General features: G+C 37.7%; 6 protein-coding genes across 7 annotated transcripts; 1 reads left to right on the top strand and 5 right to left on the bottom strand.

Annotated features, from left to right (window-relative positions):
• Positions 72,311 to 73,768, bottom strand: LOC109231741. Its single transcript, XM_019397374.1, has one exon. The coding sequence runs from the start codon at positions 73,766 to 73,768 to the stop codon at positions 72,311 to 72,313; it is 1,458 nt and encodes a 485-aa protein (XP_019252919.1).
• On the top strand, positions 87,558 to 88,046 carry LOC109231740. Its single transcript, XM_019397373.1, has one exon. It carries the CDS (start codon positions 87,558 to 87,560, stop codon positions 88,044 to 88,046), a length of 489 nt encoding a protein of 162 aa, XP_019252918.1.
• Positions 92,604 to 93,167, bottom strand: LOC109231738 (wall-associated receptor kinase-like 20). Its single transcript, XM_019397372.1, has one exon. The coding sequence runs from the start codon at positions 93,165 to 93,167 to the stop codon at positions 92,631 to 92,633; it is 537 nt and encodes a 178-aa protein (XP_019252917.1). The 3' UTR covers positions 92,604 to 92,630.
• On the bottom strand, positions 98,217 to 101,443 carry LOC109231413 (single-stranded DNA-binding protein, mitochondrial). The gene is made up of 6 exons (XM_019397079.1): positions 101,319 to 101,443; positions 100,956 to 101,143; positions 99,761 to 99,969; positions 99,586 to 99,686; positions 98,743 to 98,802; positions 98,217 to 98,536 (listed from the first exon to the last, which is right to left on the bottom strand). Exons 1-6 carry the CDS (start codon positions 101,389 to 101,391, stop codon positions 98,520 to 98,522), a joined length of 648 nt encoding a protein of 215 aa, XP_019252624.1. The 5' UTR covers positions 101,392 to 101,443; the 3' UTR covers positions 98,217 to 98,519.
• LOC109231412 (pre-mRNA-splicing factor 38) lies at positions 104,748 to 108,173 on the bottom strand. Its single transcript, XM_019397078.1, has 5 exons — positions 107,660 to 108,173; positions 107,474 to 107,564; positions 106,588 to 106,714; positions 106,431 to 106,501; positions 104,748 to 105,487 (listed from the first exon to the last, which is right to left on the bottom strand). Exons 1-5 carry the CDS (start codon positions 108,069 to 108,071, stop codon positions 105,040 to 105,042), a joined length of 1,149 nt encoding a protein of 382 aa, XP_019252623.1. The 5' UTR covers positions 108,072 to 108,173; the 3' UTR covers positions 104,748 to 105,039.
• Positions 110,812 to 121,897, bottom strand: LOC109231411 (topless-related protein 3-like). 2 transcript variants are annotated; one of them, XM_019397076.1, is made up of 25 exons: positions 121,581 to 121,897; positions 120,704 to 120,883; positions 120,486 to 120,599; positions 118,884 to 119,042; positions 118,093 to 118,267; positions 117,841 to 117,973; positions 116,981 to 117,096; positions 116,702 to 116,837; positions 116,465 to 116,574; positions 116,125 to 116,194; positions 115,979 to 116,052; positions 115,769 to 115,864; positions 115,598 to 115,690; positions 114,633 to 114,760; positions 114,287 to 114,521; positions 113,955 to 114,122; positions 113,785 to 113,871; positions 113,320 to 113,472; positions 113,132 to 113,242; positions 112,860 to 113,039; positions 112,644 to 112,772; positions 112,462 to 112,557; positions 111,775 to 111,957; positions 111,523 to 111,698; positions 110,812 to 111,309 (listed from the first exon to the last, which is right to left on the bottom strand). In XM_019397076.1, the coding sequence occupies exons 1-25, from the start codon at positions 121,658 to 121,660 to the stop codon at positions 111,093 to 111,095; spliced, it is 3,399 nt and encodes a 1,132-aa protein (XP_019252621.1). In that variant the 5' UTR covers positions 121,661 to 121,897; the 3' UTR covers positions 110,812 to 111,092. The 2 variants fall into 2 exon arrangements, with proteins under 2 accessions (XP_019252621.1, XP_019252622.1); XM_019397077.1 differs by having other exon boundaries at positions 113,785 to 113,868.

Genomic DNA, 144,179 nt, shown 5'->3' with positions numbered 1-144,179 from the left:
ATTTCGGGTACACCTGTCCTAGATGGACCCAACCCCTGTGTTGAGTCACCAAAGTCAAATGCACGTGATGCAAACAAGCGTTCCTACTAGGGATCCGGCATGAGGCTGTGTTATACTATGTTTGAAAACCTGGGTGTATTGTTCTAGACCTGGCTTACCCGAGCGGACAGCTCGAGCCCGGGGGGGGGGGGGGCAGCGTACCGGGAATACAGAAGCTTCACCGGCTTTGCAACTTATCCGAACTTCGTTCTAAAATTGGGATATGACTCTAACAGAAAAGAAGTCACACGAAGTGCACACTTCCCAGATGATTTAGAATACTCAGGGAGAAGAGGGTTTCGTAACAATTTATATACAGTCCAAACAATATCAAAGCGGTAAAAAGCGGCATTTGGCACATTAGGCTCAAACATGTAAAAATCAGATAACAAATAACGCCAAATATAACAGTTATTCTAAGCTCGAATTCTTGAACCCTGAACCAAAAGTTCTAGGTTCTTATCCCCAGCAGAGTCGCCAGAGCTGTCACACCTCCTTTTTACACCCGCCCGAGGGGGTATATAAGGGAGTTTTTCCAATTAAAGTGACATTAATCGAAATGGGATTATTTTAATTCATTTTTAGAGTCGCCTCATGGAATACTTTATTTGGTGTCCCAAGTCACCGGTTTATTTTAAAATTCCAAATCGAGTAAAATCGACTTTATTTAAAAGTCTGCGAAACCAGAAATTCTAAGTAAGGAATTCTGTAACCCGGGAGTTGTTAGGCATTCTCGAGTTCCGTGGTTCGAGCACGGTCGCTTAAACTATTAATAATTGGCCAATTATCTGATTTATTACATGTTTTAAACCTATTGTGCATTTTAACTTTATAACCGCTTTTAATGATTTTAACCGCTTCTACGATTTATGGAATTATCTTTTGAACAAGTTACGATTGTCGTACACTTGTTTGTTTTGGACCACACCGCGAAACACGCTACATGAAATGCATCCACGATTCACGACATGTTTATTTTATTAAAATTTTAAGTTGTTCTGATCGGGTTACATGAAATGCACCCCCGAATTTGGGAATCGGGTATCATGACTATGCCACGAGAACCGTACCCATAGCAACGGTGATTTATTATAAAACGCGCCTAAAGCAAGCAACAGATGTTCAAAGGTGTTTTCTATACTAAGTTAATATTGATGTGAGGGCCATAGATTATGGATTTTGTTTGTGTATAGCACACCTCAATTTATTTTAAAGGTTTGTATTCAACTAAAGTGAATTAAGGATGCTTGAGTTTAATCTAAATTAAATTTCAATCTAAAATCACTAATTGTAAGTGAGCATCGGATAGTATACTAAGCATTTAATTATTTAAAAGAGTCCTGGGCCAGCAGTAAGCCCAATATCTTTTAAGAAAATTTAAAGAGGAAATATGGCTGAAGGAACTGGGCTCGAAATTGAGCCCAGAAATGAGGGCGAATGTCAAGCTGCCTCAGCGGTTTTAATTGGGCCAATAACAGGCCTAGCTTTAAAAGACAAGCTTTCAGTATTACAATACATTTATTATGCTAGCAGAAAATTTAGAAACACTAGGGCCGAAATTGAGCCCAGAACATGGCAAAAATAGAGGCAAGTCCCATGGGGTCTGATTCAAACCCAGCTGCCCCATCTTGGGCCAGGGCCAATGGGCCAGGTGGATTCCAGTAGGTTAAATTCAAAATCCAAACTGAACGGCCTACAGGGCTCCCTTGATAAAGCCTAAGACATATTTACTCATCAACTAGGTCACTGTTGCCATCATGAACACAGGCCCAATTGAATTGGCTTAAATTGCCAAAGGTCACCCAAAGAGCTTGATATATACAACCTCAAACACATAAGTAAAATAATTTAAACTATTGCAAAATTGGTTGATTCTAATAACAAATAACTCCAACAAAATCAAATTCCAGAAAAATCAAATTTTATTACATTTAAGGAAATTCTATCAGTTTCAGCAATTGTCCAACACCTAAAACCTTTCAAACTACAGAGCTAATCTCTACAATTAGAACTCCCATTCATGTGAAAGCCATGGAATTTATCATCTTGACCTCTGTGTCCAGGACTCATTGAGCTGGGTTTCCTCCGAGAGAAAACTGATCAACTAGTGATCAGCCTCACAGGTGTATCACTCTTAAATCAACTTATGAACATACCATCATTAACAAAGTGAAGCAAAAAACAGGGATGAACAAATTTAGGACGACGCAAGAAATGACTTCATTCAACCATTGCATAAACCAGAAATTAAGACCTTCTTATAAACCATCAATGAAAAATTGAAATAACTGTGGAGAGGCTTGAACTAACATTTCATGACAAACAAAGAACAAATAACAAAACCAAACATTAAAACTACTGGAGTCTCACATTGCAAATCAAATCAGAAATTGGAATCATTTCTTAACAATCAAACATGTTAATCTCAGTAATCAAATACAAATGTAACATAGAAAACATCATCTTTTCATTACATGAACTCAACATTAGAATAAGGTAGGCAGGATTTACATACCTAAATGCAGAAAAAACAGCAAAATAAAACAAACGAAAGTCTGAAATTAAGTGGAGATCCAGAAGAAATCCAAAACCACAGTTTCAAGAGATTCCTCTTCCAAAACCCAGAAAGTAAAACTTGTGAGCTAAGATGGAAAGACTTCATATTCTAGCCATTTTTGAGATTAGAAACCCAGAAATCCCAAGGAAAACCACTCCAAACCTTGAGGTGAAAAGCAGAAAACCCACAAAAACTGATGGAAAGAGTAAACTGGATTTTCAGAAAAGGTTTTTAGAGAAAATCCAGAAACAAACTAATTCAGCCCTTTTTAAAACAATGCAGAACTTTTGGGTGTTTTCTAGGGTCTGAAAATCTGATTTTCTGTATAGAAAAGATACTATATATAAGCACCAAAGATGCCATGTGCTGAAGGAATTATTCCATCAGCCATAAAGAGCATATTCTAACAGAATAGGACAGCTGGCTGTCCCTCATTAGTTTCAGTACTTTCTACTAACCAAATGAGGCCAGCTGCCCCTTATTCTAGAACCTTCCAATATTAACCTTATCTTAAAATCCTATTCCTATTTCCCGAATTGACCTCCTAAGTTTTCAATTGTTCAATTAAGACCCTAGAATTTTCTACAGGATTTATGACAAACAGAAATAAGCAAACAGATATCAACAAACGAGATCAAACTGCAAGACCAACAAAACCAAACGTTGAACATCTCATATCTTTAAACAAAATAAACCTAACTCGAGATTCATAATGAACTCTCAATGCTCTTTGGACTGACATTTTGATAATGAGCATAGGAAGACTAGTTAAACAAACAAACAAAACAATTTGAATAAAACTGAACCTAAGCTAATTATGCATTAACAACTATTTAACAATTTAGGCTAATCATGCAATTTAAGTATACTGAAAGATGGTTCAGAGCTAACAAAAGGGAACTAACAACTATGACAGCAAAATGAAGCTATTTCAAGACTTAAGCTAAATGAATCATGAATTGAAACTAAGTTAATTACCCCTTAGGCAACTGATTTTAAACACGACCAATGATTGAAACGGGGACGATTCTCAAAAATGAAGAACACACAGTTTCATAACCTGAAATCAACCTAGAGAGAACACTGACTCGACATTGAAGAAAAGAAAAATGGAGAGGTTGTGGACATGTAATTTTTTACCCTCCCCAAGATTTTTTATATTTTAGCATGTAAATATTTAGTTTAGGCCTAATATCGCTATTTCAACTAATTTTGACTCTTTTACTTTATTTTATCACAAAAAATAAAAATTACAAAAAAATATTTTAGTTTATGTATCTTTCATAAATTAAAATAAAAAATATACAAAAATAGTACCTTATTTTTATTTTTATATAATCTTGAAAATACCAAAAATAGTTTCATGTTTTAATATAGTTTAGTTTAATTAATTAGGATCAGTGTTTGCATTGTGTAGTATTTTTATCTTATAGTAAAGGGAGTTAATTAAGGTGTTGGACCACAATTTCAAGAGTTTTAGAGCCTAATTTTAGGACCCAATTCGGACTTGGCCCAAACAAGACAAGCCCAATACTCATTAAACCCAATACCCTAAAAACCCTACTTCCTCACCTTTAATACACACTACAAAGAGACCTAGAGAGACCTGACGAGAGAAGAGACCTAAGAGACCCAAGAGATAGAGAGAAAAGATTTCTGAAATTGCTAAGAACTCCATTAAATTCACAGTTTCATTGAGTGTTTCTTTGTGATTTTTTGAGGTTTTCAACCCCTGAAATGAATGTTGATTTAGTTAGGAGCTGAAATAGTTTAATTTGGAGAGAATCAAGGGATAAAATCCAGCAAATGCAAAATTTGCAGAAGTTCTTGCTGTTTCATTAAGTTTCAGTGACCTTTTTGATTCCTTTTCAACTTCTGAAATTATTTTAATTCATCCGAGTGGGAAATGGTTTGAGCTTAGTCATCAAAAGCTTGGTTTAAGTTTGGCTGGGTCATGGGTTATTTGATTTTACTACTTGGAGCTGGTTATACCTCATTCCTGGGATTGTGATCTGTTTTGGCTGGCCGTTGGTCACTGACTTTTGCTGTTGATTGTTGATACTGCTCTGCTGATACTTCATTTTCTACTTTGCTTTTCAAATTCCAGGTACATTCCCTTGAATTTTGATGGCCGTAGGTTTCATAATGAAGATGAAAATGAGAGTTTGAAGCATGGCATCAAATCTGTGTTGTTCATTTACATTTTCTTCATGATGTTTATATGTTGGTCTTCTGATTCAATATGGTTTAGTTGTTTTCAGTTGGATTAGCCAGGTTATTATGTTATAATTGAATTATGGACTGTTCAGGCAAAAACTTGATCAAGCATGGATTAGTGGCTAAGTTTGTATTTAGGTTATGTTAGCTAAATGTATGGTAATTTGGGACTGTCAGGGACTCCAGCGGTATATTTCTTCAATATATGACTTTAGCTTTAAGATTGGTTAAAATAGGTACTTTGTTTGTATGGGATTCTATATTAGAACAGCTGTTGATAATGATTATGTGGTCTATCATGTTTAGAAGTGTTATGGTATATTGTTAAATGTAAGTTGGTCGTTAGGAAAGGTTCATTCATGTATTCATGGTAGCCATAAGTTTATTTGCTTGTCAGTTATTTAGCTTCTATACAAATTAGTTTCTTTGATTTGTTCTTTGTTTAAGTAATCAAATTCAAAGATAAAATTTGTTGGTATTAATTAAGGAATCTCAGATTAGCATAACAAGTTTGGTTTCCAATTTCTATAATCGCATTAAGCTAAACTCGCATAGGTTCGATTAGGGTCAGCATGCTAACACTTCCCTTTCCCTCGTTAGATCTGGGCTTTATTTGAGCCAAAAACTTTGAAATCACTGGGGGAAAAAAAAACAATGGCAATCCCTGTTAATGTGTGCTATATGTGGTCAGCAGTTGGTCTTATTGTATAGTGAACCAGTTGGATCACAAAACTGAGCCCTATAGATTTGGCCCAATGCTATCTTGATGTTCCAGTTACAGGCTCCTTTCAGGCCTGGATCTCATTTGGGTTCTAGGCGAACAGGCTTGTGTAAATGCCAATTGGACCTTTTGGTCAGTTGGGCTTCTCGCGCAGCCCATTGCTGATTTCACTTTTACTTCATTGGTTCTCAAGGCTGGCTTATACGTCTGCTTATTTTGAATTCAAATCATATTAAGCCTTAACTAGTTAATTGGATTTTGGTTTAGGCTTGAGGCGGGCCATATTCGACAAGTTATAATTTATGGCCCTCATTAAGTCTAGAAATATTTTTAAGTAGTCGAGGTGCGCCATGCCAAACTAAAATGACAATTGCATGGCCCTCATTTTAATTAATCTTGTATAAATCCTTAGAATTCGAGGCGTGCCATTTAGCAAAATTCCATGGCCCTCGCAAAGCTAAAAACGCGTAGTTGCTTCAGGTGCGTACTTTAATAATAATACCTTCCTAAACTCGGGTGCACATTTATGTGACCCAAATCCAAATCTCAACGTTAGATAAAATGTGTTATGGACTACGGGTACATTTATGTGACGTGGTTCGAAGCATATTTTAAATGACGTTGTAGTCTTCCTTTAATTAATTAAATAAAAGCGGTTAAAAAGTGCAAATTGCATATAGGTCCAAATTGTTTTAAAATTAAGTAATTAAGCCAATTGTAGCAGTTGAGCGACCGTGCTAGAACCACGGAACTCGGGAATGCCTAACACCTTCTCCCGGGTTAACAGAATTCCTTACCCGAATTTCTGTGTTCGCGGACTGTGAAACAGAGTCAATCTTTTCCTCGATTCGGAATTTGAACCGGTGACTTGGAACATCATAAATCTCCCAAGTAGCGACTCTGATTCTTTTAATAGTAAATCCCGTTTCGATTGTCACTTCAAGTTGGAAATAACTCCCTTTTATACCCCTTTCCGGGGGTGTAGTAAAAAAGGAGGTGTGACAGAGGTAAATGATGAGACTTTACCATTTGGACTAGAAAACAACCAAGATAGCCTTTGAGGTCCGTCTCTGCCTTGATTGACCAACAGAGGTCTTTTCCTAAAAAAGGATCCAGTCTTGCATGGCTTTGACCGAATCTCCTTGAAAGAAAAGACTCCTGAAAGCCTAATCCACGAAGAAGAACAACGAAAAAAGCCTGGGACTCGAACAATGACTGGAACAACAACTTGATGCTTTCCTTCGAACCAAACAGAACTCCTTCTCGGATTTTAAATTGCGGAGTTTTGTAGGGTTGTTTTGGGGAAATCAGTGAGATATGAGGGGTGAGGGGAGTGAGGAGATGGTATGATGAAGTTTTGGGTTGACTTGGGTGAACTAGGGTTTTGGGGTTGAACTTCAGATCTGAAATTGGTGAATTTGGGTGGTGTTTTTGGGGAAATTGACGATGGATTTAGAAAGAGGAGGGGACGGGGGTTGCATGGTATCAATTTGGGCAAGTTTGGAGAACCGGAACCGCCATGAGGCGATTTCCAGTGGGTGGTTGATGGCGGAGGCGGCGGGAAATTTAGGGCGGCTGGTCTTTAGGGTTAGGGATAGAGATGAGTGACAGGGTTTCGAAATGGGGGGGGGGGGGGAAACCATTTTAGGACAGTTTCATATCAATTGAACGGCCAGTTCCGAGCCGTTGGATCACAATGATCCAACGGTCATGATGAAGGGAACAGAACAGGGTCGTTTAATTTAGCGGGAGGGGGGCCTGGACCGGGTAGCTTGTTTTTGGGCTGGGTCTGGGGCTGATTTGGGTATAAATGGGCCCAATTTCAGAACTAGACTAAGCCTTTTTCCAATTCCCTTTTTTTCTTTTTGTTTTCTTTTTCTTTCTTTAATTAATAATCCTAAATTAAAATCCTAAATTGTAAAATTAAGCTAATTATCTAATTATAAAATTTATAACAATTACTTGATCCTAAATTAAAAGAGAAAAATCACTAATCTAAAAATTAAAAGGTAAAAATGTAAAATGAGCCATTTTTGTGATTTTTATTTTTAATAAAGCAAATAATTAACTAATTAATCCTAAACTATAAAAAAAAAATCTAAATGCAATGCATGGTATTTTTGACATTTTTTATGATTTTAACAAAATTAAACATGCACAAAAATGCAAACAATTAATAAAATCCTACAAAAATTCTATAAAATGGCAAATAATTGGAAAAAATCTATTTTCTTAGATTTTATAGGAGTATTTCATATAGGGAAAAAATCACATGCTCACAATCCTCGCATTCGCATAGAACAAATCAGGCTACCCCACAAACTTACACTACGCAAACGCTTAACACCCTCCGCAATTGCGTACACCTGACTCCCCATAGCTACGCGATCGCGTCCTTACCTATGCGACCGCATAGACCAACTACCTGACCCCAACTCCTACCTCCAATACCTTACGCGAACGCGACCCTAGCCACGCGTTCGCGATTCATAGCATTCCATAACTATGCCTTCCCATCCCCCTGCTTGCGAACGCGTAGAACAAAATCCTTCACTACTCAACTAAGCTTACGCCATCGCGAACCTTTTCACGCGATCGTATAAGAGGAAACCAGAACCGGCAAAAATCAGAAATCGTCAGCCATCATGCCAAGTCCAAAAATGATCCACCAACTATCTGAAACTCACCCGAGGCCCCTGGAACCTCAACCAAACATATCATCAAGTCCTAAAACATCATACAAACTAAGTCGAACCCTCAAATCACCTCAAATAACATAAAAACACGAATCGCACATAGATTCAAGCCTAATGAAGTTTGAAATTCTAAATTTCTACAAGTGACGCCGAAGCCTATCAAATCAAGTCTGATTAACCCCAAATTTTACACACAAGTCACAAATGACACCATGGACCTACTCCAACTTCCGAAATCCCAATCCGAACCCGATATCAAGAAGTCCACTCCCGGTTAAACTTTCCAAAAATTCAACTTTCGCCATTTCAAGCCTAATTCAACTACGGACCTCCAAATTACAATCCGGACACGCTCCTAAGTCCAAAACCACCCAACGGAACCATCAAAACTCTATTCCGAGTCGTTTACACATAGGTCAACATCCGGTCAACTTTTCTAACTTAAGCTTTCAATTATGAGACTAAGTGTCTCGATTCATTCTGAAATCCTTCAAGACCCGAACCAACTAACCCGGTAAGTCATATAACAGCTATAAAGCACAAAAGGAGCAGTAAATGAGGGAACGGGGCTACAACTCTTGAAACGACCGGCCGGGTCGTTACACATTATCATTATCATCATCATCATCATCATCATCATCATCATCATCATCATCATCATTATTATTATTATTATTATTATTATTATTATTATTATTATTATTATTATTATTATTATTATTATTATTATTATTATTTTGGATCGGACTGCATGCCACAGCAAGCCCTATTGACTTAATTATAATGGATCGGGCTACACGCAGTAGTAGGCCTTATTGGTTTTTTATTAACGCTTGGGTAGGATCCGCCCCTCCGGAGTCTGACATATCAGCAGCAAGCGCGGGCACAATGATATGTACATGTGCTTTGATGAGGGACTTATGAGCCAGGGGTGTGTGTAACTTGAGTATGTTGAGGGACAGAGTACTTGGGATATCACCGTGAAATCATTCATTTGATATCCATACTTGGCATGTAGGCATAAAGATGCATTTTCCTCATGCTAGACGGTACTGTGACATTCATGATTTGACATGTAGGCATAGAGATGTATATTCCTCATGCTAGACGGTATATGATAATTGATAACTTTACATGTATATTGACATGTAGGCATAGAGATGTAATTTTCTCATTCTAATTGGTAAATGGAAATTCTTATCTGGTGTTGTCAATTGGGAATACAGTTCTTTTGATAAACTCAAGTTTAGTTGATTTTCAGTGGTAAGATTTGGTCTTTGCTGTTATACCTGGAAAGCATGTCTACTTTTTCATAACTGTGAACGATCTGAGTATAATATCTTTTGAGATATTACTTTTACTCCCTACATTTATATTATTATGGGTTGTTATTGACTATTGGTGTTGGACACTGACCTTATTCCAAGCTCGTCACTGCTTTCAACCTGAGGTTAGGTTTGTCACATATTGAGTACATGGGGTCGGTTGTACTCATACTACACTTCTGCACCTTGCGTGCAAATCATGGAGCTGATGTTGCTGTGTATGGCGAGAGCTGGCAATGAAGATGTACTTGCATTACGGTTATAGCTGTCACTTGTCCTTGGTAGCTTTAGATTTGCAAGCCTGTTTATGCATATTTCGAACGGATGGTGTATTTATTTCATACCAGCTTTGTAAATTCTAAGTCTTACAAGCTCATGATTTGTACTACCAATCCTATGGAGTTTGTATAGAAATTCAGTTATTTTACTCATTTACTCTTATTATTTTCATTTGAGTTGTGTTGACTGCAAATTGTCTTACCTAGCGGGTTGGGTTATGTGCTATCACGGCTAGATGAATTTTGGGTCGTGACAGAAAGTAGAAGGGGGAGGGAAAGGAAAGAGTGAAAATCAAACACACACCTATTGTATAAAAGCTTTTTTAATGGCAGAGGTGGAGATAGAGTATTTTGTACGGGTTCGGACGAATCCGACAACTTTTGCTTAGATCTTGTATTGTACTATCAAAAAATAGCATTAAATATATATAAATATTTAAGTGAAAATCCAATAACTAAAACGATTTTAGATTCGTTGACAAGTTCAGAACTCAAAACCAGATCCTAGCTCCTCTCTGTTATTGGTACCATTAAAGTATACACTTCGTTTATCAAATTTCTAAAATCGTCCACATTTCCCACCAAGGCCTAATTAACTTGGAAGCAGATTTTAGTGAAGCATCTAAGCTTGCTTTGCTTTACCATATTCTCAAATGGAATATTTCGCGCTCGCGATATAGTGTTAGCTAGAGGCATATTCAAGTTGAGGATATGGGTTCACGTGAACTCATACTCCTCTCTCTAAATCATATATAATAATAATATTATATTTCTTCAAAATTAATATGTGCGTGAACTCATACTCAAAGACTATTATGGTGCAGTTATTATTGGGTGCACCTGTACAACTGTTGGCAGTTCAAATCCCACTCTGAACGGTCTTGTTTTCAGCATAGAGTATAGATATATATGTGAAAATTACTAAAATTTCTAAAAGAATATAATTTTGAACCTATAATTTTAAAAGTGTAGTTGGTCATGGTAAGAGACTAAAGTTAAATCAATAAAAAATACATTCTAGATCCACCTCTTCACAATAGTGCACCCATCCTCTTAAAATCCTGGATCCGCCTCTAGTCACCGGTAACTGCAAAGAAAAGTGAATTTACATTTTTAATATGACCAAATGCTGGGACATATTTTTGGGGTTACCGTAAGTCCAATAACTATCACTCCTCTATGAGGTTTCATGAGGAAAATGGTTGTTACATGTATACTACACATATATATATTTTTAAGTAGAATATTTTCTTTTAAAAAAAATTCCGTTCTGATGTAGCGACTTAGAAAGAGGAGAAAAACAGAATGAAGACACAGATCGGATACGAGTTTATATAAATATAGTTAATGGCAATAGTTTCTTTCCTTTTCTAGCTATTTATGCACAAAGCCTTCAATATAATTACTAATTAGCCCTATGATACTTCTTGATGATTTCAATCCTTTATACACCATTACGAGAAGGCTGTGTTAGCTAAGATAGAATTGACTGCCCTACAGTGGAAGCAAGATTTTCACCAAGAAAATTCAAAAACTAAAAAAATTAAACATGTGAAAACGCTAAGGGGATTATAATATATATATATAAAAGAAATTTAACTTTATATACATAGTGTAATTTTCGTCGAAGAGGGTTTGGCTGAACCTCTTCCGTCCGCCTAGCTCCGCTCCTGATAGAAGGGTTCATATATAACTCAAAAACTGAGGATGGTCAGGGAAAAAATTCGAAAAACTGAGGATGGTCACTATAATCTTGTGCTTTACTAACGCATTAAGTCAAAGAAATGAGAGAGTTGAAAGTAATAGATTTTAGCTTTTGGAGACCTAGATAAAAAAGATGATTAAAAAGAAAAATTAGCTTAGATAAATAACAGCAATGTTCTAGAGAAATAACAGTGACCTGACGCATAGACTAAGCTCTCTTGAAATACACTTGACTTTCTTAGCTACTCAATAAATTTTGATAAACTCTCGGAATATCAATATGGAAAAAATAAATAAAATAACTTATGTTTGATGTCAGGTGGCTCCTGGAGTTCCCCCAAACACTTCAGTAGGAATTAACACCCTTCCATTTTAAGGGCATTTTTGAAGTCCCAATGAAGTGATCAGGAGAACTCTAGGCGAAACCTCACTTTTCTTTTGATTAATCTTCCATTCCTACTTGATAGGAAATGCTGATGTTCTTTGCATTGGAAAAAATTACGTATTTATAGAGAAGCCAAAGAATATAACTCATGTGGCTAAACGGGTAGTTTTAAGATATAGTAATATACTTTCTGACACCATGAAAACAGAAAAATGCATTTTGGTCAGATTGAACCTGGTCATAACTTTGGGTTGAATACGTGAAATGGAATCATAGTTTTGTAACAAGTGACCACAAATCTCTCTACCTTTTGTTACATCCAAGTTTCTGCTCGACCATACTCTTTAGATTGTACTATATGCAGGAATATTTTGGATATGCACGAATATATATATATATATCTAATGGGGGTTTCAGTGAGTTAGAATACAGAAAAGCAAAATGATAACTTGTCTCTTTGATTCTCATCTTCATCTAGCCCGTAAATTGGCCTAAATTCAAAAACCGTAGATCTTTTCCATCTATTTTTTTTTTTTTTTCTTATCGTACTAAGTCGAACCTGACATTAGTTTTGCAACTACATATTCAATGCATTAATAACGTAAAAATATTTACATAATTTTATCACTTATAAGGTAATTACATGTAGATTTTATGATAAGCATTAACCGGTAACCTGACAAAAATTACTAGCTAACATGCTATAATAGCTTAATCAACACTGATGAAGTAAAAAGGATTCGCATTGTCAATGTGTATAACTTTATTCCATGCATGCTAATCGTTTGTCTGTTTTTACAAGGTGCATGACAATCAAATATGAAAAAAGTTTGTACTATTTGACGTGATAATTGACTAACTGTTTGAAACTAAGGTGTAACTACCCGGCAGGTCGTTTCGAGAGTTGTAGCCTCATTTTCCCATTTACTACTTATTTTCTACCTTATAGCTGCAATGTCACTTGCCGGGGTAGTCGGTTCGGGTCCGGAAGGATTTCGGAATGAATTGAAACACTTAGACTCTAAGTTGGGAGCTTAAGTTGAAGGTTGACCCGATGTTGACTTATGTGTAAACGACTCCGGAATGGAGTTTTGATGGTTCCGTTAACTCCATTGGGTGATTTTGGACATAGGAGCGCGCCTGGATTGTGATTTGGAGGTCCGTAATTGAATTAAACTTGAATTGGCGAATGTTGGAAATTTGGAAAGCTTGACGGGAAGTGGACTTTTTGATATCGGGGTCGGATTGGGATTCCGGAAGTTGGAGTAGGTCGATCTGTGGTGTCATTTGTGACTTGTGTACAAAATTTGAGGCCATTTGGGACGTGATTTGATAGGTTTCAGCGTCGTTTGTAGAAATTAGAAGTTCAAAGTTCATTAGGCTTGAATCCATGTGCGATTCGTGTTTTTGATGTTGTTTAGGGTAATTTGAGGGCCCCACTAAGTTCGTATCATATTTTAGGACTTGTTGGTGTATTGGTTGAGGTCCCCGGGGCCTCGGGTTGATTCCGGATGGTTAACGGATTGAATTTGGAGTTGAATGAATTGTTGAAGTTGGACATCTGTTGGTGTAATTGCACCTGCGGAATTCTCATCGCATGTGCGAGCTCGCAGAAGCGAGGAGTGGAGCGCAGAAGCGGCCTTGGGCGACGTGTCCAGTGGTCGTAGGTGCGACGTGAAGGCCAGAGAAGCGGAACCGCTCCTACGAGCGGGGAGTGAAGGAGCTGAGGTGGCCAGGGTCTTCCGCAGAAGTGGACGAGTAGGCGCAGAAGCGGATAATAGTGCGCAGGTGTGATAGCTGGGGAGTTAAGTGACCTTCGCAGATGCGGAGATTCCACCGCAAAAGCGGGACTGCAGAAGCGGATTTTGAACCACAAATGCGATTTGACTGGGCAATGTTAAAAATCAAAGGGTTTCGTGATTTCTCTCATTTTGGACTTCGCAAACTCGGGCTAAGGCGATTTTTGGAGAGGGTTTTCGAGGGGATTCTTGAGGTAACCTTGTTTATGCTCATATTTTATCAATAACCTTGTTTCCCCATTGATTTTTCCACCTAGATTGTGTGGCTTTGAGGTGAAATTTGGGGGTTTGAGGCTAGGAATTTGGAGAGTTCGATTTGGGGATTTGGGTGGCGATATGGTGTCGGATTTTGATAAAATTTATATGGTTTGACTCGTGGCTGAATGGGCTTTCGGGTTTTCTGACTTTTGTCGGATTTTGAGACGCTGGCCCAGGGGCCGGCTTTGTGCCGGTTTTTGGCTTTTGATTAATAACTTCGTATTCTCTTATAGAATTGATTCCTTTATCCCGTATTGATTGTATCGTAGTGTTTGTGGCTATATTCGGGACATTTTGAGGTCGATTTGCGAGGCAAAGGTGTGTCGGAGTAGAGTTTTGCTCGAATTGAGGTAAATAACACTTCTAAACTTGGTTTTGATGGTTCGGAACCCCGAATTACGTGTTATATGATTGGTGTTGAGGTGACGCACATGCCAAGCCTGCGGGCGTGCACCGTGAGAATTGTGACCTGGTCGATTCCATAGCAGTGTATAGTGGATTTATCTTGTTGATATCCGTGTTTTAATCATGTAATAAAGTAATTGAGCTGTCAATCTTGCTAGAGATCATGTTCTGTTGAGACCCATAGTGGTCGTTTCTTACTGTTGACTTATTGATTTCATAGAAGTTTCATACTCAGTCATATTCATTCATTACATATCATATCTAAGTCTCTGTTTCTATTTATTCATACATCATATTATCATTTTCGGGTCAGCTAGTTTCATGATATTGTGAGCCCATGAGAGAGAGACCGGAGAGATTGATGACTGAGTGAGGCCGAGGGCCTGATTATGAGTGACATTTATGGGATCGGGCTGCACGCCGCAGCGGGTTTTACTGATTTATGGTAGCGCTTGGGCTGAAGGAGCCACTCCGGAGTCTCACAGACCCCCAGTGAGCGCGGTTGATTTATATTGAGGGATGGATCTTCCCTGGACATGGATCTTGTCCGAAGCATTTATACCTGGGGATGAATCTACCCCACAGGCTGGATTAGCCCTACCCAGTTGTGAGTGACTGATGGTCAGTTGATGTATATATTCCGAGATGGATCTTCCCTGGGCCGGATCGGCCATATACAGTACTGAGTGATTGAGCATTTCGAGAGTGTGAGCACACGAGGCTTTCAGTTTGGTGCATCACATACAAAATGTGCATTGACATATAGAAGTAGTGGTGTTATATTCTTCATATTATTTACAATTGATCTACGTTACTGTATTGAGTTTAACTGTTGAACTTGAAAGCATGTCTACGTTTTTGCACTGCTATTTTTATATTGAACTGTATCAGTTGAGTTCGTCACTACTTTCAGTCCAGAGGTTGGATTTGTTACTTATTGAGTTAGTTGTTCTCACACTACACCCTGCACTTCGTGTGCAGATCCGGCTGGTGCTTCCAGTCACGGCGGCTGCTGAGTTGTGGAGTCACGATCTTTGGAGATTATCGAGGTAGCTGCATGGGTTCGCGGACCTTGACTCTCCTTCCTTATCTTCATTTATGTTTCAGTTCTTATTCTCTAGACGTTGTATTAGACTATATCCCTGTATAGATGCTCATGTACTCGGTGACTCCCCGATTTTGGGAGAGAATTTTTGTATTGAGTTGCAAATTTTATTTTGCTTTCAAAGGGTTTTCCTTAATATTACCTGCTTCCGTATTTTTCAAAGCCTTATTTGTGTTGAAATGATTGAGTAGTTGGCTTGCCTAGTTCTACGATAGGCGCAATCACTACGGTTTGATTTTGGTCGTGACATAAGGGCTCAAAATGCGAGTGCCGTATTTTTAACTTGTTAGTCATTTTGTTAGTAGCTAGTAAACTTAGTAAGAATATCTTTATTTCTATATAGTTTGTTTCGTCAAGCCTACCGTAAATTCCAAACACAAGATATATTATCTTTTGATATATCTAATTTTTCATAGCTTTATATAGCTACAGACTGATTACATTAAAACGCTGTAATAGATTTCATCAAAGGCAGGGTATAAGAAACATGATAGCATCTGAATCTGAAAATGAGCATTACAGTACCACTGGAATTTGAAGATAATTTGGTAAACTATAAAGAGTAAAATTGCTCCTCCAGAAGAGAGAGCTACAACAATTGTATCTTAGAAATACGCAACTTTTCCATTATGATATTTCACTGGGAATTTTTAGGGCCAGAACTTGGTAGATTTTCATACTGCAAAAGAAAAAGACAGATAAAGTAAATAATTTATATAGCATTTCAAAACTGTTTATTTACCCAAAAAAAAAAAAAAATCTGAATATTAATGAGATGAAAGCTGACCTCTGTTTTTAATTGGCCCATCACCTTGAGCACTTGTTCAATGATTTTCTCTTGTTTTTCACGTTCTCTACATGTAGAGCATAGTAGATTCTTCTTCCTTTCACTTAGCAATTTGTTTTTCAAGCGGAGCATTTCATTTTCGAGTTTAAGTGCCTTGTTTTCATTTTTCCTTTCGCTAAAAATTGAAAGTACCATAAAAACTTATTGAAGACTGTAAAATAAATAAACAAGAAAAGAGAAAAAAGAAAAAGAAAATGGAAAAGAAACTTACTTGTTAAGTTCTTGTTTTGAACTAGAACCCCGTTTTCGAGAAGCCATTGATTAGAAACTAGAGCAAATTAAGACTAAAGTAGCTTTTTTCTTTAGTTTGCTATGTGACTTGCCTCTTGCAAGAGACGAAAGCTCTTTAAATAGATTGTCTTCATAATGTTGTTACCAAATGTAAGATTCAAAATTCATATTATTGTAATAGAAAATTTATGAATCTTGAAAATTATATCTTGAGAAAATGGTAAGAAATTGATTTTGTTGCTCAATTTCATGAGAATAATTGAAAGTAACCTAGGAAGGCATAGATCTTGAAATAGTATGATAACTACTTTCCAAATAGGGGTAACCAAATATTGGGAGCTAGTGCCAATTTCGAGTTGTTTGTATAGTCAAATAACATCAAGAAAATTTTCTCTAAAGAATGTTAACTATTAAAAGAATTGTTTTGTCACCTTATTATTTTTATTACTACTGTATAAGTTTTTTTTTTTTTTATGTTGTTTCGTTGTCATCGTCAGTATTACTTGTATTGCTACTATTAGTTATATCGTTCTTGATAATGTTACAAATGTTAATGTTGTCATGAGTAGGAGATCTTCCTAGAATTTTAGATGAGAAATTTTCACAAACCACTATTGTTTAGTGGTTATTAGCTAGTTGTAGCTATCATTTACTATATTACCTTCTATAGCTATGTTTTCAGGTTTTTTAGAGTGTATTCGATGTATTTAAGCTACTGTATTCATGAATACAGTAGCATTTCTCGGTGTGAAACAGGGGATTACAGCTAGATAGATTATTGTATTTGACTGTATTCGACTGTATTCACGGCGTGACAGGGGATTACAGCTAGACAGATTATTGTATTCGATTGTATTCACGATATTTATTTGTGAATACAGTAACGTAAATAGCGCAATTCATGGTCTATTCAGCTCTTTTTAAACGGATTGTGGATCAATTAACATAATAGACTCCTAATATAACTCAACAAACTCAATTATAACACGCAAAATTTGTATTTCCAGTTATAAAAAAGATTCTCAGTCGAAAAATACCCCAAAAACATAGCAATCTTCAGAGAAATTATATAATTACATTGAATACAGTTAAATACATAAAAATACATTGAATACATGAAGTATAGCTGGTCATCTATAGTGCAAAAACATATGAATAACTACTGCATATACATTTGAATACATATAAACATCTGAATACATAAATTATATTAATTAAAAAAAATATATGAATATATTCATGGAATGTAGCGAGACAGTGAATACAATGAAATACATGGAATAGAGCGAGATACACTGAAAAAAAAGACAATGAATATAATGAAATACATAGAATACAACGAGATACATTGAAATACAATGAAAAAAAAGGTAACAGACTCTTCAAGTTGCTCAGCCCCAAACTCCGTCGTCTTTGTTCAACAAACGTAATGTCGTCTCGTCAAGAGGGCCACGATTCTGACTCGAAGGCTCTCAAAATTTGGCGCAAACACGAAAGAAATTCCTTATTTTCAGTAGCAGATTGTCTTCTTTTGTTAGTAATTGCGAATTTGGTAGATGAAGAAAAGCAGCAATGGAGGTGGTGAGAGGCAAGAGTTGCAGTGGCCATGTCCAGATTTCATCGCAAAGCAACGGCCATCAGAATGGGGTGGATCTTTCTCTCTAGGGCTTGATTTCGACATTGATTCAGAGCCCCAGCCCACTGACAATGAAAATTTCGCAAGACAATGAAGATGAATCAGTGGAGAATAGTGGTTGTATTTATGGAGAAAGACTGGCGTTGAGAGAGAGAGAGAGAAAGAGAGAGAGGGTGGAGAAAAATCTGAAAGAATGAGAGAGAAAAATAATACAAAGAGTATTTTATGGCTTAAGGGTAGGAGCTAACCATAAATAGATATTTGGTTATAAAATCGAAAGGTAGCTATGGAATATAAATTTTTTAAAAAAGTATTTATTTAAAATAAATAAGGTATCAACCTTTACTATAGGAGGTAAAAATTCCATTTTAGATCTCCAACAGATTTGTTGTGTGATAAATAAGCCCATCTTCGCTAATAGCCCGAGTAATTTAATGATGATCATGACTAATAGTCTGTTTGGCCAATCACTTTATTTTGAAAAGTATTTTTTTTAAAAGTGCATTTTAAAAAGGTATTTTTAATGTGAAATAGTTTATGTTTGGCTAATTAATTTGAAAAATACTTTTAAGCGGCAATTAGTGTTTGGCCAAACTTTTAGTTAGTGCTTTTAAATTGTATTTTTCTCATAAGTGCTTTTAAAAAAGTAGCTACTTTTTTTTTTTGTTTTCAAAGCTATTTATGCTTTTACGCAAAAGTACTTTTTTTCTATCTAAAAGTTTGGCCAGACACCTTAACTTTTGAAAAGAAGCACTTCTGGCCTAAAAAAAATTACTGTTCATCTAGTGTTCTCTTGCCATATAAGCGCTATGAAGTTATCAAACGCTTCATTTGTTTTTAATAATAAGATTAACATATTTGAATTTCATTACAGATATGATTGTTAAGTTGTTGTCTCTATAAATAAATATTGAATAATCAACATTATTAGTTTCTATAACCTCAATATCAAATTTTTCCACCCCTCCAGAACTCTATAGGAAGGAATCCAGTATACCTTAATTTTCACAACAGGTTTAAGTTATATACACTTATAATGTAACTTTTTTATATCGAAGTGTAACGATCCGACTTGTCATTTTGAGAATTTGCGTTCCGTTCGATGGCTTAAGGTATCGAGCAGCTTTGAAATGTGTAATATGACTTGCGAGGGTGGTCAAGTTTGATTTTCGGATGATTCGGGATTTAATTGAAAGAACAATTCTTGTTTTAGAAGCATAAGTTGAAATAATTGACCAGATGGTGAATTATGTGTAAATGACCCCGGAATGGAATTCTGACGGTTCCAATAGCTCCGCATGGTGATTTCAGACTTAGAAATGTGTCCGGATATTTATTTTGAGGCCCGTAGCTAAATTAGGCTTGAAGCGAAAATACAAAATTTAAGTTTAGAAGTTTGACCGGGGAGTTGACTTTTTGATATCGGGATCGAAATCTGATTCTCAAAATTGAAACAGCTCTGTTATATCATTTATGACTTGTGTGCAAATTTTGAGGTCAATCGAAATTGACTTGATAGGTTTCGGTATCGAATATACAATTTGGAATTTGTTTGTTTTGAATATGCTTGAATTGATTGTTTAATGTAATTTGAGGCATCGACTAAGTTCGTGTCATATTATGGGACATGTTAGTATACTTGGTTGGGGTCCCATGGGGCTCAGATGAGTTCTGGAAGAGTTTTTGGAAGAATTTGGTGTTTGAACATAAGCATGTAATGATCAAAAGGTCCATTTTTAGTTCTAGAGATTGAAGTTCGATTTTGAGACTTCCAGAATTTTGATAATGAATTATAGGAATGATCTGGAAAGTTTAGTCTAATTTCATCAAGTCGCGATTGAATTTTTAGCTTGAAACATGAGTTAATTGTTTAAAGAGCGAAATTGGTGTCGCATTGAGCAAATGAGCTTCGAATTGAGTTTCGATTGAACGACTAGGTCTGTATTAGTATTTGAGACTCATAGGAACATGAATCGTCGAATTCCGAGTTCGTATGGTGGAGTTAGAGCCTTTTTAGTGAAAAGTATAACTGATGGTGCAAGCAAGTTCTGGTGTGAACTTTTAGTGACGGAAAATAGTTTTTTAGCGACGGAAAATGGACTTTTAGTGACGAAATTAGTGTTTTTATTGGGCAGAAACTTAAGGACCGAAAATGGTCATTTCCTTCATTTCGTTTTGGATTTTTGGAGCATGATTCTTTGGCGATTTTGAGGACTTCTTCACGACTTCGACTTGGGCAAGTGTCCTATATCCAAAAGTGATAATATTTCATAAATTCGTGGTTATATTCATCATTTATTTCGGATTTAAATGGAAGAAATCAAGGTTTTTGCAAAACTTTTCAAGAACGAGAATTTTAGATTTGGAGGTCGATTTATTATCGGAACTTGATAAAATTGGAATGTTTGGACTCGTAATTGAATGGGTTATCAGATTTTGTGAGTTTCATCGGATTCCGAGACATGGGCTCCACGGGCGATTTTTGAGTTAAATTTATTTTTTATATGGGATTGATCCCTATAAATTGTATTGACTGAATCGAATTAATTATGGCAAGATTCAAGGCGTTCAAAGGCTGATTCACGAGGCAAAAGCATAGCTGAATAATGAATTTTGCGCTTTGAGGTAAGTAACATTACTAACCTTGGAGCTGAGGGTATAAACCCCGAAAATATGTGTTATATGATTTGTTTGGAGGTGACGCACATGCTAGGTGATGGGCGTGTGGGCGTGCACCGTGAAAACTGTAACGTAATTGGTTCCGTAGAATTTTGTAGTCAAATAATCTTGGCATTATCCATGTACTTTTATGTGTTAAAGAAATTGAGCTAAGAATCATGTTAAAAATCATGCTGAGACTATATGCCAGTATTATTGGGACCCACAAAGGTCATAGTTTTGTTGAATTACTTGTTTAAATTGAAATTTCATACTCAGTCATATTTCTTCATTGTATATCATATCTCAGTCTCTGCCATTATTTCTTGATACATCATATCATCATTTTTGGGATGATTTTCATGACATTGTGAGCCCGAGAGCCTGATTGTGAGGATAATTATGAATCTGATTGCATGCCGCAACGAGACTGAGGGCTATATATATATATATATATATATATATATATATATATATATATATATATATATATATATATATATATATATATACATATATATATATATATGTATATATATAGATCGGATTGCACGCTGCAAACGAGCCGTATGGTTATTGTATATTATGGGATTGGGCTGAACGCCGCAGCGATATAACGCTTGGGCTGAAAGAGCCCCTCCGGAGTCTACACACACTGTCACGACCCAAAATCTGACTAGCCGTGATGGCACCTGACCTCACCCGCTAGGTAAGCCAAATAACAAAAATCTGATTCAATTAATATTTAACTATCTCTAATACACTCCCCAAGGACTGGTAATACAAATCATGAGCTTCTAAGATTAGAATTTACAAAGCTTGTGTGAAATAAAATACATCATCTGTTTGAAATATACATGAACATATTAATAATTCTAAAGCTACCAAGAACAAGAGGCAGTTGTGACTGGATCGCAGGTACATCTTCAATGCTATCTCCCGCCATACACAACAACATCAGCATCCAAAATCTGCACGCAAGGTGCAGAAATGTAGTATGAGTACAACCGACCCCGTGTACTCAATAAGTAACAAACCTAACCTTAGGTTGAAAGTAGTGACGAGCGTGTACCAATGTCAGAGTCCACACCAATATCCAGTAACATCTCATAAAAATATAATTAAAGCAGCACAAAGACTCAACAATAAAATACTCGGCTCATTCACAGTTCCGAAAAAATAAACATTTTCTTTTCAATTATAATAGTAAAACTCAATTCTTATCACTGAAATCACCAAAATATGAGTAAGTCTAAAAACTGTGATTTTTCCCAAAAACTTCTTCCACAACGCACGAGGAAAGTACATCTCTATGCCTAGATGTCAAGATACAGATAAAATCATGAATCTCACCAAAACCGGATAGTAGAAAGAAATGCATCTCAAGTACACATGTCAAATGCAATGTATCTCAGTGATGAACTCATGTACTCACACTCTCAGAGTACTCAATCTCATTGTCTTGTATTCTCTCTCACCATGCTCAATACTCAGCACACTAAGTCACTCAGAACTATACAATACATACTGCGGCGTGCAGCTTGATCCATATAACGCCATAAGGCCCGTTGTTGCGTGCAATCCGATCCACTCATATTTATAGCCATAAGGCTCGTTGCGGCATGCAACCCGATCTATTTGTATATATAGCCATAAGGCTCGTTGTGTTGTGCAACCCGACCTACCTATATTTATATATATAATCAACTGCGCTCACCGGGGGTGTGTGCAGACTCCGGAGGGGCTCCGTCAGCCCAAGCGCTATCATAAATCAGTAAAAACCGATGCGGCGTGCAATCCAATCCCATAAATGTAATCAATATAACATGTTGCGGCGTGCAGTCTGAGCCCATAATATCACTCACACTCAGGCCCTTGGCCTCACTCAGTCATCAATCTCTCCATCTCTCGGGCTCACAATGTCATGCAAATCAGCCCAGAAACGATGATATGATGTATCAATAAATAATAGCAGAGACTGAGATATGATATACAATGAAGAACTATGACTGAGTATGAAATTTCAATTTAAACAAATAATTCAACAGCAATATGACCTATGTGGGTCTCAATAATACTGGCGTACAGCCTCAGCATGATTTCTAACATGATTCTTAGCTCAATTTCTTTAACACATAAAAGTACATGGATAATGCCAAGATTATTTGAAACACAATTGCACGGAACCAATTACGTCACAATTTCTACGGTGCACGCCCACACGCCCGTCACCTAGCATGTGCGTTACCTCCAAACAAATCATATAACACATATTTTCGGGGTTTATACCCTCAGCTCCAAGTTTAGAAATGTTACTTACCTAAAACTGCAAAATTCTTTATTCTGCTAGGCTTTTGCCTCGCGAATCAGTCTCTGAACGCTTCGAATCTAGCCATAATTAATTCGATTCAGTCAATACAATTTATAGGAATCCATTCCATATGAAAATACTAATTTTCCAACAAAATCCGAAATTTAACTCAAAAATCGCCAGCAGGTCCCACATCTCGGAATCCGACGAAACTCAAAAAATCCAATAAACCATTCGATTGCGAGTCCAACCATACCAATTTTATCAAATTCCGATAACAACTCGACCTCCAAATCTAAAATTTTCGTTCTTGAAAACTTTTGCAAAAATCTTGATTTCTCCCATTTAAATCCGAAATAAATGATGAATATAACCATGGATTTATGAAATATAATCACTTTTGGATATAGGACACTTACCCAAGTCGAAGTCGTGAAGAAATCCTCAAAAATCGCCCAAGAACCGTGCTCCAAAAATCCAAAACAAAATGAAGGAAATGACCATTTTCGGTCCTTAAGTTTCTGCCCATCCGTCACCAAAAGTCCATTTTCCAGAACTTGCTTGCACCAGCAGTTATGTTTTCTCACTAAAAAGGCTCTAAATCTATCATACGAACTTAGAATTCGACGATTCTTCTTCCTATGAGTCACAAATAATAATACGAACCTAGTCGTTCAATGGAAACTTAATTCGGAGCTCATTTGCTCAATGCGATACCAATTTCGCTCGTTAAATAATTAACTCATGTTTCGTGCTAAAAACCCAATCGCGACTTGATGAAATTAGACCAAACTTTTCAGATCACTCCTATAATTCATTATCAAAATCTCGGAAGTCTCGAAATCGAATTTTGTTCTCTAGAACTAAAAATAAACTTTTGGATCATTACATACTTATGTTCAAAACACTAAACTCTTCCAAAAACTCCTCCAAAACTCATCCGAGCCCATGGGACCCCAACCAAGTATACTAACAAGTCTCATAATATGACACGAACATAGTCGATGCCTCAAGTTATATTGAACAACACTAAAACACGAATCGCACCCCAATTCAAGCCTATTCAAAACTAACAAATTCCAAATTCTACATTCGATGCTGAAACCTATCAAATCAATCCCGATTGACCTTAAATTTTGCACATAAATTATAAATAACATAATGGAGCTGTTCAAATTTTCATAATCGAATTTTGATCCCGATATCAAAAAGTCAACTCCTCGGTCAAACTTCCAAACTTAAATTTGCTATTTTCGCCATTTCAAGCCTAATTTAGCTACGGACTCCAAAACAAATATCCGAACATTCTCCTAAGTCCGAAATCACCATACAGAGCTATTGGATCCATCAGAATTCCATTCTGGAGTCGTTTAAACACAATTCATCATCCGGTCAATTATTTCAACTTAAGCTTCCAAAACAAGAATTTTTCTTTCAATTAAATCCCGAATCTTCCATAAACTAAACTTGACCACCCTCGCAGTCATAATACACATTTCAAAGCTTCTCGAGACCTTAAGCCACCGAACGAAATGCTAATTCTCAAAACGACAAGTCAGGTCGTTACATTCTTCCCCACTTAAACATACGTTCGTCCTCTGACGTGCCAAGAGTTGTTCCTTAACCTTCAAATCACTATTTCACCTTATCACACACATATCCGGAGTTGATCCCATGCCATCATATTCCATATAGGCATGACGACACCGCATAACTAAAAGTTACTAATTTAGCCTTAGCCCATACACCTTGGAATCAAATTTCCAACATCCAAAAATTTCTTTTCAAGACCCGAATTTCACATCTATAATGTGTATAAATTTGAGCAAGTTGTATTAAGCTTTAACCATGACCCCAGATATAATCACATAACATACTACACAACTCGCATCGTAGCACCATTCCCGATCACAGTAACTACTCAAAACCAACTAAGTACTAGTAGTAAACCCCACATTCCATAGAACATCGTTTCAAAACCTTCGTACACTACCGATAATGAAAGAAACATACATGAACTCATAACCACTCACCACATTAACATGTCATAGAGCTTTCTCTCGTTCAACAAGTACCATTGCCAATTATTTAAGCTGAATTCTAAATTATTCTTTCAGCACATTGTAAAAAAACTTGATAGTGTCCATTCTAGGTCCAATGACCTTATATCACCAAATACAACTATTCCAGCTATTTCGATGTAATCCTGCCTTTTCAGCACAGAACATTATTTAAAACCAACTCATCAAATTCCGTGAGAAGAACATACATGTGTTCATGTTCACAATTTCCACAAATTGCCCTGATCAGGCAATATCATAACATGTAGACGAAGGAAACAATTAATTAGATAAACGATCGAGGAATCGCAAATTCCACATGCCGCACGGATAACTCGCGTGCTAACAATAATACCCGTACGGACAGCTCACGTGCCAATAATATCAATATATGGATCTACATGGACAACTCACGTGCTAATAATAGTACCCCGCATAGACAACTCACGTGCCAATAATATCAATATGCGGATCTGCATGGACAACTCACATGCTAATAGCATAATCCACCTGGTATTACCTCTATTCAAACACATTATATGGGAGAATTTGAACAGGTATACAGGTATATGATGAGTGAGATAGGATTCTCATATTCCTGGACTGGTATAAATGACAAATTAAAGTGTAGGCATGTACAAAGTTCGCAATCGTAGCTCAAATCGGAAATCTTTCATCACCAAGGCATTATCAAGTTCGTTCAGGGATTTTAACCCCTATGTAGCCTCAAACACAACGCAAATAGCTCACACAATGTTACATATGAGAAACATCATAGCTCAAAGCTTAACAGTCAATCACAGGCTTATTATAGCCCAACCGCAATCTGAGCATGGATAAATAGCCCTCTAAAAAGTCCTCAATGACTTAACCATAACACATATTATTATCTAACCATCACACATACTATTATCTAGATAACTTGGCCACACCTTCATAGCCTACGACCCCGAAATAATTTGCTTCTGAGAACTCCCAGTCTCCGAATTCATAGAACACATGAACCACCGTAACTGATCACAACTCCAGCACTCGAATGACTAAAACATCCTTCATACACGATCGCCCCACTAGGAATATTTCCATAATTCTTCCGTGCCACATAATAATTTGAATATTAGCAGTTTATCAGCCAGATGAGTACCACAATGCCAATGAACATCCGTTTGCACATAACCAAGCTATCAAAACTAAATTCCTCTAACTCGACCATGCACGTAGGTTACCAAAACCAAAAATATTACCACCAAAACATCTGTAGAGCCCCACCACATCATAATTCCCTAAAGGAACCAAGCATACCATTACCATACTCGTCTAGCCTACTACCTAGTTGTCCTATTTTCTCCGAGTTTCTTCTGAATTACCCTCAAGTTGACACTTCTCCTTGTCAAAACACTATGATCATTACAGAAAGCTCACTACAAGACATCCTAACATAAAACAACACTGCCCTAAGGCCCATAAGCCACAGTATTCTTCTTAAGCACCCCCGTAAGTACCACAACCGAAACACCCACTCTAAAAGTACCTTATGTGAATTTAAAATTATTATTTTACCTTCCTTATACTGGAATGTAGAATCCGTAGTCATACAGAATTACCGCGAGGCTCGGTACCATCCAATGTAAATATCTTATTCTAGCAATATACAAATTCGAAAATTTTCCAATTGCTACACATACATTTTGAATCTATTAGAACCCTCTCAAGAGTCATCTATTCTGCTCAAATCTAAATTACACCACACAAACATGCCAAATGACACATGCCCCATTAGCACAACAACACTCAAAGAAGTAACCATGCCTTAACACCACCGGTCAAATTCATGTTCCATGCGCACCACATTATTCGCAATTAATAACTTAATCATTCCATGATTTTCATATACTCATAAGCGCAATATAACTCGTATTCAAGAATTTTATTATTCTAGTCTTTCTCGATCTCAACCTTTGCAAGTCATAACTAACCCACAAGTAGGTCTCGAACCAAAACCTAAATTTAACATATAACCATGAAATCGACTTGTCCATAGCAGGCTCCCCTACATGGCTCAAAGCCATAGATCAAAACATTCAATAATTCTCAATACCCATGTTCATTTACTGCTATAACACCGTAGTGAGACTTAACTAAATTCTTCCTAAGCTCATGCAACACAACCTATATGGTTCCTCAAATCGTCCACTAAGCTCGCCTTCATTCTCGTGACGGTCAGGTCAACTTTCTTGACTAATTCAAATTCAAATCTCAATACATCTACCCTACTAGTAGAAAAGAAAATTCTCCACACAACATTGTAAAGATCACACCTCTGTAGTTTATTCCGCAGTCTGATAACCCTCATGCTTTGCCTAAAACAAACATCTCTCTATATCCTTCCACAGTCACAACTACTACGCAGTCACTTAATCTTCTTGATTCTGAACTTATCAACAAGACATGAGAATCTAATTCGTCCCAGAATTAACCAACATGAAAGGTCCTTCAACACATCCATAACTCGAGACTATGCGTCAAATCAAGACGTAGATCAAGCACCTAATTTACATCTCAATCGAAAAAAATTCGTCACATTCAAACAATCTGAAGACCTCCCGCAGTCACATCATACTCATTAATAGCCATCCATCCACTCATCGAGCCACAAATTCCACTCATAGGGACACTAGTAGAAGCATAAGTCCAAATGTACAAGTTCACACCACCGAAGCTACCGAGCCTAAGCTGCAGTCAAAACCTAGCCTCATGTCCTCTAGACTGGCCCGTTACTGAAACACAAAAATACACATCTCAAACCTCGTTCATGGAATCACAAGTTGCCGATGCACAGTTGACATCGAGTGCTCACACACGCATTGTAACGACCCAGCCGGTCGTTTTAAGAATTTAAGCTCCATTCAGCAGAATAAGGTCTTGAGCACCTTCGTATTACATGTTATGACTTGCGTGTGTGGTCGAGTTCAGTTACCGGATGATTCAGAGTCAAATTGGAAGAAGAATTCTAGTTTTGGAAGCTTAAGCGGTGAGAGTTGACCGGGATTTTGACTTTGTGTGAATGGCTCCGGAGTTGGTTTGGACAATTTTAACAGCTTCGTATGGTGATTCGGGACTTAGGCGTCCGTCCGAATTTGGATTTGGAGGTCCGTAGAGTAATTTGATGCATTTCGGCGAAAGTTGGAAAAATTGAAGTTTAGTAAGGTTGAGAGGTTTGACCGAGAGTTGACTTTGATGATATCTGGGTCGAATTCCGATTCCAAAAGTTGGAGTAGGTCCATGATGTTGTATATGAGTTGTGTGCAAAATTTGGGATCATCGGACGTGATTTGATAGGTTTCGGCATCGGTTGTAGAAGTTTGAAGTTTCAAGTTCATTAAGCTTGAATTGGTGTGCGATTCGTGTTTTCATTATTGTTTGATGTGATTTGAGGGTCGACCAAGTTCGCATGGTATTTTAGGCCTTGATGGTATCTTTTGTTGAGGTCTCGGGGGCCTCGGGTGTGTTTCGGGGTGAGTTTTGAGCGAGTCCGGACATTTTCAGCACTTTGATGTTGTTTCGGTACTTTTGGAAGTGCGGGCCGCACATTTTGGAGTGCTCAGGCAGAGAAAATTGCTGAGGCACAAGAAAAAGTGCTGAGGCAGAGGAAAAATGCGGACCACAGAGGAAAAGTGCGGACCGTACAATTCTTCATGCGACCGCACTTCAAGGTGTTCTGCAGGTTCGTTGGTCCGACTTCGGAAGTTTATATCTTTTGATCCACCAGGTATTTGGAGATGATTCAAAAACAAAAGTTGTAGCCCTTCGTGTCTAGTTTCCAAAAAGGTAAGGAATTCATCATTTGGACATTTTTATAGAATGTTATTGCCATTTTACTAAATCATGGTAGGGCAGAATTTGCTGAAGTGCGGCCGCAGGACCTGGGATGTGCAACCACACTTGAAAATGTGCGGTCAACACTTTGGAAGGCAGCTTTGGTACTATATAAATGAGGGTTAGGGTATTATTTCACATTTTGGACTTTGGGAGCTCGGTTTGTGATGATTTTTTGTGGGTTTTTCAAGAAAATCATCAGGGTAAGTGATTCTAACTCGGTTTTAGTTAGTATACATGAATATATGACTGATTTAATCATTTAATTAGTACTTTGAGATCGAAATTTGGGAAAATTTGTAGAAACTTCATAAACTATAAATTGGGGATTTGAAGGTCGAGTTGTGATCGAAATTGGCTAATTTTGGTATGGTTGACTCGTGGTTGAATGGATATTCGAATTTCTTGACTTTTACTCGATTCCGAGATGTGGGCTCGAGGCCCGGCTTTTGTGTGGACTTTTTGACTTTTGACTTAAAACTTAGTATTTTCTTATGGAATTGATTCCTTTAGTTCGTGTTGATTGTATCGAATTGTTTGTGCCTAGATTTGGACCATTCGGAGTCGGAAAATCATGGAAGAAGCATTCTTACTGATTGATTGAGCTTGGTCCGAGGTAAGTATCTTACCTAACCTTGTAAGGGGGGACTACCCCTTAGGATTTGAGTCTCCTGTGCTAATTGTAATCCGTATACGTGAGGTGATGAGTGCGTGCTCGGACTTATTTGTGGAAAGTTGGCCTTTTAGGGTTTTTAGATCCTTATATTCACTTAGTATGAAGTTGTTCTTGTTATGATTGAGTTTCCGATTTGCTAGTTTCACCTCTATATGCTTTAATTTGAATTAATTACTTTATGATTCACTCTTATTGCCTATTTGACTCTTATTTGACTTAACTGAAGACTTTTACCTCTTCTATTGTCATGCTATCTTTTCATAACTGCTTATCTTCATTTGAAATTATTATTATTTGATCTTGTAATTCTTTAGTCTTAGTCGAAGTTATGGTTATCTTTTCGCTGCTTATCCTTGATTGAATTTGTTCCATCTTCTTCGTAATTGCCCGACCTTAAAAGAAGCTTAGATATCCTATATCTTAGTTGGCAAGTCCTTATTTGGAATTATTTGACTCTTGTTAGCTCCCTTGTTGTTGAACTCCATATTGTGGGATCGTTTTTACATATTATTTTCTCCCTTGTTGAGTTATTATTATTACACATAGTATTCCTATTGTGGTTATTCCTTGTGAACTAGATTTACCGTTTCCTTGTGATCGAAAGTTCTTGAGTTGATTTACTTGCCGTCCTGTTGTATGTATTGTCATTGTAGTTGTTGAACTTGTTGTTATGCACGAGGTTTCTATCGTGTGGTTATCATTGTGATGCACAAAGTTTTTGCCGTGCGGTTGTGGTTATTGTGGTGCACGAGTTTTCTGCCGTGCAAGTGTTGTTGGGTTGCATGAGGTTTCTGTCGTGATATTATTACTGTTGATATTTGCGCATGCGGCGTGACGGGGCAGGATATATATATATATATATATATATATATATATATATATATATATATATATATATTATATGTGGGTTACGCATGTGGCGAGACAAGGTGGGAATATTATGATGCATGTATGGCGAAACAAGGCGGGCACTTGCTATATTATTATTGCACACGTGGCGAGACAAGGTGGGCTATGTCAGGGATTGATTGTGATGATTTGAGATGGCTTGGGGGCATTCATGTTGTTGATATTGTTTCATGGTACGCTTACCTGTATGAGCTTTACCTCGTGAAAGTTGTAAGAAAATGTCTTACTTGTGTTCCGTTCTTTTCCTTACGCTTTTAGTTGGTATGATCTATGTTAGAACACTTACACAAGCATACACTTAGTTAAACACTCCTATTGGATACGAAGCTCTCCTGATATTGTTAAGAATAGATGTACACCCTCGGTTGCCTGTCGTACATGTGAGAGTGGCTCTATTTAGCAAGTGAGTTTTCAGCATGATCATGAGGTGTGATGAGGGCACATGATGCCAAGTGTTAAGGTTCAATTATTGGGACCCGTGAGCTGTAAGTTTGTCCGAGGTTCAGTACTTCATGGAGTTTGGTAGCTAAGACCTTATGTGAAAACTGTCATAGTTACTGAGTTATTACTTGCCTTTACTATATTTGTGATTTAGGATTTAGGTTGCATTTTCGCTCGCCCTTCTATGTCATTATTATGGTGTTTCCGCTGTTACTTGATGTTTTCCTTCCTTATTGTAATTGTTGTATTGTTATCCATATCGCGTAACCTTTATATAGACATCATGTTCTGTTGTTCCTATACTTATACTTGTACAAATTATTAGACCAGTAGGTATCTTGACTGTTTCTCGTCACTACTCCACCGAGGTTAGTCTTGATACTTACTAGGCACCGCTGTGGTGTGCTCATGCTACTCTTCAGCACATTTTTGTGCACATCCAGGTATTTCTTGCTCGTTAGTAGCTGTACGGATCGCTGCGTGGAGACTCAAGGTAAACCTGTTGCTACGTTCGCAGGCTTCAGAGTCACCTTCCTATTTTACACACTGTTCTTACTTATTTCCAACAGTTGTATTTAGCAGTTGTAGCAAACTCTGTAGAGCTTAGGGCTTGTACTACCCGTTTTGGGGTTGTAAAATTTAAAGAGATTCCTATTTCAAATTTGTTAGATGTTATTTAAATGTTGTTATTGTTTTCATTTAATGTTAGGCTTACCTAGTCCTTAAGACTAGGTGCTATCAGGAAACCCAACCGAGGGGAAATTTGGGTCGTGACAAGTTGGTATCAGAGCTCTAGGTTCATAGGTGCTACGAGTCATAAGCGAGTTTAGTAGTGTCTTGCGGATCGGTTCGGAGACGTCTGTACTTATCTTCGAGAGGCTACGAAACTATTAGGACAATCTCACATCTTTCATTCCTATCGTGCGAACTTACTGGTCTCGGTGTCTGAACTTTTATCATCCATTCTCTCACAGATGGTGAGGAAACGCACTGCAATTACCGACGATGCTGCTCCTGGAGCAGGGGTCTCTATAGGCAGAGGTAGAGGCCGACGAGGAGTACATGCCACAGCTAGAGCACCTACTAGAGCTGCTGCCGAGGAGCCGCCTTTAGCTCCAGTTGGGGGGCAGGTACCGGAGGCGCCTGCTGTTACCCCCGGACTTCAGGAGACCTTAGCACAGTTCCTAAGCATGTTTGGTACATTGGCTCAGGCGGGGTTGATTCCGGTTTCACCAGCTACTTCACAGACTGGGGAAGGGACTCAGACTCCCGCCGCCCACACCCCAAAGCAGTGAGTGCATGTTGGTCAGGTTCTAGGCGTCATGGCGGCACAGCCTGTGGTTCCAGTTCAGCCTGAAGTCAGGGCAGCATCATCTGAAGAAGTGCAGCTTAGACTTGCAAGGTTCAAGAAATACGACCCTCCTACATTCAGTGGTTTGGCTTCAGAGAGTGCACAGGGTTTTCTGGAGGAGTTCCATCGCATTCTCCGCACTATGAGTATTGTTGAGTCGAGTGGGGCTGCTTTTACTATGTTCCAGCTTAGGGGAGCGGCTTATCATTGGTGGCGGGCATATGAGTTGGGTAGCCCGGCCGAGTCAGTTTCACATACATGGGTTCAGTTTTCGGAGATGTTCCTGAGAGAGTTCGTACCTCAGTCCCTTCGAGATGCATGGCACGCAGAGTTTGAGCAGCTGCGCTAGGGCACTATGTCAGTATCAGAGTACGCCGTCAGATTCAGTGATTTAGCCAAACATGCACCGACCTTGGTTTCTACTATTCGGGAGAGGGTCTGCCGGTTTATTGAGGGACTTCATCCCAGCATCAGGACTAGCATGGCCCGGGAATTGGAGATGGATATTTCGTATCACCAGACCGTGAGTACTGCTCGGAGGGTGGAGGGCATGCTGTCTCGAGAGAGAGAGGACAGGCGGGGTCATGAGAGAGAGGGCAGGCGAGTTTTGGAGAGAGACTTCAGGGATACGAGGGGGCCTCGTAGACCGGGGAGATCTGCTGGTCCTTATTTTGGAGGCAGGGTGCGACATGGTAGAGGTTTTGTGGGCCAGCCAGTTCAGTTTGTGCTTCAGGCTTCGCATAGTGATTCAGATGTTCATGGGTCTCGGAGTACCCGTATCGCACAGTTCCCACAGCCACGTCAGCAGAGAGGTTGCTTCGAGTGTGGAGATACTAGCCATATGATGAGAGATTGTCCCAGACATCGGGCCAATGTGTCACAGCGAGGTATTCAAGCGAGCAGAGGGTGCCCAAGGGAGGAGGCCCAGCCCGTTGATGTGTTTCGTATGGTAGGCTTGAGGCTGCTGCGCCAGATGATGTCATTCAGGTATGATTTTGGTTTGTTATAGAGGAGCACCATCCGTATTTCATTACAGTTCTGCTTACCGGGGCGAGTTCCCCTATTTGCTGCTCCGCTTATGAGTGCGTTTCATGATTTGCACTCTATTATATGTTACCATTTTTGGGAGGTTCTATGAGTGATAGCCCGTGTCTATCGTCTGTTCCTATTCTTTATTGAGAGTTATGAGACTAGTACTAAATTCCTATTGTCCATTATGGCAGGCTTGATGTGATTTTTGAGTATTTTTGGCTACGAGCTATGATTTATTTTATGCTCCACCAGTGTGGTCTCGATGCCCCCTTTTTCTAAGGCGAAATCGGGTTTATGAAATCGGGTTTACGACACTTGGGAGGAAACCTCGTTCCCTTTTGGGAATTGGGCTTTTGGAATTTGAAGAGTCGCCACCTAATGATTAAGGTGCATTAGGACACTAAAAGGGTTTGAGTTTGAAGAACCAGGGTTTGGGTAAGGGCTAGAAACTATCTCGAGGGGAAGGTGTTAGGCATCCCTCAAGATCCACTAGTGTGGTTCCCGGCCATGTTATAATTGTGACTTCACATATTCAAGTAAGCAATTAAAGGGCTCAAACAGAAGAGGTTTGCATATAACATTGCAAATAAGTTGAAACTGTGAGGAGAAGTAAAGATGGCAGAAATTTATGAAAGATTTAAACAATTTCTAAAGAAAGCAGATAAAAAAAAGAAAAAGTAAAGGGAAGGGGGTCCTAGGTTTATGAATGGATCACGTCAATGGAATATCCAGTAATCACTCCTCAGAAGAGGGGCTACATGAGATATTAGCGCATCGGTCATCATCTCCATATTCTACCCTTCCCACCCCGTAAAGGTTATTTAAAATGCGTGGGTTGGTCACGAATGCTTATTGCGTGCTATTACCCGTCCTGTCCTATAAGTCCTAGAGGGTATTTAGGACCACTATTCCTACAAGGTAAGGACTAGGCTGAACCCTTAGGATTAAAAGATAAAATGCTAAGCGATATACATAACAAATAGGACCGCACATAAGGGAACATACAAAGACAAATAAAGGCTCACAGATCCCTCCATAAGTGAACACGTAATTAGCACGTCTCAAACACATTTAAGGTCTCAAAGATGGGAGTTTAAAAAAAGGGAATAGGTAACAGCGGTTGAGTTAGTAAAAGAACCGTTAAAGCATGGTTTTTGAAAATAAAGTAGTGACAGTATCTTAACGAGATGCAGGACAAGTATTCAAAACAAAGAGAATGGTAACCCAGTAGTTTGAAAACATAATAGAACAAAAATTAGAAAATCAGTGAGAGTAAATAGATGCACAATTTCAAGATTTGTTTCCAGATAGAGCGGGAGTTTTAATAAAAAAAACATAGTGAACTTCAGGGAGTCAAAGCAAGAATGGGAGCGACAGAGTACAAAATAAAAAGAGGCTGATTAGTCCTAAACCGGTAAAAACATGGTTAATCAATTCTTATTAGGCCTAAAGTTTGCCTAGGCGTCGTACGTATTGCCTAATTATCTTAAAGGGTGAACATGCATATTTGAATTCCAATTTTAAAAGGGGTACACATACAGTTAACCGTACTTGTGTTATTAGATTAAGGATGCTAATGAGGCGTTTAACAATTGCAACTAAGACAAGTATAAAACCCTAAACAACAGGATGTCTAATGCATATAGGAGTTCCTAAAACATGATTTCTAAATGNATATATATATATATATATATATATATATATATATATATATATATATATATATGTGGGTGGCACATGTGGTGAGACAACGTGGGAACATTATATTGCACATGTGGCGAGACAAAGCGGGCACTTACTTTAATATTACACACGTGGCGAGATAAGGTGGGCTATGTCGGGAATTGATTTGTGATGACTGGTGATGGCCTGGGGGCATTCTTGTTGTTGATATTTTTGTAGTGATGCACTTACCTGTGTGAGTTCTATTTTTTGTGGAAATTGTGGGAAAACATTCTACGTGCTGTCCGTTTCTTTTTCTATACTTACTAGCTGGCATGATCTATGTTAGAACACTTGCACAAGCATACGCGTAGTTAAGCACTCCTATCAGTTAAGAGGATGGATCTTGATATTGCTGAGTATTGATGCACACCTTTGTTACTTGCCTCTATGTGAGAATGACTCTCTTTGTATGTGAGTCGCTAGTGTGGTTATAAATTTGTAATGAGGTCACAGGATGCCAAGTGGTTAGGGTTCCAGAATTTGGACCCGTGAATTGTGAATACTCTGAGGTTTGGTACCTCATGATGGTTATTGGATAAAACCTGGTGTGAAAGCGAACGTTTTTGTAAAGTTATTACTTGAATGTCCTTTACCTGTGATCACTGGATATAAACTGTGTTCCCATCATCCTACTTTGTTATTATTGTTCCGCTGTTACTTGCTGCTTCCTTTTCTTACTACAATTACCGTATTGTTTTGTCATCATGCGTAGTCTTTATATAGATATTTTACTTTGTTGTTCTATACTTATACTTGTCATGTTATTTAGTCCAGTAGGTGTCTTGACTATTCCTCGTCACTACTCCTCCGAGGTTAGTGTTGATACTTACTGGGTACCGTTATGGTGTACTCATACTACGCTACTGCACAATTTTTGTACAGATCCAGGTATTTGATCGTTAGTAGTTGTGCGGATCGTTGTTGTGGGGTCTCAAGGTAAACCTGTTGTTGCGTTCACACTTCTTATTTTGTATTTACACTGTTCACTCTTATTTCGATACAATTGTATTTTAGAGGTTTTGTAGCAAACTCTATAGAGCTTATGACTTGTACTACCGATTTTGGGGTTAGAAATTTTAAAGAGATTTCTATTTCAAATTTTTAGATGTTATTTAAATATTGTTGTTGTTTCATTTCGTTATAGGCTTACCTAGTCCTTAAGACTAGGTGCCATCACGATACCCAACGGAGGGAAATTTGGGTCGTGACAAGTTGGTATCAGAGCTCTAGGTTCATAGGTGCTACGAGTCATAAGCGAGTTTAGTAGAGTCTTGCGGATCGGTACGGAGACGTCTGTACTTATCTTCGAGAGGCTACAGAACTATTAGGACAATCTCACTTCTTTCATCCCTATCGTGCGAGCTTATTGATTGCGGAGTTTGAAATTTTATCATTCTATTCTCTCATAGATGGTGAGGACACGAGCTGCTGTTATCGACGATGCTGCTCCCGGAGCAAGTATCGCTAAAGGCCAAGACAGAGACCGACGAGGCACACGTGCCGCAACTAGAGCACTTACTAGAGCAGCAGTTGAGGATTCGCCAGTAGCTCCAGTTGGGGGACAGGTACCGAAGGAGCCTGTTGTTACCCCCGGACTACAAGAGACCTTGGCATAGTTCCTGAGCATGTTTGGGACATTGGCTCAGGCAGGGTTGATTCCGGTTGCGCCAACTACTTCACAGTTCAAGAAAGGGACTCAGACTCCTGCCGCCCACACTCTAGAGCAGCGAGTTCATGTTTGTCAGGTTCCAGGTGTCATGGCGACACAGCCTATGGTTCAAGTTCAGCCCGTGGTCAGGGCAGCAGCATATGAGGAAGAGCAGCTTAGACTTGCAAGGTTTAAGAAATATGACCCTCCTACTTTCAGTGGTTTGGCTTCAGAGGGTGCACATGGCTTTGTAGAGGAGTGCCATCGCATTCTCCGCGCTATGGGTATTATGGAAACGAGTGAGGTTGCTTTTACTACGTTCCAGCTTAAGGGAGCGACTTATCAGTGGTGGCAGGGATATGAGTTGGGTAGCCCGGCCGATGTAGCTTCACTTAGATGGGTTCAGTTTTCAAAGATGTTCCCGAAAGACTTTGTACCTCATTCCCTTCAGGATGCATGGCGCATGGAGTTTGAGCAGCTGTGCTAGGGCACTATGTCAGTATCAGAGTATACCGTTAGATTCAGTGATTTGGCTAGACATGCCCCTGCTTTGGTCGTTATAGTTAGGGAGCGTGTCCGTAGGTTCATTGAAGGGCTCAGGCATGATATTTGGTTCAGCATAGCTCGGGAGCTGGATTGAGATGTTTTGTTTCAGTAGGTGGTAGGGATCACTCGCCGGCTAGAGGGCATGTGGGACCAGGAGCGAGAGGATAGGCGGGGCCAAAAGAGAGAGGGAGGACGAGGTTAGGAGATCGAGGACAGGGAGGCTATGAGGCCTCGCAGACTAGAGAGATCTGCTGGTCCTTAATTTAGAGGCAGGGTACGACATGGTAGAGGTTTTGTGGGTCAGCCAGTTCAATTCACACTTCAGGCATCGCACGGTGTATCAGGTACTCATGGGTCTCAGAGCACCCGTACTACACAGTTCCTACAGCCAGGTCAGCAGAGAGGTTGCTTTGAGTGTAGAGATACCAGCCACATGGTGAGAGATTGTCCCAGACATCGGGCAGATGTGTCACAGCGGGGTATTCAGGCGAGTAAGGGGCGTCCAAGAGAGGGAGGCCCGTTCTGTTGATGTGTATCATATAGTAGGCATGAGGCTGCTGCGCTAGATAATGTCATACATGTATGCTTTCTATTTGTTATAGAGGAGCACCATCTGTATTTTGTTTCAGTTCTGCTTATCGGGGTGAGTTCCCCTATTTGTCGCTCCACCTATGGGTGAGTTCATGACTCATTATTCTGTTTATGTGTTTGCCCCTGTTGGGAGATTCTATGAGTGGTAGCCCGTGTCTATCGTTTGTGTCTATTCATTATTGAGAGTGACTAGACCAGCTGTGAATTCCTGTAGTCTATTATGGTAGGCTTGATGTGATTCCTGAGTATGTTGGTTACGAGCTGTGATTTTTATGCTCCACCGGTGTGGGAGCCAGTACTTGTTGTAATTTATGACGGAATTGATCTAGTGGAAGGTTTCAGCTAGTTTGATGTATATTCTACTTGTGATTCAGAGTTGATGGTGGGACACTCGCGATTTCATGTGATTTGATGTGTTTGAACCGGGATGTGCATCGTGGTGGAAGTTATATTAGGATGAGATCCTTATGAATTGTTCATATACCTTATTTTTCTTTGTAAATTGATTCGTAGAATAGTATCGATAGAGAGTTGTTCCTGTCGGGCTTGTTTGGTAATTCTCTTATGTGTTTATCCTTACATATTCAGTCGTTTTCGTTCTGTGCTTCTTGAGTCTTAGCTTGCGGGGTGTGTGTCCGGTGGTGTTAGTTGTGACTTGTTGATTCGGGTATATAGTTATGAGGTATTCGTGTTCCTTGCATCGCTGTTAGTGTTGTGGAGGTTTGAAACAGAGTTCTAATGGATATGAGGATAATTGTCGGTGCTGGGTTGGATTTCGGGCAGCTATTGTGATCAGAAATGTTATTATGGGACTAAGTGTGGTGAGTCACATTGTGTGGTTGTACCTTGTGGGTGTAGGCATAAGTTGTTGTAGCTGGTTGACACTGATACCAGGTGTGAATGTAAGAATTAGATCTTTTGGAGATGAACAGAAGGTGAGAATTTTGACTCTAAGGCTTTTTGGTATTAGTGGAAGGGGTAAATTACTATTGAGATGGTGTCATCAAGATCAATTGGATTGTGGTGACGAGGGGTCACCCGCGGGTGTATGTTGGATGTGTGCATTAAGTGATATGATGACTTCGAGGTGATTCTTGGCACCTTCGTTAAAAGAGGGATGATGTAACGAACCGGCCGGTCATTTTGAGAATTCGAGTTCCGTTCAGCGGCATAAGGTCTTGAGCAGCTTCGTATAATGTGTTATGACTTGCATGCGTGGTCAAGTTCAGTTACCGGATGATTCAGAGTCAAATTGGAAGAAGGATTCTAGTTTTGGAAGCTTAAACAGTGAGAGTTGACCAGGATTTTGACATTGTGTGAATGGCTTCGGAGTGGGTTTTGGATGATTTCAAGAACTTTGTATGGTTATTTGGGACTTAGGCGTGCGTCCGGATTTGGATTTGGAGGTCCATAGAGTAATTTGAATCATTTCGGCGAAAGTTGGAAAAATTGAAGTTTTGGAAGGTTGAGAGGTTTGTCCAAGAGTTGACTTTGGTGATATCGGGGTCGGATTTGGATTTCGGAAGTTGGAGTAGGTCCGTGATGTTGTATATGACTTGTGTGCAAAATTTGGGATCAATCGGACGTGATTTGATAGGTTTCAGCATCGGTTGTAGAAGTTTGAAGTTTCAAGTTCATTAAGCTTGAATTGGTGTGCGATTCGTGTATTCATTATTGTTTGATGTGATTTGAGAACTCGACTAAGTTCGTATGGTGTTTTAGGACTTGATGGTATCTTTGATTGAGGTCCCGGGGGCCTCGGGTGTGTTTCCGGTGAGTTTAGAGCGAGTATTGGCATTTTGGCACTTAGATGTCGTTCTGCTACTTTTGGAAGTGCGGGTCGCACATTTTGGAGTGCCGAGGCACAAGAAAAAGTGCTGAGGCAAAGGAAAATGCGAACCACAGAGGAAAAGTGCAGACCGCACAATTCTTCATACGACCGTACTCAGGGTGTTCTGCAGGTTCGCTTGTCCGACTTCGGAAGTTTATATCTTTTGATCCACAAGGAATTTGGAGATGATTCAAAAACAAAAGTTGTATCCCTACGTGTCTAGTTTCCGTAAAGCTAAGGAAATCATCATTTGGACATTTTTATAAAATGTTATTGCCATTTTACTAAATCTTGGTAGGGCAGAATTTGCTGAAGTGCGGCCGCAGGACCTGGGATGTGCGACCACACTTGAAAATGTGCGGTCAACACTTTGGAAGGCAGCTTTGGTACTATATAAATGAGGGTTAGGGTATTATTTCACATTTTGGACTTTGGGAGCTCGGTTTGTGATGATTTTTTGTGGGTTTTTCAAGAAAATCATCAGGGTAAGTGATTCTAACTCGGATTTGGTTAGTATACATGAATATATGACTGATTTAATCATTTAATTAGTACTTTGAGATCGAAATTTGGGAAAATTTGTAGAAACTTCATAAACTATAAATTGGGGATTTGAAGGTCGAGTTGTGATCGGAATTGGCTAATTTTTGTATGGTTGGACTCGTGGTTGAATGGATATTCGAATTTCTTGACTTTTACTCGATTCCGAGATGTGGGCCCGGGGCCTGACTTTTGTGTTGACTTTTTGACTTTTGACTTAAAACTTAGTATTTTCTTATGGAATTGATTTCTTTAGCTCGTGTTGATTGTATCGAATTGTTTGTGGCTAGATTTGGCCATTCGGAGTCGGAAAATCATGGAAGAAGCATTCTTACTGATTGATTGAGCTTGGTTCGAGGTAAGTATCTTGCCTAACCTTGTGTGGGGGAACTATCCCTTAGGATTTGAGTCTCCTATGCTAATTGCAGTCCGTGTACGCGAGGTGACGAGTGCGTGCTCGGACTTATTTGTGGAGAGTTGGCCTTTTAGAGTTCTTAGGTCCTTATATTCACTGAGTATGAAGTTGTTCTTGATATGATTGAGTTTCCTATTTACTAGTTTCACCTCTACATGCTTTAATTGGAATTAATTGATTTATGATTCACTCTTATTGCATATTTGACTTAACTGAAGATTTTTACCTCTTCCTATTGTCATTCTATCTTTTCATAACTGCTTATCTTTATTTGAAATTATTATTATCTCATCCTGTAATTGTTTAGTCTTAATTAAGGTTATGATTATCTTTCCACTGCTTATCCTTAATTGAATTTGTTGTATCTTCTTCGTAATTTCCCAACCTTAAAAGAAGCTTAGATATCTTATATCTTAGTTGGCAAGTTCTTATTTAAAATTATTTGACTCGTGTTAGCTCCCTTGTTGTTGAACTGCATATTGTGGGATCGTTGTTACATATTATTTTCTCCCATGTTAAGCTTTTCTTATTACGCCTAATATTCTCTATTGTGATTATTCCTTGTGAACTAGATTTACCGTTTCCTTGTGATCAAAAGTTCTTCAGTTGATTTACTTGACGTACTCTTGTATGTATTGTCATTGTTGCTGTTGTACTTAAAGGTGGGCATAAAATCCAAAAAACCGAATTAATTTGCTATTTCGGTATCGGTTTTTTCAGTATTTCGGTATTATTCGGTATAAGATTTTCGGTAATTCGGTAATTCGGTATTGAGTTTTTGATATTTCGGTATTACCGAAATACCAAAATATTGAAATATTTTAAGTGGCCCACTTCTATTTCTACTTTCCAGCCCAATAAGCCTAAGCCCAACACCCCCTAATTCGCTGTGTAAACTTGAATTCTGCTGCTCGTTAGATGCTGGCCTGCTGCTTGTTAGAAATTTAAAATTATTCCTTTTAATGAATTCTGTTGCTGACCTGCTGTTGCAAATTTGCAATTGCAAATTGTACTGGTGGTTGTTCATGCTTCCTTTATCAATCTTTTTGGCCTTCTTTCTTAGATTAAGTGTATTTCCTAAGGCTTACTTCATGTACTATCATTATGGACATAATTTTTTAAGTTATGGATGATGAGAATTGAGAAAGGAACTTTATTTACATAAAACAAAATAAAGCAGTGCCTTACCGTGGAGAAAGTGCCGCTTAATATTCTTCTTTAATTGCTTGGTTCCATATATTTCACGCACAATACTCATCTGTGAAATGCTTTATACAGAGTGCTAGCTTAGCACAGCGTGTCCACTGTCCACTCTCTATTTACATCATCTATTTATGTTTGTAAAACATTTCCTTTTAAAAGAAAAGATTCCGTTAATGTATCAAACCGAAATCATACCAAAACCATACCAAACCAAAATAAAAAATATCGAACCGTACCGGACCACTTTGGTACGGTATTTGATATACACAATTGATAAACCGAATACCCATATACCGAACCGAAGTTCTTAAATACCTAACTGAAGTACCGAATATTGTTGAGTATTGATGCACACCTTTGTTACTTGCCTTCTATGTGAGAATGACTCTCTTGGTAAGTGATTCGCTAGTATGGTTATAAATTTGTAATGAGGTCACAGGATGCCAAGTGGTTAGGGTTCCGGAATTTTGACCCATGAATTGTGAATACTCTGAGGTTCGGTACCTCATGATGGTTATTGGCTAAAACTTGGTGTGAAAGCGGACGTTTTTGTTAAGTTGTTGCTTGAATGTCCTTAACCTATGATCACCGAATTTAAACTGTGTTCCGCTCATCCTACTCTGTTATTATTGTTCCGCTGTTACTTGCTGCTTTCCTTTTCTTACTGCAATTACCGTATCGTTTTGTCATTATGCGTAGTTTTTATATAGATATTGTACTCTGTTGTTCTGTACTTATACTTGTCAGGTTATTTAGTCCAGTAAGTGTCTTGACTGTTCCACATTACTACTCCTCCGAGGTTAGTCTTGATACTTACTGGGTACTGCTGTGGTGTACTCATACTACGCTTCTACACAATTTTTGTGAAGATCTAGGTATTTGATCATTAGTAGTTGTGCGGATCGTTGCTGTGGAGACTTAAGGTAAACTTGCTGCTGCGTTCGCAGGCTTCGGAGTCACCTTCTTATTTTTTATTTACACTGTTCACTCTTATTTCGAGACAGTTGTATTTTAGAGGTTTTCTAGCAAACTCTATAGAGCTTATGACTTGTACTACCGGTTTTGGAGTTGTAAATTTTAAAGAGATTTCTATTCTAAATTGTTAGATGTTATTTACATATTGTTGTTGTTTCATTTAATGTTAGGCTTACCTAGTCCCTAGACTATGTGCCATTACGATACCTAACGGAGGGAAATTTGGGTCATGACACGCATACGAGTGAGTGAAACAAATTCAAAAAAGTATGCTTCAAGTTGAATCAATGTTGCACGATAGGGAAAGAAAGATGGGAAGTTTATCCTAAATGACATGTAGCCTCTCGAAGATAAGTATTGACGTCATCAAACCGATCCGCAAGACTCTACTAGACACTTGCTCATAACTTGTAGAACCTATGAACCTAGAGCTCTGATAGCAACTTGTCACGACCTAAAATTTGACTAGCCGTGATGGAACCCAACCTCACCCGCTAGATAAACCAAATAACAAAAATCCGATTCAATTAATATTTAACTATCTCTAATACACTCCCCAAGGATTTGTAGTACAAATCACAAGCTTCTAAGATTAGATATTACAAAGCTGGTGTGAAATAAAATAAATCATCTGTTTGAAATATACATGAACAGATTAATAATTCTAAAGCTACCAAGGACAAGAGGCAGTTGTGACTGGATCTCAGGTACATCTTCCATGCTAGCTCCCGCCATGCACATCAACATCCAAAATCTGCACGCAAGGTGCAGAAGTGTAGTATGAGTACAAACCGACCCCATGTAATCAATAAGTAACAAACCTAACCTTAGGTTGAAAGTAGTGACGAGCTTGTACCAAGGTCAGGGTCCACAACAATATCCAGTAACATCTCATAACAATATAATTAAAGCAGCACAAAGAATAACTCCATAATAAAATGCTCAACACAGTTCCGGAAAAATAAATATTTTCTTTTCAAGTATAATAGTAAAACTCAATTCTTTTCTCTGAAATCACCAAAACATGAGTAAGTCTGAAAACTGTGATTTTTCCCAAAAACTTTCTTCCACAATAGGAGATTCCATTTTCAAATGGCATTAGGAAAGTAAATCTCTATGCCTACATGTCAAGATACAGATAAAATCATGAATGTCACCAAAACCGGATAGTAGAAAGAAATGCATCTCAAGTACACATGTCAAATGCAATGTATCTCAGTGATGAATGTATAGGCAGCCGAGGACCCTGTACCATTAGTCTACACGTTCGTGGGAGAGGGACCACGTTCGCGATGAGTTATTTTAGCAAAGCTTCACGTTCGCGAGTCAGCGGACGCGTTCGCGAAGGGTTAACCTGAGGGGTCAGTCAGAGTGTTCTACGTGAACGCGAGGGTCAGGTCGCGTTCGCGAAGGAGGCGTACCTGGGCAGATATAAAAGATTCAAAATGAGGGTTTTGAGATCATATCATAAAATTGAATTGGGAGCTCGGTAGAAGGCGATTTTTGGAGAGATTCTTACGTGAGTATTTGGGGTAATTGATTCCTATCTAATTTTTGTCAATTTCCATGATTATGCCTTTAATTCCATCATCTAATTTGTGACTTGAGGTTGAAAAATAGGGAAAATGAGGAAGAGTTCTTGGATTAGATTTTTAAGGTTTTGAATGGGATTTTGTTATCGGATTTGAGTAAATTTAATATGGTTAGACTCATGAGCGAATGGGCTTTTGGGTTTTGTGATTTTTGTTGGATTTCGAGACGTGGGCCCAGGGGCTGGGTTTGAGCCGATTTTGGATTTTGGCTTATAAATTCGTATTTTTCTTGTGGAATTGATTCCTCTAGACTATATTCATTGTATTGTACTGCTTGTGGATAGATTCTGGATGTTTGGAGACCGATTTGAGAGGCAAAGAAATATCGGAGTACAGTTTTGCTCTGATTGAGGTGAGTAACAGTTATAAATCTGGTCCTGAGGGTATGAAACCCCAGATTTTATGTTATGTGATTGTTTTGGAGGTGACACACATGCTAGGTGACGGGCGTGTGGTCATGCACCGTGGGAATTGTGACTTGGTCCACTTCGTAAAACTGTAAAGTTGAATAAACTTGTTGTTAGCTATATGCTCTCCATGTGTTATAGAAATTTGATTGTAAATCATGTTAGAAACCATGTTTAGGCTATGTGTTGGTATTGTTGGGACCCATAGAGACCGTGTTTCATGTTGAATTACCTTCTAAATGCTATTTCTACTCAGTCTCAGCTTTTATTCACATATCATATCTCAATCTCTATTATTCTTGTTGATACATCATATCATTGCCGTTTAGGCCGATTCTTATGATTTCAGATAGCCTGATACACTTGGGAGATTGATGACTAAGTGAGACCGAGGGCCTGATTGTAAGGATACTTATGGGATCGGGCTGCACGCCACAACATGTTTCATTGATTTATGACATGATTGGCTTGATATAGCGCTTGTGCTGAAGGAGCCCCTCCGTAGTCTTTACAGACCCCCAGTGAGCAGAGGTACCTACTGAGTGTGAGTGTCGAGTGCTGAGTGACCGTGAGAAATGAGTGGCTGTGAGGAATGAGTGATATTATGGTCGGAGTGAATGGGAGCACTGGGTGATTGTTGCCCCGAGAGGCTGTATATGATTTCATTGTTGTTGCATATAGTTGCCATATAACACAGTTTGAAAACTTCTAAAAGATATTCTTATCTGGTTTTACCTGAACTTGGCATGAATGAACTGATTGACTTAATTTGTCGGATTTGAAAGCATGTCTACTTTCCTTGTTGATACTACTGAAAATGAATTATAACTGTGTAGATCGTCACTATCTTTCAATTCCTTATTTATAATTATTACTTACTGAGTTGGTTGTACTCTTACACCCTGCACTTCGTGTGCAGATCCAGGAGTTTCTGGACGCGGAGGGTGTTGATATTTCACGTAGCTGACCATTGGAGATATCGAGGTAGCTGCCTGGCGTTCGCAGTCCTTGTTTCTCCTTCCATATCTTTTTCTTTCGTTGTATTTGGACCCAAACAGTTATAGACGTTTCATTTCTAAACTGGTTATGTACAGATGCTCATGGGCTCAGTGACACCCCGATATTGGGAGCTATTTTTTTTGCAATCGTCTTTTGGGTTTTACCCCTGTTTGTGAAAACTTTGCTTATCTAAAAATTTCTTGATTTATTTTCTTTTAAACATTGGGAGTATTTTGGAATGTTAGCTTGCCTGGTACCATCGATAGGTGCCATCACGATAGGTTAGGAGTTGGATCGTGACAAGTTGGTATCAGAAAATAGGTTACATAGGTCTCACGAGTCATGAGGAGGTTTGGTAGAGTCTTGTGAATCGATACGGAGACGTCTATACTTATCTTCGAGAGGCTGCGAAACCCTTAGGAAACATCACATTCTTGAATTCATGTCGTGTGAATCTGTTGATTCTGGTAACTAAACTTGTATTATTTTATTCTCTCATAGATGGTGAGGACACGTACTACTGGGCAGGATGGACAGCCACCAGTACTACCAGTCAGGGTCGCGAGAGGCTGAGGTCGCGGTAGGGGCAGAGGTGCAGCTCGTACAACAGCTAGGGCAGCACCTGCAAATCCACTAGTTGTGCATTTCAGGAGCAGGTTCCAGTTGTGGATAAGCTTCTGGGTCCAGCTCGGGCACCAATCGTGCCCATTGTGATTCCAGGCCTTTAGGAAGCCTTAGCTCAGATTCTGACCGTGTACACCAGTCTTGTCTAGGTGGTCTCTGTTTCGGCCACAACAGCCACATCATAGGCTGGGGGAGGTACTCAGACTCCAACCGCCCGCACACCAGAGCAGGTGATGCAGGGACTCTAGATACCGGGGGCAAAACCAGCCAAGCCGGTTGTAGGTGCTCAGGCCCATGTGGTTCCTGTAATGTTCGATGATGAGCAGCGGAGATTGGAGAGGATTGGGAGACTCTAGCCTCCATCTTTTAGTGGTACAGAGGATTCTCTGTACAGTAGGTATTCTGGAGACCAGTGGGGTCTCGTTCCCTACTTTTCAGTTCTATGGGGCTGCCTTCATTTGGTGGGAGGCTTATGAGAGGCGTAGGCCGGTCGGCGTAGCACCACTTACTTGGCAAGAGTTCTCCGTTCACTTCTTGGATAAGTTCGTGCCGTAGTATCGCAGAGAGGAGCTGCGTAGACAGCTTGAGCAGTTACGTCAGGATGATATATCTATGATACAGTACGAGATGAGGTTTTCTGAGTTGGCCCGTCATGCAGTTTAGTTGGTTCCCATTGGTAGGGAGAGGATCACAAGGTTCATTGATGGCCTCACATTTCAGTTGTGGTTGCTTATGACTAGAGAGAGGGTATCTGGTGCTACTTTTGATTAGGTTGTTGAAATTGCTCGGCAGATAGAGATGGTACGCAGCTAGGAGCGGGTTGAGAGGGAGGCCAAGAGGTATCGTGGATCAGGTGGTTTAGTGGTGTTCCTTCTGGAGGTCAGTTCTACCACGGCAGGGGTCGTCCTTACAGACATGCTCAGACGGCTCACCCAGTTTACCATGGTGCATCATCTGGCCATGGTTCACACAGTTCTCATCAGAGTTACTCATCTCCCAGTGCCCTTTCAACTCAGAGTTCGTCACGTTCTCCATCGGTTTAGGGCTCATCTTATTCCAGGTCCTTCTACCTGTTATCCCGGTGCTCGGGGATCCCTTTAGTCCCTATCACTAGCACCGGGGAGTTGTTTTGAGTGCTGGGAGTTTGGATGTGTGGAGGCACTGTCCTTATTGTCAAGGAGGTCCAACGCAGTAGAGGAGTCAGGCTACATCTTCTGCACCAGTTGTTACACCACCCGCTCAGCCAGCTCGGGGTGGGGCCCAATCAGCTAGAGGTCGCCTTAAAGGGGGATGCCGATCAGGTGGCAGCCAGGCCCGATTCTATGCCCTTCCCGCCAGACCAGAGTCCATTGCTTGAGATGCAGTGATCACAGGTATTGTCTCAGTTTGCCACAGGTATGCCTCTGTATTATTTGACCCTGGTTCTACTTATTCATATGTGTCATCATATTTCTCTCATTATCTAGATATGCCCCGTGAGTCTCTAGTTTCATCTGTTCATATATCTACGCCGGTGGGCGATACTATTGTTGTGGACCGTGTATATCGGTCGTGTGTAATGATTATTTGGGGATTGGAGACTAGAGTTGATCTCTTGTTGCTTAGTATGGTTGATTTCGATGTGATCTTGGGTATGGAATGGTTGCCTCCGTGTCATGTTGTTCTAAATTGTCACGCCAAGACCGTGACATTGGCGATGCCAGGGTTGCCACGGATTCAGTGGCGAGGTTCTCTATACTATGTTTCCAGTAGAGTGATTTCATACTTGAAGGCCCAGCATATGGTTGGGAAGGGTTGTCTATCTTATTTGGTCTTTATGAGGGATGTTAGTGCAGAGACCCCTACTATTGATTCTGTTCTGGTAGTGCGAGATTTCCTGGATGTGTTTCCTGCAGACCTGTCGGGCATGCCGCCTGACAGGGATATTAATTTTGGTATTGACGTGGTGCCGGGCACTCAGCCTATTTCTATTTCTCCAGACCGTATGGCACTAGCTGAGTTGAAGGAATTGAAGGAGCAGCTTCAGGAAATATGAGAATGTGCATTGATTATAGGCAGCTGAACAAAGTCACAATCAAGAACAAGTATCCTTTGTCGCGTATTGATGATCTATTTGACTAGATTCAGGTAGCGAGGGTGTTCTCCAAGATTGATTTGAGGTTTGGGTATCACCAGTTGAAGATTCGGGACTCGGATATTCTTAAGACAGTTTTCAAGACCCGTATGGTCATTATGAGTTCCTTGTGATGTCTTTTGGGCTGAACAACACCCCAATAGCGTTCATGCATCTGATGAACAGTGTATTTCAGCCTTATCTCGACTCATTTGTCATTGTATTCATTGATGATATCCTGGTGTACTCTCATAGCCAGGAGGAGCATGCCCAATATTTTAGGATTGTGTTGCAGCAGTTGAGGGAGGAGAAGCTTTATGCCAAGTTCTCCAAGTGTGAGTTTTGGCTCAGTTCAGTGGCGTTCTTGGGGCACGTGGTGTCCGGTGAGGGTATTCAGATAAATCCGAAGAAGATAGAGGCGGTTTAGAGTTGGCCCAGACCGTCCTCAGCTACAAAGATTCGGAGTTTTCTAGGGTTGGCCGCTTATTATCGTAGCTTCGTGCAGGGTTTCTCGTCTATTGCATCGCCCTTGACCAAATTGACCCAAAAGGGTGCTCCTTTCAGGTGGTCGAATGCGTGTGAGGAGAGCTTTCAGAAGCTCAAGGCTGCCTTGACCACAACTCCAGTTATAGTTGTACCAACAACTTCTGGTTCTTATACAGTATATTATGATGCTTCTCGGATCGGTATCGGGTGTGTTTTGATGCAGGAGGGAAGAGTGATTGCCTATGGTTCGTGCCAGTTGAAGCCTCATGAGAAGAACTACCTTGTGCATGAGTTGGATTTAGTTGCCATTGTCCATGCGTTGAAGATTTAGAGGCACTATCTCTATGGTGTGTCCTATGAGGTATTTACTTCTCATAGTAGCCTTCATCACTTGTTCAAATGGAAGGATCTAAATTTGAGGCAGCGGAGATGGTTAGAGCTGCTAAAGGACTATGATATTACTGTTCTCTATCATCCCGGGAAGGCTAATATAGTGGCCGATGCCTTGAGTAGGAAGGCAGTGAGTATGGGTAGTCTTGCATTCATTCTTGTTGGTAAGAGCCCTCTTGCAGTTGATGTTCAGGCCTTGGCCAACTAGTTCGTGAGATTAGATGTATCGGAGCCTAGTCGGGTCCTAGCGTGTGTTGTTTCTCGCTCTGCTTTATTTGATCGCATCAGAGAGTGCCAGTATGATGATCCTCATTTGCTTGTCCTCAAGAACAAGGTTCAGCACGGTGATGCCAGAGATGTGACCATTGGAGATGATGGGGTGTTGAGGATGCATGGCCGGATATGAGTGCCCAATGTAGATGGGCTACAGGAGTTGATTCTTGAGGAGGCCCACATCTCGCAGTATTCCATTCATCCGGGTGCCGCGAAGATATACTAGGACTTGAGGCAGCACTATTGGTGGAGGAGGATAAAGAAGGATATAGTTTGGTTTGTGGCTCGATATCTTAACTGTCATCTGGTAAAATATGAGCATCAGAGACCGGGTGGCTTGCTTCAGAGGATAGAGATCCCAGAGTAGAAGTGGGAGCGAATCATCATGGATTTCGTAGTTGGGCTCTTACGGACTTAGAGGAAGTCCGATGCTATTTGGGTGATTGTGGATCGGTTGACCAAGTCCGCACACTTCATTCCAGTGGGTACTACTTATTCTTCAGAGCGGATGGCTGAGATTTACATCAGAGAGATTGTTTGCTTTCACGGTGTGCCAATTTCCATCATTGCAAATAGAGGCACGCAGTTTACATTGCAGTTTTGGAGAGCCGTGCAGCGAGAACTGGGCACTCAGGTTGAGTTGAGCACAGCATTTCACCCTCAAATGGACGGATAGTCCGAATGCACTATTCATATATTGGAGGACTTGCTACACGCTTGTGTCATTGATTTTGGGGGTTCATTGGACCAGTTTCTGCCGCTCACGGAGTTTTCTTACAACAACAGTTATCAGTCGAGCATTCAGATGGATCCGTATGAGGCTTTATATGGGAGGCGGTGTAGATCTCCGGTGGATTGGTTTGAGCCGGGTGAGGCTAGGCTAATGGTACTGGCTTAGTTCAGGATGCTTTGGACAAGGCTAAATTGATTCAGGAGCGGCTTCACACGGTGCAGTCTAGACAAAAGAGCTATGCCGACAGGAAGGTCCGTGATGTATCTTACATGGTTGGGGAGAAGGTTCTGCTGAAGGTTTCACCCATGAAGGGTGTTATGAGGTTCGGGAAGAAGGGCAAATTTAGCCCTCGGTTTATTGGTCTATTTGAGGTACTTCAGAGGATTGGGGAGGTGGCTTACAAGCTTGCCTTGCCACCTATCTTGTCGAGTGTGCATCCAGTATTTCATGTTTCTATGCTTTGGAAGTATATCGGCGATCCGTCTCATGTTTTGGATTTCAGCACGGTTCAGTTGGATGGTGATTTGACTTATAATGTGGAGCCGGTGGCAATTTTGTATCGGCAGGTTCGAAAGTTGAGATCAAAGGATATAGCTTTAGTGAAGGTGCAGTGGAGAGGTCAGCCCGTGGAGAAGGCTACTTGGGAGACCGAGCGGGAAATGCGAAGCAGATATCCACACCTATTTGTCGCTCTAGGTATGTTTCTAGACCTGTTCGAGGATGAAAGTTTGTTTAAGAGGGGGAGGATGTAACGACCTGGCCAGTCGTTTTGAGAGTTGTAGCCTCGTTCCCCCTTTTTCTGACTCTACAGCTATTATATGACTTATCGGGTTGGTTGATTCGGGTTCGGAGAGATTTCGGAGTGAATTGAGACAGCTAGTCTCTTAATTGAAAGTTTAAGTTGGAAAAGTTTATCGGATGTTGACTTATGTGTAAAGGACCTTGGATTTGAATTTTGATGGTTCTGTTAGCTCCTTTAGGTGATTTTGCACTTAGGAGCATGTCCGGATTATGATTTTGAGGTCCGTAGTGGAATTAGTCTTGAAATGGCGAAAGTTAGAATTTTGGAAAGTTTGACCGGGAGTGGACTTTTTGATATCGGGGTCGGATTCCGATTTCGGAAGTGGAGCATGTCCGTGGTGTCATTTATGACTTGTGTACAAAATTTTAGGTTAATTGGATGTGATTTGATAGGTGTTGACGTCGTTTGTAGAATTTTGAAATTTCAAAGTCCATTAGGCTTGAATCCATGTGCAATTCGTGTTTTAATGTTGTTTGAGGTGATTTAAGGGTTCGACTAAGTTAGTATGAAGTTTTGGGACTTGATGGTATGTTTGGTTGAGGTTCCGGGGCCTCCGGTGAGGTTCGGGTGGTTAACAGATCATTTTGGACTTAGCATCTTGGCTGAAGACCGCTGGTGTAATTTTCTGGTTTCCTCTTACGAGTTTGCGAAGGGCATCAGAGGGCTGAGGAATTTCTGTTCTTCGCATTCGCGAAGAAGGGGACGCGGACGCGGACGTGGACGTGAAGGTTAGGTCTGTGAGTAAATCGTGAACGCGAGATGAGGGACGTGTTCGTGAAGAAGAAAAGAGGCAGCTGGGGACCCCGTACCATTGGTCTACGCGTTCGCGAGAGAGGGACCGCATTCGCGATGAGTTATTTCAGCAAAGCTTCGTGTTCGCGAGTCAGTCGATGCGTTCACGAAGGGTTAACTTGAGGGGTCAGTCAGAGTGTTCTACGCGAACGCGAGGGTCAGGTCGCATTCACGAAGGAGGTGTACCTGGGCAGATTTAAAATATTGAAAACGAGGGTTTCGAGTCATACCATAAAATTGAATTGGGAGATCGGTAGAAGGCGATTTTTGGAGAGATTCTGTCACGATCCAAAATCCACCAGTCTTGATGGCACCAAACCTAACCCTCTAGGTAAGACAACTAATAACTATCCAATTCCATCAATATTAAATAAGCAATAAAATATAGGAGTTATCTGAATCTTATACAATTCCCAAGGACTGGTAGTACAAATCATGAGCTTCTAAGAATAGATTTTATAAGACTGATATGAAATAAATACATCTTTTGTTTGAGAAGTACATAAACAGAGTTTTATAAATCTACGACTACCAAGAACATGAGGTAGCCACAACCGGAATGCAGGAACTTCTTCCAATTCAGCTCTTACCGAACACAGCAACATCGGCATCCGAAANAAGGTATTGAACTTTAATTTGAAGTATTAAATGTAAACTTTAATTTGCAGCTTTGATACCGAGTATTAAATGTAAACTTTAATTTGAACTATATCTATAGCTTATATATATTATATATACTATATCTATAATATATATATATATATATATACATATATATATATATATGCTCAACCACTCGATATTGTATATGGCCCATACGGCCCAGACAAGATACATCCCGGAATATATATATCACTGACCATCAGTCTCCAGTACCGAGGAAATAAGCCAATCCAGCCTTATGGAGAAGATCCATCTCCATACCAAGGGATCCATCCCTGAATATAATCTATCGCGCCCCACTGTGGGTGTGCAGAATCCGGAGGGTCTCCTACGGCCCAAGCGCTATAACAACCCAATCATAGCATAAATCAATTAGGCCCTTGACCTTACTCAATAATCAATGAAACATGTTGCGCCGTGCATCCCGATCCCATAACTATCACTCATAATCAGGCTCTCGGCCTCACTCAGTCATCAGCCTCTCCAGTCTCACCCACGGCTCACAGTGTCATGAAAACTGACCCATAACAATGATATGATGTATCAATAAGTAACAACTGAGACTGAGATATGATATTAATGCATATGCGTCACCTCAACATCAATCACATAGCACGTAATTCGGGGTTTCAAACCCTCAGCACTAAGTTTAAAATAGATAGTTAATTATCTGAAACAAGCTAATTTCGACGCGAGCAACCCAAGTGATGCTCCAAGAATACCATCACGCACGGAGCGACGGCTCAAAAATAGCCAAAAACAACTCAAATACATCAGATAAATCCCAACGAATCAATTACAAATGATAAGGATCGAACCCTAAGTTAAATCCCAAATCCGGCCAAAAATCACACCCGGGGCCCGCACCTCGAAACCCGACAAAACTCACAAAATCCGACAACCTATTCAATTACGAGTCCAACCATACTTGTTTCACGCAAATCCGACTCTGAATTGGTGTTCAAATCCCAAAAATCCATTTTTGTGAAATTTCTACAATTTTCCCCAAATTTCCACCTCAAAGTACTAATTGGATGATGAAATCAATGATATATTTATGTATATTAACCAAATCTGAGTTAGAATCACTTACCCCGATGATTTTCTTGGAAATCTCACGACAAATCATCACAAACCGAGCTCCCCAAGTCCAAAATATGATATAAAACCCTAAGCCACATAAATCCAAGTGCGGCCGCACATCCCAGCTCCTACGGTCGCATAAAAATGGTGCGGACGCACCTTATCGTGGCTGCACTGCCAGGCTTTAGTATTTTGGCCATAACTTTTTCTACAAATGTCCAAATTATTACTTCTTTACCTTTATGGAAACTAGACACAAAGGGCTACAACTTTCGTTCATCTCAAAATTTCTTGTAGATCAAAGGATATAGGCTTCCGAAGTCGGACCAGCGAATCTGCAGAACTCCCTGAAGAGTGCGCCGCAGCAAAATTGTGCGGTACGCACCCCTCCTCTGTGGTCCGTATATTTCTATTGTGGTCCGCACTTTCAAAGCACCAGAACAATATTAGAGTGCCAGAAATGTCCGGACTCTTTCAACACTCACCCGAGGCCTCCGCGACCTCAACCAAAGGTACCATCAAGTCCTAAAACACCATATAAACTTAGTCGAGCCCTCCAATCACATCAAACACAACGAAAACATGCATCACACACCAATTCAAGCATAATGAACTTGAAACCTCAAACTTCTATAACCGATGTCGAAACCTATCAAATCACGTCCGATGTATCCCAAATTTTGCACACAAGTCATAAATGACATAATGGAGCTTTCCGATTTTCGGAATCGGATTTCGATCCCGATATCAAAAAGTCAACTCCCCGGCCAAATTTCCAAACTAAAATTTCTGAATAACCTTAAAACCAAAACCGACGATTCACATAAGTCATAATACATCATACGGAGCTGCTCATGCCCTCAAACAACCGAGCAAAATGTAAATGCTCAAAACGACCGGTCGGGTCGTTATAGATTCTTGCGTGGTTGTTTGGGGTAAGCGATTCCTATCTAATTTTGGTCAATTTCCATGATTATGCCTTTAATTCCATCATCTAATTTGTGATTTGGGGTGGAAAATTGGGAAAATGAGGAAGAGTTCTTGGATTAGATTTTTAAGGTTTTTAAGGGGTTTTAATTATCGAATTTGTGTAAATTTGCTATGGTTAGACTCATGAGAGAACGGGCTTTCGGGTTGTGTGACTTTTTTTGGATTTCGAGACGTGAGCCCGAAGGCCGGGTTTGAGCCGATTTCGGATTTTGGCTTATAAATTCGTATTTTTCTTGTGGAATTGATTCCTCTAGCCTATATTGATTGTATTGTACTGCTTGTGGCTAGATTTGGGACGTTTGAAGACCGATTTGAGAGGAAAAGGCATATCGGAGTAGAGTTTTTCTCGGATTGAGGTAAGTAACAGTTCTAAATCTGGTCCTAAGGGTATGAAACCCCGGATTTTATGTTATGTGAGTGTTTTGGAGGTGATGCACATACTAGGTGACAGGCGTGTGGGCGTGCACCATGGGAATTGTGACTTGGTCCATTCCGTAAAACTGTAAAGTTGAATAAACTTGTTGTTAGCTATATGCTCTCCATGTGGTATAGAAATTTGACTGTAAATCATGTTAGAAACCATTTTTAGGCTATGTGTTGGTACTGTTGGGACCCACTGAGGCCGTGTTACATGTTGAATTACCTACTAAATGCTATTAGTACTTAGTCTCAGCTTTTATTCGCATATCATATCTCAGTCTCTATTATTCTTGTTGATAAATCTTATCATTGTTGTTTGGGCTGATTCTTATGATTTTTGAGAGCTCAAAAGACTGGAGAGATTGATGACTGAGTGAGGCCGAGGGCCTGATTGTGAGGATATTTATGGGATCAGGCTACACGCCGCAGCATGTTTCATTGATTTATACCATGATTGGCTTGATATAGAGCTTGGGCTGAAGAAGCCCCTCCAGAGTCTGTACACACCACAAGTGAGCGCAAGTACCTACTAAGGGCGAGTGCTGAATGCCGAGTGCTGAGTGACCGTGAGAAATGAGTAGCTGTGAGGAATGAGTGATTGTGAGGTTGGAGTGAATGGGAGGACTGAGTGATTGTTGCCCTGAGAGGTTGTATATGATTTCATTGTTGTTGCACATAGTTGCCATATATCACTGTTTAGCCCTCGGTTTATTGGTCTATTTGAGGTACTTCAGAGGATTGGGGAGGTGGCTTACAAGCTTGCCTTGCCACCTATCTTGTCGAGTGTGCATCCAGTATTTCATGTTTCTATGCTTTGGAAGTATATCGGCGATCCGTCTCATGTTTTGGATTTCAGCACGGTTCAGTTGGATGGTGATTTGACTTATAATGTGGAGCCGGTGGCAATTTTGTATCGGCAGGTTCGAAAGTTGAGATCAAAGGATATAGCTTTAGTGAAGGTGCAGTGGAGAGGTCAGCCCGTGGAGAAGGCTACTTGGGAGACCGAGCGGGAAATGCGAAGCAGATATCCACACCTATTTGTCGCTCTAGGTATGTTTCTAGACCTGTTCGAGGATGAAAGTTTGTTTAAGAGGGGGAGGATGTAACGACCTAGCCAGTCGTTTTGAGAGTTGTAGCCTCGTTCCCCCTTTTTCTGACTCTACAGCTATTATATGACTTATCGGGTTGGTTGATTCGGGTTCGGAGAGATTTCGGAGTGAATTGAGACAGCTAGTCTCTTAATTGAAAGTTTAAGTTGGAAAAGTTTATCGGATGTTGACTTATGTGTAAAGGACCTTGGATTTGAATTTTGATGGTTCTGTTAGCTCCTTTAGGTGATTTTGCACTTAGGAGCATGTCCGGATTATGATTTTGAGGTCCGTAGTGGAATTAGTCTTGAAATGGCGAAAGTTAGAATTTTGGAAAGTTTGACCGGGAGTGGACTTTTTGATATCGGGGTCGGATTCCGATTTCGGAAGTGGAGCATGTCCGTGGTGTCATTTATGACTTGTGTACAAAATTTTAGGTTAATTGGATGTGATTTGATAGGTGTTGACGTCGTTTGTAGAATTTTGAAATTTCAAAGTCCATTAGGCTTGAATCCATGTGCAATTCGTGTTTTAATGTTGTTTGAGGTGATTTAAGGGTTCGACTAAGTTAGTATGAAGTTTTGGGACTTGATGGTATGTTTGGTTGAGGTTCCGGGGCCTCCGGTGAGGTTCGGGTGGTTAACAGATCATTTTGGACTTAGCATCTTGGCTGAAGACCGCTGGTGTAATTTTCTGGTTTCCTCTTACGAGTTTGCGAAGGGCATCAGAGGGCTGAGGAATTTCTGTTCTTCGCATTCGCGAAGAAGGGGACGCGGACGCGGACGTGGACGTGAAGGTTAGGTCTGTGAGTAAATCGTGAACGCGAGATGAGGGACGTGTTCGTGAAGAAGAAAAGAGGCAGCTGGGGACCCCGTACCATTGGTCTACGCGTTCGCGAGAGAGGGACCGCATTTGCGATGAGTTATTTCAGCAAAGCTTCGTGTTCGCGAGTCAGTCGATGCGTTCACGAAGGGTTAACTTGAGGGGTCAGTCAGAGTGTTCTACGCGAACGCGAGGGTCAGGTCGCATTCACGAAGGAGGTGTACCTGGGCAGATTTAAAATATTGAAAACGAGGGTTTCGAGTCATACCATAAAATTGAATTGGGAGATCGGTAGAAGGCGATTTTTGGAGAGATTCTGTCACGATCCAAAATCCACCAGTCTTGATGGCACCAAACCTAACCCTCTAGGTAAGACAACTAATAACTATCCAATTCCATCAATATTAAATAAGCAATAAAATATAGGAGTTATCTGAATCTTATACAATTCCCAAGGACTGGTAGTACAAATCATGAGCTTCTAAGAATAGATTTTATAAGACTGATATGAAATAAATACATCTTTTGTTTGAGAAGTACATAAACAGAGTTTTATAAATCTACGACTACCAAGAACATGAGGTAGCCACAACCGGAATGCAGGAACTTCTTCCAATTCAGCTCTTACCGAACACAGCAACATCGGCATCCGAAATCTGCATGCAATGTGCAGGAAGTGTAGTATGAGTACAACCGACCCCATGTACTCAATAAGTAACAAACCTAAATTTAAGTTGAAAGCAGTGACGAGCTGGAACATGGTCGGGTCCAACACCAGAAGCCAACAACAATTCATAACAACATAGAGCATATAAATAAGGAAGTAACTAAGAGATAAGATGCTCAGCNATATATATATATATATATATATATATATATATATATGCTCAACCACTCGATATTGTATATGGCCCATACGGCCCAGAGAAGATACATCCCGGAATATATATATCACTGACCATCAGTCTCCAGTACCGAGGAAATAAGCCAATCCAGCCTTATGGAGAAGATCCATCTCCATACCAAGGGATCCATCCCTGAATATAATCTATCGCGCCCCACTGTGGGTGTGCAGAATCCGGAGGGTCTCCTACGGCCCAAGCGCTATAACAACCCAATCATAGCATAAATCAATTAGGCCCTTGACCTTACTCAATAATCAATGAAACATGTTGCGCCGTGCATCCCGATCCCATAACTATCACTCATAATCAGGCTCTCGGCCTCACTCAGTCATCAGCCTCTCCAGTCTCACCCACGGCTCACAGTGTCATGAAAACTGACCCATAACAATGATATGATGTATCAATAAGTAACAACTGAGACTGAGATATGATATTAATGCATATGCGTCACCTCAACATCAATCACATAGCACGTAATTCGGGGTTTCAAACCCTCAGCACTAAGTTTAAAATAGATAGTTAATTATCTGAAACAAGCTAATTTCGACGCGAGCAACCCAAGTGATGCTCCAAGAATACCATCACGCACGGAGCGACGGCTCAAAAATAGCCAAAAACAACTCAAATACATCAGATAAATCCCAACGAATCAATTACAAATGATAAGGATCGAACCCTAAGTTAAATCCCAAATCCGGCCAAAAATCACACCCGGGGCCCGCACCTCGAAACCCGACAAAACTCACAAAATCCGACAACCTATTCAATTACGAGTCCAACCATACTTGTTTCACGCAAATCCGACTCTGAATTGGTGTTCAAATCCCAAAAATCCATTTTTGTGAAATTTCTACAATTTTCCCCAAATTTCCACCTCAAAGTACTAATTGGATGATGAAATCAATGATATATTTATGTATATTAACCAAATCTGAGTTAGAATCACTTACCCCGATGATTTTCTTGGAAATCTCACGACAAATCATCACAAACCGAGCTCCCCAAGTCCAAAATATGATATAAAACCCTAAGCCACATAAATCCAAGTGCGGCCGCACATCCCAGCTCCTACGGTCGCATAAAAATGGTGCGGACGCACCTTATCGTGGCTGCACTGCCAGGCTTTAGTATTTTGGCCATAACTTTTTCTACAAATGTCCAAATTATTACTTCTTTACCTTTATGGAAACTAGACACAAAGGGCTACAACTTTCGTTCATCTCAAAATTTCTTGTAGATCAAAGGATATAGGCTTCCGAAGTCGGACCAGCGAATCTGCAGAACTCCCTGAAGAGTGCGCCGCAGCAAAATTGTGCGGTACGCACCCCTCCTCTGTGGTCCGTATATTTCTATTGTGGTCCGCACTTTCAAAGCACCAGAACAATATTAGAGTGCCAGAAATGTCCGGACTCTTTCAACACTCACCCGAGGCCTCCGCGACCTCAACCAAAGGTACCATCAAGTCCTAAAACACCATATAAACTTAGTCGAGCCCTCCAATCACATCAAACACAACGAAAACATGCATCACACACCAATTCAAGCATAATGAACTTGAAACCTCAAACTTCTATAACCGATGTCGAAACCTATCAAATCACGTCCGATGTATCCCAAATTTTGCACACAAGTCATAAATGACATAATGGAGCTTTCCGATTTTCGGAATCGGATTTCGATCCCGATATCAAAAAGTCAACTCCCCGGCCAAATTTCCAAACTAAAATTTCTGAATAACCTTAAAACCAAAACCGACGATTCACATAAGTCATAATACATCATACGGAGCTGCTCATGCCCTCAAACAACCGAGCAAAATGTAAATGCTCAAAACGACCGGTCGGGTCGTTATAGATTCTTGCGTGGTTGTTTGGGGTAAGCGATTCCTATCTAATTTTGGTCAATTTCCATGATTATGCCTTTAATTCCATCATCTAATTTGTGATTTGGGGTGGAAAATTGGGAAAATGAGGAAGAGTTCTTGGATTAGATTTTTAAGGTTTTTAAGGGGTTTTAATTATCGAATTTGTGTAAATTTGCTATGGTTAGACTCATGAGAGAACGGGCTTTCGGGTTGTGTGACTTTTTTTGGATTTCGAGACGTGAGCCTGAAGGCCGGGTTTGAGCCGATTTCGGATTTTGGCTTATAAATTCGTATTTTTCTTGTGGAATTGATTCCTCTAGCCTATATTGATTGTATTGTACTGCTTGTGGCTAGATTTGGGACGTTTGAAGACCGATTTGAGAGGAAAAGGCATATCGGAGTAGAGTTTTTCTCGGATTGAGGTAAGTAACAGTTCTAAATCTGGTCCTAAGGGTATGAAACCCCGGATTTTGTGTTATGTGAGTGTTTTGGAGGTGATGCACATACTAGGTGACAGGCGTGTGGGCGTGCACCATGGGAATTGTGACTTGGTCCATTCCGTAAAACTGTAAAGTTGAATAAACTTGTTGTTAGCTATATGCTCTCCATGTGGTATAGAAATTTGACTGTAAATCATGTTAGAAACCATTTTTAGGCTATGTGTTGGTACTGTTGGGACCCACTGAGGCCGTGTTACATGTTGAATTACCTACTAAATGCTATTAGTACTTAGTCTCAGCTTTTATTCGCATATCATATCTCAGTCTCTATTATTCTTGTTGATAAATCTTATCATTGTTGTTTGGGCTGATTCTTATGATTTTTGAGAGCTCAAAAGACTGGAGAGATTGATGACTGAGTGAGGCCGAGGGCCTGATTGTGAGGATATTTATGGGATCAGGCTACACGCCGCAGCATGTTTCATTGATTTATACCATGATTGGCTTGATATAGCGCTTGGGCTGAAGAAGCCCCTCCAGAGTCTGTACACACCACAAGTGAGCGCAAGTACCTACTAAGGGCGAGTGCTGAATGCCGAGTGCTGAGTGACCGTGAGAAATGAGTAGCTGTGAGGAATGAGTGATTGTGAGGTTGGAGTGAATGGGAGGACTGAGTGATTGTTGCCCTGAGAGGTTGTATATGATTTCATTGTTGTTGCACATAGTTGCCATATATCACTGTTTGAAAACTTCTAAAAGATATTTTTATTTGTTTTTACCTGTACTTGGCATGAATAAACTGATTGACTTAATTTGCCGAATTTGAAAGCATGTCTACTTTCCTTGTCGAGACTAGTGAAAATGAATTATAATTATGTAGCTCGTCACTATCTTTCAATTCCTTATTTATTATTGTTACTTACTGATTTAGTTGTACTCACGCTATACCCTGTACTTTGTGTGCATATCCGGGAGTTTCTGGACGCGGAGGGTGTTGATATTTCACGTAGCTGACCGTTGGAGATATCGAGGTAGCTGCCTGGCGTTCGCAGTCCTTGTTTCTCCTTCCTTATCTTTTCTTTCGTTGTATTTGGACCGAAACTGTTATAGACGTTTCATTTCTAAAGTGGTGATATATACATGCTCATGGGAGCTATTTTTCCGCACTCGTCTTTTGGGTTTTACCCCTTTTTATGAAAACTTTGCTTATTTAAAAATTTCTTGATTTATTTTCTGTTTAATATTGGGAGTATTTTGGAAATGTCGGATTGCCTAGTACCATCCATAGACGCTATCACGACAAGTTAGGAGTTGGGTCGTGACACAAGTTTTTCTAGATAGCCTGCCACCAGATTTGCAATGCATAATATTGACATTAGCTAGTTGAACATTATAAAAGTTTCATCAGTAATCTTAAAATCTTATAATCGTTTATTTTTTTATCCTTCAGCTTGCTGGTCACAATAACTATAAGAGAGTCTAGTTCTAGAGTAAAATTTATGTGTCCATTATGGATACACCAACTGTCACGCCCCAAAATTAGGGTGGAACATGATGGGCTCAATCTCTCTTATTTATCGAGTAAGTTTTGTTCTATCTAAAGATACATGTTGATAATATTATTTAAGCCAACCAAGTATGAATAAGTCTTATACTAAAACCATCTGAAATTAGCTAATGAAAGTTTAGCCAAAAAATATCTGAAAATTTAAACCAACCAACGATAGTTATGAGCCTATATTCGGAGTATTCTCCTAAAATAATAATAATAATAATAATAATAATAATAACAATAATAATAATAATACGTCAAAATAACTAAAAGATTGAAGATAATCAACAATCGCTGGGAGGAATCAACGGAGTCTATCTACTGGATCTACGGGAAGTTTAAATCTGAAATCTAGCTACGAGCTTCCTCACCTGCACACTTAACGCCTTCCACATGATGTGGTAGGCTCAAACAGAATAAATATCTCTAAGGATACTCAATAAGCCTTATTTATCACCCCCTAAGTGGAGGACAAGATTTTTTTTGGACCAAACAATAATAATAAGAATGCTATAAACATAACTTAAGCAATTAAGTAAATTATAACTGAAGTCTAAAAGCTAAACCGATACAAGAAATCTGAGTTAAGTTCTGATAATTAAATAGCGGAGTTTCTTTATTTTGAAATTCTATCTAACAAGCAATGGCGCTTGCGAGTGAGAGGATAGATGTCTCATTCCCTGACCCTGACGGCTTTTACACTCGGGGAGGTTGACCACATTTTTCCTTTCTGAATCTGAACATAGAGCATCTACTAGTGTGGGGTAGCTAGCCCTGGCCACCATGGAACTAATACCTGGGAGGGTTGGCTACTTTTCTCTTACCATATGTGATCACATATATCTAATTTGAGTTGAATCTAATTAAGTGCAAATAATAGCATAACAACACATCAAACCAATTAGGAGATTCAATTACTTTTAAAATTCTGAGCTAACTACGATTTCAAGCAAGTCAATTCAATTTTTGTAATAAATTCTGTATCATGAGCAATGATAGATTATTAGCATTTAAGCAAACCAAGGAGTTTCAAACAACAATCTGAACATGCACACTTAAGAGGATCAAGCTTTTTTTTTTTTTTTTGTTAAGCAATTTTCTTATTAAATCTGTCTTGTTTGGCCCTTGACTTTAGAAAATTATAACCTCAACGTACCTCAATCGACTTTCAGGAACTCTATCAATGAGTTCGTGTAGTTAAACCCTTTGAGAATCTACAATAAGGGGTTAGAACCATTAACCCACCATTAACTTTAACCTAAATTCACCAAATTAGGTTCTACTTGGCCCCAACATCATAACTAGGTTTTTACCCATGAACTCTATTATTCCAACCATTCAAACATCGTAAGCTGTAAAGAAATTACCTTAGATGTTGCTCTTAGAAACCCTAGATCTTGGGTTCTTGAAAAATCTAGAATTTTAGAAATTTTAGGTGTTAAACAATATTTACCTAAAAGTTTCTAACTAGATTTCATGGTAGGGATCTTACATTGGGTGGATTGGGGAAAACCTGGGCCGTTCTTGCTCTCAAAAACTTCTCAAAAATGCAATAGAAATAAGGGAATTTCTCTCTCCTTGAAGTGGCTTTTATATTTGATGAAATTATGCCTGGGGAATTGTTATGCGTGGCACAGCCAGAGCACCAGGAAAAATCTGAAATGTTTTCCAGATGTTGTGCGAGGCACAGCCGAGGCACAAGAACTCCGAAAATTTTCCGTTATGCTTGTGCGACCCACAGGCCCTGGTCCAATAATTTGGGGCATTTTTTTTTGTTTTGAGTAATTTCAAGCCACCTTATCCTCTATACTAAGTCTTCACATCAATTGTTTGTTAACATTATTTAATCACGCGAGCGTTAGGTTAGCTAAAATACATGCGGGGAACGGCCGGCTCTAATGTGTTGAGTAGTAAGGCTTGTGTCTTAGGCCCCCAAATTTTGGAGGCCCCGTTTTTGTAAGATAATAGGTTTATAGATATTTAAAAAATAATATTTAGTACTTTTAATACAAAAGTAGAGTTTTTAATATAAAAAGAAAGAAAGCTCTTTAGATACATAAATAAAGTAATAATTCGACTTACTTAAACATGGGTAGAGGAATAGTTTTCCCAACGTTTCAATTTTTCACTTCTAATTACTCCTTTATTAGATAACGTGTAAAAATTTACTCTCCCTTTTTTAATTTGTCCAAGTCAATATTTCTTTTCCTGATCTCTTCATATTTCAGAAACCCCTACATATTTTCTGTCTTTCTCTTTAATATTCTTACTCACCTTCTTTCTCCAAGAAATTGAAGCTTCCAATAGTTCTATACTTCTATTGCTCTATAAAATCTTATCTAAAATTAACGATATCTCAAGAAAGATTAAATGAGTTGGCTATATTGTCAATTGAAAAATGAATTATTAGGAAAAATCGAGTATAAAAAGGATTAGTAACACTTTGTACCTCAAAAAACTAGAAAAATAGACTTTAAGTAAAAACATATCGTATAACTTTCTTTTAAAAATTTAGGCCTCATATTAAATTTTGGCTTTAGGCCCCATATATACTTGAGCCGCACCTGATGCGGTGCATTACCCAACTTCATCCAAACCTATTAGGCTATTACTACTGCACTGGACTGGGGAAAAAAAAGGCATAACTAAGCACCATTTTCACATCTCACCACTCCACTCATTCATGTGAGTTTACCTTATTTCGAGCTTGCGTACATAGCAGCCTATCAGTATAATAGTATTCTAATTAGCATCCTATCATTTTAAAAGTATTTTCTAAAGATAAAAAATTAATCAAGGAACTATTTTCAAGAGAACTAAGGTAAGGCGGGTGATGAGCAATGTATGGAGGTCCCAAATTAATTTAAGACGTTAACATATGCTGTCACAACAAATATGACATTTGTTTTCAGAAAAAAGTTTAAAATTTTTAGTGAACGTAATAGTTTTTAGTTTCTTCATGCTTATAAGGCCTAGCTAAAAAAGCTGGCAAAAAAGAAAAGAAATTAGCATAGAAACAACATTAGGGAAATAACAGCAATATTCTAGAAAAACACAGTGACCTGAGTATCATATATAGACTAAGCTCCCATCAAAATTCCAGGACCCTTATAAATTTTTTTAAACTCTCATAATATATATCAAGATAATAAAATTATGATTGATGTCAAGTGGCTCCTGGAGTTCCCCCAAACACTTCAGTAGGCATTAATAATTAATACCCTTTCCATTTTGAGGGCATTTTTAAAGTCCCAATGAAGTGATCAGGAGAACTCTAGGGGAAACCTGACTTTCTTTTTATTAATCTTCAATTTCCAGTGGATAGGAAATAATGCTCTTTATGTATTGGAAAAATAACCTATTTATAGAGAACTCAAGAATATAATGTGTGGCTAACACGGGTAGTTTTGAGATAGTAGAGTAGTCCGGTACACATAGCATTCCGCGTTTAAGCAGGGTCCGGGATAGGGCCGCATTCTAAGGGGTGTGATATAGACAGCTTACCCTAATACAAGCATTAATGGCTGCTCCACGGACCACGGCTCGGGTGTGATGTAGACAGCCTACCCTAATTCAAGCATTAGTGGTTGCTTCCACGGCTCAAATCTGTGAAATATAGGTTACACAGAGACAACTTTATCATTACTCTATGATTCCCCTTTAGATACTAATATTTCTGATACCAAGAAAACAAGGGAAATACATTTTGGAAAAATTGAACCTGGTCACAATTGTGGGTTGAATGCAAGAAATGGAATCATATTTTTGTAACAAGTGACCGCAAATCTCTTTACCTTTTGCTACATTGTTGTACAAGTTTCTGTTTTGGACTATATATGTCTGTAGACAGTAGTATGCAGAATTTTTCTTGCAAAATATAACATAGCTTGCAATCTTCGTCAATGAATTAGTGAAGATAAAAATTTAAATTTATTCCAAGGATAATGAAGAAGAATTTTAATACCTTTTGCGGCTGGAAAAAGTGCACTTTAGATAAATTAGACAAAAGCAAAATGATAGTAACTTTTTCGCTTTGATTCTCATTCTTCATCTAGCCTGTAAATTGGCCTAAATTCAAAAAACGACGATCTTTTCCATCCATTTCTTTTACTTTTTGTTTTCTTTTATTGTAACTTGACCTTAGTTTAGCGAATACGTTTGGTTTTATGGTAGTAAAAGCGAGAAAATCCAACTGGTTTATATCTCTTGAATAAAATGTTTTGCCTGCAAGTCGTACTATTGGCAAAGGCGAAGTTAGGATATTCAACCTTAATTACGGTGTCTCAAATTTTAGAGCACGACTTGGAGTATTAATAACTGGATTCTACACATAAAAAATATACATATTTGATGAATTTCTTGACACAAACACTTGTTTGAGCAAAGCCTATTGGGTTCCGCCGAACCTCGGCTTCTTCCTCCGCTCCCGATGATTGGACTTTGTGATTAACATTATTTTTGGCAAACCAAAGGTTCAAGGGCAATGTATTGTCAGTTACAAGTAAATAATAATACATCAAAATCACTATAAATAGTAGCACCAGCGCGCGGACCTTATTCTTCTAGTGAAAAGGAAGGCAAATGAAATAGCAAGTTGATCAGGTTTCCCCAAGAGTTCTCTCAAATCACTTCACTGAGTTATTATTCCCTTTATTAAGGGCAAATCTATCCACTGAAGTGTTTGGGGGAACTCCCGAGCTTGCTTGTTTACATATGTACCTTACATTTTTACAAGAGGTTGTTTTTCATAAAAAAAAATTACTTATTAAATAGCAGGACTGTGAAGCGTTTCTTCCAAATCTTTTTTTCTTTTCAATTTGGATAACTTTATTTTTTTTTAACTGAGTCCACTAGGCATTGTGCCTAGGTTGATTTTCATACATATAAAAGGAAGTACAACATAGTGGAGGGGGACCTGAACCTTACCTCCACATATAAGATGAAGATGCATTTGGTAAACCACATGTGGTAACCAAGTATCACCTGAAAACTATGGTGGGTTAGACCTATGATGATGTACCAATTATCTATCCAAAAGTGATAGGTAATTGGATGTACAAAATACAAGTGAAGTAAGCCTAGGTCAACTATACAATACAGCACAAAAGATCCTAAAACTACTTTGTAAGTGAGTTGGAAGATGATCTTCCATATACTACAACAAGTTATACATCTGTAAGGTATGTAGAAAAGTCCTAGAAGGGCTTATGAACAAAAAAGGCCCAAGGTGATGGTTATCTTCCATATTGCTTTGGCATTGAAGACAAAGAAAGCAAGTAGGAAGATAACAAGCAAAAAGGAGAATACACATGGCTGCTTCTGCCTGATGGATGTGACAGATGAGAGTGAGCAATGGGGTGGTTCAATTCCTGCTTCCTTTGTCCATTTTGACTTGAAGTTTGCTGTGAGAGGACTAGGCTGGGCTGTTGAAAGAGGAGATGTTGCATGATTGTCCGACTGTTGCTACTGTTGTGTGTGATGCTGCTGAATGTATTGCAGCTTCAGAGAGGTTGCATTGCAATTTGAATGCCTCCTGGAGATTGTGGATGCTTTGGATTGTGTCCATGAATAGGTTATCCAAAGATTATATGTGGAGATGGTTCGATAGACTTGATTCAACTGATATATTCCCAGCAGAATGAGTATTTGGGATGCTAATACCACTGACTGGGAATGCATCAGTTGGTCAAGTCTGCTCCCAGTACCTGCAAAATTAGCAAAGCTGTTAGCAAAGGGGAGCTCATAGTCCAGGTTCTTGTGGATGCTGGACCTGAGTCTGGGGACAGGAGGGAATTATGACCCCTTGTTTGTGAGGAAAAAATTGAGTGCATGTTCTTGTGGAGACTGCACTCAATTGGTCTGATATTTCTGTGGAAGGTGAAGATTGCAAAGGGTGAGAAAGCATCACTGCAGAGGTATGGAAACCTGCAGATTGTACATTGTAGGGGTCTGGGAGTTGGGTGAATGTTTGTGGGTTGGAAAGAACTGTTCTACAGTTTCGGCAGTTTCTGCATTATCATTCTGCAGATTCTGCATTTTCTGCTGCAACAGGAAGTAAAGGAGAGTATAAATTCTGGGCAGAGGAAGATGCTGATGCAGGGGGATGAGTTTCTGTGTTGATGGGGTTTTTTGAGGGCTAGGACAAAGGTACATAGGACCTTGGCCCTGCATTGCATCAGAAAACCATCACAGGATGGTGTACATGCAGCAAAAGAACACAGGGTTAGTTGAAAAGTTGGCATTTCTGCCCATATTTTGTGACTGTTTTCTTCCTCCCCATTGGCTACCACAGCTCCTTGTTTAATTTTCAAGAGTAGAAACCCAAGGACTGACATCACATCCTGAACCAAACAAAGGAGCTGAGCAGCTTATGAAGATGCTGAACCTGCAAGAATTCAAACATGGTTAGAAAAATTATTTTTTGCTGGGGAGTGTGTGGGGAGGCTATTTGGTGCATGAACTCTCTTTGGCCTTCCCTATTTTCTGTGGAAAGTCCAGTAGAAAGAGCACATAAAGTGCTGATACCACACACTGGAACTTAGACATAACATTAGGTAGACCATTGGGAGGGTGAATCTGGCTAGGGAAGAGGTTGGAGATCATTTGGATTAGGGGAATTATTTGGTCCCAAAATATGCCTTTGAATTTAGCCATAACCATTGGAGTACAGATGGGACATAAGAGGAGGGAGATGGACAGTACTGGTCTGCTTGTGCCTGAAGGCAGGGGTGCCATTGAAGTCAAGTATGATTTGGCCTTTAATTTGGGGTGGCAGGTCCTGCAGGATATGGTAGTGAGTTGTGGAGGATAGGGAATGGCTCATTTGGATAGAGAGTCTACAGGGTAGTTGGCCTCTCTATAAACATGGGAGTAGGAAATGGAATCACACATGTTGCACAGATCTCTAAGCTTCTGGATATGCATAGAGATGTTCCATGGTGGAGTTGAGACCTTAGTGATCCATTGAATCAGAAGGTTGGAGTCTGCTTCCAAGTGAATCCCGGTATAACCATTGTCCATGCACCAAGTGATACCAGTGAGAGCAGCTTGGGTTTCAGCTTGCCAAAGCTGTCACACCACTTTTTGTACCCCCGAAAAGAATATGTATGGGTTAAAGAGTTTTTCCAATTAAAGTGACAAAAACTTGAGTAGGGATTATTTTATTGTTCAGAGTCGCCACTTGGAATTGATTTTTTCGGTGTTCCAAGTCACCATTTATTTGAATCCCTAGTCAAAGGAAGGTTTGACTCTATTTTTATCGGTCCGCGAAAACAAAGTTCGGATAAGGAATTCTGTTGACCGGGGAGAAGGTATAAGGCATTCCCCGAGTCCCGTGGTTCTAGCACGGTCGCTTTATTGACTTAAACTTGGCTTGAATTAATTTTGGACAAACTGTGATTTATATTATTTTCATTTTGTACCTATCCGCTTTTATCTCTTGATTATTAGAGAAATCAAAGAATGTTTTTGAATAATACAAAAAAATATCATAACCACGCTACGCGAGCGAATGCGTGATCGAATAAAAAATAATTAATTAATTTGTCATAATTGTGCCTCGCAAGCGAATCCGAAATCATGACAATCAATTATTTGTAATACTTTTAAAAAAATAATACTACATTTGAGAAAATTAGCTCTTTAAAATTTACAAGTCAACCGTCGCGCTACTCAAGCGAATGCGTGATCGACGAAATTTATTATTTAATCATAACGGCGCTACGCAAGCGAATCCGCAGTCATGACAAACAATTGTGAGCAAGTTATTTACTTCTAGGAAAATTAATACATTCTAAGAGTTTAATTATTAAATTTTTTTTTGAAATTTATTAAAAGGTCAATTATCAGGCTACGCAAGCGAATCCGCGAGTTTGGCAAAGAGTTTATTAAACTAAAAATCAACTGGAAAACTAACGAATATTGTATGACCTTGTTGAATTAAATTATTGAATGTTGAACATCACGTTACGCAAGCGAAACCGTGGAATTAGAGCGCACCTACTAATTGCCTAGCGTTCGATATAATTAATTGAAAGAAAGTGAGTTACTTAATTGGTATATAAAAAAAATCTGATTTTTATTTCTATTTTTCTAATCTTATTATTGAAAATATTATGCAAATAAATGTTGGACCAACTCTATCTATTTTAAAGGGATGGGCCAACTTCTTTGTTAAAAGGGGAAATGGGCCAGCTTGTAAAGACCTTTTGGGCTGCTGGAATTTATTACTAAAAAATAGGCCAAGAAATGGATTTTTATTGGCCCAATGCTATATAGAAGAAAAGGGTAATTTTGTTGTTTAAGGTAAATGGGCCAGCTTTTATTTTTTGGTTCAAAAGGCCCAAAGTTGATACAATATTGGTTCTTTAACTTAGTTTGCATTTATGACCATTAACTTACATAGCCACAATTGTATAAACACACACTTTACAAAAATAGCCACTTTTGCAAAGCTGGCAAAATGGCCAGATTCAAAGAAAACACTTTACAAAAATAGCCACTTTTGCAAAAATGGCAAAAATGGCCAGATTCGAGAAAAAAAACAGCAATCCTAGAAGCAATGTTGCATTGAAATTTCAGCAACAAAAACAAACTCATGCTATGTGTTATACATCTAAAGTCATTCATGGCATACTTAACATTGTTACTCAAATACAATAGCTTGAAAACATGCTTAAAAATCCATAAAACTACTGACATATCAACTTATTCCCATTGCTAAAAATACATACATTACGAGTCTTAAAGGATTACCTGAATAGCAAAAGAATAAATGGTAGTCCAGCAATTCAACCAGCATAAAAAATAGCAGCACAACAACAGCAAAATCAGCAGCAAATCCGTGTTAAAACGGCCCGAAAACTCAGAGGAGAAACCCAGAAACGAACTCTAAAGAGGACTTATACTTTTCTAAAAGTTTGCACTCTAAAATCAACTCCTAAAGCTCACCATTTCAGCTTACTTTCCATGTGTTCAAGTGCTGATTTTTTAATGTTTTTGTGTGTTTTTCCTTCTCAATTGTAGTGTGTTGGAGTATCTTTATAATGAAGAAAGGGCAGCCCTCAAATAGGCAAAGAAAAGCCAACTTTTTGGACAGATTTTGGTTCCCCAAAAATCTGTCCAAAAGAGGCTGAATTTGTGGGCTAAAGGCTGTCCAAAAGGTGAAAGGACAGCCTGAAATCTGCTATGGCAGGNTTGGATAGTTTTTGCCAGGAAGCCCAATGATACTTGTTTTTATCCTTTTCCATACCCCAGAAGAAATTAGCAGCTAGCCTTTCTATTTGTTTTACCACAGTTTTGGGAGGGGAGACAGCAGACAGAAGGTGGATGGGAAGGGATTGTAGCACATGTTTGATCAAAGTAGCTCTGCCCCCATATGATAAGAGTTTACCATGCCAACCTCTAATTCTGCTCACAACTTTGGAAATGATGGGGTTGAAATGAACAATCCTCTTTCTTCCTGTATACAGAGGACATCCCAAGTATGTAAGAGGAGATTCTTTCTTTGTGAACCCAGTAATCTGCTGAATCCTTCTGATGGTGTAAGGAAAAGCACATGGAGAAGTCATGAAATGGCTTTTGTTCTGGTTGATCAACTGGCCTGAGGTGCTTTCATAAGCTTGCAGAATTTCCATAACTTTCTGAAGGGAATATCTGTTGCCAGATGTGAAAATGATAATGTCATCAGCAAAGCTCAGGTGAGTTATCTGTGGACCTCTTCTCTCCATGTAGAAGCCATTAAAGAACTGATCATGAGTGAGATTGTTCAGCATCCTTGATAGTAATTCAGCACCAAGGATGAACAAAGCTGGGGCAAGGGGATCTCCTTGTTTCAGCCCCCTTGTTGAGTGAAAGAAACCACATCTTGTTCCATTTACAATGACTGAATACCAGTTGTTTGAAAGGGTTCTCCAAACCATGTATATGAGAAATTCACTGAACCCAAGTCTTCTCAACATGATGCAGGCGAAGGACCAAGACACTCTATCATATGTTTTTGCCATATCCAGTTTGATCACAACATTTGCACCAGTGTTTGGTTTCTTGATTCCTTAAACAATTTTCTGAGCAAGCGTGATGTTCTCTGAGATACTTCTCCATTTAACAAAGCCTGTTTGATTGGGAGAAATGATTCTGGGCAAGATTGTGGTAATTCTGATGCAGATAAGCTTTGAGATAATTTTATTGATGAAATTACTCAAACTTATGGGCCTATACTCAGCTAAGGAATTGGGGAACTCAACTTTTGGGAGCAAGACTAGACATGCTTGGGTCATGAACCTAGGCATAGAGTGACCACAGAAGAAACAGCACCACATTTACCAGATCCTGCTTGATAATCTCCCAGCAGTGCTGGTAGAATTTGCCATTTAGTCTATCAGGCCCTGCTGCACTTGTTGGGTTCATTGAAAAAAACACATTTTTAACTTCCTCCATTGTGGGTTCTTTGTTGATGTTCTCATTGTCTTCATGTGTAACCAAGGATGGGATGCAAGATAACTGGTCCTCCCTAATTGTTCCACCAGGATCAGTGAACATATTTTGGAAATGTTCACAAGCAGCTTTACTAATAGGTTCATCACCTTGTATCCACTCCCCCTCTTCATTTTTGATCTGGTGAATAAAAAGCTTCCTTCTTCTCCCTCTGACCAGACTGTGGAAGTACTTGGAATTAGCATCTCCTTCTTTAAACAATTGTAACTGTGTTTTTTGCTTCAGAACAGATTCTTCAGTTTTCAGGTGTTTGACATATTGAGCTCTTAGATTATGGAGGACTTCTCTGTCCACTGGATTATTGGTGTGAGCCCAGACTTCTTCAGCTGCAATAACTTTAGATTCATATTCCTTGACTTGTTGGAAGATATCCCCATATTCCCTTCTTGACCATTTGCTCAACTCAGAACACAGTGCTTTTGTTTTTTGGTGAAAGATCCACATTGCATTACCTTGAATTTGTTTGTCCCAGACTGTTTGGACTAAAGGCAGGAAAGATGCATTTTCAGTACAACAATTCAGGAATTTGAAGTACTTCTTTGCACCTTCAAGCCTAACATGCATCTCCATAAGCAGAGGGGAGTGATCTGATGCTGTTGAAGCCAGGTGAGAAATTATTGTTGCTGGGAATGATGTCAGCCAGTTGTCATTGACCATACCCCTGTCTAGTCTTTTCCAAACAATGGCACAAGGGCCTCTTCCATTTGACCAAGTGTATCTTGGTCCATAGAAACCTAGGTCAGTGAAACCACAATCTTCCATCATGCTAAGAAAATCAATGCTTTTGTTGATTTGGTAAGGATGACCTCCTATCTTTTCTTCAATAGAGGCAATGACATTAAAGTCCCCAATAGCACACCAAGGCACACCAGTTGCAGGGGCTTTTAGCCTTAGACTATCCCATAGAGGTCTTCTCAGGATAGGTTTACATTTGGCATAAATGACAGAAATGTGAAAGGTTTCACTTGCCTCAACATGTTTTAGGTCCAAGGTGACTTGCTGCTCATCTGAATTAATAACTGAGCCAGTGAAGTCCTGGTTCCAAAAAACCCAGATTTTGTTGTTGGTGTTGGAGGTTGCATAGTGCATGGACAGTTGGATTTTGAAGTTGTTGAGATAAGTGTCATCCAGGAAAGGTTCCTGGACAGCAATAAGGGAGATGTTGTGTAGTTTTCTGAGGATTCTTAGTTCAATGACACCAGCAGTTCTGATGCCTCTTACATTCCAAGTGAGGGTACTGATCATTAAAATGGAGAGGGTAGTTTATGGTTTGGTGGGACACTGCTACTTGAAACAGCTCTGTTCCTAGTGAGTCTTGGTGGAAGCCTCATTTTGGATCTCTGAGAAGGTCTGGTTTCTTCTTTATCTGGAGGACCATTGACTGCAGAGACAAGTAATTCATAGTGTTCCTCATCATCTGATACTTCATTCATTTCATTGTTCTCCTCTATACCTTCACTATCTCATCTTCAGAGAGGATGGGTCTGTATTCATCAAATGCAGGTGAAGCTGAGTGCAGGTTTTCCTCAAGAAGGGTGGATGCAAGAGGGGTGGATGCAAGAACTGTGTTGGGTGCAAGAACTGTGTTGGGTGCAATGTTAGTAGCTGTATTCTGAGCAGAGGTACCCAACAGGGGCTGTGATAAGGAAGGATCAGGGACAGGATCATGATTCTGCCTTATGCTGGGACAATCAGAAGGTTCATTGATAGTGATCCCTGCATTTTGTCTTCTCATAGCTTGCCTTTTCTTCTGACTGGGCTTATTTCTGGATTTGGTGGTTGGATGCTGAAGTCTGAAGCTACATGTGCTTTTCCTTTAGCCAGTTTCCTTAAGTCATCATCATTCAGAAGAGTGTGATCATCATCAGAGCTCATTACTTCAACATGTTGATCAGAGGCATTGACATCTGCAGTTGTAGTGGTAGCAGGGGATGATAGGTCATTCCTATGGTCAATCAATTGTGCCTCAGCACACTCATGCAAAACATGAGGAAAACCCACCCCATTTGGTACCCCATCCTGTCTAACTATAGGTGTCTCCTGACTTTTCTCCTTTCCTCCTTCAACCATAGCAGCAGTAGAAACAGATATAGATTGGGGAGTAGGGGGAAGGGGATGATTCTGAGCACCAGAATCTTCACTCCTCTCCAGTTGAGCTGGAGGATTGATAGAGGACATACCTGTTTTATTTGGTGCTTGGGCTTGTTGCTCAGCAGTTGTTTTTGGTTGGTATACCTGTTGCTGCTTTTTGTTATTCTGAGAATTGCCTTTGAGGTTCTTTCTTTTTTGAGTATGCCAATTATCTTTGGAGGGTTCATTGCCCTTGCTTTGGTGTTCTGAATTCTTTTGGTGTTCTGCCTCTTGATGGTTTACTTTTGGTACAGATTCAAGAGGGGTAGATGCTTGCTGTTGTGTTCCTCTTATAGGACCTACAATTTCTTTGGTTTGACCCTTGGAAGAGCTTGCTTTGTTTTCTTCCTCTTTCCTCTTCTTTCTTTCTGCATCTTGCAATCTGACCTCACAAATGTACTTAGAGAGACCAAGATGTCTACAATGTGTGCAGTAGGCTGGAACACTGTCATATTGAACTTCTAACCATTCCCCATCACCATTCACATCCTGTTCTTCATCATAGCCAAGCCAAACATGATGAGGCCTTTCCTTGGTGAGATCAATTTGTATCTTAACCTTAGCCACACTTCCTCTTGTCTTCTGAAAGGATGTCAGGTCCAGATATAAAGCTTTGCCAATAGGTGATAGCAAGGGAGTGAGGATCTCCATGTAATACAGGTGCCAAGGTAGTTTAGGTTTAACCACCCATATAGGCACAATAGGTGAGTCCTCATTGGGCTTAAATGCAGGGGTCCATGCTTCCAGCTTCATCATTTGCCCTTGAATGTACATGTGTTGCTTGCCCCATACTGTGGAGTGGTCGTACTCATTGTCCAAGTCGATGTATNGTTCCACTTTTTAGAGATAGGGTGAGATCTTTGACAGTACTTTGCTTTCAGAAAATCACTCCACAATGTTTGCTTAGTTCTGAACCACCACCATTGCTTGAATTCCAGGGATCTGCAAACATCCTCAATGCATTTGAAGCCAATGCCACCTTCATCTAGAGTATTGGATAGTTTTTGCCAGGAGGCCCAATGATACTTGTTTTTATCCTTTTCCATACCCCAGAAGAAATTAGCAGCTAGCTTTTCTATTTGTTTTACCACAGTTTTGGGAAGGGAGACAGCAGACAGAAGGTGGATGGGAAGGGATTGTAACACATGTTTAATCAAAGTAGCTCTGCCCCCATATGATAAGAGTTTACCATGCCAACCTCTAATTCTGCTCACAACTTTGGAAATGATGGGGTTGAAATGAACAATCCTCTTTCTTCCTGTATACAGAGGACATCCCAAGTATGTAAGAGGAGATTCTTTCTTTGTGAACCCAGTAATCTGCTGAATCCCCGAGTCCTTAAGACTCCGTAAGTGAACATTTGAGTAGTTTTTAGAGTCTTTCAATTGTTGAATTGAGGCTCTGCTAAATCAGAAGCCCAGGAAAAGGTATTCAATCNGAAGGCAATTGGCTCTATCTCTGCTTCATGCCTGGCTCTGAGTCTATTAACAAAAGAGTGGGTGACAGTAGGAGGTGGGGGAGGAGAGCTGCCAGCAGGTTTGTTTGGATTAGGGGGGTTACTGGATTAAGGAGTGGGGTTGATATTTGGAGGGGCCTATTTTATAGGTTGGCTAATTGGAGGACTGTTATTTGCAGTAGGTTTTTGAGATTTTTTGGTGTTGGTAGGTCTATCAAAGTTGGATGAGATCTTGAGAGAGGCATTAGTATTAGGAGTTGGATTTGGATTGGATTGGTTTTGAGGCAGTTGATTGGTTAAAGGCTTATTGGTACCTGTTAGTTGCATAGAAGAGGGAACAACAGGAGGGGTGACATTATTGGCATTTGGACTAGTAACTGCACCCTTTCCTTCACCCTCCATTTCCATTCTGTTTTCAGGGGAATGGGAAATAGATTGCACAAGCAATTGAGTACCTTGGGTAGGATCCCCATTGACAGTCAGTTGTTTCTCTGATGAGGCAGAAGAGAGTGGATCACTGTGTTTTTGACTAGGGGCATGGAGGCTCTTTAGACGATCAGTTTTCTGGTGATCTTGTGATGCATGAACAACACTTTGAAATCCCTTTTGAACAACAGAAGTCTCATTGGCATTTGGTCGAACACTCAGCAGCTCAGTGACTGCAGGTTCACTATTTTGGATATTCGATAGGTTTGGCTCAGGTAAAATTAGTTTTGAGGATTGGGAATCAATCTTTTGAACATCAGAAGTAGTTTGGCATTGGTTTTGGGGTAATTGGTTCACCGGAGCATCATGTCCGGCCAGAAGTTGCAGAGCTGGGCTTTTCAGTTGATCAAGTTGATCACTTGTGATATTAGAATGATTTAAAGTTTTGCTTACCAGTTCCTTAGGAGATGAGGAGAGATTTCCAGTCATTGGTTGCAGTCGAATTTGTGCAGAATTGAGATTAGCATTTTTTTGAGCTTCTGAAACATTTTGACTGCCCGCGTTCAAGGATTTCAAAATTGATGAAGTGGATTGATACCCATACAAAATTGAGGGGTGTAGACTGATGTCCGTATCATTACTAGCAATTTGGTATCCTCCTTGCCCAGGTTGGCCAGCAAACATTTCATCTCCAGCTAGCTTTGTGTTTGCTGAAATTTTCTTCTGATCCTTGGGGTTTATTCCTTCGGTGGCAATGGCTAATTTTTGGAGGAGGGGTCCCTTTTGTGATTATGATCGTCCTCCACGAGGTGGAATCCCAGATTTTGTCCCAGAATTTACTTGGGAATTTTTTGACGCTCCCAGTCGACTGCGTGCTACAGTGATCGCCTCACCTCTTCGTCGATTCGTAGCAGCTGGGGATTTGTTTGGAGAAGCTGGTTTGGGTGGTTTATGCGCCTTGATGAGACGCTTCTTTGGGGACAGGTCCGGTGGAATTTCACCGGTGCACGGCTGAGAACCGTCCATTTAACGTCGGAACTAGCAGTGTAGCGACAAATCGCCTTGTACGGAGAGAAAAGTCAAATGAGGGGGCGATCTTCACACATCTTGCATATTGTATTACTTAAATTATAGGTAATTAGTAGTAGTATTGGTAGTATTATGGAAATAAAACTTTCTCTCTCTAGAACATGAGCTCTCCTCTCAGCAGCAGCTGATATGGTGAGGAAAGCAAAATCTGGAGGAGGAGGGAGTATCGTACAGCTCAATACAACCGGAAGAGACCTAAAAAAAGTTCCAATGTCATCGAAGGCAAAGAAATTTCGAAATGTCAATGCAATTCAAGGTATAGCTCCATTAGATTTGTATAGAACATTGGCATCGACATCAACAATGGTGGAGAACACGACGACAACAAAATCATGGGCAGATCAAACGGAGGAAGAGGTAAGTGAATCAGAATCAATAGGAAAACAAAGCCATGCAAAAATACCAAAAATAGGGGAAAATTGGAGTGGAATTGTAGGGAAAGGGGAATAGAGTGAAGGGTATGACCTTACCGGAAAGGAAGGGGAACAATTGAGGGAAAATGTGAAAATCACAATGGAATACATAAAAGATGAGATAATCTACTGGAGATCTGCAGTAATTTGCTACGTCCTAGGTTCAAATCCACCAGAAACAGTTATGGAAGGCTACTTCAAAAGAGTATGGGGATCACTGGGGATAGATAAAATAAACCAGGTGAACAGAGGTGTGTTCATAGTAAGATTTTACTCACTGGAGAACAAGGAGAAGGTGGTGGAGAAAGGAATTAGAATGTTTGACAAAAAACAGATGGTGGTTAAACCATGGATGTAACGACCCGACTGGTCGTTTTGCTTTTTAGAACCTCCTTCCCCTAAATAAGACTTCCGTTACTTGCTTTTACTGATTTATGACTTGCGGGGATGGTTGATTCGGGATTTGAAAGAGTTTGGATTGAAATCGAAACACTTGGTTCCTTAAGGTTGGCTTAAAAGGCTAAGTTTGACTTCGGTCAACATTTTGTGTAAACGACCTCGGAATTAGGATTTGAAGGTTCCAACATATTCGTATGATAATTTCGGACTTGGGTGTATGTTCGGATTGGGTTTTGGATGACCCGGGAGCATTTTGGCGCCTATTGTGGAAGTTAGCATTTTGGAAGAATTCCATAAGTTTGGGTTGAAGTGCATTTCAGCGTTATCGATGTCCGTTTGGGATTCAGAGTCTGGGAATAGCCCAAACTTATGGAATTCTTCCAAAATGCTAACTTTCACAATAGGCGCCGAAACGCTCCCAGGTCATCCAAAACCCAATCCGGGCATATGCCCAAGTCCGAAATCATCATACGAACCTGCTGAAACCTTTAAATCCTGATTCCGAGGTTGTTTACTCAAAAATTCAATCTTAGTAAATTCTTCCAACTTAAAGCTTCCGAAATGAGAATTCTCTTTCTAAATCAACTTCGAACTTCCCGAAATTCAATTCCGACCATGCGTACAAGTCATAATACCTGAAGTGAAGCTGCTCATGGCCTCAAACCGCTGGACGACACGCTAGAGCTCAAAATGACTGGTCGGGTCGTTACATTCTCTCCCACTTAAACATACGTTCATCCTCGAACGTGCTAAGAACTGCGCTGGAGTAGTCTAAAATAACTGTTTAACACCTTGCGCACCTACCCACGCCAGAACACATTAGCTCGATCAAATCTGAAGATATCCTCTTTCATTTAGGTAATTAAGCCTTAGAACCCAGTTCCAACATCCGGAATTCTCTGCCAGGCTTGCTTCCAACATACGAATGTCGTACCAATCACCACAGGGCACCGATCTCAAAGCCTCTTACACAGGGCACCGATCTCAGGTGACGCTAAAGACAATACCATCTTTCTCTAACCATCTGAATCCTTTCCCGCTCATCCGAGCTCTTGACATTCTTGTCGACACCAAACTGCAACCTTGATCCTCAACTTTCGAATCCCATGCCGATCACCGCACCTAATCATGCCAATGCGCAAGAGTACAAGAATTTCATCTTAACTTCCGAACTACTAATAGGGTAAACACTTCATCATATAGAAACCTTTTAATTAACTCATTTCAAGAGAACCATTGCAACACGCGACTAAATCCTCATATCTGCAGAAAATACCAACCTCAAGTAGTGGTCTAAACCACCATAACCCTTCCGGGATCCATTTGCACATAACAGGCCATAATACTCGAAAGCCTCCAAATAAGATCAGTTACGGAGACCGTCAAACCTCGCACGTATCATCACAAATCACATGAGTAACTCAACACGCTGAAGGAGCCGATCATTGCCATCATCATGCCAATTCAACCATTGCTAACCGATCCGACTTCTTCTAATTTACCCTGGACTTGCCTTAGGAATAATAATAGCTCCATTCAAAACATAGCGAACTCAATCCGCACTCGTCCTGAGTGACCCCATTTCACAAGACCACATTGTCTCAAAACCCACGAACTGTTTCATACCCTCCTTGCGCGCATAATCACGTCTTCAACTGGTACACCCATTCTGACTTAGTCCCGAATAATAATCAACTCCAAGGCTCTTCTAGCACATGAACGCTCTCTCGATGAAGTACCTGACTGAATCACTTCCCTTGTAAATCACCTTCGCACGAAGCATAATTCCTGAATCTTCCCAAAGCCTAAACATGAGTCAATAAGGCCAATAATAGCACACATTTATCAAATCGTTTGCTCAAGTTACCTCTTATGTTCTCTTTCCTTAGCCGTAATAATCCACCAATACGCCGATAACCGGAAACTTCACCAGTAGATAACCATGCAACCCAAATCGTAGGTCGTGGGACTCTCCCACTTAGATTGGAGCCACCCATTACATAACTCTGGAACCCACCAAGATTATTTCTTCATCGTCGATCTGATCTTGCACAACCAACTCGCCAAACTCCTCGAAATCCTTCCGTTTGACCTTTCATGAACAATCTAGATCACTAACCACATTCACATATTCGACCTCTTACCGAATAGCCAGTGGAATTCTTCATATCAAGCAAGCTCTTTTTTGTCGCATCCGATCGCCCGCCGTATAATAGCCAATATTCCAAGTTAAGCCCGTGGACCCAATCACCGTCCATAAAAATTCCCAAATCACTCTAAATTTTTCCTCAAGGTGTGTAGTTATCCTGCCACTGAACCCATATGCTACTCTGCCACTCTCCCACTTTGGCCAAACCCCTCTTCTTTAAGCAACTACTCGGCTTCCGCTTCTTACACCTGGCCTTCTAGAAATTTAACCACCGCATGACACTTCCCACATGTCCTTCCTCATCCTTTGCTGCTCAGTTGATGCCTTGGATCAAAATCTATCTCGGTAGCACTTGAACCAATAGATCGCTACTAACTTTAAACCTTTTCGAAGATCATCTTTCCCGAGCCGTCAACATTAGAAACACCGATTCAATCCTGAACCACCGCACTCCGCGATCTCTGACAGCCGCTTCTTCAATACTATCTCACAATATCCTGCCCCAAAGGTGAATTGTAGAAGATCATAACACCGGCGAACTTAACATATTCAATCGAGGACGACGACACCACGCCGCAGATAAAAATTCCACCACACTTGAAAATGCCATGTCTCGTTACTCTATCAACCCAAACCTGATTATTTATAGTTCGATTGCCTTTCCTCTACCGGAAATAAAATACCGAATCTTTGAATCATGCACTGAGTAGACCTCCTTTCAATCCATTCACTGCCCCGACACATAGGCAAACATCTCACCATCACCTCAATATTGTGCGATAACAACTCATGAGCATCATAGCAACCTGTGCATAGCCTCAAAGCTCTCAGAAGTACAGCTACTGAGCTGAAATGACGGAATATCCTTCCGCAAGGCGACGACAATAGCCCAATCAACTACGCAGGGGGAAACCTCCCGCACCGCATCTATAGTACCATTATGATTCTTAATTCCCGAATTATAATAAGTGCTTCGCCTTTGCATAGGATTGAATATGAAAGAAACAAAGGCATAAGCCTTAAAGGAATCGAACCGCACGATGAGGAATCAAGAAGGGAAGTGCTCTTAACAGCCCTGTAGCCTCTCGAAGATAAGTACAGACATCTCCGTACCGATCCACAAAACTCTACTGGACTTGCTCATGACTCGTGAGACCTACGGGAACCTAGTGCTTTGATACCATGTTGTCACGACCCAAAATCCATTAAAGGCCGTGATGGCGCCGGACTCCTCGGTCACGCAAGCCAACACTAAATAGTTAATTAAACTCTCATTTTAATATTTTTGAAACCATAAAGTTCCTTTAATTTAACAAGTAAAAAGTAATCTTCACGGAATAATAAAAGTGTTTACAATTTTCAATACTGAATATCCCATAATCACCCCAGAACGCGGTGTCACAAGTGCATGAGCGATCACAAGGACATCAAATGAAGTACAATAACTGTCCGAAATACAAATTTGGACAGAAATTAAATACAATACTCTGAAAGAGACTTTGCTGGTTGCGGGTCATCTCAAGAGATGTAGCTCACCTAAGTCTCCGTATTAACCATGCTGCTACGCCCACTAGGCCACTAGAGATACATGTGCCTGTGCAACAAAAATGCACAGCAAGTGTAGTATGAGTACGAAAACAACGCTTACCCAGTAAGTATCTAGTCTAACCTCGAAGAAGTAATGACGTGGGGTCAACTCCGACACTTACTAGTGGTCCAATAATATCGGGTAAGTAAAGGGGGTGAATAAACATGAAACGGAGTAAATATATGAAATAAACAAGTATAAAACACATGATACAATTCCCCTTTTTATAATTTTACTCAAGCTCTCAACTAGCAAGTTCCCTCCGTAACCGGAGCATATATATAGATAGATATAGTGGATTTCACTAAGGAAGTTGTCGTAATTCAAATCAGGAAAACATCCCTCAGATTCACTGGCTTCTAGCCAAATGTCACACACGATTCCATGAGAATAATATATATATATATATATATATATATATATAGGAAATGTCGAGGCGTACGGCCTGATCCAACATAAAAGTAAATTGTGCACTGCCGAGGGTCGAACGGCGCGAACCATAGATATATCTATTAACCTGCAGAGGCAAACGGCCTGCTCCCATGAGAGTGTGGTACATAAATCATGTCGAGGCGAATGGCATGATTCCATAAGAGTAGTAGAAGGAAATACCCCGCTCGCGAATCATACATGCAACGCGGTCAAATATAAATTTAAGGAACCACCCCGCTCGCGGATCATACTTGCGACGCGGTCAAATATAAATTTAACATTTAAATCATATCTCTTTCTTGATTCTTTTCAAAATAAGGGAAATTCAGCAATTCAGCTTGTGGCTTTTAAGGAAACTGCTCCGCTCACGAAACATACATGCGACGCAGTTACACATAGGTTTCGTAAGCTATTATAATATTTCTCTATTCTTTTCAAAAATACGAAGTTCAAATGAAACCTTTTAAATCTTATATTCTTCAAATTTCACTCATTTCAAAATATTTAATAAGCAAACTCAATCTCGCTACCTCTCAAAGCAAGCAATAAATATAAATCAATAACAATATCAACAGGGCATGATGTAATCCTAAAACTACCAGGACATAGGCATAGCAAGTAGCTACATACGGACTCTCGTCACCTCGTGCATACGTAGCCCCCACAAGTAGAAGCACATAATAATTTAGTTCACCAATGGGGTTAATTCCCTCTTACAAGGTTAGAAAGGAGACTTACCTCGCTCCGAAGTTCCATAACCGACTCCATCGCCACTCTAGCACCTCAAACAGATGCCCAATGCTCCAAAACTAGCCTAACAATGCGCAAACCAATGAAAATACACTCTAACACTCATAACAACACTATTTACAACAATTCCCAACTCCGCTCGGAAAGTCGATAGAAATCACCCTCGGGCCCACGTGCCCGAATTTTAAAAAATTTCGAAGATAAACATTACCCATAACCTTACGAACTCAAATATATAATTTATTCCCAATTTCATGTCCAATTTCGTGATCAAAATCTAAGAATACAAATTTCTAGGTTTTCTTCCAAATCCAATAATTTCTACAATTTTTTATGTCTAAATCCATATATAATCCAAGTATTTAACTTGCAATAGGTGGGAATCACTTGCCTTGACATAGATGATGAAAATCTCCCTTCCAAGAGCTCCAAAAATCGTCCAACCCAAATAAAAATGGGAGAAAAATAGGCCAAGTACCGTTTTTATAAAACCCTTCTTCCAAGCGACATTTCCGCACCTACGGAATAGTAGCCGCTTTTGCGGCTCCGCAGGTGCGGTCAAAATCCCGCTCCTGCGGTCCTCCTCCGCTTCTGCGCCTCTTTCTTTGCTTCTTCGCTTGCGCAGATCCGGCCACAACTCCGCACCTGCGGTCCTTCGCCTGACTGCTCCGCTCCGCTTCTGCGACACCTAGGCCGTTTCTGCGGCTCCGCACCTGCGGCCAAAGCCTCGCAGGTGCGGTTACACTAGATACCAGCTATTTCAATTCTTCTTCAAATTCCAAATTTGATCCGTTAACCACCCGGAATCCACCCGAGGCCCCCGGGACCCCGACCAACCATGCCAACCAGTCCCAAAACATAGGGGTGTGCATTCGATTTATCGATTCGATTTTGACCCTTATCGATAATTACTTATCGATTATCGATTTGTACATATGCTTATCGTTATCGTTTCAATAAGGTTTCGATTTTTTTGAATTTGATTTATCGATTTTGGGGGCTTATCGATTCGGTTATCGATTACACCAATAAGAAAATTTGCGGGATTCTACGGAAAGTATATCGCTATAAACGTGCCTAACTAATATGGACAAAAAGAAGCTAAAATAAGACGAACACCATTTATAATATAAAAATTATGTCAACAAGCACATGCAACAAAACTAAAGTAAGGGATCAAATGTTTGCCACCAACACTCCAACGGTATAAAAAAAACAAAACAAAACAAAACAAAACACATCATCACAGCTAATTCTGTTTTCCATTAATTTGAACTTCATTCCCTTGATCTTTAAATATGATCATTCCTTAAATGTGGTAGAGGAAATAATAGGGTAAGGGACTTAGGGTAAAGGAAAGGGTATAGATTAAGGAAAATAATATTGTATAGCCGCTTTCAAATAGTAGCGGAATATTAATCTACACAAATAGGTAATTACTTATTTAACAAGTGTCTACAGTCTAGGGGTGTGCATTCGATTTATCGATTCGATTTTGACCCTTATCGATTATCGATTTGTACATATGCTTATCGTTATCGTTTCAATAAGGTTTCGATTTTTTCGATTTCGATTTCGATAACAAATAATCGATTCGATTTATCGATAAACCGATTCGAATGCAAACCCCTACCAAAACATAATGCGGACCTGCTCGAGGCCTCAAATCACATCAAACAACGTCGAAATCACGAATCATACCCCAATTCAAGCTTTATGAACTTTAGAACTTCAAACTTCTACATTCGATGCCGAAACCTCTCAAATCATGCCCGATTGACCTTAAATTTTGCTCACAAGTCATATTCGACATTACGGACCTACTCCAACTTCTGGAATTGTAATCCGACCCCGATATCAAAAAGTCCACTTCAGGTTAAACTTTTCAAAAACTTTCAAATTTCTAACTTTAGCCAAATGACTCCAAAATGACCTACAGACCTCCAAATCCACTTCTGTTCGCGCTCCCAATACCAGAATCACCATACGGAGCTATTCCAGACTCGTAATCCCAAACGGACATCGATAACACTAAATTGCACTTCAACCCAAACTTATAGAATTCTTCGAAAATGCTAACTTCCACAATAGGCGCCGAAACGCTCCCGGTCATCCAAAACCCAATCCGGGTATATGCCCAAGTCCAAAATCATCATACGAACCTGCTGAAACCTTTAAATCCTGATTCCATGGTCGTTTACTCAAAAATTCAATCTTAGTAAATTCTTCCAACTTAAAGCTTCCGAAATGAGAATTCTCTTTCCAAATCAACTCTGAACTTCCCGGAATTCAATTTCGACCATGCGTACAAGTCATAATACCTGAAGTGAAGCTGCTCATGGCCTCAAACCACTGCTTAAAACGACTGGTCCGGTCGTTACATCTTGAGAAGGATTTTCATCTAGCTTTTAGAGGTAAGTAATTTCTACCATATGTGAGTTAAGTACTTAGATTATGGGTAGATTAACATGTATAAAATTGTGAAAATTATGGGTTTAGAGAAAAACCTAGGGTTTTGATAATAATGAGATTCTACCACGAAAATGATTATGAAACTTAGTGAAAATCGTATATTATGTTCCTTAAGTCATGGGTAACAACTTCCTTCGAAAATTTTTAAAATCCGGGCACGTGGGCCCGAGGTAAATTTTAGGAATCTTGCCTTTGGGGTTGGGTAATCACTTTAATAGTTAGAATATGAACGTTTGAACTTATATGATTGGTTTTTACACTATTTGAATAGTTTTGGATTGTTCGGCTCCGATTTGAGGGTTTGAGCGCATTCTTGAGTTTGGAAGTAGGCTTTGAGGCGAGGTAGTCTCTTTTCTATCCTTGTAAGAGGGAGATTTCCCCATAGGTGAATTTAATTAATATGTGATTATTTGTGGGAGCTACGTATGCACGAAGTGATGAGAGTCCGTACGTAGCTACTATTTCTGTTATATCCGGTAGTTATAGGTCTACACCATACTTTGTGGTCACCATTATTTGATTATACGTGCTAATTGTAACAAAAGGAAGTAAGCTGAGGATTTCTAAGGATTTAAAGGCTTCAAGTTGAATTGTCTTCATTTTTAAAAGAATCAAGAAAGGGTTATGATTTAAATGATAAAATTATACTTGACCGCGTCGCACGCATGATCCGCGAGCAGGGTAATTCCTTAAATTTATATTGACCGCAACGCATTTATGATTCGCGAGCGGGGTGAATAGATGCATCTATGGTTCCCGCCGTTCGACCCTCGGCAGTGCAAAATTTACATTTATGTTGGATCGGGTCGAACGTACTCGGTGGTATTTTGTGTGTGATAATAGAACTGGAGCTCTTTATAGTTTGTATAATTTGCTGCTTGAAAAGTCACTTCTTTTAAATGAAGAAAGTGCCTTAAATTCTTAAATATGATGGAAGGATTTTCCAGTTATTATTCTTGTTCTAAGCTTATTGTTATCTACATACATTATGATTTAAATTTGGAACTTCATATTGTTATATTGTTGGCCCTAGTAAGTGTCGGAGTCGACCCCTCGTCACTACTTCTTCGAGGTTAGACGAGATACTTACTGGGTATATATTTTTATGTACTCACGCTACACTTCTGTACTTGATTGTACAGGATTTGAGGCAGGTGTATCTGGCCACCAGTGCGGTGCATAGATTGAGTCCCCAGCTTGAGACTTCCCGGTGAGCTGCCCTTTTAAGCTATTCTACAGCAGCTGGAGTCTCTCTTATGCTTTATTTTCAGTCTATTTCCTTTCAGGCAGTAGGCTAGCATTTGTTTTGTACATTATACTAGATTGCCCACATACTTGTGATACTAGGTCTTGGCTACATTAGTAGACTTATGGTTTTGATTTGTTCACATGATTACGATTCGTACTGATTGCTTCCATTTATTTATGTTAAAACTGCAAACTCCTAAATCTTCTTTTTTAAATAAGGAAAAAGCCATTGTTTACAAATTTATCTAAAATGAAAAATCACTAATTGATCAGTGTTAGCTTGCCTAACCACAATGTTGTGCGCCATCACGGCCTATAATGGAATTGGGTCCTGACAATGGTCGTGTGGAACATGGATTAGTATTATGTCACCGGACATTAAATTTGATAAGCGGGTGGTTGATAAAATTCCTGTGTGGATTAGATTGATGAATTTGGATATCAAGTACTAGGGTCAAAATGCCCTAACAAAAATTGCAGGAATGATAAGCAACCCTCTAAAAGCGGACATAGCAACAACACAAAAGCAGAGGCTACAATTTGCAAGAATTTTGGTTGAAGTTGAACCAAATCAGATATATCCAAACATGGTGATGTTTGAGAATGAATGTGGAGCGATCATTGAGCAAGAGGTTAGCTATGAATGGAAACCAATATTTTGTAAAGTATGTGGCAATTTTGGACATGATATTAGAGAATGTAGAAAGCAATTAAGGCAGGACAAGGCAGGGGAGCTAATCACAAAAGAAACAGGCAACAACAATACAAAGGGTGACATGGGGAAGGAGAAACCAGAGGAACAGCAACAAAAGGAAGCAAGGGACATTACCCCAATAGCAAATGGGAGTAACAATGATAAGCAGCAGGAAACAAAGATTAAGAGAGCTAAGGCAAACAAAGCTGCTCTTAATCTTTGCACAGAGTGGTCCTATACTACAAATCATTCTAAACATAATGCAGAAAGGATATAGATATTGTGGAGACCTCAGATTTTTACTATAAAAGTGGAATGGTGACAGAACAACTCATTCATAGTATCACAACTCACAGTAGCACAGGGAAGAGGATTAATGTGACAATGGTGTATGGATTTAATGATCAAGCACTAAGGGATGACTTATGGAGAGACATAAGAATGATAGCTAATCAAATGGTAGGGGCATGGGCAATTATGGGAGATTTCAACTCTATACTCAATCAAGAGGATAGAGTAGGGAGTAAGGTGACATATGCAGAAATAAAAGAGTTTAAGGAATGTGTGGAACATTGTGGACTTCAAGAGCTAAAATCATCGGGGTGTTTTTATACATGGATTAATAAACATGAAGGACAGGATAGAGTGCTCAGTAGAATTGACAGGGTAATCACCAACAATGACTGGGTGAATAAATTGCCAGCATCCGAGGTTCATTATATGCCAGCAAGAGTATATGATCATAGTCTTGCAATAATCAAATGGGAGGGAACAGGTGCGCCTAAGATGAGGATATTCAGATACTACAACATGTGAAGCATGGAAAATTCCTTCATGACAAGACTGGAGGGAAGCTGGAGACAACCAATACAGGGGACAAACATGTTTATAGTGGTGGAAAAACTGAACAGACTTAAAAAAGTGTTGCTAAAGTTAAATAGAGACAAGTTTGCAGAAATAGAGAAACAGGAAGATGAAAGCATGAAGAAGATGATAGAATGCCAAGAGAAAATACAAAAAGATCCCAGGAATGAAAGATTAGGCAAAGAGGGGATGGAATTGACAAAGCAATACATATACTAGAAGGATTAAACTGCTTACAGCAAAAGAGTAAAGTGCAATGGCTTAAATATGGAGACATGAACACAAACTACTTCCACTCGGTGATCAAGGCAAAGAGAGCAGTAAGCAGAATATTCACAATCCAGAACATGCAAGGAGAAACAGTCCAATCAATAGATGAAGTAGCTGATACCTTCAAGGAAATTCTATACAAGCTTACTGGGTACTGACAAGCAGAACAGAGATCATGTGGCAAGCCACATAGTTAAAGAAGGACAGATTGTTTCAGAAGAACAAAGGAATCATCTGATAAGAGAGTTTTCACAAAAGGAAGTCAAAGAGGTACTATGGGATATAGAAGGGACAAAGGCACCAGGACCTGATGGGTATGGAAGTCAATTTTTTAAGGATAGCCGGAACATTGTAGGGGTGGATATCACTGCAGCTGTGCTGGAATTTTTCCAATCTGTGAAAATGCTCAAAGCTCTTAACAATACAGTGATCACTCCCATACCAAAAAATTCTCATGTTACAACAGTTGAAGATTATAGACTCATAGCATGTTGTAATGTGGTGTACAAGATAATCCCAAAGATGATGTGTAACAGATTGAAAATGGTGCTGCCAGACATCATCTCACAAAACCAAAGTGCCTTTGTAGCATGGAGAACAATAGTGCAGAACATACTGATATGTCAAGATTTGGTCAGATTATATAATAGGAAACAAACTACTAAAACCTGCTTAATAAAGGTGGATTTGAAAAAGGCATATGATTCTATTGAATGGAAGTTTGTAGAGGAAATTATGCATGCACTAAACTTCCCTGGACTGTTCATAAGGTGGATTATGGCATGTATCACAACAATCAGCCACAGCATAAACTTAAATGGACGATGCTATGGCAGAATAAAGGGGGAAAGAGGACTAAGACAGGGAGACCCAATCTCACCCCTACTGTTTGTGATTTATATGGAATATTTTACGCGAATCATGGGGCATGTAGCTAAACAGAAAGAGTTTACTTATCAAACAAAATGCAAAGGATTGAAGATGACACACCTATATTTTGCGGATGATATGATACTATTCAGCAAAGCAAATTATGCATCATTACTGCTCATGCTAAGGGGTCTCAAGTCATCTTCAAATGCATCTGGTATGACAGTTAATGCAAATAAATTGAATATCTTCTGTGCAAGTATGAATGGAAGATAGATAGAAGACATATGTGAGCTGACAGGATATAAGAAAGGTAAACTACCATTTAAATACCTAGGAGTGCCTATATCACCAAAGAAACTAAATGTAGTAGATTGTGAAATGCTGATAGACAAGATTCTGGTAAGGATAAAAAGATGGGGGTCTAGAAACTTACAATATGCAGGGAGAACTCAATTGGTAAACACTATGTTGCTACACCTGCACTCATACTGGGCATCCATATTCATTCTTCCAAAAAAGGTCATGAAAGAAATTGTAGCTATATGTAGGAATTACTTATGGGATGGGAAAATTTTCACGAACAAATCACCACTGGTAGCATGGGACCTAGTATGCCGACCAAAAAGAGATGGAGGATTAGGAATACAAGAATGTTTGGCATGGAATGAAGTAGCAGTGGCAAAATATGTATGGAATATAGAGCAAAAAAGTGATTCATTATGGGTCAAATGGCAAAATCACATATACATAAAGGGTAAGGATTGGTGACAATACAACCCACCACAAGATTGTGCATGGTATTGGAAGAAGATATGTGATATCAAAACAGTCTTTACTTCAGGCTTTGGAAAAAAAAGGGTGGAAGGGGAAAATGAATAGATACACAGTAAATGAAGGATACCAATGGAGAAGAGGAGCAGCACCTAAGTGGCCATATGCATGATGGATTTGGATTAGATTAAATATTCCAAAACACTGCTTTATAGGCTGGTTGATCATGAGATAGAGACTGCTTACAAGGGACAGATTGCATATGATGGGAGTGAGCCAGGAGAAAACATGTCTACTATGTGGAATGCAAGATGAAACAGTACAGCACTTGTATTTCGAGTGCCAGCTTTCCAGAAGATGCATTGATGAACTATGCAGCTGGTTGGGAATAAAGCTAAATCAACCAGATATGCAGAGCATTTGGAGGAGAATAGGAAGATGTATAAAGGGGAGAATCTGCAGAGGTTTTGTGACCTCAATCATCACAGCAACAATGTATGAAATATGGCGAGCAAGGAATGAAGCTCTATGGAATCAGAAAGTGCCAATGCCAACAAAGATGTGGAAGAGCATTAAAGAGGATAGCAAGTACAGGCTGCAACTTATAGTAGATAACAGAAAGAATAGGAAAGAAATAGAGTGGATCAATTATTTGTATAGATAAAAAAAATGACTAGATTCTAATAGGGCAGACCTACCTAGTAGGGATGCGCAAGGATGATACAGTTTGGTGTTGAGCTAGATAGAGTAGCTTATAGATTATGGTAGGGATATAACATTTGTAAATAACTTTGTCCGGTAGAGATCAATAAAAAAAATTCTTTCACAAAAAAATTATAGGTAACTAACTGGAGAAAAAATTGTCGATAAAATAAATTGAAAAAATGCACAAAGCAGGAGACAGAAATAATAGCGATGTTATACTTTAATTTTTTAAAATAAAATGAAGTAAATAACACAAAAAATATTATTGATTATTGATAAATGATTGTAAAAATTTAATGAAATAATACAATTTAATATGTTCAAATAAACCCTATCATAATTTAATATTCTTTGATATGATCCGCGCATCGCGCGAGTACGTATACTAGTAATGATTAAAATGTATACATTTAGTGCAAAGATTCTCAAACTTATAAAAACAATTTATCCGACATTTCCCGATATTAGACATCAGACCATTTGTTACTTATCTACAGAATCATTTTATTACAATTTTAGTTGTGATAAAACGCTTTAAAATTCTGTGAATTAAGATCCTCTAGGTATGAAGCATATTAGCTCCTTAGTGAGCTTATTCGGCATGAATTCAAACTAGTTGGACATTAAATTTCTAGATATCAAATGCCTAAATGAAAAAAAATAACATTCTTAAAAAGTGTAGGTAAATTCCGTGGTCTACAATAGGAACACGAGGTTATGATCAACATCACTTAATTTTTCAGTGACTGGTCGTAATCACTATCATCATTGCATCCTATCAATATTCTCATTCGTGCATGATAGCAATAGTTAATATTTCATATGTAGTTGTTTTCACTTTTCAGTACAATATAGCATTGCGAACTGTTCAAACGTATATTTGGAATTTTGTTTTAATGTGTTCCCGAATTATATCCAAGTGGTGAATTGTTACTGCATCAGCTCATTAAATGGAAGAAGATAAAAGGAACTCATTATTAAACAAACAATGGCTGATTGAGGATTTAGAGTAATTGAATTGTGTGTGTCTATATAATATCTGAATTAGATACAGTGGATTCAATTGAACCCGTTGTATCTATTCTAGATCCGCTACGGCTCATGATTGAATAAATAAAAAACATACGTGCAAGAGAAGAAGTCTCTTTTCTTTGCTGAACTCTTTGCAAATACATGGATATATATAGTTCAACACCATACAGAATATGCACAAATTAAAGACACGACAAGTCGACAACCATAGACTAGAAATTACAACGACGTACGTGACATCACTCTCAAATTATTAGAGTACTATACTTTCATGCACACACGAAGATGTACAAAGTTTTGAGAATAATGTTGAAAGGCCATGCATGCTGTAACCATGCATTCTCAGTTAATTAGGAGGTATCCACTGTAGCTCAATGCCATAGTGCCATGCAGTAATAGAGTCTTCAGCCTTAAAATCAACAAAAGAAGTATAGGCAGTGCACCCTGTAACCCTAACCCTAATTCTATGAGAAGTCATCGATGCATCTTTCAAGTAACTGCAACACAATGTGTTCTTACAGTTCCTTCCTTCACGACTCGACTCCTCAAACTTCCTACAAGGGCTAGTTGAAGAACAGTTCAATGGGGACTGAAGGATATTCTCAGAACAATTAAATAGCATAACCGTGTTTCGCGAAGATATGTTGAAAGGAGAGTTTTCGTCAATCTTTAAGCCACCTAAGGATAGATCAGAAGATTGACAAGAGTCTTTTTGTATGAAAGGAGGGCTAATAACAAGTCTAGATGTAGATGGATTGATACTGAGGATTTTGTAGTAGAATCCTACAGAGGACAAGAACTCTAAGTTGTAATTGTTGCAGTAAACCTTATAGTTAGGGTTACCACAATTATCACTAGTACTAAGAGGGTATGGCACATCCATTGTGCCACATTTTGGACAGTTAATATAATTAGGAGATGCTGAGACTGAAGCAAATGGAAAGAGAAAAAGAAAGACCAAAGCAATCATGGTTAATTAACAAGTATAGTAAGTACTCTTCTAATTAACAAGTTTTTTGATGAAGCAAGAATAGCTGGAGTTCTGCATCTATTTATACATAGTTTTAAAGCTCTAAGCATGTCATTAGTTAAGCAAAAATTAATTTCCTCTAATTTATTAAGGAAAAATAAAATCATAGTGCCAATATTTGAGTCTGATATTATCTGATGAGCAAGATGCAATGGTATCCAAGTGTCATTTACGTAGTATGTAAAGGAGATATTATTGGCTAAACTTAGACCGTCACAAAAATGAAAGCTCATTGGTTCCGTATTCCAATTACTAAGGCAGCTAACATCAGCCACCGCAGTTTGTTTCATTTCTTTATCTGACAAATTTTTATTAATCAATACGTTACTTAATTCGCCTCCTATAATCTGTATTTTTCTAGACATTCTCCAATATTTTGATTTTCAATTACAACCAAACTCGCATAGTATTCAGAGCAACTTGCACTTTTAGTACTTATTTCATAAGGAAAATTTTCACAACTAAAAATGAATATACTTGAGTCTTAAGATGGAAAGGGTATGAAATAGACGTTTTCATTCAATCTCTTTTAATGTATGAAATTAATTTGCACAAAAAAGTGAGCGTTGGGACTCGTCTGTTGATTCGCTTCTTTCTCCTTTAAAGGTATTGGCAATTTGTAGCCAATGATATATGAACAATTGCCAATTTCCAAATCAAGGAAAGCGGCCAATCATTCAGCTACATATAAACAAAGCCTAAAAGGCAGAAACTCTTTTTTAAGAGGCAGAATTGGGACTCACTCGGGGCTCCCCCCGGGGCAGAGCTCTCGTAAAACGCCCCAGGGCTTATGTATGGGACTTAGTTCCATGAGACTTACGCCTTGGCCATCGGGGCTTACGCCCCGGGCACGCCCAACGCCCAGCGTACTGGGGTCGCCTAATAGAACTTTATGCAATTATATGTAACTAACCTTGTAAATCCTCAAATTTTCTTAATAAATCGTTAACTATTCAAAATTACTTTTTTCTTAATCATAAATCATTAAGTTGTGAGTATTTTATGTCATAATTAAAATAAAAATTATTGCACGTTATCCATTAAGACTGCTATGATAGTTGATTTTAAATAAATCTTTCTTTTAAAAAGTATTTATTTATTAACTTTTGTTATGTGTCTTTGCTATATAATAGTCCATAATTATTTTTATAATTATTTTTTTCACGTTTACGAGATACAATACTTATTAATTTAATAGCTCAGTATTAGCTAGTGATTATTACAAATAATTAGTTATCATGGTATTGTATGGTGAATTATGTTGTCACATTATTAACTTATTGAAACTTAAAAATAAATGATGCTAGAGAATCATATTTAAATTGTGAATTATGTTTTTATATAAATTCTCTTTCAAATAGAAAGCATATTAAATAAAAGGAGTATTTTAAGAAAAATATCAAATTATAATATCGAAATTCTTTCAAGATTTATTACTCCTTCAGAGATACATATAAGATTTCGTACTGAATACATTACTTTTGATGTTTGAGTTGTAACAGCATTGCAGCTAATTTGCATATTATGATATATGTCATACTTTTCGTATTATTCATAGTTGAATTATAATTTATAAATATTTTAAATAGCTTATTTGTTATAATTTTGTGAGTTTAATGTAATTTTTATAATTATTTTTATTTTATACTATCTTAAAATTCTTAAAATTAGTAAAATTTAAAGATCCATGGGACTTACGCCCCATATCTCAAGGCTTACGCCTCGCCTCGTCAGAGGTTATAAAACGTCTTGCCTTACGCTCCCGCCTTTTAAAACAATGGGCAGACATACTTTAAACATATAACACAAATATAAGATGAAGTAAAGAGATCTTGAGTTGTCACATAATATCTTAACAGAAAGAGAAATCAGACCAAAAATTTAATAAGTGAAAGAGCAGCAATCCTAAGTTAATGAAAGTGCTCAAATGAAGTGGTCCATGAGTTGTATATTCACTACTGCTGGTCTCATTCAGACAGGATATGCTTTTTTCGTAGAAATCAAATGTTTTCCTTGGCCACCGCGTGGCAACTGGCAAGGTTAGAGTAATATAAAATTCTAGGTCACCGCACAAATTCCATCTTACCTGTTCAGAGATTGATTTAAGGGATATCATTCTACCTTTTACTGGGTGTTTAAGGGAAAATCGAAAAACCACGTCATGGCGCATATTTTGTACTATATGCGAAACTATATAATACAAATTTTGTGTTGGACTAAATAAAGTAGCAGACAGAACAGGACAGATCACCAAAGGTTATGTGGATAATAAATATTTCCTTCATTTTTAACAAGAAATATCGGGATTTTAGAGTAATATAAGATTCTGTGTGAAATTGAAAATATTTGTAATATCATTTATTTGGTATTAAAACCAAAAAAGAAAAAAAAAAAGGAAAAAAGCTAATTTAGAAACTGAACTAAATATACACCTCCGTAATTTAACATATATATAGCTAACTTTTTGTGGATACAAGAATAAATTTTTGCGTATACATTTGTCTTTTACATTTCATGGTTTATCACTAAGTTACCCTCGACACTTCATTATTTGGGAGACATTTCTATGGGAGAAATTCAAAAATAGCCAGATTTACAAGTGGTCATTTAAAAATAGCCACAGTTTCAAAAGTAATCGAAATTTAGCCACTTTTCATGTAAAGATAAATCTGAACGAAAACACTGTCAAAATCCGAAAAGTACTCCAGCATAATATACTGGAGTTCCAGCATAAGTATACTGGAACTCCAGCATATTATAATGGAGTTTCAGCATAAATATACTGGAACTCCAGTATAATATATCGGTCTAGTATAATATGATGGAAGTTCATACAGAGGTGCTCCAATCTCCATTATATTATGCTGGAAGTTCATATACAGGTGCACCAATCTCCAGTATATTATGCTAGACTGGTCCTTATTGCAGCAAAATAGTGACTATTTTTCAATAACTTTACAAACGCTGGCTATTTTTAAATGACCAGTCCGAAAACTAGCTAGCACGTGCTCTTTTAACCATTTCTATACATGTGCCAAAGTGACCGATATGGTTAAACATGTATTGAACTTATTAGGAAAGTGAGGGGGAAATGGCGATAAACATGCAAAGACATAACTAAATTTTAATTTGATGGTTTTAATTTTTATGTTTAAGTCATTGAACCCCGTTTGCACTTTTAAATTATGGGGTCAAAATATAATACTTACTGAAATAAGCTCCTTACTAAAATTACTGTAAGTCAATTGAATCCATACCCAATGTCTTAACAGGCAGGCGCGTGAGGCGAGACGTTTTACCTTTAACGAGACAAGGCGTAAGTCCCACGGATCTTTAAATTTTACTAATTTTAAGATAGTATAAAATTAAAAATAATTATAAATTACATTAAAATCATAAAATTATAACAAACAATCTATTTAAAATATTTATAAATTATAATTCAACTATGAATAATACGAAAAGTATGACATATATCATAATATGCAAATTAGCTGCAACGTCGTTACAACTCAAACATCAAAAGTAATGTATGCGATGTGAAATCTTATATGTATCTCTTAAGAAGTAATGAATCTTGAAAGAATTTCGATATTATAATTTAATTTCTTTTTAAATATTCCTTGTAATTAATATGCTTTCTATTTGAAAGAGAATTTATATAAAAACATAATTCACAATTTAAATATGATTCTCTAGCATCATTTATTTTTAAGTTTCAACAAGTTAATAAAGTGACACATAATTCACCATACTATACTATGATAACTAATTATTTTTAAATAGTTACTAGCTAATACTGAGCTATTAAATTAATAAGTATTGTATCTCGTAAACGTAAAAAAAAATATTTAGGAAAAGAATTATAAAAATTATGACTATTATATAATAAAGACATAACAAAACTTAATAAACAAATGCTTTTAAATGAAAAATTTATTCAAAATTTACTATCATAGCAATCTTAGTGGATAACGTGCAATAATTTTAATTTAATTATAACATAAAATACTCTCAACTTAATGATTTATGATTAAGAAAAAATTAATTTTGAATAATCAACGATTTATTAAGTAAATTTGAGGATTTACAAGTTTAGTTACAAACAATTGCATAAAGTTCTATTAGGCGAGCCCAGTACGCTGGGCGTGTCCAGAGCTTAACAGAGGCATAAGTCTCATAGAACTAGCCACACACATAAGCCCAGGGGTGTTTTACGAGTGCTCCGGCCCAGGGCGAGCCCCAAGCGAGTCCAAATTCTTCCTTTTAAAACAGAGTCCATACCATATAAAAAGGAAAATATCATCCTCAATATGTTCCGTCAGCGATCATACTGCTTCTAACACAACCTACCAATAAAAACCTACAACTTTTGTAACAGGCAATCAGATTCAGAGACATAAAGGTAATTGAAAAGAAAAACGCACACAGAAGGACAATGTAATTTTCTAAAGCGGAGAATGTGATCTATGTTTATTTTACTGCAAACAGATTCACTTATTTGTTTTTCTATTTGTTCAAGCGGATCCTCGCAATAGCAGCTATGAAAATCAGAAATTATGAGCACCAAAAAACAAAATACAGATTTAGTAACGGCCCTTCGAATTATTCCCTAGTCTAGAAGACTATATACTATATGTAGAAAAGCTTAAATGAGATATGGCCCCATATTTCTGGAGAATGAGAAATAACCAACCTCAAAATATAGTTTTAACATCCAAATCCAGTTTTAACTTCTACCTTTCTCTTACACGTGTGTGAAGGCTAAATGCTATTTTCATGAAACATGATAAATAAGTAACAGAGGAAATTGATGGATCAGGAAAACTAAGTTTCTATTGCTGTCACAAAAGAGAAATTAGAGCAAGGCTTCCTCCGGAAGGAAGAAGCTTTTCATTGTAGTTGGCCGTGGAAAGGCTGAGATTGAGATAGAAGTGAAGATGGAAAGATCTGTGAGTTTAAGATGAGCCATGGGCGAAGCAGAAACAAATTTACACTAGTACATATCTGAACAAAATACAAGCGAGAGAAGATGGACACTAGTCGTTGGAAGGCAAAGTAATATCTGACATTATTCAAGTGACAGTTGGAACAGAAAATACTTTTATGTCACTGCAGAATATTTTTCAAACAACACGTTACTCCTCAGCTGCTTCCTCCACTCCCAACTGCTTGCTATATGTGGATAAATTTACCAATGAGCTTCTACAGCAATCCTTCTCCTGCCAATAACAGAAAGTACAATTCCAATAAAAGCAACAGAAGGGAAGAACCAATATTTCATGAAAAACAAACGTGACAAAGGGAATCTGATTTAGGAAACAAATCTGGTACTATAGCCCAAAGCTCACAAATTTCAAGAACAAATTTATTTATTTTTTGTTGAGAAGGAAGAATAAACAATTTTATATAACAGAAGAAAACTTACGGAGCTCATCAATAGAGATACTGCTGACACTTTCACCACCTTTTATAAGCCGAATCCTCCCTGTGAAAAAATTGTATAACATCAGATGCTTTTAACATCTGATTCACGGACAACGCAGTTTTTCATACAATAATACAGCAGCAGCAGGTGGCAGCTATGTATTATTAAATAATTATTTTGCAGTATATTTTTATGTCGGTTATCTCGTATTTATGAAACTATTAGGTGATCAGATACAGAATCTAAAGCAGAGTAACATCTCAAAAGCTGTTTAGCACATTTACTCCCTCAAACTCGATTTCAATGTTATGCTTTCTATTTTACTTGTACCAGTTCAAAGTCTCCAGATTGATGCAATGGTTCAACTTTTAATTCCCAAAATAAACTACTATCTTACTTTAATATGTGGTTACCAAAACTTATGAACAGGGAAAAAGATATAAGATGATATAATGAATGGCAGCTCTAACTCGCAGGATACCGTGACAAATTAACACTCCTTTTATCCAAAAGTTTCAGTAATGCATCTCCATCTTGTAACACCATACAAGATTTGACAACACCTTAGAATATACTCCTATAACATTCAAAATTTAAAGATAAAAAAACATATTCATGGCTAAAACATCATTTGATGTTCTTCCTCAAACAATCTTTCCTTCGACAAGTATAAGTAAATCATGCAAGTCTGATATAAATTTCTAAATGTGTTTCTAAATATCTGTGTCCAATGAAATAATCACATAATATAGGGTGCAAGGAGTACCATTCAATGCAATGTTAGACACCCACATCTTCAAATATGACAAACCACGTGGGCTTACAATAAACATAAGGACTTACCATCTCTGCGCACACAAATTTCTGGTATGCTTTTAACTTCACCGCTGAGACTATCATTATAGACTCTGGTTTCAATATCACCCTCAATGTAGACTGAGGAGCTGATAGAACATATACATTAGAGAATAAACGAGAAACAAAATGTGGTATATAGACGGAAAAAAAGGTGCCTTACTTTTTGGTAAGTTGCTGAACGGAGTACTGCCCAAGCATATCATTGTGCACCGCGACCCTATGCCACTGACCAGGCTTAGGCAAGTTTCTGTCTCCCGTGATTCTCTGATCGAACATGCCACCTGTTCCAACTGTGAAGATAGTTACAGTTCGGCCATTTCTCAATATTTTCTGCACGGGAGATTGCCCAACTCTGCCACATATAATAGCCTGTCAAAAAAAAAATATCCTGCCTTTAAATTGGTCTTTCGGTTACCCGAAAAAACAAAACGAACAAAAATTGAAAAGATAAAATATGACACATCTTTAACATTTTATGTTAGGAAACCAAAATAGATAATCTGACAGTTTCTTTTATTTGGCTATGGTTTTGGAGCGATGGGATTTCTCAAACAAAAACACTGTTCAGAAATCGCATTTCAACTCCAGCTTCCATCATTCCTGTCAAATATATCTTTAACTAAAATAGCTTCATTCTCAACCAAGTTCCTTTTAATTTCTACCAAAAGGTTGTACTTACCCAAGCAGTGTGAATGCAGCTCTTCAGGATCATATCTCCAACACAGAACATAAATATATATATGTGAAAACCTACTTAAATTTCAACAAATACTAGATCTAAACCAGTACTGTTAAAAGTACAGTGAGATCAATGCTAAGAACCTTATGGGTCATTTAGTTCAATTGTGGGATAGACAAGGATATTCCATGGAATTAGCTATCCCGCCTTCTATATAGGATAGTTAATACCATCATTTTGGTAAAAATTTATACCGGTATTAGCTAATACCCATTACCAAACATGGGATAAATACAATCCCAAATTCTATCCAGGGATTAGTATCCTTATCCCTATTACCAAACGACCCCTTAAAGGTTGAAGCCTATCAAGTTAAATTCTGGATCTACCTATGCACCCAAGCCTCATATGGAGTCGGTTGCAACAATTTTTTAGTGCAAACTCAGAATGATCAAAGAGCAAAACAAAAGTCAGTGTAATAAGATAATGGAATAAAATTAGATTAAACACTTAAAGAACACAATCTAATCAAATAGGAGTAGAAAATTGCTCATAAAACTAACATATACTTGTACAACATGTTAGCCTTCTTGTCATTCATTCTTTGACTTCTACTTGTACACAATTTATGACTCAACTTCAATACGCTTATAGGGCTTTCAACAAGAGCACATACCTTGTGCACACCCCGAAAATTCCAGCCCTTTCTGGGATCCACACTTTGCAACTGCAAATCGGGCTTTGCGGGAAGAAAATCATCATCATCAATTTCTATAGCTTCTTTATTACTTACAGGCCCATCGTCATCACTAAGAAATGTACCAGTTGAATAACACAACCTAGAGCTTCCTTGCACACCCATGACTGTAAAATGCAATAAAACAACCATTATCATAAAGAAAACTACTTTTTCAGAATGGCCACCAACTGTTCGGTCAAAATCCTCTTTTTCGAACCTATGTCTTCAATTTAACAAGTACTATTACAAGAATCAGTAATAAACAAAATGAATAAATACAATGAAAGTGTGATTGTTTACCAAGGGAAGAACAGGGTGTTGTGGCAGGAGAGACGCGTAAAAATTTGACGATTTTAGCAGCCATTGAATTCATTTTTAAGCTGAACGGAACTCAGAGACGGGAGAATTAGGGGACAAGGAGGGTTTTAGTTTTACCGCTATACACACTTCATACGGGTCGGGTTTGTACCTTGGGCCAGGCAGAGTTTGCCTGTATGGACCCGAGTACTAAGCACCAATTTGCTTCTCGTTTGTCTTGCCCTAATTTTAGTCAAAAATAGCACGGGCTAGCCAGTTTTCGGACTGCCAGCGTTTGCCAAGTTATAGCCATTATTTTATTGCAACAAAGACCGGTCCAGTATAATATACTGTAGTTGCAGTATATTATACTGGAGTATGTTCCGAATTTTGAGCGTGTTTCGTTCAGATTTATCTTTTCATTAAAAGTGATTAAATTTCAATGACTTTTGAAATTGTGGCTATTTTTGAATGACCACTTGTAAATCTGGCTATTTTTGAATTTCATTTGACAAGTTCGACTTTTAAAATGGTCCTCGCCTTTATCAGTTTTGTTTAATTGAATCTTTACCTAATTATGCTATATTATATTTATTTTATATAATATAATTTAATCCCTTGTTTAATTAGACTTCTCCTACTCTTTGCTAAATGTAAAAATAGCACGGTATAGCCAGTTTTCGGACTGGTCAATCAAAAATAGCCAGCATTTACCAAGTCAATGAAAAATAGTCACTATTTTGCTGCAATAGAGACCGGTCCAGCATCATATACTGGAGTTCGGTGCACTTGTGTATGAACTCCAGCATATTATGCTGGACCGGTATACTTTGCTGGCTCCAGTATATTATACTGGAGACTGGAGCACCGGTGCTCCAAACTCCAGTATATTATACTGGACCAATATACTTGCTGGAACTCCAGTATATTATGCTGGAGTTCTAGTGTACTTATGCTGGAACTCCATCATATTATGCTGGAGTTCCAACATACAATTCTGGAACTCCAGTATAATATGTTGGAGTTCAAGTATACTTATGCTGGAACTCCAGCATAATATACTGGAGTATTTTCCGGGTTTTGAACAGTGTCTTCGCTCAGATTTATCTTTATATAAAAAGTGGCTAAATTTCGATTACTTTTGAAATTGAGCTATTTTTGAACGACCAGTTGTAAATCTGGCTATTTTTAAAATTTACCCTTGCTAAATGTGTGAGATAATTAATAAGACCTTCTTTTATTGACCAATAATGCCAATGTTTAACGTGTTAAGAGTATTGGTTGCAACATTAACAAGTCTTAAATTCAAACCTTATCAATTCATCAATTCAGACTCGCGTTTGTCTCGGTTATACTTCTCGATGTGGCTTAGCTCCATGCCTAAACCTATTTCAAACAGTAAAAATTAATTATAGTAGAGGAATAGTCATCTTCAAGAACATTACATACATAACCATTTCAATCGTTGATGCAACAATTCTCGCGACTTATTTCTCTATGATATTATCATTATTCTTAAGCCATAGTTTCAATTTGGAATTTCCATAAATGTTCCTTATTTACTTGTTCATGAATAACAATTAATTTTTCAAAAAAAAAAAAGAAAGATTGAAGTGTTACAAATGGGCATTGACAAAATAAATTAATGTACTATCATCACTAGTTGAATAATTCTTTAGTTGGCCTTAGAGCTTGAGAAACGAGTTTATTTTCGTAAAGCACATTGATCTATATGTTCTAGGGTCGTAAATCTTCGTCATATTAAGTTTCACAAGTATGGACAGAATAAAACAAAAGTGAATTTTTTTTTTTTTTTGGCTAATAGTGTGAAATCAAATGCTATTTGCGTAGCTACCCCTTGAAGAGAGAAAGAGCGAGTCGGCCGTTAGGGAAGAAAATGGGAGTAGAGGTTATTCCCATGTTGTGAGATAAGCAAGCACTCCACGTTTAGATGAGTTTGATGAGAAAATATGTAACTAACTTCATCATTTAATCCCTTTTTACATAGTGTAATTTTACTAATATAACCTTAATCTCGGAAGGAGCATTGAGGGCATCATTGTGAAAAAAGTAACAAAATCCGTGATAGCATATGAATAGGACACTCCCCTAACCCCATCACCCACGTCTTCTGTAAAAAAGAAGGTAGGAGCAACAATATAATAATGAAAAGGAAAGTTAAGGGAAGAAACAACCCAACTCTTGTAAATATTGAACCATTGTGTTTGGCAAGAGCAAAACCAACTTCTTCAAAGAAAATGAAGATGGAGAAGGGAAGTTTTCATAGTATTCGAACATGGAAAAATCCCAGCTCTCTCCTAAGGTATTCACAAATCAATGGCTTTGCCATGTCCCTGCAACAAAAAGTGAATGAGAGATTCCCCAAGTTGCTTGATGTCAAGAACCCCATGCAAAAGACTGAAAAGGGTGGCCCCAAGGGAAAAAACAAGATGATCAAATGGGCCAAACCTGCACAACTTCTGCCAAAGGAAATTGGTTCCTTTTTCAGTAATGGTTCTCGCAACAAGAAACCATTTCAAAGCTCTAAAAATGACAGAAATGATAATGCTGACGCTTTGGATGACTGCACAGAAGAACGAGATGCGCTGATTGCCTCCAGGAAAAAAGGCAACAAGTTTAGGACTTTGTTGGAAGATTCAATAGAGGGGTTAACATTGAGCAGGTCAGGTTCATTCAAGAAGATAATGAGAATCATAGGTACAAAGGGAAAGCAAAGGAAGAAGAAAGATGAAGCAACATCAGAAACGTCAACTGGCACAAGAAAGCAACCACGGATTTTGTTCCCAAATCTTTCAGGGACCAAGTTCAGGTTCAGGACGAGGGTTAGATTTCGCTTCAACAATTGGAAGACCAACAAAGCAGATACTGGAACAGACTTTGAAGGTGCTGACTGTGGTGCTGTTAAAAATGCCGAGACAGGGAAAATGTCGAAAACCATTAGCTGGGCATCAATCCAGAGGCCTACTGGTTACTGCATCATTAGAAGCATGAAATCCATACACAAAAGAATGATGAAACAGGGGAGAAAATGCAAACATGAAGATGGGGACGAACAAGAGAAAGTTGAACTGGAATTATGCAAGAAAAGGATACTCATGGGAGACAAATGTCGACCGCTCAGTGCATCCGGCAGCCTTCATTACGATCAGAATGGCATTCTACTACCAGAAGTTCTTCCATATCAAGAGTTATAAGCATTTTAAAGTTGAATGTGTGATGCTCATTTCTGCACATTTTAGATTTTTAGGTAGGGTAAACTCTTCATCTATCAGTAAGAATTTCAGCTGAACAGCAACTTTGTCCACTGTACATTTGTGAAGTTAAGACCTTATTGTAATTGTACCTGCTTCTTTGATATACTCCCGTACATATGCTTTTTGAGACTGTAGGAGTTAACCATAAATCAGCATATCCTTGGACCTGGGCAAGCACGACCATTCAAATCTTCCTCAAGTTTTCATCATAAATATGCAGTTCTCAGATCATCAACAGAGCTCAAATGATATTAATTTGTTGGGACTTTGTCGCATCAGCTAATTAATACTAGAGGAACTACGGGACAAAGCCTGCAGCTTCCAATAGTAGATTAGTACCACCAAAAAGGACCAAAAAGGAGCAAAAGAAATAAAGTAAAGGTGCTACAAGGCCAAAAGACCACACATCAGCAAAACATATTGAGAACTACAACCGCAGATGTACATGGTCATAGCTTCAAAGGCTTTAACCCAAGCGATGCCCTAAGCCTGTTGGCTTCTGCTATCTCTGGATCTGGATGATCTGTTCCATCATCTTTCTTTTCTTTCTTCTCCTTCTTTTCCTTCTTCTTCTTGGGTTCATCCCGAGCAGGACTAGCACTGCTGCGAGCATGCCTTTTACGACGATCATCATCACGGTCTTTACGGTCTCTGCTTCTACTTCTGCTCCTAGAATAACTCCTGTGTCGACCACGCTCACGGTCACGTCTATCACGCTCTCTGGCATCCCTGTCCCTTTCTCGATCCCTCTCTCGGCCATAGTCCTTATCGTCTCTGAGGCGATGACGGTCCCGGTCCCTGTCTCTATCCCTGTCACGTCTGCCACGTTCCCTGTCATAATCACGATCTCTGTCATAGTCTCTATCATAATCTCGATCTCTATCATAGTCACGATCCCTGGAAAAAAAGAGGCATAGAAGCTCAAATCAGAAAACAAAAAGAAACCAAGCCCAACAAGGGAAAAGGCATAGCGGCTCGTATCGTAAAGCTAATGTTCTAATCACGGTTTGGTCACTGAGAAGTAATATGATAACACTACCACTGCAGAAATCTAAAATCACAAAGTGTAGCCAAACTAATTACACTATTACCAATTGAAACAATTGGACAGCGGAAATGTATGATCTATCATACTTCTCAACTGCACACTGTCAGTGCAGAGAAACCTGGCAAGATCACAATATTTTTTTATATAGGAAGCTGTGCTGATCACCAAAAGGCCTAAAATGCCATAATGGTTGTAACATGTGAAGTATGTGCTTTGAGTAATAGTTCCCGAGTATCTCTGGGTACTTCAACAATCAGCTTCCAATCAAACAGCAATCAACATACTATGAAATAGTGAACAAAATTTCACTTAACCATGTTTATGTCAGGGTCACCACCTTCAACCCTGACAGATAGCCCCCAACCAGACTCCTACAAAAACAGGAGCTTGACAAGCTACAGTTTTTCTGAATGATTTCAAAACCATTAAAATCATATATAATGATGCACACGCTCTGAAATGAACACCGGGTAATGGTATCAACTTGAAACAGTCACAGTCCACATCTAATAGGAGTTATTTGCAGTTGTAGGACCCATATCCATGTGCTCCACTTTACACAAGTCAGTCGAGGCAAATGAAGAGTCCAGGCCTCAATGCATACATAAACGAAATAGATAACCATACCAAAAAAAACCAAAAGGATTTTACAGTACATAAACGAAATAGATAACCATACCAAAAAAAACCAAAAGGATTTTACAGTACATAAACGAAATAGATAACCATACCAAAAAAAACCAAAAGGATTTTACAGTAACGAAAAAAGATCAACAGATGATTGAGCTCTACCTGTATTTGTGACTATCTCGTCTTCTATCCCGATCTCTATCCCTAGTTGGACTTCCCCCACGATAGTAATCCTGCATTATTCAATATCAATAATCAGAATACTGGATCGAACCTTAAAACAACGATGTCCATGTAAAACTAAGCACGTAAAATTAACCTTTTCATGCTCATCGTCTAATCCAGTGGCAAGTGGTTCATCTTCATCCTTTTCCTCTTCCTCTTCAAAGTCATCTTCCAACGCACTCCTTCGAGGTTCCAGTTGTCCATTATGCTCCAATTGCGATCTGGTGGCAACACATGATACATGAGAAACTAAGAGAACACACACATAAAGAGTAGAGAAAAAAATAAAGAACTAGAAGTACATGCACTGTAAAATAATTTGGAGGCATTAACAGCAAAGAGAGAGATCTTAGCATCACGAACACTACAAAAAAAAAATAGCAGGAGAAACACCTGACAAAATAGACAATTACAGAGTTTTTTAATATTGGACAATCAAGGAAGTTTTCTCTTTCCAATTGATATTTTTGTGATCTAGACGTGTGTTTTGGGCTCATTATAATTTTCCTCTGTGATTTCATCTTAAGCAAATTGAACTTTCAACTTAACTGATACAAGCTGGCTTAGATCTCCTAGTAATTGTGTTAAATGAACTGAGCAAAATTCTTGCAACGTATAGGCTTCAATGGCATAAGTCTTTTTCCCCATCACTGCTAATGTCATCAGGAAGCAGAAATGGCGAAAAGGACAGCACAACATCCATTACAAAATATAAACAAACAAAAACATAACAACCAGCCTCCCTCCTAGAAGCACAAGTCTTGTTTGGAGCAACGTAATCCATCACTACGCAAACTTGAGTAGGGGCTAATTAAACCAGCCAAAATTACATACTTATTTACAAAGTAGAGTCTTTATTTTTTTCTAATCAACCCAAGCTAATTGGATATTCAATAAATTAATCATGTTGTGCATAATTTTATGGTCGTCCATTTAGGTGAACAAAGAGTAAAGTAAATTAGTCCACTTTTTTTACAAACCTTTTCTTGATGCGAGGCAAAGCAATATCACAAGAGTAATCTGTCGTCAGAAGCTCGTCAATATACTCATCCACGTGTGTCAGTGCATACTCTGCCACAACCCAAAAAAAAAAATTAGGACTCAAATCATCATAGTTTTATTTGAATCACCCAACAAAACCAAAAAAAAAGGCAAGAAAAACTTACGCCCATCAGCTAATTTACGTCTGAGCTTCCGATAATCATTGTAGAGAGGCTCAAGGTATCGATAAATATCGATATCTGTACCTGTAATCCGCAAATAAAAAGCCCCAAGAGCACGAACATACTTGTAATCTTCGTTTTTTATGAACTCCACAACTATGTCTTTTTCAGGCTGGATTTGGAGCATCTTCATGACAAGGCATATAAAGGGTGTGGGTTTTCGATTGCCGCCGAATGTACCACCGAGGTGGTCGAGTTCCATGGCTTTGTCGACTAGGGTTTCTGCTGTCAACCCGAAACATTGTTCTTTCCAGTAGGTGTTTTGGTATATTTTGGACCTGAGAATTTTCTCCACCAGATTCTGTGGGTTCGTTCCCCTAATGCTCTTTGCCAATGGATCGGTGCGATTCGCCATAACTGTCAAACCCTAATCGGATCCGAGTGGAGAGGTTTTTGGGAGAAAGCCCCAAATATGGGAAAGAAGAAATCGAAAGGCAAAGGAGTATATATAATGTAATAATGTGGCTTCTTGGGCCTTTGAGGCGGTCGGCTATATAGAGAAAACAAAGTAATCCTGTATATTTACATATGGTAAGTAGTCCTTCAAATTTACAAAATAAAATACTCTTTAATCATGAAATAACTATTTCAATATTTTTAAAATTGAAGTCATTATTTGTATAGTGTTTGGTGGTGAAGTTTTGAGTTTCAAGTGAAATAATTGTCAAATATTGAGATAGTGGTATGATTATGTATCTCAAATGATGTTTTATGAATCCATAATTCTCACAAATAGTCCTTCCACGCAAAATTTCATACTAGACTGAAAATCGTTCATTATTAATGTTGTCAAATGATCTCTTAATCTTTGGAGGTATACCAAAAATGGCCCTTTATATATAAGATATAGGTTCTTTAGTTTGTAAAAGTGGGAGTATATTTGAGCCTCCTAACACAAAAATGAATTTACGCTTACCTAATGCATATTAGGATAGCAAAATTAACTCATGAAAATATATGATAGATCAATTTAGGTCACAAGTCAGACCAACTAAAAATTGAGCTGATTTGGATAAATATGGAGCTCAAATTAACCCACTATTTTTCTTTGATTTAATATGTTAGATATAGTCATAATAAGGAAATTACTTATTAATTTTATTTGTAATTAAAAAATGAGAGAATTACACAAAAATACAGTCCACCTATATACATTGCAGCAGAATAATCCAGTTACAACTTTGCAAATCTGTAGCCCATTAACAATAGGCCAAAGTTTGAAAAATAAGTATTTTTTTTATTCTGCAGATCTTCAAGCACGAAAATTCTGTGATTTGTTTTTTTTCTTCCCCAAGTTTGTATATATATTCCTATTCCAGCTACAAAAAATTCAAATTCACATATAATGCAACTTGAAAACCTTAAATTTTCTTCTTTTCCAAGTTCCAAATAGTATAAATAAAAAATAAAAATTGAAAAAATTATTGCACGTTCATGATTTTGCAAATATCAACAAGAAAAGTATATTTATACATAGATTGAACATATAAAATTTTAATTTTAGATTTAACTACACATGTGAATTTCATGTATAGTGATGTATAACTTTGTATAAACTTGTATATACAATCTCTAATAATGTATATCAGAAAAATAAGACAAAGAAGAAGAAAAGAAGAAAGTGTCGAACATCCATGGATGCCTATTGTACACGTACAATGTATATACATACTTATACATTAAAAATATATCTAATTTATACAACATGGTACGCATATATACACACTTATACATATTTATACAATATTGTATAAGTGTGTATAAACACTACCTATACAAATTTACACCAGAAAACACCTTCTGTCCATCACCACATTACAATTTTCGGTGGTTGCTGGTGTTGAATTTTTCCGGCGAGGCTTTGGCATTCAAATCTGGACTTCGCCAGTAGTAAAGGATGAAACAAAAACTAAGAGAAATAAGAAAATATGAGACGAGGTCGCCGGAGATGCTCTTTTAGGCAAGATCTGATAGTCTTAGGCCAGATCTGATAGTTTTTGGACTTCCTTAACCTCTTTTTGTCAATTAACTTAAAAATCAAAATCTAATTGACATAGAATGCGAGGATTATCACGAGTGTGTACAAAAAAATTCTGTTATTTTTAGGGAGAACGAAAAGAGAGGCGAGTGAAGAGAGATTGAGTATGCTGTGAAAGAAGAAAGAAGAAATGAAAAAAAACCCTAGAAGTATATCTTTAATAATGGGCTAAAGACTGAAAAGTTTCTTTCAAATTATATACAACCTGGGCCTAACCGGGTAAAGGTTTCAAACCTAGGCCGTTTTAGTTGGGCTGCTGTGCCAAGTGATTAATACATAATTCTATCTTAAAAAATCATAATAAGAAATAAACAAGGAAACTAAACATTATGATCCAATTTGGCCCATCTTTGACCCAGCCTCGAAGAGCTGCTCAATCGGCTTGCTCATCTTCAAAGAAGAAGAGGAAGAAGACTATGTAAAAAGCAGGAAGATTTCACACTCTTATTTGACGAGATATGGAATAGCTTCTCTTAAGCTTCACCTGAAACTTTTCAAACGAGACTTACCAAACTTAACGAGCGGATCGCAAGTTCGACAAACCAACAAAAGATTGCAGTAAGCAACACAGCAATTATAAAAACATCCGGGCAGATAGATTCAGCAATATTTTCAATCAATTATGTCTTCACATACCACTCTAATCATTGTATTATCATAGTGAATTGATATATATTCTTACCTTAATTATGACGTCACCATAATAAATTAATATGATTTGATGTTAACTGGTAAATCTTTACCGTAGAATTACCATTACATCTACCACTCAGATGGCCGATACAAGTAAGCTTCTTACAAGCACTAATAGAAATATAATTTAAATCTCGAAATCTACAATATATTGGAGAAGGATTATCACGAAAATTTTTATTTTGTGTCTCACACACTGACACTAGTTGTGTGAGGCCTCTTTTTTGTCTCACAACTGTGTGGGTCCCAGAATTTTGTGGACCAAAAGAGGCCTCACACAACTAATGTAAGTTGTGTGAGACATAAAATAAAATCACTCGATTATCACCAACATTAAAAGAAAAGTAACCAAGGAGCTACAGCGGGAGAGAAGGAGAGAACATTCATTAACTCCTTTAAACTGAGCTATTTCCTGTGACATTCAACACCTTCAACCAAAATCAAATGGCTGAAAGAAGAACATCCCCTAATATTTTAGCTATCGAGAAAAAAATGATATAAATAAAAAACACATAAACTTTGAGGATCTCTCTAAAGAGGTCTGCCATCATAATGTACTTTGACAAGGAATACCAGAGATAATGAACAAAAACCTATAAGGATAAGACACACAAAAAGAATGTCACTGGCAAAATACAGTATGTTTCATCTTTGAACTTGGTCGGCTACATGGTTGCTAGTGGTCGAAGAAGAGGCCGTCCTGCCATTCAGTATCCCGTTATCAACAGGCGGACTTAATCCCCACTTCCCTTCGGATTCCAGGGGTTCAATCACTTTAACAGTTCCATCTGACAACCCAACTGCAAATTGGCTAGGCTCCTGTGGATGTGCTGCAACTACTAATGGATAGACAGCTTGACTTCTGTGACATACAACAGGTGCGTTAGTCAGGATTCTTTTAGTACCAAAAACATCACAACTAATGAAACGAAACTAACAAACTAGTACATGAATCAACATCTTACGAAATGAACGAATAACACATTTTAACATGTTAGATGAATGACCAAAATATTTGGATTTGCAGTAAGTGGATAACATAAGAAAGATTCAATAACTGCTAATCTGTTCTTACCCAGTCAACACTGCCTGGGGCAAATATGCTGAGGGAGCAACACGACATCTGAGTCTTAGTGTATCAGCATCAAATACACCAACATTGCCATCAGAAAAGGAAGCATAAACTAATTGACTGTTACAGGAGTAAGCCGCGTAGGTTATTGGTGCAGAAAGTGCATCTTGAGGGACCCACTGCGAGAAACAGAATCAATAAGAAAACAAAACAGTCACGTGTCTATAATTTGAAATATTTAGGCATTTGTTTTACCTGGCGAATTCTTTCCATTTTTGATGCATCATAAATTGCTAACTGTGTTTCATGAGATACTAGCAAACGGACTTGGTCCGAGTGAAATTGTACTCGAGTGTCACCGCTAGGTGCTTTACCAGCAGGCAGCTGAATGGGAACTGATTTTCTCTTGTCCCATGTATCAATGCTCCATAAACAGAGCTGCAGTGATTGGATTCCATGTTAGTACATAAGAAATAAGATATATATATATATATATATATATATATATATATAGCATGTCAAAGCACTACTAGATATGCACATACAGCAATACATGAAAACAAAATACAGAGACATGATTGGCAGTTGTATTCAACTCCAAGCTTCAAGCCATTAATATGTTCATTATCAAGCTTCAAAAGGGGAGGGGGGCAACTTATCATCATGTTCACAATCACATTTGAATCAACATTGCTATGCCTGATGTATCGATAGAGTTCAACTCAGATATTTTTGGTGAAAGTAAACAAGCAATAGATCCCCCCCCCCCCCCACCCCACCCCAAAAGAAGAAAGTAAAGAAACTGAAGGCTGCGGCTGGCTCTAAGAGAAAGCCAATTGAATAAAATGTAGGTTCTGTACTTGTTCCTCTATCCTTTAATGGTTCAAAGAAAATAACACAAGGCATAGGAAGAAATAGAAAAAAGACAGAAGACCGACTTACCTGAGCATCAGCACCTGACGAAACCAATATGTTGAGGTTGGTGGAGAATGCAAGACCAGTTATGCGCTTCTGATGGCCCTTCAACTTAGATTTTACCTATGGATTAAATGCAGTAACATAAAAATGGGTCATTTAACCAACTCACAGATGTCATTGAATATTGAAGTGGTTGTACGAATTACCTCGTCGACCCTAACGTTATAAATGTGGATTGTTGAATCCTCCATGCCAATGGCTATAATGTTGTTATCTTGAGGATGGAACGCTAAGAAAGTTGAAGCCGGCGGAGGTGGCATGAACGTTGTCATTACCTATATATCTCAGTTATTATCATAATTCATATAACAAACCACTCAAATGGTATGTTACAAGAACAGGACCCTCTTCTATACACATACCTTGAATGTCATCATATTGAATAATGAAACTTTTCCACCAGCAGCTGACATTACATAAGAGTCATTCTTTGAAAGGGCTATGCAAGGAACAGCCTCTTCCAAATTGACACCTGAGACATCATTAGCCATAAGAAGACCACTGTTCGGTTGCCAATGTTGTGGAACAACATTAGCAGTGGCCTTTAAGACCCCAAGGCATTTCAGAAATTCGTTTGCATAACATTTTGAAAATAAATATGTAGCTAAGACAGCTGTCAGTTAATCTTTATTACCTTGCCACTTGGATTTTGTTCATTGCGGGCCCACTTCCACAGCTTTTGAGTACCATTTGAAGCAAGTGCCAGGACACCAACACCAGAATTTGTATAAAGAAGCCGTGCAACCTAAATACAAGTGCCAGTTGAAGGATTACATGTTGAATCACATTACAGAAGAAGTGCACACAAATGAGATAACGCACCTTGTTACTTGAATCTGAGCTCTCAGGCATGGTAACCATCCTGCATTGAGCTTGATCTAAAATTTCAGTCAACTGCCAAGGTTTGGCCTTATCTGAAACATCCTCCAATATTCTTGGTTTCTCCATGCTTCTGGGCACAGAATCAACTCCATTCTGCAAAGAAAGTCGGCAGAATAAAAATTTATCCGAGGATAAATTCACTAATTTGTAATACTATAGCAAATTCAGCAGTTCAAGAATACAGAATAACAAGGTTCTTCAAGTTACAGTACAGCGCATGCAAGTTAAAGAACAAATTAGACTACTTGCACAGAAGACTAGAATTATAGGCCACCTCTTACCATAATTCATACACACAATGTTTGAAGCCAAAATATGCTCTTAGTAACAGATTGTAGGACTACCATCATTCATGCAGACTAGAAAGACTATACTGAGAAAGAAAAAAATTGAAATAGCACATACAAGGATGGGAGAAGGCCTGACAGGAGAGCTTCTTTCCACTTTACAATTGACAGGAGTAACATTTGGAACAGAAGAGCCAGAAGCCTGCTAAAAAAAGACAAGAAGATCTTTTACTTCTAACATAACAACTATGCACAGACTAAACGGAAGAAGCAATCAACCATCAATACCTTAATAGCAGCTGCTTCAATGGGTGATCTTAGTGCTTCAAAAGGTGGGGCTTCAACTGTCCTTAAGGATCTCATACCAGCAGCATTTCCCAGTATCTTAATCCCATTGTCAGCAGTAGTAACAGCAAGAAGATTTCCCTCCTTGTTGAATCTCAAGCGCGGAAGACTCTGCAACAACCACCAAACTTACAGCCATCTTCAAACTATTCTAAATATTCAAGGAAAAGTTCCAATTTGCTTTGTAGCTTTCATTTTCATTTTGTTTTTCTTTTTGTGGTGTATCTAGGAGATGGTTGCTCAAATGAAACTATAGAACTGGCATAAGCACTAACCGGGAGACCACCATCTGCATCTATAGTTGTAAGAATGTTAATGCTGTCCATGTCCCAAAATTTTATCTGGCTATCTTCACCCACAGCCAAGAAATGATTCTGTGTAGTGTCAAACTGCACAACACCAGCTGATTTCTTTCTAAACCCAGTATAAGTCCTCTTTATGGCTCCTTCACTTTCATTCCATTCCACAAGAAAAGAATCACCTTCTTTACCAGTTCCACACGAGAACAATCTATAAGCATGAAAAATCAACATCAGACAGTTAATAAAAGTCACTGGAGGCAGGGAATACTCATAAAGACCAACAACATACAGTAAATAATGGTTTCTCCTGCAACCCTACCTACTACCATCAGCACTATAAAGCATGGTGGTACACCAATGACCAGGAGCATCATAATCAACTCGAGATCCCATATTGTCATACAGCCAAGCTTTTATTTTCCCATCTATAGCAGTAGAAAAAATGAACTGCATATAGAAATAAAAAAGGGACGTTATTTGAGGGATGCAAACACCACTAGTAAGCAAGTAAACACCTGGAAATACAGCAATAAGGCCTTAACGTACTTTTCAAATAAAGTTGATTTAGTATAAAGAATTCCCGTCTAAACATAAAAATAAATGCTAATATGTTATCTATATTTTCAGAATCATAAGCAACTACTGCTTAAATCATATCACAGTATCTCCAAATGCACCCAGGTACAGCAAGTGCACCCATACCTCATATAGAAAGATTGAGATAGGCAATAATTTCTCAGGTGGTATAGTGGACCATCAGCGCTAAAATAATTTACATTTGACTAATTCTGCATTCCATTTGTGCATAGAAGCCCATCAATGGACGGATTGATGCAGATTCAGATGAGTGGTATGGGCTTACAGAAAGATGATTGTATCCTCCCTGGACTTGCATGGAAATTTTACAAAGTGATCAACCAAAACCCTATTAAGTTTTTTTCGGTTTCCACCAATAACTATAAGGTTTATTCTCTTTCCTAGCACATTGAATCTAGAATAAAATAAAAAGGTTGTATGATGGTGACAACTGAGTAATTAAACAGAATCGCTTCCTTCAATGTGACAACCATTTGTGATGACTCTATAAAAGGTAAGAAGAATGCCAATGAATGTTACCTAGCAGTAGCAACAGTAAGCAGTTAAATTTTTACCCTATTTTAAGCAGAACGCTGCACCTAATTTTGTTAAATTTTTCAAATACCAGGGAGTGGATTAGTGAAATGTTATTCAATCCTGAAGCAATGACAAGCAATCAATGCAAAGTTTTTCCATATCTGAAAATACCTGAATGTTCTCCTTCTGATGAGGGCATATGGAGTATACAGGAGCTTCATGTCCTTCAAAATTAAACAGCTTTCTTCCTGTTATATCCCACACCTGTTTCAAAATTTCCATTCAGCATTTTCCTAAACGAGTTTGGAATTCCAACTGTAATAATGAAGCTTCTGATGTTACCTTTATCAACTTATCATCTCCACATGTTACTACACATAACTGCTTGTTTGGATAAGCGAATGCTAAGTCATTGACACTCCCAGCATGTGCATCCATCTTGAATCACAAGGGTGCAGGCAAGAAGTTATGAGTGTTAGCTTTTAAGTTTGCCAGAGCATATGTTTCCACTTATTCAAAGAAGAGGGTGGAAAAAACAACAGAAAAATCTACCTCCAAATGCTGGCGTAAATCGCTTCTTCCAATAGTGGCATACAGATGGACCAAATGCTTAGAGAATGCAACTCCTGCAATACAAAGTAGAGTTATAAACATCCACAAGAACATCTACAAAAACAAAAATAAAGAAGAGCACACACCAACAAAGGTCCCATCTGGACTCCACGCAACACGGCTTACAGAAAATGGTGCATCTTTGGCAGCAGAAGCCTGTGAAAACTCTCAGTTGTCAGGAACGAAAAAAAGTATATAACCATTCGAGAAATCTTAAAGACATCAAACCAAAGGCTCAACCACAGCACTACATATTTGTGAAGAGACTAGTCTCTCAACTTATAGAAGAACTGAGAGTTAATTTGAATTTTCAACCATATGCCACATAAAAGAGAAACCATATTGAAGAAAAAACTAAAAGCCAAAGCTTGTATGTTTTTTTCACTTCCAGAGAATCAAGTTTTGAAGAATGTTGTATCGATTAACCTGAAATGTCAGAGTACAAGCTTGAATATCCCATATTTTAAATGCTTTTGAAACCAACTTCTCTCGCATTGCGACTTCCCAAAGCGTTATTTCACCATTGCTGGATCCAACTGTTCATCGCAAACCAGAAGTTAGAAGAAGAAGATATCTTAACAGCATTGAGTTTTATCGCTGCTATTCACACGGACACAGAAACAAAAGGAATACACGGACAGAAGATCTTAAACATTTATATACCGAGCAGCAATGTGTGATGAGAAGGATGAAAGTCCATGCTAGTGACTGAGGATCCTTGCTGCAGAGTAAAAGCTACTGTCCTTGGTAAGTCATCGAGGGACCAAGAAGCTTGCTGACGAACTGTAGGATATGTAACCTGAAAGGAAAGAAGAAAAACAAAATTTAATGAATTTGATATGATCTGATAAGATGATACTAATAAATTTGAGGGTGAATTCAGCAGGAGGAAAACAAAAAAGAAAATATATCATTTAACGGAAGATCCATCTTCAGCAATACCTCCTCAACAGACGGTGCAGGTCGTAAACGTTTCATTAATTGCTCATGATCAGCATTCTGATAGTCAAGCATACCTAATGTAGCTGGAGGTGTGATGGGACGCTTCAAGATTGAAACTGTTCAAGAGCACAAAATACGGTGAGCAGAAGTGGAATATCATCTCTGACAGACCAAATACTCATAGTAGTATCAGTTGTCTGCTTGACTGCTTCATGTCCAAACCAACTAACCCAAAGTATTCAAAGTTATATTTTGCAAGATCTTGAGTTCACTCTTTAGAAGGCAAGCAATCCAGTTCTCAAACACATCAATTGTGGACCACTTTAGAGGCATCAGATTGTTGATGAAGCATTTTCATCCTCAAGCAAACAAGAGCTACTATTCTTTTTTTTATTTTATGAAGTAGGTAAATTAAGAGCTACTATTCTTTCTTCCAGCCCGTTATTTGGAACTTCATTACGATTTATATGTTGAAATCGATGTTTAATTATTGACTAGAATACTATTGACATGTCGTTTCTAATGAATTGTCTTTTCTTTTTCCGTCTTTCTGAGCCGAGGGTCTACAGGAAACAGCTTCTCTGCCCTATCGGGGTAGGGGTAAGGTCTGCGTACACATTACCCTCCCCAGACCCCACTTTGTGGGATTTTACTAGGTAGTTGTTGTTGTTGTTGTTGTAGAATACTATTGACATGCATTCTAGAATATTGAGAAATTTGCTAATCGAGCTACACAGTAATTTTTCTTGGCCTCTCAAAACTCATGTTCTTGTTAAGTTTTAACATATTTAAAGCATAATCAAAGGTATCCACTGAAAGTCAGGCCCCTAGACGTTCAAAGAACACTAGTTAAAACTCGCCTTGATTTGGTGGAACAGGAAGGGATGATGCTGTCACAACAGCTGCTTGGACAGATGAAGAAGCAGCGGCATTTGCCATCCAACCTGCTAAAGCATTGGCATTTGCAGCTGCTGCTGCTGCGGGTGGAAAGGGCTGGAAGCAACAAATTAAAGTACATGATTGAACTGAGTGAGACAAGCAAAGGTGTCATTAAGTGAAGAATAAGTTAAAATCAAAATTATCATAACTAGAGTAACCACAAAGAATCATACCCCATGTGCCCCTAGTGATGTAAAAGCAGCAGGTTTTGCAACAGCTGCAACAGGAAGATTAACAGGTGCAGGTGCAACAGCCCCATTTGGAGGAGTGCATGTATGATCTGTAAACAGTGTCTTAATGTCAGGGTTTGGCCTTGGGTTCTTACAAAGCTGGTGCTGCCAGTTGAGACTGCAGAAAATGGCAAAGTGAAAGATCAAATCAGAACACACAGCTCCAAGAAACTGCCAAGATGAAAACCAAAATATTCAATCCCAAGAAGCATACTACAGGTGACCTTTAGACAAAAGACAAGAAAGGTATTAATCACGAGAAGTATACATGTGAGAAGACAGCACATCTAGGTTATCTTGCAATATAAGAACTAAGTCAAGTCGTTAAGATCATCTTATAGAGTGGCACCAACATGCCCTCATTGTACTTGAGAACTAAAGGAACTTGAAAGCCAAAAAAGTAACGAAAGGTAATTGACAATATTCTTGTTAACAAGGGAGAAACAACTGAAACATAAGACCAATTGCATCCCCTATGCATGTTTGTTGACTCGATTATGGAGAAAATTAGCATGATTCAGTCATCTGCTGAGGCAAGGAGCTGTAAAGCCAATAGAGCCCAATACAAAGTTCACAAATGCCAGCATGTTCATCGAGCAGTCAGCACTAAAGTATCTTGTTCTTTTTTTGGCGATGTAAAGAAGATAAAGAAAATGATCACCAAATCTAGAAGCTGTTATTATCCTTCTTGATGTTTTAGCATTGCAAAAACAAAACAAAACAAAAATCTTCACCTTTGATTGATTAATGTACGCAATCTTGAAGATCTCAAAGTCGGAAAGACGAGTTTTTCACGGAAAAGAGGATTTGCTTCGATCAATTTCTTCAGCTCTATCAACATTATGCTACGAGCCGTCTTGGTGTCACCATACTTCGAAAGCTGCTCGTTCTCTCTGAAATCAAGTAATCAAACAAGTTATTCAGAAGGTCGTTACTTGACTTATGTCGAATTGCTAAAACTCACTTCAGGAAAGATAAAGATCAAGCATTGAGAAAGAAAGACTACACAAACTGAAATAGTCATTCTACAAGCATTCAGCACGAATCCTAATTCACAGAAAACCTGTAGGCTCAAAAGAAATTCCAGCAACTCAACAACTCAATATGCAGCTTTGAGCCATAGGAAAAACACTCAGAGACTGTTTTCATATAAATATACATGTACTCAATATCCTAGAAGCCTTAGATCTCAGACAATCTACATACCAAACTCGGCATTTTGCCCTCCTTCTATCTCGAAAGTTAAGTCTACAATTTACTTCCTATTTGTTCTTACACAACAGGAAAAGAAGGTGACCAAAAAGAGAATCCCTGTAAATATTATGGTAAATTAACATTTAAAAGGTACATAGAACAAAAACTTTTCATTTTTCTGCATAAGAGGGACTGATCAGGAAAGCCAAGAAGTAAAAAGAAGACATTCAATATAAGAAACCAAGAATATTACCCTCTATCTCATCTATAACAACCTTACCTCCATAGTACTACATGATGAGGCGAAATTTATTGCAACTACAATTGATTTATTATTCAATAAGGGAGCATAGAACTACCTTTGTGCATTTATGATTGAACATAAGGTCGTACTCTTCATTTAATTCCATGTTTTGACATAAATTTATCGTCTTACCTATTCCTCCCAATAAAAAGTTTAATTGTTTATTCTGAAACCTTTCCCAGTTGAGATACTAATAAATGCATTTAGTTATTAGGTTTTCACTACAGTCGAATTAAATCGAATAATTAATTTCCAAATCTGGTTCAAGTTCAAGCATATGAAGTTCCACACTGCAAAAAATTTGACTAACTTGTCTAGATTGACTGTAGAGAGGACAGTCCAATCAAGGAACATGATCAAACCAGCAATTGAACCAAGACAGAGAAAGTGGACCCTGATTATTGGTCCTTCTCGAGAGGTCAGGGAGCCATTTCGAGGATATTACCAGTCATACCATGGCTTTAGAAAAGAAATATATTCAACCACATGAGAATAACATCTAAGCTTCCACCTAACAGGCTAATTTTTTCAATTTTTCACTCTACAGGACTGAATTAACAGTTACAAAGTGTATTTACTACAAGTCCACCAAGACGGTAAGAGAAACAACTAAACCGTAACCAGTCCTCAAATATTGCCAGAATCTCAGAACTGCCACCAATGAGAATTTGGAATCTCAGTATGCAGCAATTACAAGCCTCTTATGAATGCAAAAGCCTTTTAATTTTATTCCCTCTCGTTCTCTAATCATAAACCTTTTACCAATGCACAAGCAATTTCTTCTTTCTACGTGGCTATGCATGGATATTCTTTTCACATAACATGAGAAAATAGCTACCTGAAATTGGTAAGTGTCAAGAGCTGAGTGATCTCTTTGTAAAGGTCCTCATTGAATGTAGAAAACACTTTCAAATCATTCACAAGAATCTCAACTGCCTTTGCCTTGTCTTGCCTAAGATGACAGCACACCATGCAAAAGAGAAAAAAAAGGTCAAATCAGAGCCATACTTGGCGGAAATGTATCAAAGGCACGGTAAAGTAACAACAGGGACATACCGATCAAGAGCTTCAAGATATTTCTGCTTTCTTATCTCAAAAAATATTTTCATTGAGTATCTGTTGTCATCAACTTTAGTAAATCCAGACAGGTACTTCTCAACTTCATCCCATTCACCAGCATGTACTTTCTCCTCAAAGTATTTCATATTGAAGAAAAATCCTGATTCTTGCTCTAGCCTGCAAACAAAATCACATTTTTTTAGAGAGGTTAATCATTTTCAAGCACAGAAATTCATATAACAGAAAAGGCAACGTTTTCACTTTTCACACACTTATAAATCGATACCAACCAAAAAAGACTAGAAATTGAAACACTCTATGCAATTGAAGCTAGAAAAGTTTTAATTTTTTATAAAGATATAATGGTACTAGAAAGTTATCAAGCCGCACACAAATCTATTTATGAACTTTAAACCTCATCATTTCGTAACTTCATTTCCAAGAAGCATAAAATAAGCAACAACGAAAAATTAAAAATCGGTCGCACATTAAATGTATCTCATTAACTCTGCACAAGAATTTCACAAAAATAAAAAACAAAAACCAACAGAAAAAAAAGAAGAGGAAAAATCAAACCGAAAAAAAAACAGACCGTGCAAAAACTCACAGTACAACTAGCTACATCAAGTGGTTTTTCTTTTCCTTTTTTCCTTTTTTAGATAAATTACCAGAACAACCTCAAAAACTAAACACATACTTAATTCTTTAGTTTTCAGTTTCAAGGAGAAAAAAGTTTTCACTTTCAAGCACCAAGTAAAAATAGTAAAAACACACAGATAACATGATAATAAAATCCAAAACAAAACACATAGATGTGTGTGAGAGAGAAAGAAACACAAAAAAATTAAAAAATTGAAAATAAAAAAGAACATACTTGTGAACAGACTCCTTAAATTTCTCCTCTTCAAGGAACTGGAGTATGAGGAACACCAATTCTCTGCTGAGTGAAGACATTTTAATCAAATAACCTCCGATCCCACAACTCCGCAGATCTAAGCCCTAGATATCCACACGCGCTACAATTTCTAGGGTTTCAGCTCTTCCTCTCGCACCAAAAACAATTAAAAAATCGCTGCTTGATTTTCAAAGCCAAAAAGAAGAGAAATTATATGTAGAGAGAGAAACTATGGCTATGGCTATAGAGAGAGAGAGAGAGAGAGAGAGAGAGAGAGAGAGAGAGGGGTAGAGAGAAGGGGGAGGAAGGGGGTCTATTTGTAGTGGGGGAAAGAGGAGTACAGAAGATGGAAATGAAGGTTGGGGGGTGGGGGAGGACTTGGTCTCGCTATCTTCGATGCGTTTATCAGTAGCCTATCTTTTTCCACTGACCTATCAGTAATAAGATATTTTGCTTATCAGTTTTGTGGATAAGTGGTTGTGATAAGCAGTATTACTTATCGTGGTACTTGGGTTTGCGTATAGATAAGGAGAATGTGACTGGAGTTGCGGATTTGAAATGGGGAATTCAAATGGAGTTGAATATTCGGGTTGAATTACGAATTCCCGTCGTGGGTTACGTGTGTTATTTGATGAGAACCAGTACTCTTGTTTCGGCGGAATTTATTTCCTCCTCTAATTTCTCGCGATATTTCAACTTTTCGTTTTGTTATCATATTGTGGTATGGGAAGTTGTATTTTTGGTCATGTCAGAAGAAAAGAGTTTGTTTTAAAAGATAAACAATTCGGAGGACCAGCGCGTGTTCAATCACTTGCTGAGATAAGGTGGGTCCCTTTAGTTTCTTGTCTCACTTAAACGTGGTTCATTCAAGTAATCATCAGGCGCGTGATCTCCGAAAGGCATTTTTGCTTTCCTTTTTCTTTTTAGCTTAATCTTAAAACATTCTCCATATTTTATTTGGAAACAAGGATTACCATAATATTTAGAATAAGAATTTTTTAAATGTTTTTCTATTACAGGATGAGAAGAGAAAGGAAAAGTAACAATTAGAAGACTTTGAAAAAAATAAGGTAGTAGTAGGATGTTTTCCAAATTTAAGTGTGTATTTGAAATTTATAAGAAATATTGAGGGATATTTAATCTATTCAAACTTGTTAATAATTTACGCCCTAACTAACGGACGAAAAAATTATAACCATCACTTAAAATTGGCAAATTACGGTAAAATAAGTAATACATTCAGTTCAAAGTGACTAAAATAGATGAGAATTGACTATCACAAGAAAATAAGACTTTTTAAGTTAATTCAGTAAATATGCATAGAGATTTTTTTATAAACAACCAAATCTAGAGCATCATGGTGAATAAGGTAAGAAGTTGACTAAAAAGTAGTATTTTTAAATGCATGTCCAAAAAAGAAAAAGAAATAAGGATTTGGTTGTGGTTGAATGGAAGGAAAAGAAAGTTAGATTTTTCTATAAACAGCCAAATCTAGAGCAACTTGGTGAATAAGATAAGAAATTGACTATAGTAAGTATTTTTAAATGAATATCCAAAATAAGAAAAAGAAATAAGGATTTGGTTATGTGGCTGAATGGAAGAAAAATAAAGTTATTCATATCTCAGAATCTATGTGGATAACAATTCATAGTATGCAAATACTTGTACATCAGCCTACTAATTGCATGAATTTTGACCTTTTCTTTCTAAATTTCTTTCTTGATATTGGTTCGTGGGTGTGATTTTGACAATGCTTGTTCTGATTTTAGGTTGACGAAGATAATAATGACATATTATTATTTTACGTGACGTAAATTTAATGTATTATAACGTTAAGATATACTGAAAAACACATAAAGTCAAACGTTCAAATATATTTATGCAAATTAAAATGTCTAGTTAACAACCCCGTAAATTGATTTAGGGCCAACATTAATTTCAAAACCTTCCAAGTACATGTAGTGTATTAAGATTTAAGTAAATAAACTTGCACATCGCTTAAGAAAAGTGAAACATGTAAACATCAACTATCCACTAACAAAGAAATACTTATTGACTAATTGAAGACACAAACCACGAGCATTGTACGACAAAGCAAGAATAACTATAACAAAATTTGCAATGGCCCACATAAGCGAGGATTAGTGCCAGGGTAACTGAACACGAAATGCCGCTATTTAGTGGTGACAAAATTAGTAAAAAAAAATTATTTTTCATTTATATTATTCACTAAAAATGAATTTGTTAGTTTGTGTGTTTGTATGAATTACTAAAGAACTTGGTTTTATATCGTATTTCTTAAACGTGAAATAAAATAAGCGGTAAAGTAAATACATCAATTTTTACGTGGAAAAATTACCCTGCTCAAAAGATGTAATTAAAAATTGCAATCTACTGCGTAGGATTTTCAACTTAAACTCCTCTAGAACAATGAGCCAAAATGTATCAATTACAAGACTGCAATTCAATACTCTCTAATACTCCTACTACAACTATTTGCTTTACACACTCACTCCAACTCACTGATTGTTTGTGACACTTTGATTACAACTCAATTTCCTAAAACACATTCACTAGACTGACTCCAGAAGAACAGAAACCGATATTCGACAGGAGTGTACAAAATGTAGTTCTTCAGTTGATGTGTGAAAAGATAGTCACAGAAGTCCAAAATAGATAGTATTTAATCGCCTGGACTTCAAGATCTTCTTGGATTCCTATTCATAGTCAGCTTCTAGTTTGATAGGATTACTACTGTTGCAAGGACTCCACAAATTTTGGGACTCTTGTCTCTTTATTCGTATTTTCTTGGGCAACAACTCTTGTCACGTGTAGCAGCCTTCTTCCACCAAACTCGGACTTGAGTAACTTTGAGATAAAGTTAATGTCTTGCACATACGTACAATCATCAACCTGAGGAGCTGGTCCTTTACTCTTAGGAGCTGGTTCTTAGAACAGTTAAACAACCACGTTGAGCACCTGGCTCCTCGAACATTGCATCTAAACAAACTTTATTAATCATCAAATCTCAATACCCAACAGGATTGGATAATGAATTTTTTAAAAATGTCAAAGTATGGACAAGATCCATATTATCTACTTAACCAATGAATTTAACTTTTACATTTGTAAATATTCAAATTGGAGGTACTTCAAGTTTGAGAGACTAGTAATTCTCCCAAAAGTGATTATATTCAAGAGGACATAGATAATATGAATATCCATATCATCCGCGATTAACCCATTTACTATCCATATTAAGTATGAGTCGAATCGAATATGGTGTCCGTTTTTTGCATTATCCATTTTGATCTGTCCATACCCGACCCGACAATTCCCTACTGCTATTTTACTTGTTGTGTTAGGTCAATTTGTAAGATATTACTCATATTTGCTAAGAAGTGAATGTGGCAAAATTACTGTCGCTATTGCTACAATTCCTCTTGCGCCAATACGGAGAGGCAACTCAAGATCCGCATATATATTGCTTTATGAAATTCAATAAGATAATTAAATAGAGAAATCAGTGTTGTTATATCAGAATAAAATAGAGAAATCAATATTAATGTAAGGAAGCCCCTTTGTTATTAGACTTATTGCCTACAGAGAAAATCACTTTCAGTTGCAATTATTATGTTCCTAGCATAGTGGTTGGATTTCTTGAAGAGAGAAGACTAGCAATGACAGGAATCATCAGTGAATTGAGTTCTTTACTCGAACAATCATATTAATAATATCCACACAAAAAAATTACAAAATAGAATTAGCAAACGTAAAATAATTAGAGTTGTGTTGTAGAAGTGTCAATAAGTTAGTTAATAGAACAGAAGTAGCGAATATACATTTGCTTGCTCTATAACAATCTTATGAGAAAGAATATAAAAGGATTAGAGGTTGAGCCAAATTGGACGGGTTGGATTATGATTGGTAGCTTGATCCAATCGATATTAATCCTAGTAAATTTTTAATAGAATAACTCGTTTACTAGTTGATGGAAAACAGGTATGAACAGCGGAAGCAAACAGTCAGGATCACTTGCATGTAATATAAATAACACATAATCACATATTTTAATCGAACATAAAATCGATACTTATCTCTTGAAGCGTGACCGCGATCGCGAGAAGCCTCCAAGCAAGAGTAAAACCGTCCACGAGATCATCCTCCAGTTCCACAGTCTTCTGCTGTGTGACCCGGATAATGCCTGGAATTAGGGAAATTCGTGTGGCGAATTTCTCCTAGGAAAAGCATGTAGTAAAACCTTGCCTCCTTATGGAATAAGACCTCTTTATATAGCCACAGGTTTTAGGGTTTAAAACCCTTTTCCTAAACATGTTGGGTCTTCCTTTTCCACCAAGAAATAGAATTCCATTTAATTCCTAATTATTCGGGCACAGCACGGACCGCAGTATTTAATTAACGAGGCTTCCTATTATGGACTTAATTCGAAATATCTGAATTCCATAATAAGTTACAAATTATTCCACTAAAAATTCGTAACTGCACTCCTCAGTTCAATTTCGAAATTCTTCCATTAAATCTTATTTAACTCCCCACGTTAAGATTCAGTTACTAATCAAATAAATTAAATTACTGACAATTTAATTCATTGATTATTTCCTTTAGACTTTCGCTTAACATATTTCATGTGACGGATATAAAATCCACCTGCAGGGTTTACACATGAAAACTTATAAGCTTTCATAAAGGTGTATCATCAATCTCTAGACCGAGACATGGATTCCATCAACTAACTATTACTTTGCCAATGTATATTATTATTGTCCAATTTACCAGGCATATTGACCCACGAAAGAATCTCGCCTTTTAATAAATCAAAACAATAATAATATACACAGCTAATAACAATTATATCAAGATTAAGAGTATAAGTACATTTAATGTCTAGAGAGTTTATTTTATTAAGTCAGTATAAAATACTTATCTCTACTTGGTCCGTTCAATACATACAAAATATACTAGCACAAGAAGTTGGAATTAAACCATTCCCATAATCAAGATAAATTATCTTTAATCTTGTGCTATAATCATTCCTGATGGTTTGTCCAATTCAATCATTAGATTGTGAACATGATCTTTATACTTATAAGAACCGATGATCTAATCTTCCGTGTATAAGCTAAACTCTATACACTAAATCATCTACTATTTAAGCAAAGGACACATGCGAATATATGATCTATTTAATACTTTATTAAAATTGAATAAGCAATTGTTCCATAATAAATACTATATCCAAACCAAAATTCATGGTTAATAGTATACATCCCAACAATCTCCCACTTAGACTTTTAACCATAACAATTATTAGAATATACTATATCTAAATACATGGTTAATACTATATACCCTAACAACTATTTGTCCTTAGATTTATGTAAGTATGATCTTTTACTTCCACTCCAACCACAATTAGAGGTGTCAAAACTGATCAAACTAGTGTTGGGATATATACTATTAACCATAAATTTTGGTTTGGATATAGTATTTATTATGGAACAATTGTTTATTCAATTTTAATAAAGTATTAAATAGATCATATATTCGCATGTGTCCTTTGCTTAAATAGTAGATGATTTAGTGTATAGAGTTTAGCTTATACACGGAAGATTAGATCATCGGTTCTTATAAGTATAAAGATCATGTTCACAATCTAATGATGGAATTGGACAAACCATCAGGAATGATTGTAGCACAAGATTAAAGATAATTTATCTTGATTATGGGAATGGTTTAATTCCAACTTCTTGTGCTAGTATATTTTGTNGAGTTACGTTGAGGACGTACTGGTTTTGCAAATATCAGCTTTTGTGATTTTAAAAGACGGGAACGAAATTGCTGTTTGTTCTCGTTCTCAAAAGTTACGGCGTTTATGTTGGTCTTCAATGTGAATTTTAGTTGCCTCTCCTTTTTGTTGATTGAGGAGGAAAAGAATACAACGTTGCCGCTAGGGTTCTCATTTTAAAAGGAACGTGTCTGTGGCAATTTTTTTCTTTTTCCATATGGCTAATTAGAAAGAACTAAAAGAAAACAAAAGGAGGGTCTCTGGTTGTTGTTTTTGTCGGCGATGGCATGAAAGTGGATTTAATTCACTATTTTGCTATTTTACAAAGATTACAATTTACAACAATGGCGACTAGATCCTTATTGATAGTAGTGAAATACTTATTATTAAAGGAAAGGTAGAAGGCAGCTGCCGCGTTTTTGTGGTAAGAAAAGATATTATTTTGTCTTCCAAATTAATTGCACATGGACAGGTGGTGGTTGGAACAAGTGGGTTTAATCACTAAAATGTGTAAGATGACTGTATTGTTTTGTTTATATTGTTGCTCTATTTTAGGCACACGTGCCTTGTTTGATGGTTTAGCCAAGAATCAATGTTGATTAATGATGAATTATCGTGGCAGTAAAGTCATTATATGGTTCTGTGGAATTATAGATTGATGGCTAACATGGGCTTTATAAACAAAGAGTCATATAAACCAATAATGATGGTGCTATTAGTATCTACTGTTCCATCATGAATTAGAACTCTTTAGAGTTTGCTTAATAGTTGTCTGAGCCTTGTGTTATTTCATATTAACACGTATAAATTGAAATTTTTTAATTAATAAATAGTTATTACTAAAGTAGTTTATTTATTTTGAATCATGAAAAATTTTCAATAGTTTATACATGTGCGATTATATCAATGCATGGATTGAGAATTATGATAAATAAATAGGATCCACTAAAATGGTCTATTTATTTGAATCATTGAATATTTACAATATACCATGTGTAAATTGTCCTTGATAAGTTTACACTGGTGGTAGAGTTTTCATCTACCAAAGAGGTTTACCTCTTGATACTAGTGACATTAAACTAATTCATGAGAAAAGACATTGAGGTTTTCACCAACTATGATGAAAAGCAATATCTTGAATTCTCATTTGTATAAAACGGGAGGACAATTGGATGTAAGAGGCGGTTTTATATACCTTACACAAAAGAAAGGATATAATCAATGTTATGTGCTCATGGAATAATTATAAGGATAACAGAAAGCATGATCGTATTTATTTTAATCCATGACAATGCCTAAAACGGTTATTCTCCGAATTTGGTTATAGATTTGGAGGTCATGTTTTTGACGAACTCCAATTAACCTGAAATTTGGTAGATCCATCGGAAACGACTTGGTGAGAAACACTCACTGCTATGCAGTGAATCACGTTATTTTTGGGTGTTTCGAGGTCGTTTAGATGGGGTTTTATGCAGTTTATTGGATTAAATAAGATTTAAATATGAAAAATTATTCTTTATATATCAGTTTTATTTGTGTTAAATCTGGAACATGATTACGCATGATGATTTAACTTAATATGATATATGGAAAGAATGTAAATCACATTGGTTCAATCTTAAATTCGCTTTAAAAGACTTATTCGAATTTAGTCTAGTTTTGGTGATCACCATCTCCAATTGACTTGAAATTCCGTGGGTTCATCAGAAATAACCTAATAAGAAATACTCATTGCTATGTAGAGAATTATGTCGTATTTCGGCAGTTCAGGGTTATTTAGATGATTTATTTTTTGGCAGTTTGCGGTATTAAAATGTGATTTAGATATGAAAAGTCATTCCTTTTATGTCAGTTTTATTTTATTAAATCTGGAACATGATGACACATGTTTATTTTACATAAACTGATATATGGTTGGAATGTATGCCATGATTTAAATTCCTAAAAATGCTTAAATGGTAACTTTTCAAATTTGGTTATTGTTTTGAAGATCATGACTTTTATGATCTCCAATTGACCTGAATTTTTGTAGGTCTATTGGAAAACCCTGGTAAATAATACTTATTGTATGCAGTGAATAATATAAATTTAGTGTTTCATGACTGTCTACATGATTTTTTTTATTTTTTTTATTTTGAGCATTTTGTGAATTTTGGAACTTAATCCTTAGAGAAAATTTCATGGTTGTGATCAAGTGGTGATAGGAATTAACCCTTATGGTCTCCACTATTTATAGTAAGATAATAAATTTGCGCGTCGACTTTAGGTCTTCCTCCATATCGGATAAATTTATTATGAACTTACTGAATATAATTACTAGTAGTTGATAACATGTATTGACTCTCCATCTGAGTTTACACGTTGAATTAATTTTATAATTATAATGCAACCATGATTAAGTGGTGATAAAAATATATTTCTATGGCCTTCCACTATTAATTTCAAGTGAGTGTAAATTTACGCGTGTCTTCCTCCAACTTAATCCGAATTATAGAGCTACGACACAATCAAACCCGAACGAACAAAATGTTGAATTGAATCGTACCAGTCTCTACTGGGGGTTATTACTCATTTTTGTACTTGCTGTTTTATTTTCCAATTATTTCTTCAATTAAGAAAACGAAAGAGAATAAATAAGATTCTCTTAGCTCATTCGGAAGGATCTCATAATTTAATTATCCATGACTGTTTATGTCTCTAGCATGACCACTTGATGAAATCTGGAGGGAAGTGGGGTAAATGGCCGATACTACTGGAAGGATTCCTCTTTGGATAATAGGTACTGTAGCTGGTATTCTTGTAATCGGTTTAATAGGTATTTTCTTTTATGGTTCATATTCCGGATTGGGTTCATNCTAATTCATGAGAAAAGACATTGAGGTTTTCACCAAATATGATGAAAAGCAATATCTTGAATTCTCATGTGTATAAAACGGGAGGACAATTGGATGTAAGAGGCAGTTTTATATACCTTACACAAATTGACGAACTCCAATTAACCTGAAATTTGGTAGGTCCATCGGAAACCATTTGGTGAGAAACACTCATTGCTATGCAGTGAATCACTTTATTTTTGGGTGTTTCGAGGTCGTTTAGATGGGGTTTTAAGCAGTTTATTGGATTAAATAAGATTTAAATATGAAAAATTATTCTTTATATATCAGTTTTATTTGTGTTAAATCTGGAACATGATTACGCATGATGATTTAACTTAATATGATATATGGAAAGAATGGAAATCACATTGGTTGAATCTTAAATTCGCTTTAAAAGACTTATTCGAATTTAGTCTAGTTTTGGTGATCACCATCTCCAATTGACTTGAAATTCGGTGGGTTCATCGGAAATAACCTGATAAGAAATACTCAGTTCAGGGTCATTTAGATGGTTTATTTTTTGGCAGTTTGCGGGATTAAAATGTGATTTAGATATGAAAAGTCATTCCTTTTATGTCAGTTTTATTTTATTAAATCTGGAACATGATGACGCATGTTTATTTTACATGAACTGATATATGGTTGGAATGTATGCCATGATTTAAATTCCTAAAAATGCTTAAATGGTAACTTTTCAAATTTGGTTGTTGTTTTGAAGATCATGACTTTTATGATCTCCAATTGACCTGAATTTTGGTAGGTCTATCGGAAAACCCCGATTAACAATACTTATTGTATGCAGTGAATAACATTAATTTAGTGTTTCATGACTGTCTACATCTTCTTCTTTTTTAGCATTTTGTGAATTTTGAAACTTAATCCTTAGAGAAAATTTCATGGTTGTGATCAAGTGGTGATAGGAATTAACCCTTATGGTCTCCACTATTTATAGTAAGATAATAAATTTGCGCGTCGACTTTAGGTCTTCCTCCATATCGGATAAATTTATTATGAACTTACTGAATATAATTACTAGTAGTTGATAACATGTATTGACTCTCCATCTGAGTTTACACGTTGAATTAATTTTATAATTATAATGCAACCATGATTAAGTGGTGATAAAAATATATTTCTATGGCCTTCCACTATTAATTTCAAGTGAGTGTAAATTTACGCGTGTCTTCCTCCATATCGGATAGATTTATTGTAAACTCACTAGGTGAAATACTAGTTATTGATATCACGTACTTACTCTCTATCTGAGTATACATGTTGGATCAATGGACCTAGAGCTATTAATTATGATGTTTACTTGACTTAAATTAACAGTATACTCTCCATCTGAGTTGGGTCTGTTTCAATTTATTGGAGTAAATGATCTAGCATTACATATATATGTTGCATGAGTGGTTCTTTTCCCATCGAAATTTGCTATTCAAGGTGCATGAATATATGTGTGTAGTGTGTTTGAAATTTTTATATTAAATTATATACAATTGACTGAAAATAACTGTTTACTCTCCATCTGAGTTGGTTCTGTTTCCTTTTGGATTGTATATTTCTTGCATTATATAATATACTTTGCACGAATGACTCTTTTCCCATCGAAATTTGTTATTCGAGATGCATGTATGTATATATATTGAATGCAGTCTGAATTTCATTATTCAGTGTTAATTGACTTATTATGATCTATTTAATGTTGTATATCTCAACTCCACAATAACTTCATGTAGTTTGTCGTATCACTTGTCAAAAAATTTCTTTGGTCGTGATAAGACGTTAATTTGATGGATGCATTGTATGTACCATTTGCTATAAGGAATTTAATTCCGGTTTTTTAGCAAAATAAGAGATGTATATTTAATTTATTTTAGAATAATGATTGTGTTATTGAGCTTCATAAATATCCTATCTCTTGTGGTACATAGATGCATGATCTTGTTATTGTTAATGTCGATCTCCTGAACTGAATAATATTAGTCTACCTTATAAGAGAAAATGTTCTTTAAAGTTTGAGTGAAACTTATCTTTGCACTTCTGTCTAAGTCATATTAATCTGGATATAATTTCAAGTTGGTCAAGGATGAACCTTAAGGTTCATTAAAAGTAGAGGCACTACCAACTTGTGGATCTTGTTTAAAAGGAAATATGACTAAGAGACATTTCTGCTCTAAAGGAAAGAGAGCTGGTGATAAGCTAGAACTAATCTATTTTCGATTGTGCTATCCAATGAACATATAGGGAAGAGGTGATTTTGAGTATTTTTATGACGTTCATAAATGATTATTCAAGCTATGAATATATTTATTTGATGCATCGTAAGTCTGTATGCTTTGAATAATTTCAGGATTTTAAGGCTTGATACGGAGAAGCACCATAAAAATATATTATATTACTACGATCTGATCGTAGGTGGCTAGCACTTCTCTACATAGTTCATTAGTTACTTATCAAAATAGAAGATTGTATCTCAATTGTCTACATCGGATACTCCATAATAGAGGTGTAGTAGAAAGAAGAAATAGGACTCTTATGGAGATGTTTAGATTAATGGTGAGTTATTCAGATTTATTTCTTTTTTTGTTATGGATATGCCGTAGAAACTGCAATTACATTCTGATTTTAGTTCTTCTAAATTTGTATATTGGATCCCATAGAATTGTGGACTTAACGTAAGTCTGGTCTGCGGAGAGTTCGGATATGGAATTGTACAATATATATACTGAAAGGGAAGACAGATAAGATAAAATCAAGGATGAATGTTTGCGCATTTATTGGACATCCAAAGGAACGAAAGGAGGTTTATTTTATTTTCCTAAAGAAAAGAAAGTAATTGTTAGCACAAATACCGGTTCTCTATAATAGGATTATTTAATAAACTATGTTCCTAGAAGTAAACTAGTTTTACGTTAACTAAGCAAAGAAATAACAAATGAATAATCTGAAAATTCAAACGCTCAAGAACATACAACTCTATTTGTCGGAATTGACGTTCCATTGCATTTAAGTAGTGGGAGAAACGTTAATAGACAAAAAAAAAAAATTACTACCTTCAAGTAGTGGGAGTGATGTTGAGCAGAGAACACTACAGGAAGAAGTCATTAATATTTCAATACCGCAAGGTATTGAAGATAATATTAGTAGTACTTCGTCGTAGTGGGAGAATAGTAAGGAAAATCATAGTTTGGTATGTACTCTTGGGAGAGTTTCATAACAAGATCCCTGAAGAGCTTAATACCAAAATAGTTAATTACGACAAAGCACTACTAGACAAAGATTGCATTTGAAAATAACTTGGCAAGTTCCTTTTAGTAAAAGTTTATTGGCATAGACTTTTAATAGTCGTGCAAAAGGATAGCTGTGAAAGTTATATGCATGGTTATGAGTCTAAGTAGGAGATTGTTAGGGTATATACTATTAACCATGTATTTAGATATAGTATATTCTAATAATTGTTATGGTTAAAAGTCTAAGTGGAAGATTGTTGGGATATATACTATTAACCATGAATTTTGGTTTGGATATAGTATTTTTTGTGGAACAATTGCTTACTCAATTTTAATAAAGTATTAAATAGATCATATATTCGTATGTGTCCTTTGCTTAAATAGTAGATAATTTAGTGTATAGAGTTTAGCTTATACACGGAAGATTAGATCATCGGTTCTTATAAGTATAAAAATCATGTTCACAATCTAATGATGGAATTGGACAAACCATCAGGAATGATTGTAGCACAAGATTAAAGACAATTTATCTTGATTATGGGAATGGTTTAATTCCAACTTCTTGTGCTAGTATATTTTGTATGTATTGAACGGACCAAGTAGAGATAAGTATTTTATACTGACTTAATAAAATAAACTCTCTAGCCATTAAATGTACTTATACTCTTAATCTTGATTTAATTGTTATTAGCTGTGTATATTATTATTGTTTTGATTTATTAAAAGGCGAGATTCTTTCGTGGGTCAATATGCCTGGTAAATTGGACAATAATAATATACATTGGCAAAGTAATAGTTAGTTGATGGAATCCATGTCTCGGTCTAGAGATTGATGATACACCTTTATGAAAGCTTATAAGTTTTCATGTGTAAACCCTGCAGGTGGATTTTATATCCGTCACATGAAATAAGTTAAGCGAATGTCTAAAGGAAATAATCAATGAATTAAATTGTCAGTGATTTAATTTATTTGATTAGTAACTGAATCTTAACGTAGGGAGTTAAATAAGATTTAATGGAAGAATTTCGAAATTGAACTGAGGAGTGCAGTTACGAATTTTTAGTGGAATAATTTGTAACTTATTATGGTAGTATTAATTCAGATATTTCGAATTAAGTTCATAATAGGAAGCCTCGTTAATTAAATACTGCGGTCCCTGCTGTGCCCGAATAATTAGGAATTAAATGGAATTCTATTTCTTGGTGGAAAAGGAAGACCCAACATGTTTAGGAAAAGGGTTTTAAACCCTAAAACCTGTGGCTATATAAAGAGGTCTTATTCCATAAGGAGGCAAGGTTTTACTACATGCTTTTCCTAGGAGAAGTTCGCCCACACGAATTTCGCTAATTCCAGGCATTATCCGGGTCACACAGCAGAAGACTGTGGAACTGGAGGATGATCTCGTGGACGGTTTTACTCTTACTTGGAGGCTTCTTGCGATCGCGGTCACGCTTCAAGAGATAAGTATCGATTTTATGTTCGATTAAAATATGTGATTATGTGTTATCTATATTACATGCAAGTGATCCTGGCTGTTTGCTTCCGCTGTTCATACCTGTTTTCCATCAACAGTATCGGGATAATATCAAGAATTCGTGAAAAATATGAATAAATAAAATTTATTCATAGTAAATAAGTAGTTATAAATGGAAGCAAATCCAGTTAATGAGTTGAATACTAAACGATATCCATATTAAGATCTCCAGCTGAGTAAAACAAACAAGGGTCCCTAGATAATGAGGTGTCAAATGTCTTTGATAACTAGATAATACGATGCTAACTATACCCTAGATGCAGTAGCGGAGCCAGAAAATTCAATAAGGGTATTCAAATTTTGAACACCCTTTGCCAGTGGCTATGCAAAGGTGTTCAAAGTCTATTTTTAATAAATAACAAGTAATATTTAACCTTATGCGTAGTATAATTTTTCGACAAAGGATGTTCAGTTGACCATTCTTGGGTCAACATAGCTTCGCCCCATCCTAGATGTATACAAATCATATTAATATATTTTTAGGTTATTAATAAATTAAAGTACATAAGCCATCTAGTAGTTTGAAAAATACTACTTGGGGAAAAAGATGAATGACTTCTATCAATATGTTTAGATTATTATTATAGTCGGTGGGGTAGCTGTCGCAACTGCATCATATGTTGTAGAAGGCACATGACTTGGCACATTGCCTGAGTTGCATTGGTGCGTGTTTGAAAAATATTGATTAAATTATCAAGCACAAGAAGCTCGAGATGAGCAGAATATTATTTCAAACTGTTGATTATTATTAGATTAAAATACTCCATTTTTAACCTATAAGGTCAGAAGGAATTCTGCTGACCTCATTTTAGCACAATGATACAAAAAACTTTCTGTTGGAGTTCATTGCTTTGAGTATCCTTGAAATACTGTCTATGTAAAATGGTCAGATGACTCAGATTAGGTGTTAGGAACTCTAATATTCTGAAACTCAATTATTTTGTTGAAGTGTAGTAGCGTTTTTTATTAACAATCTGGTAGACAGGTACCGTATTTAAAATCTATTGGTCCGACTAATTCAAATTTTGCATTGGAGGGTTCATTTAAGGGGAGCACTGCCCACTAGGAGTTTCTTCACTTTTGAGGCTCGAACCCGAAATCTCAAATTAAGGGTGAGGATCCCATCCAACCCGTCATACCCCTTGGCCATAGTTATCCATTTGTTAAATATTTTTTATTTGTTTTTGCTACAAACAAAAATTTCTAATATTCTGAAATATTTTTATCTTTTTTTATATGAAAAAAATTATAAATTATATTATTTTTGTGTTATTTCTGAAAATTCTAGGTTTAATCAGTAATAACCTAGTCAGTTTTGAAACTTGATCATATTCACCCTAGATAAAAATGGAAGTGCATGCAAAACAACTGCCAGAGAATAAGTACTAATTAATCCCTCTCTTATCTTGATGCGCAACTGTTGGTCGCAATATGCAATCTGCAAACTATTGTAAATGTTTGTAAATTGTCTATCATAGAATATCTATCCAATATTTGTGACTATTGGTTTTCTAAGAAATACACTATCACGAGTAGTAATGTAGCATGCGACTATTAGAAGCGAAGTCATAGTTTTATCTTTATATAGAAGGACAATTTATAGAGCTACTAACTGGATTCTAAATTTAATATTTATACAAATTTAATAAATTTTTTAACACAAATACACTTGAGCAAATATTACTGAAGACGACCAACCTTTTATTTAGACATCTAGCTCCGCTCCTTGCGCTACACTCGAACAGTAAGTTTGACATATAAATATGTCGTTTGCTTTTGCCATTTTTTTAGGAAAATTGAAAAAGAAGCAAGAATAATTCAGGAAATTATATATAGAAGGTGTTGACATGACAAATGTTGACCATTGAGCTACCAAAGCTTCCCAAGAATAAATTAAGATCACATCGATCCCTTTGGATTTTTCTCCAAATTAGTTGGCTTTTGCATGTGAGAGCCACCACTCAGTCAAGATGCCATGATAGTACAGCTTTCCGATCCTTTCCTCGTTCATAAGCCTGTTTGTTAATTACTTTAAATTCGGCTTCAAATTTTTCTAAAATATATCTTTATTATTTAATTGATGAAATATTAATTAAATAAATTGTTTAACAAAGTTATAGATGCATGTAGGACAAATACTTATGATTGATTTTATTAAATGTATCTTAAGAGTTGTGCTTGTGAAGAACCTAAAAAGATATATGAAGTTATGAATTAGAGGGAGCTCGTATTACTACTAAAGTTAAGTAGATTTTCAAAATAGTTATTTTATTTTCTTCAAATAAACACAATCAATATATTTTTCTGATATATAGTTTTCCAACACACACAATGAATTCTCTTATAACCGACACACACAAATCAAATATAAAACATGGGTGCTTTTCACGTCCCATTTTAGCACTACTATAATTTGGAAAATCAAACTTTTCTTCAACTGCGATTTTTATAAAAAAAGTATTCAAGATAAAGGTGATATCAATAACATGTTAATAATAACTATTGAGGAGTGTGGATGATCAAGATTCGTTCGCCCTTAATCAAATGTTTTGGATTCGAACTTTAATTTTCGAATGAGAATTTTTTGGTAGGGATCAGAGCAATTTTGTTACACCCCGTGTTTTCGTACGTAAGAATACATCATAAGTCAATTAATGTAAGCTAAGAAAGGGAATCATCTTTTAAAAGTTTATAAAGTTAGTTCATCATGTTAACGTGGAGGTTACAAATATTTAAGATCATTAGTACCAAGTAGCAAGAGGGTTTGAAGGCTTAGAAGCTAAACGAATTGAAGAAAATAAGTTCCGTCGAAAGTCGACAAGTTGGAATGTTTTACCATGTACTTTTGGGGTGATACTAGGGTTATTAACATTATAAGGAGATTATATTATGAGTTGTTTTAGTCGTACGATAGTTGGTGTTATGTTTTAAAGTCAAGCGAGTTGTGGAACAAAAGTTGGAAAAAGGTCATCACAAGTTCCATTCATAAATGTGCTGAAAATTAGGTCAAATGTAACTGAGTTTTTCTCCCAAAATACTTGGAATTAGGGGATGATCTACCTATCAACTTAAAGATCTATGAGTCTAGTTTCTAACGCATTAAACCGTTCATCAATACGACATTGGAGTAGAGAGATATAGGCATTTTTGCGAGACTGCACAAGCTGCTAGGTGACAAGTAGGTGTGTCACCTACTTGGTTAAATGATAGCCCAAAAATAGGAAATTTCGGGTCGGCCAAAGAGCCCATTTAAAGGGTTATCTCCTGAAATATAACCCTCATTATATATCACAAATAACCAGACCTAAACCCCTGCAAACTTCCTCCCAAAAATTATCCACAAACCCTAATCGATTTTCCCTCTTTTTCAAGTTCTAATTGGGGGTAAAACCTAGAGTTTGAAGAACCAAGGGAAGGGCTGAGTTATCCAACAAGTAAGGTGAGTTTACTGCTCTGTTTCATACATTTATTCTGCTGTGAATTCATGGTAATTCGTTCTATACATGTAAGAACTCACGGGACGGTGATCGGAAGCCGTGAGTTCGAGTTATTCACTTGTAGCGGACTGGGACTGTTTTGTGTTGCTGTTGGGCTGCGTGTTTTACTACTGTTTTGTGGAGTTTTGGAGGAGGAAGGATGTGGAAAAACACCATATAGATGTAGGGTTGTGGGCTGGTAGTTCTTCGTAACATTTTCGGATCGTTTGACACGACTACGGTGGTCGTCGTATGTATGAAGTGATTAGGTTGTGCGTGGACTGTTTTGGGAAGGCTACAATATGATTATTATTGATGTTGTTTGGGCTGTTTGGTGATTGTTTGGAATTGTGTGAAGTCATATATATAGGGGAGGTGTTGTCCGTTTCATCGTAAAATAGGTTGTGGTCGATACATAATAGTTATGACACTTGAATGATAACTACAGTATCGTTTCTCTTATTGTAGACTAAGGAGTCGTGAAAATTGCATAGCTTGAGATTGGGGCAGTATATACAAGGTATGTTAAGGCTCTTACTTCTTTCTTTTGGCATGATCTAAAGTGACATGAACATAAACGGTACGCTAATTCATAACGGATCTACTCCTAGAAACTAAGGTTGTCCATGTTGTTCTTTCCTTATAAAGTTATTCTAAACAAGTGGTATGATCCTTAAATCCTACTAAGGTTCATATTGATGGCAGGGATGTCCATAATGTTCTTAAGTCACTCCAAAAGATTTAGAACTTGATTCCATGAGTCGAGCATGCATTATATATATGTATCTATTTTACTCTACCGAGCCGCGCTATAGACGGCCGGGTATGGCACCTATTGTGCAANACTATTGACAAGTATAAGGCAAGACTTGTGGTCAAAGGGTATAGACAACGAGAAGGTCTTGACTATTTTGATACATACTCTCCAGTTACAAGAATTACGTCCATACGAACGTTAGTAGCGTTAGCTGCAGTTTATGGTCTTGAAATTCATCAAATGGATGTTAAGACGGCCTTCTTAAATGGAGAGTTGGAGGAAGAAATCTACATGGAACAACCTGAAGGGTTTGTGGTTCCAGGTAAAGAAAAGAAGGTCTGTAGACTTGTTAAGTCCCTTTACGGATTAAAACAAGCACCCAAACAATGGCATGCTAAATTTGACCAAACAATGTTGTCAAATGGATTTAAGATAAATGAATGTGATAAATGTGTGTACATTAAAAATGTTCCAAATCACATAGTCATTGTTTGCTTATATGTGGATGATATGCTCATAATGAGTAATGACATTGCCAACATAAATGCTACTAAGCGTATGCTAACTAGCAAGTTTGATATGAAAGACTTGGGAGTTGCTGATTTAATTCTAGGAATTAAGATCCATAAAGATCCCAAGGTCTGGTATTATCACAATCTCATTATATTAAGACAGTACTTGAAAAATTCAAGCACTTGGGCTTTAAAGTTGCAAAGACTCCAATTGATGTGAATCTTGCATTAGCAAAGAACAAAGGCCAGAGCATATCACAATTGAATTATGCTCGTGTGTTGGGTTGCTTAATGTACATCATGAATTGTACACGACCAGATATAGCTTGTGCTATAAGTAAATTGAGTCGATATACGAGCAATCCAGGCCAATCTCATTGGATGGACATGAAACGAGTTTTGGGGTATTTAGTACATACCCAGGACTTTGCTTTGCACTACAATAAATATCCTGCGGTCATTGAGGGATACTGTGATGCAAATTGGATCACCGGATCAACTGATTCCAAGTCCACAAGTGGATATGTATTCACTATTGGTGGATGAGCGGTATCTTGGAAGTCATCCAAACAAACTTGTATTGCCCGCTCTACAATGGAGGCTGAGTTCATAGCCTTGGATAAAGCCGGTGAAGAAGCTGAATGGCTCCGGAATTTCTTGGAAGATATTCCATTTTGGCCCAAACCGTTTGCACCAATATGCATACATTATGATAGTCAAGCGGCAATTGGAAGGGCTGGGAGCGTTATGTATAACGGTAAGTCTCTCCATATACGACGAAGACATAAAACCGTTAGACAATTACTCTCTAGAGGAATTATCACGATTGACTATGTAAAGTCAAGTGATAATGTGTCGGATCCACTTACAAAAGGCCTAACTAGAGAGGTAGTTGAGAAGTCATCAAGGGGAACGGGACTGTGGCCGAGAACAAGTCATAGTGGCTGTAACTCTACCTAGAAGACTAGAGATCCCAAGATCTAGGTTCAAGGAGATCAAACAAAGTCATTTATGACGGTTCAACATTGTCAACTAAACTTTTGGTCCATTCTCATGATGAGACAATGTTCAGTACCAAGGATAAAGCATTAAGGCTTTTTAATGATTTCTAAATTTGATACGGGGTATATCAAATAGTGTATCTATGGGATGACACGTTTAAGAATCACCTATGTAAGTGTGAAGTGTTAGCCGCTTCAAGGAGAACATTGTAAGGCCAGTTCTCTACACACTTATGAAACCAGACGCTGTTCATGGCTGAAACGAACACAACAATGAGAACCAAAGACGGTTAAGGGTTGGTTGTGTGACTTGTGGTTGTCTAGGTATACACTAAAGTTCGAGGGTTCAAAGATATCAAATCTACCGATTGATAGAGTATATCCGACATAAGTTCACTACGGAAAGTTCAAAGGGAAACCTACTTATCCAGATGCAGTTAATCCTTACTTGCGAATCACACAGTTTTTCATGCATACTTCCGTGATATAGCCATTCCCCATTCATGTGGGGGATTGTTGCATTTTGGATGTATTTAATTAATATATTAAATACTTAAAAGAGGGTGAATGGGAAATAGAGGGAAATAAAATTTTTGAGTGAAATTTTAAGTTCCATCCCTTGGCAAATGGGCATTGTCCCATATTGGAAGAGGAAGAGGTTTTTTATAGGTATATAAGCAATTGCTCTTCTTCTAGCTCTTAAAGAGTTGAGAAGAAGGCAAGCCTCGCGCCGTCGTCGTCGCTCGCTCGCTCGGCTCGGCTTCGGCTTCGGCTACGGCTTCGGCTACGGCTACGGCTTCAGCTTCGGCTTCGGCTTCGGCTTCGGATTCGGATTCGGATTCGGTCAAATGATCGATTGATTGATTAACTTTTTGGACCAAATTTATTTGTTAATAGTAAAATATTAACAGAAATGTTATTAAATATTTGTTTTAATAACAGAATATTAATATTAAATATTAATATTAAATCCAATCCGTTTTTCTGTTTTGGTAACAGAAAAGTAACTACCCTCTTCAATTTTCCCTCTTTATTTTCCCTCTTTATTGTTGAGTAAATGGCCATTTATGTAATGGCATTTATGCTGTGGGCGTTTTGCATAAACAGCCATTCTGAAGAGTTGCACCTCTTCAGATTTCAGCCCAACTTTGGCTATAAATACAACACTATTCTGCTCAGAATTTCACTACGATTTTCTGAGTTTCTCCTCCTTCTTCTGCATACTTTTAGCATCAAACAAAGCAAAGGTAAGTGTGATTTGCTACCGAATTTTGTGTTCGCTGAAACGCTGGGGTTTGAAGCACCACTACACCAGTGTGTAATTCGTTCTATCTTGGGAGGAAATAATCCATAACCTTGGGTACTAGGAGGGGATTAAATTCCTTAAGGAAACACTGTGAATTCAGTGGGCTCGAATTGGTTTTCTGACATTTCTGTTTATGTTCATTTCTGTTTATATTCATTTATATTTCCAGAATTATTTTACAAATACAATAAAATAACAATATATACTTTGAAGCTAGAGAACTTTTTGTCATGCAAATGGAATTTATTTGCTTAAATCTTATTATTAAAACTTTCAAGTTTTTGGTTCTTTTCATGAATCCCTATGTGTTATTTGAAAGAAAAAAAAAAAGAATAACGCGTAAATTTTACGAAGTACTAATTAAGTTTATGAATCCCAAATATTATTGTACCAAACCATTTCTATTTCTTTTTTTTTTCCCCAAGTGCTGCATCATTGGATCCTTAAAAAGGCACTTATTGTGCTTCGATCAATTCTTTGTGAAGCTTCGTCTTTTGACTAATGATAGGCACGAACATTTTCTATTTAAAGTTGAAGTAGGAGATAGCGAAAGTTTATTTGGCTAATTAGAAACAAAATTTACGATTTTTTATACTTCATCCATGCATCCCCTTTACGTGTTTCATTTAGTTTGAATCACGACTTGTTACGGAAGATCGTGACTTAACTAACATACAACAAAGTAAATAGAAAAGAAAAAATATAATACATGAATTTAATTAACGAGGTACAGTTAAATCTTAAAAGCTGAACGTGGTATCAATTACTGCATAGAGCTAAAAATTGAATCTCTACTAACACGGCCTACAGGGGCGGCTCAACGGTATCCGGGGCCTAAAGTCAAACTTCAACGAGGGGTCCTAAATTTTTCCATATTTAAAAACTCATTTAATAAAATTTTATTTTGCAGTTTAATTTTCTAGCTTTTTGAGGTTATAAATTTTTTAATAATTTATTTATAATCGATTTCTTAACTAAGATTATATATATATATCTACTTTCTAGGATTATTATTCAATTTTTTTAAGATTTTCTAAAAGATGTATGTTAAACTCTCACCAACTTCTTCTTCTTCTTCTTCTTGGATTCCACTCTCTTCTAGCTCAATTATATTAGTGATTGTTTATCTACCATAAATTCTTCCTATTTTTGGGGATTGTATTAAAGTTTCAATTCTTCTCTCTTTTTATTTGGCTATTTTTGATATGCGGTATTCATTATTTTCTTGTTGANTTACGTAGACGAGCTACTAGCTTAAGTTACAGACTTAGCCTTTGCTCAACACTGATTTTGAATCTCCTTATGCTATGATAGATCGAGTTGACTTGTTTGAAGAGTTGCTTAGAAGGTATTAAGGACTCAACGTGTTTAATGTATGTTAAGGCTCTTCCTTCATCCTTTTGGCATGATCTAAAGTGAAACGAACATAAACGATACGCTATTTCATAATGAATCTACTCCTAGCAACTAAGGTTGTCCATGTTATTCTTTCCTTACAAAGTTATTCCAAGAAAGTATATATGATCCTTGAGTCCTAGTGAAGTTCATATTGATGGTATGATGTCCATAATGTTAATCGATGGTGCAATGACCTTATGTCACTCCAAAAGGTTTAGAACATGACTCCATGAGTCCAGCATGCATTATATATGTATCTACTTTACTCTACCGAGCCGCGCTATAGTCGGCCGGGATGGCACCTATTGTGAAACCACTGATCAGTTGGGTTTACCGAGCTCCACGTGGCCGGGCATGATTCTACCGAGCCTTATGATGGCCGGGTACGTTTTTACCGAGTCCTCTTTGAGGCCGGGTACGATATGATGATGATGATGCCCACAGAGGCGTATGTTTTCAAAAGTTTATGTATATATATGTATTATGCATTTCATGTCAGTAGCCCCCAGAGGCACTCAGATGTTACAGGTTGTATCTTCTCTATCACTCTTTACATTACTGTTCTTGTTTATGCTTTCCTGCCTCACATACTCGGTACTTTATTCGTACTGACGTCCCTTTTGCCTGGGGACGCTGCGTTTCATGTCCGCAGGTCCCGATTGATAGGTTCACAGTCCT

Source organism: Nicotiana attenuata, chromosome 8, assembly GCF_001879085.1.
Source record: "Nicotiana attenuata strain UT chromosome 8, NIATTr2, whole genome shotgun sequence".
NCBI classification, from domain to species: Eukaryota; Viridiplantae; Streptophyta; class Magnoliopsida; order Solanales; family Solanaceae; genus Nicotiana; species Nicotiana attenuata.
The sequence above is the reverse complement of the archived record's forward strand: the minus strand, read 5'-3'. Positions and strand labels throughout refer to the sequence as shown.

Excerpts from the sequence above, each read along its gene's own strand:
- LOC109231741 (XM_019397374.1), bottom strand. The coding sequence starts at position 73,768 with ATGATCAGTACCCTCACTTGGAATGTAAGAGGCATCAGAACTGCTGGT.
- LOC109231740 (XM_019397373.1), top strand. The coding sequence starts at position 87,558 with ATGATAAGCAACCCTCTAAAAGCGGACATAGCAACAACACAAAAGCAG.
- LOC109231738 (XM_019397372.1), bottom strand. The coding sequence starts at position 93,167 with ATGGATGTGCCATACCCTCTTAGTACTAGTGATAATTGTGGTAACCCT.
- LOC109231413 (XM_019397079.1), bottom strand. The coding sequence starts at position 101,391 with ATGAATTCAATGGCTGCTAAAATCGTCAAATTTTTACGCGTCTCTCCT. Across the intron at positions 99,970-100,955 it reads ATTTTCGGGGTGTGCACAAG|GCTATTATATGTGGCAGAGT; the intron begins GTATGTGCTCTT and ends TTTTTTTGACAG. Across the intron at positions 98,803-99,585 it reads AATTTGTGTGCGCAGAGATG|GGAGGATTCGGCTTATAAAA; the intron begins GTAAGTCCTTAT and ends ATTTTTTCACAG.
- LOC109231412 (XM_019397078.1), bottom strand. The coding sequence starts at position 108,071 with ATGGCGAATCGCACCGATCCATTGGCAAAGAGCATTAGGGGAACGAAC. Across the intron at positions 107,565-107,659 it reads ACGTAAATTAGCTGATGGGC|AGTATGCACTGACACACGTG; the intron begins GTAAGTTTTTCT and ends GGGTTGTGGCAG. Across the intron at positions 106,502-106,587 it reads TAGACGATGAGCATGAAAAG|GATTACTATCGTGGGGGAAG; the intron begins GTTAATTTTACG and ends TGAATAATGCAG.
- LOC109231411 (XM_019397076.1), bottom strand. The coding sequence starts at position 121,660 with ATGTCTTCACTCAGCAGAGAATTGGTGTTCCTCATACTCCAGTTCCTT. Across the intron at positions 115,865-115,978 it reads ATTTACGCCAGCATTTGGAG|ATGGATGCACATGCTGGGAG; the intron begins GTAGATTTTTCT and ends TTGTGATTCAAG. Across the intron at positions 111,958-112,461 it reads CGTCAGGTGCTGATGCTCAG|CTCTGTTTATGGAGCATTGA; the intron begins GTAAGTCGGTCT and ends CAATCACTGCAG.